This window comes from Thalassophryne amazonica, chromosome 3 (assembly GCF_902500255.1).
Source record: "Thalassophryne amazonica chromosome 3, fThaAma1.1, whole genome shotgun sequence".
Lineage (NCBI taxonomy): Eukaryota > Metazoa > Chordata > Actinopteri > Batrachoidiformes > Batrachoididae > Thalassophryne > Thalassophryne amazonica.
The window spans coordinates 132,317,325-132,449,128 of NC_047105.1; the positions used below are offsets into that span (position 1 = coordinate 132,317,325).

Here is a 131,804-nt window from a genome sequence, read left to right on the forward strand (position 1 = left end):
CAACACAGCGTCAGTGTTTCTGTGTAGGCTCTCAGTTGTCCAGGTGGTTTCCATAGTAGAGAAGCTTGAATCTTCGACTGGACTGGGTTGCTTGACGCGAGGATTATAACTGGGATTTTGTGCTGTCTGAGATCCTCTGTAGTAGCGCAGGAGTAGGGAAAAACTACAGAGGATCTTCAGACAGCACAAAATCCCAGTTTACTTTAAACCGGTTAACACCTTGAGACAGAAATAGTCACCTAAGGACAGGATCCCTAGTTACAAACAGAGCAATGTAGTGTATTCTATCAGATGTCAGGAAAACTGTAACGAACACTACATAGGTGAGACTAAGCAACCTTTACCACAAAAGGCTATACCAGCACCGCAGAGAGGGCACCAGTGGACCTCAGTCTGCAGTTCATCTCCACCTTAAAGACACTAACCACACGTTTAAGGACAAGGAAGTTAAAATATTAGCCAGAGAGAAGAAATGGTTTGAGAGAGGAGTCAAGGAGGCATTCTTGTGAAACGTTTGAAACCCGCCTTAACCGGGGAGGTGGGCTGAGACACGCTTTATCCCCTGTTTACAATGGGGTACTCAGGTCAAAGCAGTTTCAGTCTTTTGTTCATGGTAATGAGTCATTCACGTCATCAGCAGAGTCATCAAGGGAGCCACAGCTGCCCTGTCATTATGAGGGTGCTAACTAGAGCACAATAGGTGCTAATTAGAGCTATTGTTTAGTCACTAGCCTATAGCAGTCTGCCTCTCGGTAGGAGGGGTCTGGTTAGGTTTAAAACTCCAGCTTTTGTGACTTCTTGATTATTCTTCTCTACAAGAGTCAAGACAGAAGTCAGACCACAGAGCAGAATTTTAGCTGAGGAAGCTTCTGCGATTTGAAGCGAAACGTCCTCGCATCAAGCAACCCAGTCCAGTTGAAGATTCAAGCTTCTCTACTACAGCGTTCAGTTTAGAAATGATCTGGTCGATCCAGCCTGTCGAATGGCTGCTTGGCACGCCGCGCGCCCTCCGCCGCTGTTGGCCGTCTTTAAAAAGGTTTTAACAGTTCATAATCCGCGTGATGCCAACAGAATCTTCACTGATATCCAACTGAATCTATAGAATGGTTTCCAACTGCCTGTCTCTAACAGTTTCAGAAAAAAATTTCATGGAGCAAAGCGGCAGTCTCTCAGCAAGTTCTCAGACAAAAGAAATCCGACGGGAGAGGTGGACCAGTGCTCACTCAAAGCCTGCCTACAGGCGAATGACACAACCGACAGGCGTGGAAAAACTCACGCATGCACACGAAGGTTCAAGCTTGGCTGATGTAATCACATGTGATTCAAATCCATATAGTTTTTGAAAAAAATAAAAAGGTACAATACTTTTTGGACAGACCTGGTACAGTGAGGAAAATAAGCATTTGAACACCCTGCGATTTTGCAAATTCTCCCACTTCGAAATCATGGAGGGGTCTGAAATTTTTATCTTAGGTGCATGTCCACTGTGAGAGACATAATCTAAACCAAAATCTGGGAATCACAATGTATGAATGTTTTAATAATTTATTTGTATGTTACTGCTGCAAATAAGTATTTGAACACCTGTGACAATCAATATTAATATTTGGTACAGTAGCCGTTGTTTGCAATTACAGAGGTTAAACGTTTCCTGTATTTTTTCACCAGGTTTGCACACACTGCAGCAGGGATTTTGGTCCACTCCATACAGATCTTCTCCAGATCTTTCAGGTTTGGAGAATCAGCTCCCTCCAAAGATTTTCTATTGAGTTCAAGTCTGGAGACTGGCCAGGCCACTCCAGGACCTTGAAATGCTTCTTACGGAGCCCCTCCTTAGTTGCCCTGGCTATGTGTTTGGGGTCATTGTCATGCTGGAAGACCCAGCCATGACCCATCTTCAGTGCTCTTACTGAGGGAAGGAGGTTGTTTGCCAAAATCTCACAATACATGACCCCATCCATCCTCCCTTCAATACGGTGCAGTCGTCCTGTCCCCTTTGCAGAAGAGCACCCCCAGAGTATGATGTTTCCACCCCCATGCTTCACAGTTGGGATGCTTTTCTTGGGGTTGTTCTCATCCTCTAAACATGATAAGTGGAGTTGATTCCAAAAAGCTTTATTCTGGTCTCATCTGACCACATGACCTTCTCTCCCATGTCTCCTCTGGATCATCCAGATGGTCACTGATGAACTTCAAACGGGCCTGGACATGTGCTGGCTTGAACAGGGGGACCTTGCTGCCCTGCAGGATTTTAAACCATGACAGCATCATGTGTTACTAATGTAATGTTTGTGACTGTGGTCCCAGCTCTCTTCAGCTCATTGACCAGGTCCTCCTGTGTAGTTCTGAGCTTTCTCAGAATCATCCTTACCCACAAAGTGAGATCTTGCATAGAATCCCAGACCAAGGGAGACTGACAGTCATCTTGTGTTTCTTCCACATTCTAATAAATAATCATAACAGTTGTTGTCTTCTACAAGCTGCTTGCCTATTGTCCTGTTAGTCATCCCAGCCTTGTGCAGGTCTACAGTTTTGTCCTTGTGTCCTTAGACAGGTCTTTGGTCTTGGCTATGGTGGACAGGTGGAGTGTGATTGATTGAGTGTGTGAACAGGTGTCTTTTATACAGGTAACAAGTTCAAACAGGTGCAATTAATACAGGTAAAGAGTGCAGAATAAGAGGACTTCTTAAAGAAAAATTTACAGGTCTGTGTGAGCCAAAATTCTTGCTGGTTGGTAGGGGATCAAATACTTATTTGCAGCAGTAACATACAAATAAATTATTAAAAAAAAAAACATCATACATTGTGATTTCCGGATTTTTTTTTTTTGTTTTAGATTATGTCTCTCACAGTGGACATGCACCTAAGAAGAAAATTTCAGAGCCCTCCATGATTTCTAAGTGGGAGAACTTGCAAAATTGCAGCGTGTTCAAATACTTATTTTCCTCACTGTAAGTGAACATCATGCGTGGACACCGCTATACATTTACCCAGGTTCAAATGGGGGGTGGACTTCCTCCTTACATATGACCCTAACCACGGATTTGCAAAAGCACACTTTCAGTGAAAAAAATAACAATTTACAACTCATCCAATGCATTCATAGAACACACATTACACAAATAAGATGTATAAAATGGCTTCTCAGACTCTGATGTTTGTTCACAACATAAGCTAAACACAGTGGTGGGCACAGCCAACTGAAAGGTTAACTTCAATAACCATTATTCTGCTAACTGAAAAGTTAACTTTTATAACACTAAACTGATAAACTGCTAAAAAAAATTTTAGCAGAAGTTACTGCTAAATTTTAGTACTGACTCCATCACTGCCACATCAGATTACAATGTCTGCTACTGAGAAGCAAGCAGGGGCCTTCTGGATAAATTCCCAAGATCACAAACAAATGCATGAAAAATGAATAATAAAAAATAAAACCCTAAAACACTGTCATCTTCTTAAAAGCAGTAAATTGCAATATTAATAGTCACAGTTCATATTATATATTTATAAACATGACAGAGCTGCGTTCACAAACACAAAACACATGCACGAAAATAAAAAATAAAATCCAAAAGACAGTCATCATCTTTATAAAAAGCAATAAATCACAATATTAATAGTCACAGTTTATCTCTGTAAATGATCACTTGTGGATAATTTTACCTTGAAAAATGGGGGCAACACCTATGACTGAATGATATAACAAGGTTATAATATCAATGATTTTAGGGTCACTCAATAGGAAATATTCAATCAGTCAGTTCTACAGGTCGAGTCTGACTGTAAACCATACAATCACAGACAACTTCATATGTTAAAACATTATTTAACTCAGTCAGGAGTTGAATAACAGGAATATCACAGTAAGGCAATTTTATGATGACAAAGTTCAATGAACAATTATTATGACATTTATGTAATATGGGTTAGTTGCGGGAATTTAAGAATGAACTATGTCCTAGTCAGCAGGGGATTTACTTTGGCATTTATTAACATGAGATATTGTTAATGACAGGGAATAGAATTAAATAAAGCCACTCAGCTCAAATTCTGACACAAAACCCAGGTCTTACTTTGATGCGCAGTGCAGATAGGATCTCTGTGAGGTCAAATGCTGGGAGCCATCTCGTTTCCAGCCGATGTATCATCCGTCTGCAGCAGCCGCGTCAGGGACCTTGGCAAACGGACTTTGCCGGTCACCGCGCCTGGTTTTGTTGGTTACTGGGCAATTTAAGTTGTTACGTTGTGACTTTTGATGGCGTTTCGAATCGCTTCACGGCTCGGGATGACCTGGATGTATATATTTCTACAGCGCTTGCCGTCTGGGATAATGAGAATAAAGGTTTGAGTGTCTTTATTCTCTATTCGCCAAAAACCAAAAATTTTTCTTTTGTCGTTGTCTTTGGAAGCCAGGTCAAATCAAAAACTCAATACAAAAATAGCTCATTTTTTAAGAAAAATGTTCAAGAGATGAATTTGTAGTTTAAGAAGAAAAAGGTTTTAACTTGAAAAATCGTCAAAGGAACTTAACTTGCGCCCGCACGTTTAACATCACAAAAACTGAGTTAGAAAGTTAAGGAAATTAAAAGTAATTTCTTATTGCTTGCACTGACAAGAAATCAATTCAACAACACATGGTTGCAAGAATAAAGGGTTGTAAAAATTGGATGGCAGAGGCAAGCGTCCCAAGAAAAGAGAAAAAACAAGATGCAGAAGTGCAAGAGCGAAGAGCAAGAGAGTAAGTTCCCAGGGGGGCATGCTTTTAAAGGGTTAAAGCTCCACCCCAAGAATTCTGGGCACTGCAGTTTCTCTCTGCGTTTCTTTGTCTAGTTCTATAATAAATCAGTGTCCACTTCTTAAATTCCCGCTTAAACTAAGCAAGTCCTGAATTACAAAATACTTGTAAACAGTTTCCTTAGAAATACCATACAACACAATCATATATGGAAAAAGTGCACATTTGGGGAACTTTCTACAATCTATGATCACAACAAAAAGTACAGGATATATAAATTCCATGTGTGAGGTTAAATGATCACGTTTGTTTCTTTTTCTTTTCTTGTTACAACAACACTAGTACAACTTTTAAAATGTAATCTTCAACTTCATAACATTCATGAATTGGGCAGATGTCCTTCCCCAATTGGCCAAAAGGGGTCACTCTTGTTCCATGTACTGGAAGAGGGTGGTTTTTGGATTTCATCATAAAACATGAAATCCGTCAATCTGAGCGTGATTTTGACCAGAAAAACTGTATTGTGATCTCCAAGTTGATGGCAATTCTCCTGTGATATGAACTTATTGGAACTTTGCTGTGAAATCACAGTTCTTGGACTTTGGGGAAAAGTATGTCTTTCTGGGGTCTGTGTTTTAGCTGAAAAAGGAGTGCTGACCATATGGCTTTTGAAACCCTCAGTAAGGAATGCACTTTGTAGCACTATCGCCAAAAAAGCTATAATGCTGAATTGGAAAGATAAACAATCAATATAACCACTGGTCAAACCTCCTTTTTGAATATATATCAGTATAAAAAATATCCGCTTCATTAAGAAACCAATTACCACAATTTAATGAAATATGGTAATTATTTATTAACTCATTAAATGTGAATTAGAATTTGGAGGTCTGATAGTTGCCTGTTTGGGAATGCCACTCCTGCACCTGTTAAAGTACTGTGTTAATATTAGATTCTGACTTGTTTCTTTTGTTTTTGATACACTAAATTTTCTTTCTTTCGCTGCAGATCCAGGTTGTAGCTCACTGTTTTACTCCTGTTATCAGAGAATGATGTCATGTGTTTTTCTTCAATATGTTAGCATTAGTGGCGGTGATAGCTTGCATCTTTTAAAGTGGGTGGCCCCTTGGGTATGATGGTGCTGTGCAGTCCAAAATACGCTGGGATGGTTTGGTTTTTCTGGGTTTGCTTGGGGTTCCAGGAGTGTTGCTTTCCAGTGCTGTCTGGGCATTCTGTGGACATCTGGTGGTTTGACTGGGTGCTGGCCTGGGTTCCCTTCCAGTCTCCCCCCTTGCGGTGTTTCGGGGGCACCTGTGTGCCTGAATGGGGGAGGGGAGGGGGTGTTGGGCGGCAGGTTTGGCCAGCACCACGCTGTGGGGCTGCTGGTCCTTTTAAAGGGTAGGGGCAGTGGTGGGGGGGAGGGGGCAGGTGACATCCTTTTCTGGTTGTAGGTCTGGCCTAGCCTACTCTGCCATGGGTGGGCTGTGGTCCGGTGCCTCTTTCTGAAGTGCGTGCGTGGCCTTCCATGCCTTGTGCTCTGTGGATCCCTCTGGCTTCTTGGTTGCCCCTGCCGCATTTATAGGCCTCATTTCATGCCTTCCCTGTGTCGGGGAACTGCCCTATGGGGTGGCTCATCCTTCTCTGGCTGCCTGGCTCCCTGGCCCCCCATTGGTTTGTGTGCACACAGTCTTTTAGGACCCTGACAGGCTACCAGGGAGGGTCCTAAAAGACTGTGCACACCAGCTGTCTGAGGTTCTGGTGGATATTCAACACCTCTCTGTCCAAAGCCAGAGTTCTGCCGTGCCTCAAGACATCAAGGATAATCCCTGTGCCAAAGACCTCTGCACCATCCTGCCTCAATGACTACAGGCCAGTTGTACTCACCCCCATCGCCACAAAGTGCTTTGAGAGGCTGGTGATGAGGCGCCTGAAGCAGACCATCGATGTGACTGTAGATGAGCACCAGTACACATACAGGCAAAACCGGTCCACAGCTGATGCCATCTCCACCGTGGTGCATCAGGCCCTCTCCCATGCAGAGAACAAGGACTCCTATGCAAGGCTGTTGTTCCTGGATTTCACTTCTGCATTTAACACCATCATCCCGCAGAAACTGGTTTCCAAGCTGGCTGAACTAGGAGCCCCGTCAGCACTGTGCAACTGGATCCTGGACTTCCTGACTGGGAGGCCACAGTGTGTCAGGATCAACACCACCTCATTTCATAATACAAATTTATTTGTATGTTACTGCTGCAAATAAGTATTTGAACACCTGTGACAATCAATATTAATATTTGGTACAGTAGCCGTTGTTTGCAATTACAGAGGTTAAACGTTTCCTGTATTTTTTCACCAGGTTTGCACACACTGCAGCAGGGATTTTGGTCCACTCCATACAGATCTTCTCCAGATCTTTCAGGTTTGGAGAATCAGCTCCCTCCAAAGATTTTCTATTGAGTTCAAGTCTGGAGACTGGCCAGGCCACTCCAGGACCTTGAAATGCTTCTTACGGAGCCCCTCCTTAGTTGCCCTGGCTATGTGTTTGGGGTCATTGTCATGCTGGAAGACCCAGCCATGACCCATCTTCAGTGCTCTTACTGAGGGAAGGAGGTTGTTTGCCAAAATCTCGCAATACATGACCCCATCCATCCTCCCTTCAATACGGTGCAGTCGTCCTGTCCCCTTTGCAGAAGAGCACCCCCAGAGTATGATGTTTCCACCCCCATGCTTCACAGTTGGGATGCTTTTCTTGGGGTTGTTCTCATCCTCTAAACATGATAAGTGGAGTTGATTCCAAAAGCTTTATTCTGGTCTGGTGGGGGGGGAGGGGGCAGGTGACATCCTTTTCTGGTTGTAGGTCTGGCCTAGCCTACTCTGCCATGGGTGGGCTGTGGTCCGGTGCCTCTTTCTGAAGTGCGTGCGTGGCCTTCCATGCCTTGTGCTCTGTGGATCCCTCTGGCTTCTTGGTTGCCCCTGCCGCATTTATAGGCCTCATTTCATGCCTTCCCTGTGTCGGGGAACTGCCCTATGGGGTGGCTCATCCTTCTCTGGCTGCCTGGCTCCCTGGCCCCCCGTTGGTTTGTGTGCACACAGTCTTTTAGGACCCTGACAGGCTACCAGGGAGGGTCCTAAAAGACTGTGCACACCAGCTGTCTGAGGTTCTGGTGGATATATTCAACACCTCTCTGTCCAAAGCCAGAGTTCTGCCGTGCCTCAAGACATCAAGGATAATCCCTGTGCCAAAGACCTCTGCACCATCCTGCCTCAATGACTACAGGCCAGTTGTACTCACCCCCATCGCCACAAAGTGCTTTGAGAGGCTGGTGATGAGGCGCCTGAAGCAGACCATCAATGTGACTGTAGATGAGCACCAGTACACATACAGGCAAAACCGGTCCACAGCTGATGCCATCTACACCGTGGTGCATCAGGCCCTCTCCCATGCAGAGAACAAGGACTCCTATGCAAGACTGTTGTTCCTGGATTTCACTTCTGCATTTAACACCATCATCCCGCAGAAACTGGTTTCCAAGCTGGCTGAACTAGGAGCCCCGTCAGCACTGTGCAACTGGATCCTGGACTTCCTGACTGGGAGGCCACAGTGTGTCAGGATCAACACCACCTCATCCTCCATCACATCATCCTGAACACTGGCTCACCCCAGGGTTGTGTGCTCAGTCCACTGCTGTACACACTGATGACCTTCGACTGCAAAGCTCAGCACAAGAATAATCTTGTTAAGTTTGCAGACGATACAGCAGTGATCGGGCTCATTAGCCAAGGGGATGAGACAGCGTACAGGTGAGAAGTGGAGAACCTGACATGGTGGTGCGGAGACAACAACCTCATCCTCAACACCCAGAAGACCAAGGAGATAGTTGTTGACTTCCGCAGGTCAGCCCCCATCACCCCCCACATCAACGGAGCAGTGGTGGAGATCGTCTCCTCCATCAGGTATCTTGGAGTCCACCTCTCCAACACTCTCACCTGGCACACCAACACCACGGTTGTCATCAAGAAGCCCACCGTCTCTATTTTTTGAGGAAATTGGGAAGGGCAAGACTGAACACAAAGGTCATCAGGGCCTTCTACAGCTGTGCAATTGAGAGTGTCCTGTCCTGCTGCCTCCCTGTTTGGTTATGGTAGCTGCACGGTGGCGGACCAAGAAAGCGCTGCAGCAGGTGGTGAAGTCTGCACAGAGGACCTCGGATGCAGCTTACCACCCATTGGGGACATCTACATCTCCAGATGTAGAGACAAAGCCATTTGCATCCTCCGAGACTCCACCCACCCTGCGCAGTCTGTTCACACCCCTTCCCTCTGGAAGGAGACTGGGCAGCACCCGGGCAAAAACATCCAGACTGAAAAACAGCTTCTACCCGAATGCTGTCAGACTGTTGAACAGTTCAACATCCACCATGAAACTGTGAACATTGCACCACACGCACATTGTCACTTTCTTAATACTCTAACGCTGCTGCTGCTGCCGACCCTGTGCCTTGTATATGTATTCTAAGGCCACAGGGGTGCGCATATTGTACATTGCAAAGTTTATATTGCAAAAGTCTATACAATAGGTTAGTGTGATGTGGTGCTGGGGTGCTCCCCCTGTGGGCCTATGCTTGTGCCTCTGTTGGTGGTGCATCGGGGTTCCACCTGGGCTGTTCTCCTGGCACGTCATCTGGCTGCTCCAGTGGTCCTGGTGGGTGCCCTTCCTGGCCCCTTCTACTGTCCTGGTTCTCCTTGTTTCTTGTGGGGCTCTGCATCCTGGACCCCTTTACATCGAGGTGCATGCAATCACTCATGTGGCTCCTGGCTTGCTGGAGTGGTCCATGTCATATGGTGAGGTTCTGTACTTTCGTATTGGCCCAACACACCAGCCACAGTAGCGACTGGATATTTAGCTGTAATCTGAGTACGTGTGTGTGGATGGTCAGATGTGGCTGTCACCACAAATCAATTCTGGTGTCCTAGAATATGGTATTCAGTATTTTAACATTTCACATAATCCCCCTGGCGGCCCCCTGCACTTCCCAGAATGCACCGTGCCGCCAGCACAGTTCCAGTGTCATGTAAACACATGTAAACAATGGCTAGCAAGGATGTGGATGGCGTTGATCCAGCACGTTCCACATGCGATTATTGACGACAAGTTGAGAGGAGGTCTAGTCCGATTATCACCTCGTTTCTGCTTAAAACTGCACTCCAGTCATCAGCTATCTCAGTGGCAGATATCTGAAGCTTTTGTACAACAATCGTTTCCACATAATTCATAATAAAGATGGAGGAAGCGATCAGAGCGCCACAGCCAGGACGAGCTGCGAGCTGTTGCGTTCAGAGTGCCTCCGTCATTTCAAAGTGTCAGTAGCGACTCACCAATTATCGCTTTGTTACTGCTTAAACGGCCTCATTTCTGCTTAAAACTGACAGACGAGCTGCTGTAGTCCCAAATGACGCATGCGCAGTGAAGGCAGACCAATTTTTAAGGGGGGACCGTACGATCTGCAACACCAGAACTCTGCTGAAACTGACCTCTCGCTTGAGTCACGGACCACGAGATGGCATGAGATTCACAAATGCGAAACAGCGAATGGATTATCACTAAATAGACAAAAGACCATTTCTGTCACTGCTTGTTTATGTGTGGTTGTTTGTCCTGGCATGTTGTATCGTTGGAGTTCCGCCTCATTGGTGTCTCACATATTTCATCACCTCACAGTTATTCCTGTCACCACTTCTCTTTTGATCTAGTTTGTCTCTATTAGTGCAGCAGATATATATATACCTTTATTTAACCAGGTAAAAACTCATTGAGATTAAAACCTCTTTTTCAAGAGTGACCTGGCCAAGACAAAAGCAAAGTAGTTACATCAAACACAAAACACACATTTGAAAAACAGAATTGCAATACATGGTTACAAAATGCAATTACACAGTCCAATTGTCCTTAACTCTGTCCTTACGATTGTTTAATTCTCCCAAAGTTACAAGATGTGTCAATTTGAGGTCCTTCTGCAAAATGTTCCATGTGGACAGGGCAGCAACTTTAAAAGCCTTTTTGCCCAATTCAGTTCTGACTCTTGGGGCCTGCATCAGTATAACGTCTTGAGAGCACAGGCCATAAGTGCTGAGGTTTCTACACATATATGAACACAAATATGAAGGCAGAAGTCCAAGAATACATCTATAGATAAAAATCAGCCAATGAGAGTGTCTACGAACAGACAAGGATGAACAATGTGCAGCCGCATATGAGCAGCGATGTACACGATAACTGCAACCAGTAATAAAACGTAAAGCACAATGGTATACAGCGTCCAGTTTCAATAAAAACAAGCAAGTCTCCATAGTCCAACAAGGGCAGAAAGACTGTGGTGATCAGTTTTTTTTCTAGCTTGCAAAGAAAAAATCTAAAAAGATAATCCGATAATGAAAACATTATCTTCGATAATTATCTGTTATCGGATTATCGGAAGTGTGCCCACCACTGGTACTAGACTGGCCTGTGTGAAGTCCAGACCTGTCACCTATTGAAAATGTGTGGCGCATAATGAAGCACAAAATGACAAAAGGAGACCCGGCCTGTTGAAGAACTGAAGTCATACATCAGTAAGAATGGGAAGAATTCCACCTACAAAGCTTCAACAATTTGTGTCCTCAGTTCCCAAGCACTTAAGAGTGTTAGAAAGAAAGGTGATGTAACACAGTGTCCCAGCTTTTTTGAAACATGTTGCAGGCATCCATTTCAAATTGAGTAAATATTGGCACAATAAAGTTTATCAGTTGGAACATTGAATATCTTGTCTTTGTGGTATATTCAATTGAATATAGGTTGACAAGGATTTGCAAGTCGTATTCTGTTTTTATTTACATTTCACAGAACGTCCCAACTTCACTGGAATTGCAGTTTTATTATAATATATATATTATATATATATATATATATATTATATATATATATATATATATATATATATATATATATATAATGGTTTTGCCAGTTTGACATATACATCATTATATATGCAGACAGGGTGGGGGAAAAAAATATCACAAAGATGTGTTAAACTGTGACACAAACCTTTTGATAATGATACTTTTGATTTTACCTTCATATGTTCCTTAAAAAAAACTGTTTACTTTGCCTTGTTTGGTGTCATTTTTTTTTTCAGCACCTCACCTGTGTAACTTTAGTTTTTTCCCTTTCATTTGGAAACACTGTATGAACACAACCTTAAATTCGCACAAAATCATAAAGCCTAAATATAAAAAAGGATTTTTTTTTTTTTTTTTAACTGAAAACCAAACATGTTAAACCACTTTTATAACTTGGAATGTAAAATATAAATTGTAAATTTCAAAAACACATGTACAAATGTAGCAAACAACAAAGGTATATACACAACTATTCACATTAAATGTAAGAAATGCTTCAGGCGTTTTTGTACAACTATTTACAAAAGAATAAGATGCCATACAAATTATTTGTGCCACTCAGAAAAACAATTTCTGACAGTCATTCCTCCTGTTGTCCACCTGAAAGCAGTGTTGGCATCTCATTTTGCCTTTGGTGGCTTTATTTATCAGCAATAATCCCACATGGAGATGTTGATCAATCCACATGGGGTCGGTGGTTTTGACTGGTTTACATCATGCATTTTCTCACCAATGATTAAGGGGAAGACAGCTCCCCGCCCCGCCACCCCAGGGAGAGAAGAGGAAAAGAGGAAGACGTTTATCCGCATGATGAATGCAGTGCCTCCACAACCAAATACGTGGGTTGATGATGATTTTTATTTGGCATTGTCATGCATTTTCCACCAAATGATAAAGGGACACTCATGTCCCCCCCCCCTTGTAATTACTCTGGTCAGAGAGGAGCAAAGAGGGAGAGATCTCCTGTTCGCACAAAGAGCTGCTCCACACATTACCGTAACATTTATTCATTCATTCAAAAAATTCCATGAACAAGGGACAATAAAAGGTAAATCTTGTAAACATTGTCCCTTATAACATAAATTCATAAAAACATCAATAAACAACAATTTCATCCAAGCACCATCTCCTGATCCCTCACCAAACATTAACAATGACATGTCTTACATTTCAGCAGCTGCATTCATTTTTCTTCTAGTTTACTGTATTCTCATCATTTTGTCCTTATAGTTTTGAACTTGTATACATTTGTACAACATTTAATTTCATCAGTCAGTGCATTCCAAATACCATATACAGAGGGACATTTCTGTTTCATAGTTGTTTGTGAGTACTTAACCTGCAAGTTATATTTTCTTCTATGGCAAGCGGCCTGTGTAACAAAACTGAACTTCATCTAGCAAAATACCACACTTAGCTAGACACTCATTTCAGACGAGCATCTGGTACGGATAAAGCATTTTTGATCAGTACGAGCATGATATGAGTAAAACTCATCAATATCTGTGCTCGTTCTGAAAGACAATCCTCATTGACCAAGTGACTGTCTGTGATTGGCCAATCATACACAGCGCCCAGCCCTCCCCACACAAATATGTCTCTCTGCAGCCTCACGCACACACAGTCAAATCAAATCAATTTTATTTATATATTGCCAAATCACAACAAACAGTTGCCCCAAGGCGCTTTATATTGTAAAATGAGCCCCTATGAGCAAGCACTTGGCGACAGTGGGAAGAAAAAACTCCCTTTTAACAAGAAGAAACCTCCAGCAGAACCAGGCTCAGGGAGGGGCAGTCTTCTGCTGGGACTGGTCGGGGCTGAGGGAGCGAATCAGGAAAAGACATGCTGTGGAAGAGAGCAGCGATCCATCACTAATGATTAAATGCAGAGTGGTGCATACAGAGCAAAAAGAGGTGAATAAAAAGAAACACTGGGTGCATCATGGGAAACCCCCCAGCAGTCTAAGTCTACAGCAGCATAACTAAGGGATGGTTCAGGGTCACTGATCCAGCCCTAACTATAAGCTTTTTCAAAAAGGAAAGTTTAAGCTTAATCTTAAAAGTAGAGAGGGTGTCTGTCTCCCTAATCTGAATTGGGAGCTGGTTCCACAGGAGAGGAGCCTGAAAGCTGAAGGCTCTGCCTCCCATTCTACTCTTACAAACCCTAGGAAACTACAAGTAAGCCTGCAGTCTGAGAGCGAAGCGCTCTATTGGGTGATATGGTACTAAGAGGTCCCTAAGATAAGATGGGACCTGATTATTCAAACCTTATAAGTAAGAAGAAGAATTTTAATTCTATTCTGGAATTAACAGGAAGCCAATGAAGAGAGGCCAATATGGGTGAAATATGCTCTCTCCTTCTAGTCCCTGTCAGTACTCTAGCTGCAGCATTTTGAATTAACTGAAGGCTTTTCAGGGAACTTTTAGGACAACCTGATAATAATGAATTATAGTAGTCCAGCCTAGAAGAAATAAATGCATGAATTAGCTTTTCAGCATCACTCTGAGACAAGACCTTTCTAATTTTAGAGATATTGCGCAAATGCAAAAAAGCAGTCCTACATATTTGCTTAATATGCGCATTGAAGGACATATCCTGATCAAAAATGACTCCAAGATTTCTCACAGTATTACTGAAGGTCAGGGTAATGCCATCCAGAGTAAAGATCTGGTTAGACACCATTTTTCTAAGATTTGTGGGGCGAAGTACAATAACTTCAGTTTTATCTGAATTTAAAAGCAGGAAATTAGAGGTCATCTATGTCTTTATGTCTGAAAGACATTCTTGCAGTTTAACTAATTGGTGTGTCCTCTGGCTTCATGAATAGATAAAGCTGGGTATCATCTGCGTAACAATGAAAATTTAAGCAATGCTTTCTAATAACACTGCCTAAGGGAAGCATGTATAAAGTGAATAAAATTGGTCCTAGCACAGAACCTTGTGGAACTGCATAGTTACCCTTAATCTGTGAAGAAGACTCCCCATTTACATGAACAAATTGTAATCTATTAGATAAATATGATTCAAACCACTGCAGCACAGTGCCTTTAATACCTATGGCATGCTCTAATCTCTGTAATAAAATTTTAATGGTCAACAGTATCAAAAGCTGCACTGAGGTCTAACAGAACAAGCACAGAGATGAGTCCACTGTCTGAGGCCATAAGAAGATCATTTGTAACCTTCACTAATGCTGTTTCTGTACTAGGATGAATTCTGAAATCTGACAAACTCTTCAAATAGACCATTCCTCTGCAGATGATCAGTTAGCTGTTTTACAACTACCCTTTCAAGAATTTTTGAGAGAAAAGGTTGGAGATTGGTCTATAATTAGCTAAGATAACTGGATCAAGTGATGGCTTTTTAAGTAATGATTTAATTACTGCCACCTTAAAAGCCTGTGGTACATAGCCAACTAATAAAGATAGAATGACCATATTTAAGATTGAAGCATTAACTAATGGTAGGGCTTCCCTGAGCAGCCTGGTAGGAATGGGGTCTAATAGACATGTTGATGGTTTGGAGGAAGTAACTAATGAAAATAACTCAGACAGAACAATCGGAGAGAAACAGTCTAGCCAAATACCAGCATTACTGAAGGCAGCCGTTTTACGGTCATGGATTGATCTATCTCTCTGTGCTTGGCTTAACTCTACCTCATGTTGCGCTCTCAGTACTGAAGTTTTCTTCAGCTCGCCTCTGTTTTGGTTTGTATGATATTTAAAGTTACTTGGTGAACTTGTTTCATATCATACGTGGTGCATTTGACAAGACAGAGCTGAAAACGGCTCATACAGTACTATTCAGAATAATAGTGCTATGCGACTAAAAAGATTCAACCCAGGTTTTGAGTATATTTCTTATGTTACATGGGAAACAAGGTACCAGTAGATTCAGTAGATTCTCACAAATCCAACAAGACCAAGCATTCATGATATGCACACTCTTAAGGCTATGAAATTGGGCTATTAGTAAAAAAAAAAAGTAGAAAAGGGGGTGTTCACAATAATAGTAGTGTGGCATTCAGTCAGTGTGTTTGTCAATTTTGTGGAACAAACAGGTGTGAATCAAGTGTCCCCTATGTAAGGATGAAGCCAGCACCTGTTGAACATGCTTTTCTCTTTGAAAGCCTGAGGAAAATGGGACGTTCTTGACATTGTTCAGAAGAACAGCGTAGTTTGATTTAAAAGTTGATTGGAGAGGGGAAAACTTATACGCAGGTGAAAAAAAAATTACAGGTTGTTCATCTACAATGATCTCCAATGCTTTAAAATGGACAAAAAAAAAAAAAAAGAGACACGTGGAAGAAAACAGAAAACAACCATCAAAATGGATAAAGAATAACAAGAATGGCAAAGGCTCACCCATTGATCAGCTCCAGGATGATCAAAGACAGTCTGGAGTTACCTGTAAGTGCTGTACTGTTAGAAGAGGTCTGTGTGAAGCTAATTTATTTGCAAGAATCCCCCGCAAAGTCCCTCGGTTAAATAAAAGACGTGCAGAAGAGGTTAGAATTTGCCAAAGAACACATCAACTGGCCTAAAGAGAAATGGAGGAATAGTTTGTGGACTGATGAGAGTAAAATTGTTCTTTTTGGGTCCAAGGATCTCAGACAGTGTGTGAGACGACCCCCAAACTCTGAATTCAAGCCACAGTTCACAGTGAAGACAGTGAAGCATGGTGGTGCAAGCGTCATGATATGGGCATGTTTCTCCTATTATGGTGTTGGGCCCCTATTGATTGCATACCAGGTATCATGGATCAGTTTGGATATGTCGAAATAGTTGAAGAGGTCATGGTACCTTATGCTGAAGAGGACATGCCCTTGAAATGGGTGTTTCAAGAAGACAATGACCGCAAGCACACTAGTAAACGAGCAAAATCTTGGTTCCAAATCAACAAAATTAATGCCTTACAGATGTGAAGAAATCATGAAAAGCTGTGGTTATACAACTAAATACTAGTTTAGTGATTCACAGGATTGCAAAAAAAAAAAAAAAAGCAGTTTGAACATAATAGTTTTGAGTTTGTAGCGTCAACAGCAGATGCTACTATTATTGTGAACACCCCCTTTTTAACTTTTTTTTTTTTTAGTAATAGCCCAATTTCATAGCCTTAAGAGTGTGCATATCATGAATGCTTGGTCTTGTTGGATTTGTGATTCTACTGAATCTACTGGTACCTTGTTTCCCATGTAACAAGAAATATACTCAAAACCTGGATTAATCTTTTAGTCACATAGGCACTATTACTACTACTATTACTACACTATTATTACTGCCTCCACTCTGGTCGTAGGATTTTTTTTAACCCTTCACTTGCTTAGTTTGGCTGGTGATATAAAGTCAGTTGGAAAACTTACATACTCATACTGAACGCAGTGCTTGCAGTGAACAAGAACCAGGTCCCAAACCAAACAAGGGTAAACGAGTTCGTCATTCCAGGAAAAATCCAAAAACTTTATACCAGCTTAGTAGAAGCAAAGGTCTCAAAATGTGTCATCTAAATATACGCAGCCTTGCACCAAAAATAGATGAACTGAAAACTATACTAGCACAAACTAAAGCCCATGTAATGGCAATCAGTGAATCCTGGCTAACACCAGAAATTCCTGATTCTTTTTCTCTCCATTGAAAACTATAGTTTATATCTTTTTCCTGTGTTCTCTCCCTCAGCCCCAACCAGTCCCAGCAGAAGACTGCCCCTCCCTGAGCCTGGTTCTGCTGGAGGTTTCTTCCTGTTAAAAGGGAGTTTTTCCTTCCCACTGTAGCCAAGTGCTTGCTCACAGGGGGTCGTTTTGACCGTTGGGGTTTTACATAATTATTGTATGGCCTTGCCTTACAATATAACGCGCCTTGGGGCAACTGTTTGTTGTGATTTGGCGCTATATAAAAAAAACTGATTGACTGATATCGGAAAGGCCGTATTGGTAAACGTGGAGGTGGAGTGGCGCTCTATGTAAGCCAAAATTATGCGCACTCCATATCAAAAATTGAACTGCTTCGGAGTCACTGCAGCTAGTTATAAATTTACAAATCAACACGCAATTACTTGGTAGTCCTAAATCTGGACTGGAATGACAGCTCATCTAAACCATTAAAAGCTCTTGCAACCAAACTTGGACTTACTCAGTTAATCAAAAACCCAACTAGAATTGGAAAAACATGCAGCTCTGTGCTTGATCTCATCTTTACTTCTCAAACCTCCAAATTTGCTCTCTCTGGTATAGTAGAAACTGCTATTTCTGATCATTTCCTTACATATGGGAGTTCTTATATGCAATTATTCTAACGTTTTATTGTATGCAGATGACACTGTACTATTTTACTCCAACTCAAACCCCAATTTTGTAAATGCTAAATTGTCATCTGATCTCAAAACACTCCAAAATTGGCAAACGGATCACCACCTTAGTATTAACATGAAAAAGACAATGTATGTATTTTCATTCCCCCAGGAAGCAACTCCAAATGTGCAACACAATCATGTTCTCCGATTACAAACTGCACATAACAACAACCTATAACAACCTATAAATATCACAGAGAGCATAAAAAAAAAAAGTTAGACACACACACACACACCTGAACACAGAAAGTAGCCTATAGAATTATTTTATTGGATATGGCTGCATTCAGTATCTGACACTTTCTCACTGCAGTTCATAAAAATAAATTGGTCAGTCGACCAACCTCTCTCTCTCTCTCTTCTTCTCACAGTTACTCAGTCACACACACACACCTTGATCATTATTTTTTAACTTTGTGTGGGGAAAAAAATGCCAAGAAAATTAGGTAGTAAAAAATAAATTGAAAAAAAAAATCAGTTTAATTATGAAATAAAAAAAAGAAAGTTGTGTTGAGTATGACAGCTCTTGTTCATGCATATTTTGTAGTTCATAATTTCCTACAACACTGAATATCAATTCTGAGGCTGTTCTGTTATTCATTCATACACTTAAGAATATTCATGTTGAGCTCATAAAAAACATGTTCTGTAAATAGTTCTTTCTTTTGTGATCAAAAACACTGATTTGAATCTCAATTTCGAGGCTGTTCTGTAAGTACTCTTTCATACAGTTAAGAATATTAATGTTCTGAAATCAATAAAAAAATAGTTCTATAAATATTTCTCTTTTGTGATCAAAAACACTGATTTGAATCTCAATTTTGAGGCTGTTCTGTAAATAGTTTTCAAATAAACAATAAATATAGCAACTTCTGATCAATCCATATCAATTTTAGACTTGAAATAAGGTAGATTTAAGCCCCACCCATTTCAAGTTAAACAACGCCAACTTCTGGTTTAGGCCACGCCCACTAAGTAGTAGATACAATTTAGATAGTTGAACAGATACAGATAGTGGTGTACTCGCTCATCCCGACTTTCCACATAAGAGCAATTTTTGAGTCAACAAAATCTTTAAATTTAAGATTTAGGAAATAACCTAGCAAAAATGATCAATCATTCAAGTTTTACTGGGTCTATCAACAATTTAAAAACTGGTAAACTGGTGGAGCATCTGCATTTTCAAAATGCATTCATACGGAAACTCAGAGTGTGGGGGATTTGATGGTATGACCAACAACCAGTAATGAAGCCAAAAATGCACAAATTTTGATGTCAAAAATGAGGACAAAATTTTTTATTTTGTCATTCTCTACATCAAAACAAAAGCACTTTATTAATTTACAGATAGAATGTACTTTTTTCTGCTGGACTTGGTGCTCTTAAATGAAACTAAAAGGAGAACCCCGCCTCCACTAATACATGCATCAACACCAGTATCGTCCAAAATGCATTTTAAAATATCAGCATATGACATATCAGCAAAATTCCAATTAAGCATCTCTATTGTTTGGGGTGGAATGTAGAATGTAGGCCGAAGAGCCAAATGGTTTCTCTCTATTCCCACCCCCATCATTTTTCTTGGATTTTGAATGCAATAGGCCCCACAGACGGGGCTGATAGTTGCACCCTAAGCATTGCTGGCATTGTGTCAGAGGGCTGTCTTCAGGATGGTGATCCATCCCTGAATTGCTAATAACTGCACCTCACGGGCACCTGGGTGACCAGGGATTGTCTCGAGGTGTTTATTCAGGTTTTTCTTCATTAAGTCCTGTTGCCTACACAATTGGTATCGTATCTAATTCTTTCAATGACCAAGTTGTTCAGAGGTCATATTTTAAAGCCTTGATATTTCATGATTTTCTCCCTTTCAGACCTATTGAGGCCATCGTCATTGGGGAATGTTACATCAATAATCCTGGCTGTTTCCTCTTGCTTGATCCAAATAACATCAGGTTTTAGTGCACCTCCTTCAATATGTCCCCCTGCTAGGATCTCTTTGTCTGAGCAGACACTGCACCGGAGTGAATTCTCATGTGTTTAATCAGATTGCCCTTCTGTCCAAAACGTTTTCCACACTCAGAACAGTGAAATGGTTTTGCCCCTGTATGAACTATCATGTGCACAATAAGATTGCTTTTTTCACGAAATTTTGCACCACATTCAGGACAGTCAAATGGTTTCTCTCCCGTATGAATTCTCATGTGTTTCTTCAAATAACCCTTCTGTCCAAACCTTTTTCCACACTCAGAACAGTCAAATGGTTTCTCCCCTGTATGAACTATCATGTGCGCAATAAGATTGCCCTTATCACGAAACTTTGCACCGCACTCAGTACAGTCAAATGGTTTCTCCCCCGTATGAATTCTCATGTGTCTCATCAGATGGCCCTTCTGTACAAATCTTTTACCACAGCTAAAGCAGCCAAATGGTTTCTCCCCTAAATGAATTAGCAAATGTTTCTTCAGATCACCCTTCTGTCCAAATCTTTTTCCACAATCAGAACAGTCAAATGGTTTCACCCCAGTATGAACTATCATGTGTGCAATAAGATTGCCCTTTTGACGAAATTTTGCACCACACTCAGAACAGTCAAATGGTTTCTCTCCTGTATGAATTTTCATGTGTGGAATCAGACTACCCTTCTGTCCAAACAGTTTACCGCACACCGAACAGCTAAATGGTTTCGTCCCTGTATGAACTACCATGTGTGCAGTAAGACTGCCCTTTAGTCTAAATTTTGCAGCACACTCAGAACAATCAAATGGTTTTTCTCCCGTATGAATTCTCATGTGTTTGATTAAATTCCTTTTAATGCAAATCTTACACCACACACAAAACAGTCAAATGGTTTCTCTCCTGTATGAGTTCTTATGTGTGAGATCAAATGGGCTTTCCGTCCAAATCTTTTACCACAGTCAGAACAGCCAAATGGTTTCTGACAAAATTTAAAAACTGGTTTCTGACGTGAATGAATTCTCATATGTTTGATCAGGTTGCCCTTCTGTACAAATCTTTTACCACAGTTAGAACAACCAAATGGCTTTTGCCCTGAATGAATTAGCAAGTGCTTCTTCAGATCACCCTTATGTCCAAATCTTTTTCCACACTCAGAACAGCGAAATGGTTTCTCCCCTGTATGAATTCTCATGTGTTTGATCAGATTGCCCTTTTCCCGAAATTTTGCACCACAATGAGAACAGGGAAATGGTTTCTCTCCTGTATGAATTCTCATGTGTTTCTTCAGATTGCCTTTAAGTCCAAATCTTTTACCACATTTACCACAGCCAAATGGTCGATGCCCTGCATGAATTTTCAAGTGTCTTTTCAGGTCTCCTTTCTGTCCAAATGTTTTACCACACTCAGAACACTCAAATGGCTTCTCTCCTGAATGAATTCTTACATGTTTGATCAGATTGCCCTTCTCTGCAAATCGTTTACCACACTGAGAACAACCAAATGGTTTCTGTCCTGTATGACTTCTCATATGAGTGATTAGATTGTCCTTTCGTCTAAATTTTGCAAAGCACTTACAACAGTCAAATGGTTTCTCTCCAGTATGAATTGTCATATGTCTAATTAGGTTACCCTTTAGGCCAAATGTTTTATGACACTCAGGACAGCCAAATGGTTTTTCACTTGCTTGCTGTCTTGTGTATATTTTTGAATAGTTCACATGACAAGCCTTATCACACTGAGAGAAATTAAAGTCTTGCTTAGTCATGTTGGTAGCAGAGAATTTGCCGTTTTCCTGACTCTTAAAACCTGAAGTGGGGACTCTGGTATCCTTCCAATCATGACTGTTGTCAGTCTCATTTTTATAACTGTCTAATCTCCTACCATTTTTATCTGGTTGTAAATGACTATTTTGACCTGCATTACTGGCTATTTGAGGTTTTCCATAGCCCTCTCCATCATCTTGTGCTGTCAGTGTTCTGTGTACTGTTGAGCTGCTGGCTACAGGCCCAGCCTCTGTGCACTTATCACTTTGGGTTTGATGACCCTGTGATGACTGTGTTTTTTCTTCAATATTTTCACACTTTACAGGGAAAACAGTGAAAGGGAACACAGTAATATCAGCCTTATCCAGCAGATGAAACTGCTGTCCCTGCTGACTTATCCAGAGTTTCTCTCGTTCCTCTTTAATGTCCTCTTGGTCAATGCTTAGATTCCACTCCTGCTGTTCAGGGAAGATTTCCTCCTTATACAGCAACAACTTCTGTCTGTCTGCAAAGATTCAAAGAAATGGGTACCATTTAAAATAACATTCATTAACAAAAGATAAAGTTGCAGAGTTATGAGTGTAACCAGACTACAGCACTGTAAAAAGATTAGTTGAGAATACTTCAAATTTTGCCATTAAATTTTTAGAGCTTTGGTGATCAGCCCAACTAAATGAATCTCAGGCACAATTCTTGCCTTGACAGGATGTGACTGGACAATCACAGCTGAATGCAGTACAAGTTCATGTTCACTCTTGTACAGTTGTATGAAAAAGTTTGGGCACCCCTGATAATTCTCAAGATTTTCCTTTATAAATCATTGGTTGTCTGGATCAGAAATTTCAGTGAAACATATTATATAGCAGACGAACACACTGATATTTGAGAAGTGAAATGAAGTTTCTAGTATTTACAGAAAGTGTACAATAATTATTTGAACAAAATTAGGCAGGTGCATAAATTTGGGCACCCTTGTCATTTTATTGATTTGAATAAATTTAGCACTAATTATTGGAACATCATGACAAAATGAGGCAGGGGAAATGTGACCCCGCCCGGATGAAGCCCGGGGCCCCCATCTGGAGCCAAGCCTGGATGTAGGGCCCATCAGCAAACACCTGGTGGCTGGACTTACCACAGTGCCCAGTCAGGCACAGCTCAAAAAAGCAACATCCCTGGAGTCCCTGAATGGAGTCCTGTATGGGGCTTCAGTGGGTGACTCCATTGTTCTGCTGGGGGACTTCAACACACACGTGGGCAATGACAGAGACCTCTGGAGAGGCGTGAGTGGGAAAAATGGCCTCCCCAGTCTAAACCCGAATGGTGGGAGCAGAGCTGTCAACTGATCACCATCTGGTGTTGGATCAGAGGATGGATCAGAGGATGTGGGAGGACTTTGGACAGACCTAGTAAGTCCAAACGGGTAGTGTGAGTGAGCTGGGAACATCTGGAGGAGCCCACTGTCCAACATATCTTCAACTCACACCTCCGTCGGAGCTTTTCTAGCATCCCTGTGGAGGTTGGGGGCAAAGAACCAGAATGGGCAATGTTCAAAGCTTCCATTACTGAAGCTGCAGCGGGGAGCTGTGGCCTGAAGGTCGTAGGTGCCTCAAGGGGTGGCAACCCTCGAACACCGTGGTGGACACCGGTGGTCAGGGAAGCCATCCAACTGAAGAAGGAGTTCATCCAGGATATGTTATCTTGGAGTACTCCGGAGGCAGTTGCAAGGTACTGCCCCAAGGGCAGCGGGTGTGGGAGGAGTGTGGAGCAACCATGGAGATGGACTTTCGGTCGGCACCAAGGTGCTTATGGTGGACCATGAGGCTCCTCAGGAGGGGAAAATGGGGAACCACCCAAGCTATCTACAGTAAGGACGGGATTCGGTTGACCTCAACTGAGGATACAATCTGGCGCTGGAAGGAACACTTTGAGGAACTCCTGCATTTGACCAGAGCACCCTCTATAGTAGGGGCAGAGCTGGAAGCTGATGGAGGATTTTCATCAATTTCCCTGGTGGAAGTCACTGAGGTAGTCAAACAACTCCACAGCAGCAAGACACGGGAGTTGATGAGATTCGTAGAGAAATGCTAAAGACTCTGGGTGTGGAGGGATCGTCTTGGATGAGGCGTCTTTTCAACATTGTGTTGAGGTCTGGAACAGTGCCTAAGGAGTGGCAAACTGGGGTGGTGGTCCCCATATTGAAAAAGGGAGACCAGCGAATGTGTGCCAACTACAGAGGCATCACACGACTCAGCCTCCCTGGGAAAGTCTACTCCAGGGTGCTGGAAAGGAGGGTTCGGGCAATAGTCAAACCTCTGATTGAAGAGGAACAATGTGGATTCCGCCCTGGTCGTGGAACAACCGACCAGCTCTTCACTTTCACAAGGAACCCGGAGGGTGCCTGGGAGTATGCCAATCCAGTCTACATGTGTTTTGTGTACTTGGAGAAGGCGTATGATCGGGTACCCTGGGAGATATTGTGGGAGGTGCTGCGAGAGTATGGAGTGAGGGGGGTCCTTTCTCTGGGCCATACAATCGCTGTACTCACAAAGCAAGAGCTGTGTTCGGGTGCTCAGCAGTAAGTCGGACTTGTTTCCGGTGGGGATTGGCCTCTGACAGGGCTGCGCCTCGTCACCAATCCTGTTTGTGATATTCATGGACAGGATATCAAGGCGTAGTCAGGGGGAGGAGGGTTTCCAGCTTGGTGGGCTCAGGGTCTCCTCACTGCTTTTTAGAGATGATGTGGTCGTGTTGGCTTCATCGACCGGTGACCTCCAACACTCACTGGATCTGTTCGCAGGCGAGTATGAAGCAGTTGGGATGAGGATCAGCACCTCTAAATCTGAGGCAATGGTTCTCAGCAGGAAACCGACAGATTGCCTACTCCGGGTAGGGAATATGGTATTGCCCAAAGTGAAGGAGTTCAAGTGGTCGGGGTCTTGTTCATGAGTGAGAAGATAATGTAGCGTGAGATTGGCCAGAGAATTGGCGCAGCAGGGGCGGTATTGCAATCGCTCTACTGTACTGTTTTGACAAAAAGGGAGCTGAGCCAAAAAGCAAACCTCTCAATCTTCGTTCCCACTCTCACCTATGGTCATGAGGGTCATGACCAAAAGCACTAGATCACGGGTACAGGCGGCCAAAACTGGCTTCCTTAGGAGAGTGGCTTGTGTCTCCCTTAGAGATAGGGTGAAGTTCGATCAGCCGTTTTGAGCTCGGAGTAGAGCCACTGCTCCTTTGTGCTGAAACGAGCCAGCTGAAGTGGTTCGGGCATTTGGTAAGGATGCCTCCTGGGTGCCTTCCCAGAGAGGTGTTCCAGGCACATCCACCTGGGAGGAGACCCAGGACTAGGTGGAGAGATTATATTTCCACACTAGTCTGGAAAAGCCTCGGGATCCCCCAGTCAGAGGTGATCAATGTGGCATGTGAGAAGGAAGTCTGGGGTCTCCTGCTAGAGCTGTTGCCCCCATGACCCAATCTCAGATAAGAGATTGAGATAAGTGTATGAATATTGGAACCTAAAATTGGTTTGGTAAGCTCACTGACCCTTGACCTCCTTACAGAGGTGAATCCAATCATATGAAAGGGTATTTAAGGTGGCCATTTGCAAATGTTTCCGCCTTTGCATCTCTTCTTATGAGTGGCAACATGGGAGCCTCTAAACACCTCTCAAATGACCTGAAAACAAAGGTTGTTCACAACATCATGGTTTAGGGGAAGGATACAAAAAGCTATCTCAGAGATTTCAGCTGTCAGTTTCCACTGTGAAGAACATAGTGAGGAAATGGAAGACCGCAAGCACAGTACTAGTTAAGGCCCGAAGTGGCAGGCTAAGAAAAATCACAGATAAGCTGAAGCAAAGGATGGTGAGAACAGTCATAGTCAACCCACAGACCTGCTCCAAAGACCCTACAACATGATCTTGCAGCAGATAGTGTCTCTGTGCATTGTTCAACTATACAGCAAACTTTGCACAAAGAGATGCTGTATGACGCTGTAATGCAGAGGAAGACTTTTCTGCATACATGCCACAAACAGAGTTGCTTGAGGTATGTTAAAGCACATTTGGACAAACCAGCTTCATTTTGGAATAAGGTGCTGTGGACTGATGAAACTAAAATTGAGTTATTTGGACATAAAGGGCGGTATGCATGGCTGAAGAAGAACACAGCATTCTAAGAAAAAAATGCTTGCTACCTTCAGTAAAATATGGAGGCGTTTCCACCATGCTGTGTGGCTGTGTGGCCAGTGCAGGTACTGGGAATCAGTGACAAAGTTGAAGTTGCGCCAGGACTGGATCTTTCAACAAGACAACAACCCTAAACACTGCTCAAAATCTACTAAGGCATTCATGCAGAGGAACAAGTACGATGTTCTGGAATGGCCATCTCAGTCCCTAGACCTGAATATTATTGAAAATCTGTGGTGTGATTTTAAGCAGGCTGTCCTTTCTGGGAAACCAACAAACCTGAGATGTTTTGTAAAGAAGAACGGTCCAAAATACCTTCAACCAGAATCCAGACTCACTGGAAGCTATAGGAAGCGTTTAGAGGCTGTTATTTCTGCAAAAGGAGGATCTACTAAATATTTCTTCTACTAAAAATTTTTTCTGTTGGGGTGGCCAAATTTATGCATGTGCCTTATTTTGTTTAAAGAATTATTGCACACTTTCTGTAAATCCTATCAACTTCATTTCACTTCTCAAACATTACTATGCAATCTATATGTACATAAAGGGCTAATTCTGTCCGTCTCCCAAACTATAATATGTAGACCTAAAAACTATATATATATATTCTGAATGCTCATGACATGTGGAATGAACTGGTATCATTTTTAAAAAAAGTTATGGGCAACCAATAATCCCCCAATCCTGATGATGTCATCAAGAAAGCCTGAGTACAAAAATATACAGTGGTCAATTCTAATTCCACCCCACCCAAATGATAACATGAAGCCCTAAAAACTATATATATTCTGTATCCTAATGACATGGGGAACAAACTGGTACCATGTTTTTTAAAAGTTGAACTGAAAATTACCCCAAAATAGCCTTTTATATAAGACCAACTGAAAATTACCTCCAAAATAGCCTTTTATGTAAGACCATACAGTGTATCGCCATTCCACCCCATTATCACATTTTAGTGCTGACAATAGTCCACAGATAAAGTACTTTATCATTTTTATTACACCAATCTTATGGTTACTGGGCAGCCAATAATTTAATGCCTTTATCTATTCTCTTTATCTATTTCTTTGTTGTCACAAAGCCCATGAGAACAAAGGCTCATCTGTATACATAAAGGGCTATGTCTGTCTGTCTGTCTGGGATAAACTCCCTAATTATAATATGTAGCCCTAACAACTATAGAAATTCTGAATCCTCATGACATGGGGAACAAACTGGTACCTTTTTTTTTTTTTTTTTTTTTTTTTTTTTAAGTTGAACTGAAAATTACCCCCAAAATAGCTGGTTGTGGGTATGACCAGGCAGATTCAAATTTCCAGCCCTGTATATGTGTTGGCCATCTCTGTTTATTTAATCCCTTTCTTCAGCTACTTTATGTTCTCAACTGTAAAGCACCCAACTGTCTAAATACATTCATTTTATGTTTGTAAAAACAGTGAAATACACCACTACCTCAATTTTGATTAATTAATATTTACATTTACTGTTACCTACCTTTTGTGTGTAATTTTGTTATAAATTTGATTGCAAAACAAAGTCTGCATGAAGGACTTCAAATGTGTTCGTCTTTTAACCAAGTATTTCCATTTAGTTTTGGGAGTCCACCTCTTATAGTTCTGAGGGACAAACTTTAGCCCATTAAATATTATATTTATAAGACATCAGCATTACAAAAACAAATGTTGGGAAATTGTTGTGATTAAAATGATTGGCATTTGGCTTATGTCTAAAACAGGTTAACCCAGGCAGCGCCGGGTCCCCCAGCTAGTATGATATACACTCAACAAAAATATAAACGCAACACTTTTGGTTTTGCTCCCATTTTGTATGAGATGAACTCAAAGATCTAAAACTTTTTCCACATACACAATATCACCATTTCCCTCAAATATTGTTCACAAACCAGTCTAAATCTGTGATGGTGAGCACTTCTCCTTTGCTGAGATAATCCATCCCACCTCACAGGTGTGCCATATCAAGATGCTGATTAGACACCATGATTAGTGCACAGGTGTGCCTTAGACTGCCCACAATAAAAGGCCACTCTGAAAGGTGCAGTTTTATCACACAGCACAATGCCACAGATGTCGCAAGATTTGAGGGAGTGTGCAGTTGGCATGCTGACAGCAGGAATGTCAACCAGAGCTGTTGCTCGTGTATTGAATGTTCATTTCTCTACCATAAGCCGTCTCCAAAGGCATTTCAGAGAATTTGGCAGTACATCCAACCAGCCTCACAACCGCAGACCACGTGTAACCACACCAGCCCAGGACCTCCACATCCAGCATGTTCACCTCCAAGATCGTCTGAGACCAGCCACCGGGACAGCTGCTGAAACAATCGGTTTGCATAACCAAAGAATTTCTGCACAAACTGTCAGAAATCGTCTCAGGGAAGCTCATCTGCATGCTCGACGTCCTCATCGGGGTCTCGACCTGACTCCAGTTCGTCGTCGTAACCGACTTGAGTGGGCAAATGCTCACATTCGCTGGCGTTTGGCACGTTTGGAGAGGTGTTCTCTTCATGGATGAATCCCGGTTCACACTGTCCAGGGCAGATGGCAGACAGTGTGTGTGGCGTTGTGTGGGTGAGCGGTTTTCTGATGTCAATGTTGTGGATCGAGTGGCCCATGGTGGCGGTGGGGTTATGGTATGGGCAGGCGTCTGTTATGGACGAAGAACACAGGTGCATTTTATTGATGGCATTTTGAATGCACAGAGATACCGCGATGAGATCCTGAGGCCCATTGTTGTGCCAATCCAAGAACATCACCTCATGTTGCAGCAGGATAATGCACGGCCCCATGTTGCAAGGATCTGTACACAATTCTTGGAAGCTGAAAATGTCCCAGTTCTTGCATGGCCGGCATACTCACCGGACATGTCACCCATTGAGCATGTTTGGGATGCTCTGGACCAGCGTATACGACAGCGTGTACCAGTTCCTGCCAATATCCAGCAACTTCGCACAGCCACTGAAGAGGAGTGGACCAACATTCCACAGGCCACAATTGACAACTTGATTAACTCTATGCGAAGAAGATGTGTTGCACTGCATGAGGCAAATGGTGGTCACACCAGATACTGACTGGTATCCCCCCCCCAATAAAACAAAACTGCACCTTTCAGAGTGGCCTTTTATTGTGGGCAGTCTAAGGCACACCTGTGCACTAATCATGGTGTCTAATCAGCATCTTGATATGGCACACCTGTGAGGTGGGATGGATTATCTCAGCAAAGGAGAAGTGCTCACTATCACAGATTTAGACTGGTTTGTGAACAATATTTGAGGGAAATGGTGATATTGTGTATGTGGAAAAAGTTTTAGATCTTTGAGTTCATCTCATACAAAATGGGAGCAAAACCAAAAGTGTTGCGTTATATTTTTGTTGAGTGCATTTAACTGAAATTGCTGATCCAAACAACCAATGCTTTATAAAGGAAAATCATGGAAATCATCAGGGGTGCCCAAACCTTTACATACAACTGTAAGGTGTTCATATTTTTGCTACTAAAAATTGTGCCCAAGTTTCATTTAGTTGTGCTCATCTCCAAAGTTCTAAAAATGCCATGGGTGGCTGCAGTTCATTTCAAATGGTAGTCTTCCATTTTCTTCCATGGCTTTCTGGCTTTGGTTGCTGTTTTAAAGCATTTGAGAATACTTTAGTTGAGCAGCCTATCATTTTATGCACTTTAATATATGTTTTCCCCCCCAAATCAACCTTTTAGTCAGAGTACGGTGTTCTCCTGAACAATGTCTGCAAAGACCCATTTTACTAAGATTTTCAGAGAGAAATGTACTATAACCAGCATGTGCAACATTTGCTGTCACAAAGTGCAGACACTGCCATTTTTTTTGAACAGGGTAACATTCATTTTTCTTCATCTTCTGTGAAGGCCAAAAGGATGTTAGCCAACGAACAGAGGTACAGAAGGGCATCATGAGAGAGAGGTCCTGGATGCATAGTAAGCACAATAAGATGTCCATGGAAACTGCCAACAAAGGCTCATATCTCTGGCTACTCAGCTGAAGAGATACACCAGAGGCAAAGAAAATAAATGGCCTGTTCTCCAATGACCCATCCAGGGTGTACTCCCAGCTGAAAGCAGAAAATGGTAACAAGAACAGACCTGCCCAGAACTGAGACTGAGCAATACTGGAAGACCATCTGGGAGAAAGAAGCATCACATAACACCAATGCCATGTGGCTGGTGGACCTAAGATCACACCACAGCCACCTCCCAGAACAAGAACCAGACAACATCACAAAGGTAGACATCCAACAACAAGTCTCAGAGATGAAGTGCTGGACAGCACCAAGGCCTGACATGATCCACATCTGCTGGCTGAAGGACTGACTTTCCTTTTAATTGTAAACTAAATTATGCATTAACGTAGAACAATTAAAGTACATGAAATTCAAGTAGATTGAAAAGACTGCTAAAGCATTTCAAAAACCCCAGCTAAAGCTTGTAGAATATTTTGAAAATCATGGTACATTAACAACATACCTTACAATGAAAAAGTCACAAATTCTTGTGTGAATTACTGTAAATCTATTCAAAGCCAGAGTGTCTTTTTCCAATGGAAGAAAGTCTACATAAATAAAAATGTCACAATCTTGTGCGCAATCCTGTTTGAACAGCACAGTGTTTATTTTCCACAGAGGGAAAAATTCTTACCATGTTTCCTGATGGTACAAGATGCAGTTCGCTTTTCACATTTCTTTTATCTTCTGGATGTGCTCATGAAGACGACGTTAAATTCAATTCAGCACCAATTACATGGATTCTTGTTTTGTTATCCAACTTTTGGACACAGTCTGTCTTGCCATCTTCTCTCTGTCCGACATCTCTCTGTCACACAAATATTCTGCAAAATTCCTCTTTAAAAACGTGATACCTCTAAAAGTATGCGATATCCACATGCTACGTTTATCTTAAATATAGCATCTTGCAGCAGGAGGCACACAGTGTCGCCTAAGCAACCAACCAGTCCCGCTTTACGACAGCTGTCCTAACAGCCACGCTTTGAGTGAGCCATTTTTTCCTCTGCGGATCACTTGGCTCACTCAAAAAATGGCTCACTCAAAGCTTTGCAGTCGGCATTTTAAAAACTTGGTGACAATCACGATTACAGAGTAAAACACCAACACCCACCCCCTCCTCCCCATGACGAAATCCGCGGTATTTTCACAGCCCTGAATCTTTGTATAAGAGCACGCTGAAGTATGCCCTAAAACGGCGAGTAAGTCAAAACATTTTGGTACAATGTACCAAATGTACAATATTTTCGACATACGCCAGCATATGATGCATACATCCCACATACACGGGCCATACGTTGTAGGTAAGTCATGCGATTGTTGACACACATTTCTTGTAAGTTACTCATAAGTTGAAATACATCAATCAATGATGCCCATTGATTGGGTCAACAACTGAAGCCTGCAGTCCTCATGCAGTTCAGACTTAGAAATATTAAAACCATTCACACATAGATTAAATATAAAGTCTTAATCTTACCTGTTCATTTCAGTCAGATTCATCATCACAGCCTGATGAAAACAAAGCATTCTGATTTTGTAGAACATCTGAAAATACTTTAGTTCCTTGTCATGGCTGAAAAAAAACAAAACAAAAAAAACCTAGGTAATACCTCAATAATGGCACCCACCTCAATAGCAGGGTGTAGTGGCTGGGTTAAGGCATGCTGGGATATGTTTAACCAAATGTCATCCATTTTCTTCTTGAAGTAATCCAAGAAATCTTGCCCATGAATAAGTGTTTCCACCGTGTCGAACAAGAACTTTGAGTTATGCTTGTTTTTGTTGATCAAATCAGAGTAATGGGTCTGCTTTGTAGCCAGTAGCGCATGCTTATAGTCTAAAATAGCATCACGCCACGTGATGCGGAATACTTCTAATTTTGAACTACACTGTTTCCATTCTAGACCTCTGGCCTTATGCTTGAGGTCATGCAAGTAATCACTGAACCAAAATGACTGTTTTGGGGGAGCGTGGTTTTACTATAGCTCCCCCATATCGATTGTAGTTTTGAGCACTGAGTTTAAACTATCCACAAGACTGTCTACTGTTTGGGCATTTTCCAAACGTAAAGTTAAGATATCAGGCAGTCTAGCTTCGAGTTCAGTTGTAGTTCAGGAGTTGATGCATCGCAGCAGTGGTAAATAAGGTTGCTGTTCCACTAAACATGGTAGCAAAACTGTAAATCTAATAAGTGAGTGATCAGAGACCACCAATGCTTGTGGCAGCAATACCACGTGCAAGAATCCAGGGTATTTCCACTAATGTGCGTCAAATCCTGAATGCATTGCTGAAATCCTAATGCATCCACAATTTCCATAAATGATTTGCAGAGGGAATCAGAAGGCTTATTTATATGGATGTTGAAGTCACCAATAATCAGAATGTTATCTGCACTATTCGACAAGTTAGAGATGAACTCACCACATTCATCTAAGAATTCAGAGTATGGGCCAGGGGGCCTATATACAGTGACAAAGTAATATGGCTGATTTTTATTCTTCTGACCTTGGCAATACGTAGCATCATGGGCAGAGCGGAGAAGCAGATGATCAAAGGAGTTATATTTGTGACCCCCAACAGCTAATAAACTAAACCAAGATTTATAAATAAGAGCAAGACCCCCGCCTTGCTTCCCATCAAGAGGGGCATGACGAAATTTGCACGTCGGTGGGCAGGCCTCATTTAAGGGGAGGACAGCTGTGGGTTTCAGCCAGGTTTCACACAATCCAATCAGATCTAAGTGATGACCCATAATAAGATCATTGATCACCAATGATTTTGAGGACAGTGATCTTATGTTTATGAGACCCAGGCTAAGGACCTCAGTGGGGTTGACAGTTGGACTGCTTGGATTTTGGGGTGGTTCCAGAGTAGCATATATAAGATGCCTGGAAGCAGGTTTAGGTTTGAGACATTACACGTGGGTTGTAGGTAACAGAAACAAAATATTTGCTATTGCTGGAACAGCCAACGGGCCATCCTCAATTTCAACATCATCCAATGTAAGTAAAGGGTACTAAGTTTGCAAAGCCTATCCCTTGATTTTTATGGACATGTCTGGAGAAACAGGCCACAGTCTCAACTTGATGAATTTCCCTCCCTGCCACATTAACTGCACTATCACAACAGTGGATTTTCTGCACAAATTTCCCTGCTAAGCTAATGGATTCCACATCCACATTTGTCATAAGCCTTGCAGAGTCTCTAATCACCTGCTGCGTACCTTCTGTAGTCCAAACTATACCTTTTTGGAATCTTTGTGATTAGACAAATACTGTGGTATAGTTTCAATATGATTGGAGCATCTTTTAATTTTGACCCCGTGTAATTATTCAATTTATCCCTACCTGGCTGCCTACTGAAAATTCAAGTGGCCAATCGATTTTTTTCAAAAAAGTAATGTCTAAGGAGTATTTGTTCCGAATTTGGTGCTCCTATCACCATTTGCACAATTCCTTTGTAAATATTCTGTTATCTGCTGCACTAATAAGTCTATTTCAGATGTGAGGATGACTTAGTTGTATGCCTGGGTGGTTGCCATCCAGCATATTCACACTTATTCAGTTGCAGAGACGTGGATTGCAGTTAGACTTCTGTAGGTAAATACACCTACACTTGGTCCGGTCACTCAAACAGTTGGCATACCGAGGGAGTGGCAGTTGGTTTGCCAGTCCAGCGCCATTTGATGGTACCGTCATTGAGCACATTATGAGGGTATGACTTGGGCATGTTTTGGGTGACATGTCTGTCATCTCAGTCTGCACTCCACATGCAGTCAGTGAGGTAGTGATGAATCACTGAGCTTCACTCAGTGATTCATCACTACCTCAGAGGTTACCCTCCACTGGACATGGGTGATTTTAATGTGGCCACTGGCCCAACTGTGGTCATAATGATGACTGATTATGATTTGTTCCCCCTGGATCTGCTCGACGTGATAACAGCAGCTCAGTGCTCTTCAACTCTGCAAAATGTCAGGTACTATGACTTGCTGGACAGTTTTCAACATTCAAAGCAGCACCACTGAGCTTGGTAATCAAATACCGGGGATGCAGATCAGGATATTGATCATGTTCTTGTTTGCAGACACTTGACATTTCTGGAAAACAATAAGGTCTGTAGACATGCTAAATTGTTGAATTCTAACCACAGACTTTGTGGAGCTTCCTGAAGGAGTCAGTCAAAATCCTGTGTACTAACATCTGCTTGATGTCCACGACCATCTATGGCTAGAATTCAAGATTATATTGTGTTGCTGGAGTCTGTATACAACAGAGGTGAAGGAATTCTTGCAGTGGACAGATGTGGTGACAAAAGGAATATGAGAGTTCTTCCATGATTACATCCTGAAAGTTAGCAGGGATTATGCTGGAGTCACCAAAGTCCACAGGAGAAAGCATCCATGTTCCTGGACTCTATACCCCTACCCAATATGCAGTCCATGCAAACACTGAACACAGGAGCCAGAAGACACAATAGATGAATACAAGAATTCACTGCAAAGAAGTCAAAGTCTCTGAAGAGCAACCACACTACCTGTGGATTGTCTGGATGTGATGCCCAGCAACATATTCTCAGGACGTCCTACATAGCAGCCCGGGTAGCCAAATCAAATGTACGGCAAAAACCAGTGCTTTGGAATGGCAAGTTTTCCAAAGACGAATGACTATGAACCGTGGGCAGTTTCTGGGTGTTACATTTTTCATTATTTTGAGCTCACTCACTGCACCGTTTCATTCCCGCACCTCTTCCCAAAAATGTGGCAAGAAGTAGAGAGAACTCACAGTAATATAACCTGTTATAATACAATTGCAGGTACTGTATTTGAGTTTTCCTCTCTGAAACAAAATTCACAAGGAGAATTTCAAACTCTTCTGTTTTGGTGAAAAAATGTAGAATGCTGCAGTTGCAAAGAAGAAAACTCAAATAATGTTTGTAGAAATTTTGACTGTCAGTCTTTCAAAACATGATAAACATTAGAAAATTATTCTCCACCTTACTAAAAATGTATTTTTCAATTTTCAATGCTCCAAACAGAGTTTCCATGTTTCATCTTTAAAATTTAGGAATTATTTTAACTCCAAATATCAGTCTGTCTTACCATCAGTATGTGGTCGTAAATGACTGCATGGACCCGAGTTGCTGGCTGGTTGTGGTCCTCCATGGTCGTCTCTACGAGCTTCTATTTTCAGTGTTCTGTGTACAGTTGCGTTGCTGGAAAGAAGCTCCACGTCTGTGCTCTGATCGCTTCGTCTTTGATGAAGCTGTGAAAACTGTAGGTTTTCTTCATCTTCACTCTTCAAAGACAACAGTGAAAAGGTACTTAGTGATCATCAGTCTCCATCAGCCCATGAAGCTGCTTTACCTTCTGACTTACCCACAGTTCCTCCTGCTCCTCTTTAATGTTTGGAGCTTCCAAGTCATTTGGGTCCAGATTCAAATGTTCTTCCTGCTGCTCAAGGAGAACACGTTCTTTACTCACCAACAGTTGGTGCATGTCTGCAACGAGGAATTTACCGTAAATGCTTGAAATGAGTAAGAACATCTATTATAATAAAGATAAACCATCGTAATGTGTTTCTGGGTGTCACCTGACGACAGCATGTTAAATTTAATTCAACAACAATAACAAAGGCTGTGGACAATTTATTGACACGACTGATTGTGCTGTATTTATTTATATTTTGTTTGTTTCTTGGCTTGTGGAGTGGTGTGAGGGGGGCACACATGTTCTAATTCCAAAATATACATCCACATTCAATGTTCCCAATGGAATTTTACAATCGAGAGCAGCTTTACCTACATTTTTAAATTGTAGACTTTTATTTATTTATTTTTTTTATTTATTTATTTTTTTACACCAGCTTTAGTGTTTTAGTGGGAAAGTGCAAATTTAGATAGAGAAGATAGATTTGACAAAGATGCTTTACTGTCATTACAGGTATAGCAAACAACAAAATGAACAGCAATGCTCCGCATGTGTATCAATACAAAACACTGAAACATTCACTCAAGAATATACTTTCTCTGTAAAAAGTAGAGAATACTATAAAAAATAAAAAGTAGAAAGCACAAAGAATTCAATTTATTTTCATTTATATAGCACCAAATCACAACAGAGTTGCCTCAAAGCGCTTCACACAGCTAACCTTACCAACCCATAGAGCAACAGTGGTAAGGAAAAACTCCCTCTGAGGAAGAAACCTCGAGCAGACCAGACTCAAGGGGTGACCCTCTGCTTGGGCTATGCTACAAAACATAAATTACACAACAATTCACAGTACAATTCATGGACGAATCTACAAGAAATGCAATTGGCGCACAGGACAGGAGGATCGCCAACACGAACACAACTCCCATCTCTGGATGGAGCTGCACCAGTGCGTCTTAAGTCTGGACTTGAAAGTCTCCACAGAATCTAACTGTTTTATTGACGCAGGGAGATCATTCCACAGAACAGGGGCACGATAAGAGAAAGCTCTGTGACCCACAGACTTCTTATTCACCTTAGGGACACAAAGTAGTCCTGCACCCTGAGTACGTAAAGCCCGGGCCGGTATGTAAGGTTTAATTAGTTGCTCCAATTTTGGTAAAAAATTATGCAAATTATTCGTTGAGTTATCAGGGTTTTAAAAAGGAATAATCATGCTGTTATGTTACAGGGTAACTTATGTCACATGTCATAGAATCCAATAGACGTTGACCTTGTTTTACCTTTACTTTGGAGAACAAACATTCAGCACACATCAAAACTATTCCATTTATTAATCCTATTAGCTCAACCAATAATTTGCATCAGTTTTTTACCAAAATTGAAGGAACTTTAACTTTTGACCCCTGTACAAACTGAAACTAACCTTTGTCACCATTTTGAACTCCTGACCATTCAGGCATAGTCCAAACTATACCTTTTTGGAATCTTTACGATCAGACAAATAATGTGGTGTAGTTTTCCAAATGATTTGAGCATTTTTAATTTTGACGCCTGTGTAATTCTTCAATTGACCCCTACCTGGCCGCCTATTGAAACTCAAGTGGCCAGTTCGTTTTTTTTCAAAAGAGTAATGTTTAAGGAGTATTTGTACCAACTTTGGTGCTTGTATCACCATTTGCACGATTGTTTCAGTTATCTGCTGCACTAATAGGTTAGTAGCAGAACCTTAAAATCTGATCTCACTGGGACAGGAAGCCGGTGAAGGGATGCCAAAATGGGTGTAATGTGGTGGAACTTTCTGCTTCGTGTCAAAAGTCTGGCTGCAGTATTTTGAACCAATTGGAGACCCCTAATGCGGTAAACCAGAAAATAAAACATTGCAGTAGTTCAATCTAAAAGAGATAAATGCATGGATCAGAGTCTCAGCATCAGCCATAGACAGGATGGGACGAATCTTCGCTATATTTCGCAGGTGGAAGAAAGCAATCCTAGTAATATTCCTAATGTGGAGGTCAAAGGACAACGAAGGATCAAAAATTACCCCAAGGTTCCTCACTTTGTCAGTGTGATGTATGACACATGAGCAGAGGCTAAGCGTTAACTGGTCAAATTGATGCCGATGTTTCACTGAACCAAGAACCACCATTTCAGTCTTATCAGAGTTTAAAAGTAGAAGTTTCTAGACATCCAACTTCTCACCGCTGCAAGGCAATCGTCTAAGGATTTTATGTCAACGAGATTACCAGCAGTTATTGGCATGTTATAACTGAGTATCATCTGCATTGCAGTGAAAGGTAATCCCAAAACGCCGTAATATGTGCCCAAGGGGTGCTATATAAAGGGAGAAAAGCAGGGGGCCTAAGACAGACCCCTGTGGAACCCCAAATTTCATGTCACTAAGGTTAGAGGTAGTGTTACTGTACAAAACACACTGAGAACGACTGGTCAAGTATGATGTCAGCCATGCAAGGGCACTCCCAGTAATCCCAAAATGATTTTCCAGCCTATCATGTAGAATATGATGATCCACTGTATCAAATGCAGCATTGAGATCTAATAGCAACAGAACTGTAGTGGTGTCCGAATCCATTGTAAGCAGATCATTCACCACTTTAGTGAGAGCCGTCTCTGTGGAATGATATTTTCTAAAAGCAGACTGCAGTGGCTCAAAGAAATTATTCTCAGTAAGATAGTCTACGAGCTGCCGTGACACCACTTTTCCAGAATTTTAGAGAAAAATGATAGATTTGATATCGGCCGATAGTTTGTCAATACACTCGGGTCAAAATTAGGTTTCTTAAGTAATGGTTTAATCACTGCAGATTTGAAACATTTAGGAACAGATCCAAAAGTTAAAGAAAGATTAATCATTTCCAGCACAGTCGGCCCAAGAGTGGGCCACAGGTCCTTAAACAGTTTTGTTGGTATAGGATCAAATAAACAGGTTGTGCTTTTTGTTGACATTACGAGTTTTGTCAGCATGCCTAGTGAGATACTGTCAAATTCTGTAAATCTAGGTAATACCTCAGTAGTGGCGCCCACATCAACAGCAGGGTGTAGTGGCTGGATTAAGGCATGCCGGGATATGTTTAACCTGATGTCTTCTATTTTCTTCCGAAAGTAATCCAGGAAATCTTGTGCTGTAAAAGGAGAGCGAACTACAGGTGGTTGTCCATGCAGTGTTGCCAAGTGTTGCCACCGTGTCGAACAAGAACTGTGAGTTATGCTGGTTTTTGTTGATCAAATCAGAGTAGTAAGTCCGCTTTGTAGCCAATAATGCATGCTTACAGTCTAAGATAGCATCACGCTACGCAAGATAAGATAAGATAAATAAATGGTTAACATTTTGCTACGAAAGATCACATTGTCGTGTATACTGCACACTTAAGACTATATGACACACTTTGGATTATATTGCAGATTTGGCAATGTATTGCACATGGACTTGTACTGCACATTTGTGTACATTTTCAAAATACAACACTGAACTACTTTCACATTTCTTAAGTTTGCCCTGCAACAGATTGGCTTCCTGTCCAGGGTGGACCCTGCCGCGCATCCTATGACTGCTGGGATAGGCTCTAGCCCCCTGTGACCCTTAACTGGAGTAAACAGGTACAGAAAATGAATGAATTTCTTCATTTCTGTACATGCAGCTCAAATATACAACCCCTGGCAATAATTATGGAATCACCGGCCTCGGAGGATGTTCATTCAGTTGTTTAATTTTGTAGAAAAAAAGCAGATCACAGACATGACACAAAACTAAAGTCATTTCAAATGGCAACTTTCTGGCTTTAAGAAACACTATAAGAAATCAGGAAAAATAATTGTGGCAGTCAGTAACGGTTACTTTTTTAGACCAAGCAGAGGGAAAAAAATATGGACTCACTCAATTCTGAGGAATAAATTATGGAATCACCCTGTAAATTTTCATCCCCAAAACTAACACCTGCATCAAATCAGAACTGCTCATTAGTCTGCATCTAAAAAGGAGTGATCACACCTTGGAGAGCTGTTGCACCAAGTGGACTGACATGAATCATGGCTCCAACACGAGAGATGTCAATTGAAACAAAGGAGAGGATTATCAAACTCTTAAAAGAGGGTAAATCATCACGCAATGTTGCAAAAGATGTTGGTTGTTCACAGTCAGCTGTGTCTAAACTCTGGACCAAATACAAACAACATGGGAAGGTTGTTAAAGACAAACATACTGGTAGACCAAGGAAGACATCAAAGCGTCAAGACAGAAAACTTAAAGCAATATGTCTCAAAAATCGAAAATGCACAACAAAACAAATGAGGAACGAATGGGAGGAAACTGGAGTCAATGTCTGTGACCGAACTGTAAGAAAGTGCCTAAAGGAAATGGGATTTACATACAGAAAAGCTAAACAAAAGCCATCATTAACACCTAAACAGAAAAAAACAAGGTTACAATGGGCTAAGGAAAAGCAATCGTGGACTGTGGATGACTGGATGAAAGTCATATTCAATGATGAATCTCGAATCTGCATTGGGAAAGGTGATGATGCTGGAACTGTTGTTTGGTGCCGTTCCAATGAGATTTATAAAGATGACTGCCTGAAGAGAACATGTAAATTTCCACAGTCATTGATGATATGGGGCTGTCAGGTAAAGGCACTGGGGAGATGGCTGTCATTACATCATCAATAAATGCACAAGTTTACATTGATATTTTGGACACGTTTCTTATCCCATCAATGCCAGGGGTTGTAATATGTGCTTGCTACAACCCCTGGCAAAAACTATGGTATCACCGACCTCGGAGGATGTTCATTCAGTTGTTTAATTTTGTAGAAAAAAAAGCAGATCACAGACATGACACAAAACTACAGTAATTTCAAATGGCAACTTTCTGGCTTTAAGAAACACTACAAGAAATCAGGAAAAAAAAATTGTGGCAGTCAGTAACAGTTACTTTTTTTAGACCAAGCAGAGGGGGAAAAAAAATATGGAATCACAATTCTGAGGAAAAAATTATGGAATCATGTTTAGGTGTTAATGATGGCTTTCGTTAAGCTTTTCTGTATGTAAATCCCATTTCCTCTAGGCGGTTTCTTACAGTTCGGTCACAGACGTTGACTCCAGTTTCCTCCTATTCGTTCCTCATTTGTTTTGTTGTGCATTTTCGATTTTTGAGACATATTGCTTTAAGTTTTCTGTCTTTACGCTTTGATGTCTTCCTTGGTCTACCAGTATGTTTGCCTTTAACAACCTTCCCATGTTTGTATTTGGTCTAGAGTTTAGACACAGCTGACTGTGAACAACCAACATCTTTTGCAACATTGCGTGACGATTTACCCTCTTTTAAGAGTTTGATAATCCTCTCCTTTGTTTCAGTTGACATCTCTCGTGTTGGAGCCATGATTCATATCAGTCCACTTGGTGCAACAGCTCTCCAAGGTGTGATCACTCCTTTTTAGATGCACTCCTTTTTTAGACTAATGAGCAGATCTGATTTGATGCAGGTGTTAGTTGTGGGGATGAAAATTTACAGGGTGATTCTATAATTTATTCCTCAGAATTGAGTGAGTCCATATTTTTTTTCCCTCTGCTTGGTCTAAAAAAGTAACCGTTACTGACTGCCACAATTATTTTTCCTGATTTCTTAGTGTTTCTTAAAGCCAGGAAGTTGCCATTTGAAATGACTTTAGTTTTGTGTCATGTCTGTGATCTGCTTTTTTCTACAAAATTAAACAACTGAATAAACATCCTCCGAGGCCGGTGATTCCATAATTATTGCCAGGGGTTGTATAACAGCAAGAACTATAGTTACACAAGTGTTTGCCCTAGAATTTCTTCCAGACTCGGTACTCATTAATTACCCCTCCCTCCCCACCACCAACAAACTGCAAGGTGCATTGTACAAAAAAAACAAAGTGGTGCTCACAAACACAAAAGCTATCATTAAGTTATGGGCTCATCCTGCCACAGTCCTGCAAAACGTAATCACTGATTTGTTGATATATTTATTATTAAAATACCATTGTTCAAAACACATAAAATAACAAAAATAAAAGGATAATTTCCATTTTGGTCCTGAGATAACACACCCAACATGCGTACTATACAGACAAAAAAAGAATAAATCTATAACAAGTTACAATAATAAGTTATAAAAACAAACATTCCTGTGTGATTTTAATATATATTATACATATATGAAATACTGAGCATGATATAAGATTAATACCAAATAAAAGGAGAAGACTCGAGATGAAAATTCATTGAATAAAAATTGTTTAACCAGTGTTTTGAACTGGAGTTTGTCCCACTGAATTTGAACATGACTGTCGTCTATTCCATAATACTAAACTAGTACAACCCCTGGCAAAAATTATGGAATCACCGGCCTCAGAGGATGTTAATTCAGTTGTTTAATTTTGTAGAAAAAAAGCAGAACACAGACATGACACAAAACTAAAGTCATTTCAAATGGCAACTTTCTGGCTTTAAGAAACACTATAAGAAATCAGGAAAAAAAATTGTGGCAGACAGTAACGGTTACGTTTTTAGACCAAGCAGAGGGAAGAAAATATGGAATCACTCAATTCTGAGGAAAAAATTATGGAATCATGAAAAACAAAAGAACGCTCCAACACATCACTAGTATTTTGTTGCACCACCTCTGGCTTTTATAACAGCTTGCAATCTCTGAGGCATTGACTTAATGAGTGACAAACAATACTCTTCATCAGTCTGGCTCCAACTTTCTCTGACTGCTGTTGCCAGATCAGCTTTGCAGGTTGGAGCCTTGTCATTGACCATTTTCTTCAACTTCCACCAAAGATTTTCAATTGGATTAAGATCCGGACTATTTGCAGGCCATGACAGTGACCCTATGTGTCTTTTTGCAAGGAATGTTTTCACAGTTTTTGCTCTATGGCAAGATGCATTATCTCGAAAAATGATTTAATCATCCCCAAACATCCTTTCAATTGATGGGATAAGAAAAGTGTCCAACATAACGTAAACTTGTGCATTTATTGATGATGCAATGACAGCCATCTCCCCAGTGCCTTTACCTGACATGCAGCCCCATATCATCAATGACTGTGGAAATTTACATGTTCTCTTCAGGCAGTCATCTTTATAAATCTCATGTTTAGACAGCTGACTGAACAACCAATATCTTTTGCGACATTGCATGATGATTTACCCTCTTTTAAGAGTTTGATAATCCTCTCCTTTGTTTCAATTGACATCTCTCGTGTTGGAGCCATGATTCATGTCAGTCCACTTGGTGCAACAGCTCTCCAAGGTGTGATCACTCCTTTTTAGATGCAGACTAACGAGCAGATCTGATGTGATGCAGGTTTTAGTTTGGGGGATGGAAATTTACAGGGTGATTCCATAATTTATTCCTCAGAACTGAGTGATTCCATATTTTTTTCCTCTGCTTGGTCTAAAAAAGTAACCGTTACTGACTGCCACAATTTTTTTTCCTGATTTCTTATAGTGTTTCTTAAAGCCAGAAAGTTGCCATTTGAAATGACTTTAGTTTTGTGTCATGTCTGTGATCTGCTTTTTTTTTTCTACAAAATTAAACAACTGAATGAACATCCTCCGAGACTGGTGATTCCATAATTATTGCCAGGGGTTGTATAACATTAAAATTTACCATGGCATTTTACAGAAGGTATCTGGAGAGACTAGTGCAGTGCCCATATGACGTTTGTATTCCTCTAGAAAATTGGGAGCTTAAATAGATTTTTCACAGATGGTCGTATGAGGCTGTGTTTGAAGGTGGGATATACAAAGAGGTTTACTTTCTCTTACATAGTTTTAAGAGACAAACAGTACATGGATAACACAGATACAAAGACACACACAAATAGTTATTTTAAGAATATATACGCAAAGCTATAGGAAGAAATAAACACCGAGTGTACATTGAGTGTATCGTTTTCAAAAATCTGTTTTATTATCAATTATATGAAAATAAAAGGATTCCTATTAAGCAGGTTATTGGAAGAGAATCACATAAAATTAAACAGAACATTTAGAATATTTAAAACAGAAAATAGTACCCTCAGCCTCCGGGAACACAGTTTATTTAAACTTGAACTCACACCAAATACAAGATTTTATTCAGCTTATGTACTAGTATTAATTTTGTCACCAATTTTTCAATTTAGTCTTTGTCAGTCTTGTGTCAAAGTTCATTCTTACTCTTAGTCACATTTAGTCATTCACATATTTTTGTCGACTAAAAGTCAACATTTTAGTCTAGTTTTTGTCAAATGAGACCTCAAGGTATTTTAGTCGAGTTTTAGTCAAAACATTTTCGTCTGTTTCTATTTATTTCAGAGATAATTTTTGTTTATTCATTCCAGTTGACTTGTGTTCCATAGCTGAAATATTGATTAAATGTCTGGAATAACAAATATCTTGAATGAATGAATCTTCAATGCAACTTTGCTAAAAGTGTCTTGTTTGTTGATTCAATACACATTTACAAATGATGCACTTGTTGTGATGTTTTATATTTATTATAAAACACCAACAAAAACTTGTGTTAAATAATATGACCGTTACAGCTCGACTCATAGCCGAGCAGATTCAGAGGGATATAAATGTAAAACGCTACTTTGGCCCTGATCTTCCCTACAATACTCGAGTTTGGAGCGCTGCAGTGCGGCTGTGGTCAGCCTGGAGCGCTGAGATAAGTTCTCCGCAATGGAAAAGAGGACGTCTCATTTTGGGGAAAAACAGCTTTGGTCGGTTGTGGTATGCTGTTTTACAACGTTTGGAAAGAGGTGTCATTTGATTTATAAAGGCAATGGCGCTTTGAAGTTATTGATTGTGGAATGATCCATCTTGCCACCTTTACTCGTCAGAGAGCCGCAGCAAATCCCACAACACACAGACACGGAGCGGATGATATTATCATCATCATTATTATTTTCACGTGGGGCACTAACTTTAGCTTACAAACCAGAGAAGTGGTTAATGTTCCAATCCATGGCAGAGAACCGTGTCATTGGCTGCCCCACAAAAAGAGACTTTAATCAACAGAAAAGGTGAGTCAAGACTGACATCTTTAATTGTGGACTCGGCGCTTCTAATCAAAATCAGCAGGTCCACAATCAATGTAGAGAAATGATTTTCCCATTACACACCCTCAAAAACAATGCAATGGCCTGACTGCAGTGTCATTTTTTATTTTAACAGTGTAACAGACCATTACGCTGTGATAATGCAGGTGAGAACCCTATATCGTAGACATAATATGTTATGGCCCAGTCACACGGCACATGACAATTCCTGAACGAAAGGTAAAAGGTAAAAAAAAAGTCAATTCGTTGAGAAAAGATGGACAAAGGAGTTTTATCACCGAATAGTCTGCAAAGCAAGAGTGCAAAGGGACGAACGAGGAACTAAATGAAACCAAAGCTAACGTTGATCTCGACGTTTTAAACAAAACACTCCTGGAGCCACAGCTGGAGCATTGTGTGTCTGCATCTCTGAGTTCCAGGACTCGGCGCTGGGATGGAGCTCATAGCGCCCAAGTCCTGGAGAAACTGCAAACAGAAGCTGTGGAGATCTGTGTGCATGTCGGTGGGTCCACCTGCTCTGGTTCCTCAAGCAGAACAAGAAGGATCATCATCATCATCACAACCCTCACTGTCTGACGACATGCTGTCACTGCATTACGTTACTAAGCTATATATATTGATTTATAACAGAAAACTGTCAAAACAGGGAATAAATATAAGTGTAAAGATGATTGAATATATCAAAGCAGTAAATTGATCAGTGTGTGTGAATGCGTGCATTGACTCCCCACTGACTCCCCATGTGCAGTTATTTCCACCAGCTGCAGCTGATCCACAATGTGAATTATGCTTTCCAGAACACTTCTTTATGGGTGATTCTTAGACTACGGGCACTTATGTCCTTTGATCATATTGTATGAAAAACAGAAAAAAGGGGAAATTTCACACTTTTATAGTTATCTTTACAATGAAAGTGTTTTAAGAAATTTGTTCTAGTAGTCAATGATGACTTTTTCACATTTTTTCAGCATCATTATATGCAAATATTGCCGTTTTGTGCTTGTCCTACACCCAGACTTTTGATCTTCAATGATAAAAATGAATGGTAAAGAAACGTTTTTCTAATGTTTTAAAATATCTCTGAATAAAATATCAGTAAAATAATCAAAACATAATTGGGGTATTCAATGTCACACAACTGTTGTGATTTTTTTTTAAACAAAATGTAGTTGTCCCACACTATTGCCGTAATTTCCACCACAACACTGTCATGTCCCTTTAAACAGTTTGTATGAAAGATTGTTTGGGTAGTTTCTATGGAGATAAACAGTGACATCAGAGCACATGTATATAGTGCCAAATCACAACAAACAGCTGCCCCAAGGTGCTTTATATTGTAAGGCAATGGTGTGGTGGAAATTACATTTACAAGGCCAATAGTGCCCGTAGTTAAAGAATCACCCTTATATAATTATCTGAATCATCTACCTGTTGCCACATGTACACAAGGGCTGGACTGTCATTCCTACACTCATATTGTTATATTTAATAAAAAATAAGCGCACGCAGGAGCTGCTGCTGCTGCGCTCAAGTACCGCCAGAAATTACACAACTTTTTTGTTGTTTCAAATTCAGCAGTTGCTTGTGGCAAAATTATTAACTGTATCCACACAAAAGATTAATTCTGGCCAATATAAGGTGTTTGAGCCCAGTGAAGCTGACCCCCCCCCACCCACATAAAAAAAAAAAATTCAAACAAACAGGCCGAGTTTGCCCTATAATTTCTGACGGTACATGAACACAGCAGCAGCGCAAAGAAATAGCTTCTGTACTGTTTGAAAACATTCAGCTGGTCGAACGAAGTCAAAGTAAACCCTAACGTTCCAAAAACTAAGCAAACGATAAAAAAAAACATCAAGAACAACAGCAAAATGAAATATGGACGAATTGAGGTTTTCGTTGCCCTTCGTTCAAATTTTTTGACAGTTTAAAAATCGTGACGAAGCGCCAGCTGTAGGAATGAAGTTGAGCGAAGGTTAAATGATGCCAACAAAAGTCCAGATTTCTTGTTTCGTTAGGGCTTCGTTGCCCTTTGTTAAGTGCCGTGTGACTGGGCCATTAGACTATGAGTGGGCGTAGCAAGAGGATATGTAGCGTAGCCCACAGTACAGTAAAGAACTGCTGGAACAAACACATGACAGCTGGACTGGATGTTGCATTTCTTGTCATGTAGTAGATGAAAGTGAGGAGGGAATTTTTGTTTATTTTTTATTTCTTGCGAAACATTTAGTCTTGTTTTTATTTGTTAACAATAATGCACATTTACACAGTTTTAGTCTGTTTTTAGAACACTGGTGCCATATCTCATCATCGCCTCATATTAGTCATGGGGAAAAAGGGTTGTTGACGAACATATTTTGTCTCGTTTCGTCTATTATGTACTTGCTGAAACTTTGTAAAAATTGTGGGAAATTTGACATTTTTAGCCAAAAAACAAAACAGATTTTAGCTAAGGTCTCCTCAGTGTTGTCAAGTTAAACTCAATTGCAAGAAACACTGACAGCATGCCTTTCACAGTAAAAGTATTTGCAGAGACGCTGGCATTAAACATTTTATTGTGAAATGGTGCAAGCAACATGTACTATCTGGTGCTGTGTACTTTGTTACCTGTAACATCAGCAAGCCACAGTTAATATTTGCAAACAAACATGAAAGAACACGTTTAACTGACTTCTTTTCTCAAAAGTCATTCTCCTGCAGTCTGTTTTCTCACTTTACCCTGACATTACAGTCGCGAGATGCCACAGGGGGTGCCATCTTGGAAATGTCAAAATAAAGGTTTTGAAAATTAATCCACAAAATTTTCATAATCAAGGATGCACATCATTGTGCCATACGCAAGCCATCACCGAAAGCTGAGGTCAATCTGACAGAGAGATGTGAGCCACATACTCACACACAGACCTTTCTTGCTTTACAGATAGACGTGCAAATCGACTGAATTCTGATTTAATGTTTGAGTGTTGTTTTAAAATAAGCCGAAAAAAAAAATTCATTTGGGGCTTTATTGGTTACAATGTTATGAACAAGGTTTAAGTTAGTTAAGACAACTCAACAGGTAACACCCTGACCAGTTCAAATTTATGAGCACCAATATGAGTTCTGGGTGGTGCATTGAAAAGAAACCTAATGACCTTACTTTAAGAACACTGTAGTCTAGTCTTGTATTTCTTTGTTAGACCAGTGTACCATGAAGTGCTGCCATAGTCAAAGAAATATTGGATCAAGGCAGATACAAGCATCCTCTTAGTTCTATTATCAACATTCCATGTGTTTCTGTAGAGGAATTTTAGCTTGGCATTTGCCTTCATGATAAATTCTCTAGCCATGTCCACTCTAGATAGAGACTGATCAAGAGTGGCACCTACATGTTTAACTTTTGTCATTTCAAAGTATTACATGCACACTGCACTTGAATGGTATTTTGTTTCTGAAAATTATGTTTAGAACCAAATAGTACTGCTTCAGTTTACCCAACATAAAGGGAAAGCCTGTTGTCAATCAGCCATTCTCTGACTGACTGAGGAGAGAGCTTGCTCCATTTCCTCTGTATTAATGCCAGACACTATAAAGGCTGTGACATTCACCTCCCACTTGAGGTCCTGGGTGATGATGTTCCTGAGGTAATGGAAGGACTCCACAATGGTGACGGGGTGAGTCATAGAGGGTGATGGGGTTGGCCGACACTGGGTTCTTTCTGAAGTCAAAAACCATCTCTATTGTCTTGAGGGCATTGAGCTCCAGATTGTTCTGTTTGCACCAGGACACCAGGTGATCGATCTCCTGTCTGTAGGAAGCCTGTCCCCATCAGAGAAGAGGGTTGTATCGTCCGTAAACTTCAGGAGCTTTACAAACTGGTAACTGGAGATGCAGTTGTTTGTGTACAAGAAGAAGAGTATAGGGGAAAGAACACAACCCTGGGGGGGATCCAGTACTGATTGACCATGTGCAGGAGGTGTGCTCTTCCAGCTTTACATGCTACGTCCTGTTGGACAGGAAGTCAGCAATCCACCTGCAGGTGGAGCTGAGCACACCAAGCTGAGAGAGCTCATCTTGCAGCAGGGCCAGGATGATCATACTGAAAGTAGAGCTGAAGTCCACAAACAGAATCCTAGCGTAGGTTCCTGGAGAGTCCAGAAGCTGGAGGATGAAGTGGAGGGCCGTGCTGACAGCGCCATCTACAGACCTGTTGGCTCTGTCAGCGAACTGCAGAGGATCCAGGTGAGGGTCAAAGGTGGCCTTGATGTGTGTGAGGACAAGGCACTTGAAGGTCATCATCACAGAGGTCAGGGTGACAGGTCTGTAGTCATCAAGTCCTGAAGTTCTTTGTTTTTTGGGGATGGTGTAGGCCTTGAAGCATGCAGGCACCTGGCATGTCTTCAGTGAGGTGCTGAAGATGTCTGAACACGGGGGACAGTTGGTCTGCACAGTTCTTCAACATGGATGGGGAGGCAGAGTCAGGTCAGGCTGCTTTGTGTGAGTTTTGCCTCTGTTGGAATGTCATTGACACATAAGGAAAAGCAAAGGTCCAAATATTGACCCCTGTGGTACTCCACATTCAATATACAGTGGAGTTGAGATTGTGCCACTAATCTCAAATACCTGTTTTCGCTTTGTTAAATAGGACCAAAACCAGTTCATGGCCAGGGTTCTCCCCAGACAATGGAACAACAGTGTTGCACCATTATACTCTTATCATAGCGCCATTATAGTGTGCGCTGCTCTCAGGTAAGGATCGGGAGTTTTCCAATCCAGCGAGGCTGTGTTTCTGCTGAAGAGACTTGCTGTCTGCTCTCCCCTCCCCGCCAGCAGCGAGCTGAGCAGAGCCCACAGCGCCGCAGCATCTCTCAGTGAAAGAAAAAAACAAAAACAAAAACTCTTTCAATAAAAACAGCTCCTTCTGCCTGCATAGCTACTGATACATTCAGAAATTAACACTTTTACAGTTGAAAGTCTTCATGCTTTCAAAAAGCTCCCAAGTTTGCTCAAATAAGCCATAAAGACTGTGTGAGAGTGACGAGTCTCTTTCCCTCAGGAGGGCTGATCAGTGTTCATCCATTTTCTTCCGCTTTATCCGGAGTCGGGTCGCGGGGGCAGCAGCTCAAGCAAAGCCGCCCAGACCTCCCGATCCACACACACCTCCCCCAGCTCCTCCAGGGGAACCCCAAGGCGTTCCCAAGCAAGCCAAGAGATGTAGTCCCTCCAGCGTGTCCTGGATCTTCCCTGGGGCCTCCTCCCAATGGGACGTGCCCGGAACACCTCTCCAGCGAGGCGTCCGGGGGCATCCGGAAGAGATGCACAAGCCACCTCAACTGACTCCTTTCTATGTGGAGGAGCAGCAGCTCGACTACGAGCTCCTCCCGAGTGACCGAGCTCCTCACCCTATCTCTAAGGGAGCGCCCAGCCACCCTGCGGCTGGGGCTGATCAGTGTGAACATCGGATTTATAAACCACACCCTGTTAAAAAGCAATGAAGCAATTTTAATAAATGATAATCTTCACTGGAGGGACTACGTCTCTTGGCTGGCTTGGGAATGCCTTGGGGTTCCCCCGGAGGAGCTGGGGGAGGTATGTGGATCAGGAGGTCTGGGCGACTTTGCTTGAGCTGCTACCCCCACGACCCGACTCCGGATAAAGCGGAAGAAAATGGATGGATGGATGGATGGATGATCTTCGCCACACAGCCTCAGTGAAACAGCAAAGTGTGAAAAACAGATTCTGAAAGTTTTTCATCCAGAGTTTCATCTTCCAATTACTTCTTGCAGAAGTATTTATTTTCATTTTCTTTTTATTATTGTTTTTTTATGCATTAATGACACTTAGCAATAAATTTGACTCTGATTTGACAATCACATTAGTCCAGGTTCAGCTCTTGTTCAAACAAGACAATTAGGGGTTACATTGTTAAAAAAAGTAATGCAATCTCACTCAAAAATGTTGATAAAAACTAAACTGTCAGCATTACAGAAAAACTCCGCCTGTCTCATTGGATTAGAGGTAGGGTGTGTCATTTTTTGAAGAGAGCAAATACTATGTCCATCAAATATTAATGTGTTTTTAACCTTTTCAGCATTATTTATCAACTTAATCTTTGACAGAAACACACAAAAGAACTTTGATATTACAAATATTGCAACAGAGGTGTCATTTTTTTTGTCTATTACTGTTGCTTTCAATGCCTTTAAAACCACTCAAAATCATGTTGGTGAATTATTCAAAGCACTATGGTTATATTGGCTCAGAAATAAGAAAAATGACGGCGCTGCTGCTGCTGCTTCTGCTGCTGATGGCAGTGACACAACAGGGCGCGTATTGGACACCCTGAACCCTCGCACTGTGCCAATTTCGGATGAAATATTCACCATACATGACTGTCGGGTGGTGATGTGACCCCCAAAGTGAGACTTAAGGACATTTAAACAGGTGCTTTTTGCTTTGAAGTTCAACTAAACGTGCATGATAATATATTGTGTATGTGCAGATGAGGATGATTCATGCTGCTGCCAGCGGAACAATCACACGGGGATTTACGTTGCACTGGTCCACAAATTTAAGTGCAAATCCAACCAGCTTTTACGCACGAGGTGCGTGGATCTACTTTGAGCAAGTCTCTCTTGCGCTTTCTCTCTGATTGATTTGGCAAAATACATGATATGAAATAATATACATATATATACTTGCCAAAGATGGCACGAAAAAGCAGACTTATTTCCATCATGGCCCCATGACAACAGAAAAAACAACAAAGATAAAAAAAAGAAAAAACAGAAATACTTAACTACAAAGCCATCTATATGCACAAGTTAAAATACAAAATTATTATGACTTCTGTCGCACACACAACAGTTGGGGCATATCATGACAATATGTAACAATGTTTACAGCAGACATTGTCGCTGGTGCAGTGGATTGTATGTAGTAACACCTGGCACACATATAGTCATTGCTGCTGCAATTTGTTTTGTGCAAACACTGCTTAAAGCGTTGTTTATCAACTGGTGCCACTAATACTGACTAACCTGCTAGATGTTGCAAACAACTGTCTACACCATGCTACAACCCGAGCAGTAAATTAAAACAATGTAAGCTCTGTAACATCTGCTATCGTCAATATGGACTCTTTGGTGGGCCGAAAATTAGCATCCATCTTATTTTCCGACTTGTGTGCGGAAAATGGAACGACTTCAAATATGATGCCATTCCAGTTATGAATTATGACGTAAATGGGAAGCACTATTTCAGGTTTTCAGTAAGTTATTGATGTTACCCTTTTTGTTCCAAGTGTTGGATCAAAATAAACCAAACCATGTGCAATAATACAAACTGTTGCCACCATAATCCTCGCCTTTGTTAATTTCTGAATTCAAAAATCGCTGAGGATAAAAGGAAGTGGAAACATCCAGAATGGGGACTAATAATTGATCCAGAGGTTTTACATATGCCAAAATTTAACATTTTTCATCAAATCATTTGCAGTCTGTTGCATAAGTGTTCACAAAATTATTGGTAGAATACCTGATTAGGAAAATATTTTGACAGCTATAATATGTTGTAGGACATAAACAGTAGAAACATAAGGTTTAGTGAACAAACCTGCTCTGTATAAGCAAACATGAGGATTAAAGACAGCATCCAGCACTTTCCCCCCTTTGTTCTCTTCTTGTAAACGACAGATTTCTTCTTTACAACCTGCAATTATTCCTTCATAGTCGGTGATCATTCCTTCATAGTCTGCAATCATTTCTTCATAGTCGGTAATCATTTCTTCAAACAACTCAAATATCTCTTTGTCAGTTGCCGTTAGCCGTAGTTTCAGCATGTCTCTCAGCTGCTGGGCTTTAGACATGTTTGTAGAATCCCTAAGAAAATCACAGAAGAAAGAAAGAGTCATTGAACAACTGAATCACAAAACCAGTGAACCATCAAGTACAGACTTAATGTAGAGTTCAAGTGAGTCCAGTTATGATTTGTGAAGTAACATAGGTATCAACCTGACTCCAGAAAGAGAAAAGAGGGTGCAGGTTTCTTTATAACCACCAACTCCACCAGGTGAATTCATTGTAGAACTCATCATGTTTGCTGTTAATCAGACAGGATGAGTTTGCTCTTTGCCCTTTCTGGAGTCAAGTTGACACCAACAATAGTGTTCAGCATAACAGTAGTGCTATGTGACTAAAAAGATTAATCCAGGTTTTGAGTATGTACATGCCCAGCTCGTCCACCATTTGGAAGATTCAGACGGCTTTCGGTGGCTTTGCAGTCGTGTGACTATCCAAAAAATTGTGGACGAGCTGGGCATGTCCCAGCATGTCCTGTTAGGCTTCAACACGGAGGCCCTTTTGCTGTCGCCATCAGCTTCATGCTGATGAATTTCGCTGCAACTCTTTTCATGGCAAAATCTTCTGTCACAGTGGAATGTACCGAAAAAGTGCTGATGTCCACCTCTTCCACAATTTCTCAGATAGTCACACGACGGTCCCACATCATCACAGCGTTCACTTTGGAATGATCCGGTCATTTCAGCATGTTGATGGCTGCCCGAAGCGCGGCGCGCTCTCCACCGTTGTGTGGCCGTCTTTAAACCGGTTGTACCGCTCCTTAATCTGTGTGACGCCCATAGCATCATCACCGAAAGCCGTCTGAATAATCCGAATGGTTCCCACCTGGCTGTCGCCCAGTTTGTGGCAAAATTTGATGCAGTCATGCTGCTCCAGTCGTTCGCCATTTCCTTGCAAAGAAAAAACGAGAGACTCCACCCATCCTCACACAATGGCTGCTTACAAGCAAATGACGCAACCGACAGGCGTGAAAAAAAAAAATCACGCATGCACACGAAGGTTCAAGGTTGGCTCATGCAAGCACACGTGATTCAAATCCATTAGGTTTTTGAAAAAAATAAAAAGGTCGGATACTTTTCTAATAGACCTCGTATTCATGTCTTTCACGATACTAATGAAGTATTCGGTTTCCTCCTCGCTCCAAAAGTGTGGTGCTGTGCTGCCGTGTCTGGATTTCTCCATACTTGTTTACCTCTGCTTCTGTGTTGTCCGGTGGGTTGCGCACGCCGTACTCACAAGTAGTTGCCGTACTCAAAAGACAAAGATTCCTTGCGGATAGGACATGCGCAGAACACAAAATAATGTTTTCTATGGGGATATCTCGATGCGTGTATATGACCTGATATTCGGGTTAGAAAAGGAGTAACCCAGCAGTCATATTCGGGTTTTTGCAGGTGTTTACATGGCCATGCGCAACCGGGTTATTGCTAATATTCTGGTTATGAAAAGGTTATTGGCTGCATGTAAACATAGTCACAGCACTGCAGCTCAGAGAGTGAAAGAACAAAAACTCCAAAGTCTTCCAATAAAAAGAGCTCCTTCTGCCTGCATAGTTAGTGACACATTAAGGCTTTATTTTACAGATGAAAGCCTTCATGTTTCCAAAGATTGCTCAAATAAGCCGCAAAGACGGCGTGAGAGTGATGAGTCTCTCGTTCCCTCAGAGAGAGAAGAGGAGCCAGAGAGAGAGACAGAGGGAAGAGGAAAAAGTGGCAGTGGCACTGGATATGGGACTAACATTGGACTCAGTCAGCTTGGCTTTTAAGGTAGACTTACAAATGAAAGTGCATGATTGTGCAATTGCTTGTATCGTTTAACAGTTAGAATGGCCCTAAGCAGTGGGTCAACCCTCTGAGTCTGGTCTGCTTGAGGTTTCTTCATCAAGAATGCCAGAGGGAGATTGTCTGTACCACTATTGCCTGTGTGATTTCTCAGGGGGGCTGAAAAGGTTAGACCATATCTGTGTGAAGCACCTTGGGGCAGCTCTGTTGTGATTTGGCACTATATAAATAAAATGAACTGAATATTATTAGGACCAGAGTAAACCATGGGAAATCCAATTTCTGTCTCCTGCAGGGTTAGTCTTGATTAAATTTGCTCCATGTGTCATCTCCTTCAAATTAACTTTGCTCACAACCTTCATTTGATCACCAGATATACCTGCCACATTATCACTCTGTGTTTGAAGTGTCTGTTTCATACAAGCTTTCAGACACTGACAAAATAATGTTTTTTCTCTGACCTGCTTGTGAAGATTGACGTTGCTCCAGTGCAGTCAACCTGCTGATCAGAACTGGAGGTCTCGAAGTTGGCCTCTGCCTCAAGGCTGATTTTTTTTTTTTTAAATGCCTTGCTGTGCAATGGGCTCTCCATCTCTGCTATTGTTCTTCGACCTCTCAGCCGCCTTCGACACTGGACCATTCCATTCTCCTCCACTGTTTGCAATATTTCCTTGGGATCTCCCACACAGCACTCAAGTGGTTTCAGTCCTATCTGACTGATAGAGCTGAGTATGTGGCTCTGGGGGGGAGCCAGGTCGAGGGCCCACATGTCACCTGTGGGTACCTCAAGGGTCAGTCCTCGGTCCCATCATCAGCAGGCATGGAGTTACTTTCCATTGCTATGCTGATGATACCTCGATGTCAGGTTGGACCCTACATTGCCCTTACTTTCAATAACTGCTCTCACGCCTTGCTTGGAGGAGACCGGAGCATGGATAAATGACAATTTTCTTCAGCTTAACAGTAACAAAACCGAAGGTCTGCTCATTGGGACCCTTCATCAACTTCAGTCCTTTCCTCTGACTGCTTTTTCATTCACCGGCCACAACATTCCCCTCAATTCCTCCATCACTAACCTTGGGGTACGGTTTGATCCCCACCTGTCATTCGTTACCCACATCCAGCAACTCTGCAAAAGTGCATTTTTTTTAATCTCTGGAATGTCTCCAAACTCTGTCCCTCCCTTTCCCTACCCGATGCTGAGAAATTGGTCCATGCTTTTGTCTCCTCCAGGCTGGACTACTGCAATGCACTCACCATCGGGATACCTGGCAGGAGCCTGCAGAGAATGCAGTATATTCAGAACTGTGCTGCCAGGATCCTGATGGGGGTGTGGAAGTCCATGCACATCACACCCATCCTCAAAAACCTTCACTGGCTCCCTGTTAGGTTCAGAGATGAATATGAGATCTGTCTCCAGTGTGTCCATGGCAGTGCACCAGTGTATCCCAAGATCTGATCAGTCCCTACGAGGGATGGTATCGATAAAGTTTTATCGATATCGATACCATTATCATTTCCGCTTATCAATCCGATTCCTTATCGATACCCTTGTGAATTTTTTGTGTACTAAAAGTAGGCTTTATAGGTTTTCTATGTCAGCGGGTAAATAACTTTTTCTTATGGTGCATTCGCTCTGTGGAACGGTCTTCCTGCGACTGTGAGGCAGTCGGAGTCCGTGGACATTTTTAAGTCAAGACTTAAAGCCTATTTTTATTCTCTTTCTTAAGAATAGTTTTTATTTTTTATGTTTTATTCTTTTACTTCTGTTTTTAATTATGTATTTGAATTTTTAAATTTTTCTTTATCTATTTAATTTTTTATGTTGAACTGTTTTATGTGAGGCACCTTGAGATGGCTTTTGTTGCGATTTGGCGCTTTATAAGCCGATTAATTGAATTTAAATTTAAGAACATTTTATTGAGTCTTAAAGTAGATCTGCTTTGAAATAAATGCAGGTCAGATCTTTGAACCAAAAAATGACATATTTACACATAAGATCCTTCTGAATGTAATAAAGTAAATATCTGCAAGCCCAGATCTGTCATTCAACGGAGAAATCCTCGTTTAAAAATGACAAATTTACAGCTAAAATTTGGCCCTCCGCAAAACTGTCATCACATCCAGGACATTGCCGTGACATAAGAGAGAAGACACTATCACAGCATGCATTGCATGCGCCGGGACGGATATAGCAGTGTAAACTAATTTGTGGACTTACGTTAGTTTGCATCTCTTACAAAAGCACCTTTTTATTGTCTTATACGGAAGTATCGACTTTTTTAAAACTTCATATTGTCTTGCGGTACGTTTGGTGAGTATACATGTCTTATTTTTGCCTGAAAATTATTTCTGGGGACTTTGGGGATTTTCTCACGGGGCAGGGCTGGGGTCGGGGTTACCGCGACGACCTGCTCACTAGCGCAGCATGTGAGCGAGCTGGCACAGTAAGAAGAACGTCGCCCGCTGTTGATGTCGCCGCTGATCTGAGCATGCAGAGCTGTATCTCACATTCATTGCGGCTTATTTTTGGATGTTGAAACCAGGATCTGCTGGTTCACCCCGCACTTCGGCACCTGGATCAGCGGCTTCCCCCCCCCTCACGGCTCGGGTTTGTGCTGGTAGGGTCTTAGCTGTGTGTCCGCCAGCCTCGCTGCTTCTCCACCTTCATCTCCGCCGTCATTTTCCTCATCAAATTCTCCGATATCACCATCATCTTGGTCACTATTTGAGCTATCTAAAGTTTCTACTAAGATCATCAGGATCCTCTACGTTGACTTCCATGTCGAGATTCGATTTCACTGTCCGACCAATTCGGCGGTCATTTTCAAGCGTTCGAATTGAGAAATAGCTAGTATTGCATTCACTCAACGCGCAGGATCGGACTGAAGGTGCTAGCGCTCTGTCTTCTCTCTTACGTCACGGCAATGTCCCGGATATACAAACAGTTTTCGCGAAGGGCCAAATTTAGCTGCAAATTTGTCATTTTTAAACTAAGATTTCTCTGCTGAATTACAAATTTGGGCTTGCAGATTTACTTAACTGCATTCATAAGGGTCTTATAAATACATAGCTATTTCTTTCTGAGATCTGACCACATTTATTTCAAAGCAGGTCTACTTTAAAGTAAATAAATATGAAATTGGTCACTGGATCCATAAACTTTGGACATAATAAGCTCTACATGGTGGATCCTTGATCTCTGGACATAAATAGAAATACACAAAATCTGTAGTTATTGTCAAAAGCATTTCCTTTCAGACATTATTGGCATGAATGCCTTTCCATACATCTGAGCTGAGCTCTTGCAACTGGGTGCACTGCACATCAGGATGAAATTCATAAAGAATGCAGGATGTCTCATTTTGGGAGGAAAAAAAAAAAAAAACACTGACCGGACTCTGTCTCGGCAGAAAGCCACACAGCGTTTGGAGCTGTGCCAATGGAACGGAGGAGGATTCTCTTTCTTGACTGCAACAAGAGTCCCAGTTAGTGATTTTAATCTGCACAAAAGTGACTCACGATATTTTAATGGCTTTGAGAGGGTTTAAGAAGCGGACTTGCCGTTTCTGAAGAGCAGCGAATCAAAGAACCAACGAGCTAGTGGATCAAAGCATTGCTTCACGCTTCAAAGTGGAGTCGCAAGGTAGAAACGGTTTATTACAGAGCTGCTGCAGGGTCTGTAATCCCGACAAACACCCTCAAAAACAACTGCTGCTCTGAAGGACTAATAAGGGAATTGTTAAGCAAAAAGGCTATTGATATCGGTGGATCGAATCATTTCTTAATGATACTCAAAGAACCGGTTCTCGATACCCAACCCTAGTCCCTACAACCCATCACGCCATCTTCGCTCTGCTGACAGTCACCAACTCCAGCTTTCGAAGGCTAAACTCCATACTATGGGAGATAGGGCCTTTCAGATGGCTGCATCCCGACTGTGGAATGCTCTTCCCAACCACCTAAGAATGCCACAGTCAGCTGAAATTTAAAAAAACACTTAAGGGTGATTCTTAGACTACTGGCACTTATGTCCTTTGATCATATTGTATGAAAAACAGAAAAAAGGGGAAATTTCACACTTTTATAGTTATCTTTACAATGAAAGTGTGTTAAGAACTTTGTTCTAGTAGTCTATGATGACTTTTTCACCTTTTTTCAGCATCATTATATGCAAATATTGCCATTTTGTGCTTGTCCCACACCCAGACTTTTGATCTTCAATGATAAAAATGAATGGTAAAGAAACGTTTTTTCTAATGTTTTAAAATATCTCTGAATAAAATATCAGTAAAATAATCAAAACATAATTGGGGTATTCAATGTCATACAACTGTTGTGATTTTTTTTTAAACAAAATGTAGTTGTCCCACATATTGCCGTAATTTCCACCACAACACTGTAATGTCCCTTTAAACAGTTTGTATGAAAGATTGTTTGGGTAGTTTCTATGGAGATAAACAGTGACATCAGAGCACATGTATATAGCGCCAAATCACAACAAACAGTTGCCCCAAGGAGCTTTATATTGTAAGGCAATGGTGTGGTGGAAATTACATTTACAAGGCCAATAGTGCCCGTAGTTAAAGAATCACCCTTAAAGACTTGTCTGTTTTTAAAAGCTTTTTCTTAACAGTGTTTGTTTCCTTGTACTGTGTTTTATTCTTTGTACTTTTATGGTAGCGCCTCAAGATTTGCTTGTCAAATGTAAGGCACCTTATAAATAAAATTTATTATTAATGACTCAATCTTGTCCTTTGTCTTGTTATCGTGCAAGTTACATTTCACCCACATTTAGAATGAAATCTGTTATTTAAAAAAATTTAATAATAATATTTCAGTGATATTCCTGTGACAGCAGAAGTGTTTCTCTGATTCAGGGATTATGTTCAAGCTGTCTTGGTGTAGCAGCAGTACTCTTTAATTTGTTTCTGTTGTGACTCCTCTCCTTTGCTCCCCTCGGGACGTAAACTCGTAATCTCTGGCATAAGGAGGTGGTTGCTCTGACCAGCTGGCTAAAAAGCCGGGCTCTAGCTTGAGTGGCCAGAGTACCCTTTAGCTCAGCAGGTGATTTCACTGATTAACATCACTTGGAGCAGGTGGGATGAGTTCATCAGTGAAATCACCTGCTGGAGTCAGTGGCTGCAAAGAAAACCTGCACCCTCTCGGCCCTTTCTGGAATAGTTTGGAGACTGCTGCCTTTAGCTGTTGGGGGACTGAGGCCTATTGATCCTTGTGAATCAATAGGCTGAGTGGATCCTTGTCATTTACTTGGTGCTTTGTATGTCAAGTAACATGGATTCGTCCCATTTGTGCTGCGTTGCATTTGGAGTGCAATTTGGTTCCATTTAGAGTGCAAATTGGTTGCATAGGTTTTATACCACTGCACACTGTGAACCCCACCCACTAGTGGGAGCGGCACTTAGCTAAACAAGCCGAGTTTGTTTTGCTGACAGATGACGATGTGAAGGAGCTAATTCTTCAAACACACACACACAAATCCACTGTGCTGTTTAAGCCATCTGGAAGCATGAAGAGCTGTTAGAAAGTTCAAATGAAAAGCTGGTCTAATTTCTGACATGATTTTTTTTGGCGGCACTGAGGAAGTACAGTCTTTTTCCTTCTTTATTGGAAGTACATGAAGTCGGTGCATGGCATTGCAGACTACATCGTCAGAATTATTTTTGGACTCCTATTTAAAGTTAGTGCTGGATTGTTGTCAGATCAGCAGTGATGCACCAAAGCTGGACAAATTTCTGACAATTTTTTCGCTGGAGTGAGGAAGTACAAAGTGTTTTTGTTTGGAAGTACACAAAGTCAACACAGTGACGCACAACAATGTAAGTCCCTTTTCAGTGGTTTATAAATTAATATATCAAATGACAAGGATGTATTTTAGCCATTATATAAAACAAATAATGAATGTTTTTACATTCTTTCAATGGAACAAATATTTAATTCGTCATTGAACTCAACCATTCATTGTTTGTATACTATTGCATGGCGACTCCTGCTGGCCTTGAACCTCACTTCCATCAGAGTCATGACACCCGTAAACATTGAACAATATTGCTGGAAGCTTATAACATTTCAACGAGTTTTATAGTTACACATGAAACAAATTTACAAATAGTGACAAATGTTCCCTTGGTTGGTGTAAAAATCACAGGCCTGTCAGAGAATTTATGCTAAAATAATGAACTTCACTATTTGAGCACCCCTTCCAATTCATGTGTGGAACGTTCCATAAGGAGATTGTCATAACTTACAAGAAGAGCATAATGTTGTAATATAAAGAAGTAGAAATACTTTGTTATTGTACGCAAGTACAATTTTGACATATCTCTACTTTATTATTTACCAGCAAGCACTTAAAGAAAAAAAAAAAAAAAAAACATTCTGCAACGTAAAGCGGTTATATCACTGTATGAGGAATTGGCAAATTGTTGCCCTGCAGCTGCAAGCAGGCGCCCCTGCATGCTGTCGTGCACAGAACATAAGCAGAAATTCAGCAGTTGTCTCCTGCGTAACTAGGGCAGATGCGCTCCTCCCCAGGCTGTGTGCTCTGCGGGTCCAAATGGAGCATCCTGCTCCCTGCTGCTCTGCCTCCACAGCGTCTCCTCTCAGGCAGAGCAAAATCCACTTAGGATGCAGGAGAACCAAAACACTCACATTTTTCTGTGGCTCATCCAGCGAACAAGGCAGGCAGCTAGTTTATGAAGTAAAAGGTGTTTGATAGCGGACAGACAGGGTGGAACGAGTTTGAATCTCATCGGACAGGACAGGAGCTCCATTCACATTTCTAGCTGGAGTGACTTGAATCTGACCCTTTTTTGTGTGCCTGCAAGAGTGTGTGTTATCCTACTTTTACATTAATTTTACAGCAGCTGGAAACTCTTTTCATTGTCATATACACTGACAAAATAATGATGATGATAATAATAATGAAATTTAAAATGAGGTTTATCTTCATAATTAGTTTGATGGAGCAAAAGAATCATATTTCATTGGCAGATTTTGTTTTGATCCACAGATTAAGACCAACAAATAGGTAGAAAAAAAGGCAAACACTACATTATCAAATTTCTGTCATATCTAAAACTTTTGCAGACGAGTTAATGCTAGGTATTTACAAATTTAGCCTAATATTTACAAACATCAAGCTAAATATTGAGACAAATGAGCACCTTAATAAAAGAGCAAAATGTTCCTCCCTGAAACACAGATTGACATAGCGTCAAATGACAGACATTTAGCATGTGAGGGCAAGTTTATTCAAATTTGCAATTCATGGATACTTTAAATAAGAGTTACATTCGCTGTTTCACAGTTGTAAATCTTGCACAGTCTCACAGTCCGTGACTCACGCGACAGGTCAGTTTCAGTAGAGTTCCAGTGTCGCCGACCAGCCCCCTCTAAAAATCGGTCCGTCCTGCTTTCACTGCGCATGTGTCTGAGACCAAGTCAGAGTCTGACACTACACCCAACTTGATCAAAGGGAATAATGAGATTATTAACCATCAGATGTAGGGATGGGTATCAAGAGCCGGTTCTTTTTGAGAACTGTTAAATCATTCGATCCACCAACATCAATAGCCTTTTTGCTTAAAGATTCCCTTATCAGTCCTTCAGAGTGGCCAGTTTTTAGGGGTGTTAAGGCCACTTGCTGTTATCAAGTGGACATAAATAAAAACACATATCACTGTAGCGATGTGCCGCGCACGTACATGGACAGGCTGCTCCTAGGTTGAAACGGACCATCAGATGGCAATCTCACTGTCACATCCCCCACATCAGCTCTGTTCCACTTGACATGGTGTCCTGTGGCGCATCATCCACAAGACACGCGCACACACGCGGCTGGTTGGAGACGCACCAGTAGATATGAACACGAATGAGACGAGCGAACTGCTTCTCATTCATGTCATTTCATGACTGTATGTCTGTGACCATGGGTCATTTACAGAGAAACAGATGAATCATAATTGTATTGTTTGCTTGATAAATGCTGTGTTTTTACATGGTGTGTAATTGTAATTTTTTTTGCAGTACTTCCACATCCTTCATGTTATGAGGCTGATTCCTGTAGCTTTCAAAGAACAGCTCCATAGCTAGTGGTAAAGTCTCTGACTGGCAACCAGAGCTTTTGGAAGGCGCGGGTTCGCATCCAGTCCGTCCTATAATCCCCCCCCCCCACCTAAGCGGCACGATTTGGTCCCACAGGTACTGGCTGTTTTTTTTATATTTCCTCTACATAAGCAGCATGATGTGCCACAGCTGGCACTGTGTGTGTTCTGCCCGAAAGACACCGGCACATGCACAAACTCTCGCACCGGGTTCGTGCACGCCTGCTCATCGGCGCGATTTCTCGTGGTGCACTACTTTCGAACTGTTTCGCCGTTTTCATCTAAACGCTATCCAGACTTTGCACCATGTGTGAAGGGGCTATTGGCAGCAGATCCAGAGGTTAATAATTTCCAGCACAGTCAGCCCAAGAGTGGGCCACAGGTCCTTAAAAAGTTTTGTTGTATAGGATCAAATAAGCAGGTTGTGCCTTTAGTAGACATCACACGTTTTGTCAGCACATCAAGTGAGATATTATCACATTCTGTAAATCTAGGTAATGGTTCAGTGACAGCACCCACCTCGATAGCAGGGTGTAGTGGCTGGATTAAGGCACACTGGGATGTATTTTCTTATCAAAGTAACCTGCGCTGTAAAAGGAGAGCGACTTACAGGTGGTTGTCCATGAATCAGTGTTGCCACCGTGTCAAATAAGAACTTAGCTTATGAGTTATACTTGTTTTTGTTGATCAAATCAGAGTAATAGGCCCGCTTTGTAGCCAGTAGTGCACGCTTATAGTCTGAAATAAGATCATGCCACGCGAAGTGGAATCCTTCTAATTTTAAATTACGGCATTTATGTTCTACACCTCTAGCATTATGCTTGAAGTCATGCAAGTAATCACTGAACCAAGGCGACTGTGTTGGGGGGGGCATGGCTTTAATATAGGTAGAACAATCATGTCGAGTGTAGTTTTGAACGCTGAGTTTAAACTGTCCACAAGACTGTCTACTGATTGGGCATTTTCCAAACGTGATGCTAAGATATCAGGCAGTCTAGCTTCGAGTTCAGGAACTGATGTGTTGCTGCAATCATAAATAAGGTTCTTGGCAGCGAAACTGTAAATTTAATAAGTGAGTGATCAGAGACCACTGACGCAAGAAGCATGATGTCAATATTTGTGACAGCAATGTCACGTGCGAGAACCAAATGCAGTGTATTTCCACTATTGTATGTTGAATCCTGAATTGCTAGAATCCTAATACTACATCCATCATTTCCATAAATGATTTGCAGAGGGGATAAGGCGGCTTATTTGTATGAATGCTGAAGTCAACAACAATCAGAATGTTATCTGCACTAGTTGACAAGTTAGTTGATAAACTCACCAAATTCATCTAATGCCTAGTCTACACTGGCAAACTTGACCAAACTTTTGTTTGCAAACATTACCAAACACCACGTTTGCTTATGTTTGGCTTGGGTGTCCATACTATGAAACAGTACAAAACAAATGTTTGGTAATGTTTTCCAATGTTTTGTACTTTCCCTCTAAAAATTATCAGAAACAATGGCAAAATTCAAGAGAGAAGTCATCAGGGCATCTGCAGCAGTAATGTGTAATTGCTGTGGAACGTCGCCGCCGCCGCCAAAAACAACAAGCCTCGCTTGTGGTGCAGATCCTGGATTAAGAAAAGACAAGTATGGGGCCTACAATTGCCTTCTTAAAAAAATACAGTCCTCTGACAAACCAAGTTATAAGAACTTTCTGAGGATGGATGAGGCAGTTTTCGAGGAACTCCTTCAGAAGGTGGAGCCACTGATACAAAAGCAAGACACACACTTGATTATGGTGTTGTATAGGCATGGATGTTTCTCATAATCCTCAATTAAATTTTGTATCTCTTCAAATCCCCACACTCTTTCCTTCTTGGAGGCTGCCATTTTGTCCAACTAGCAATTCACATGATCACCAGCTCTTCTTTGACTGCCTGTTTGTTGGCAAACTTCACCAAACATGTTTTCAAGAATGAACATGTCCAAACTTTTGCAAACTAGTTTGGTGGTGTTTGGCAATACGTCCACACTACCAAACTCGGGCAAACAAATGTTTGCTAGTGTAGACTAGGCTTAAGAATGCAGAGTATGAGCCAGTGACAAAGTCATACGACTGATTTTTATTCTTGTGGGCAGAGCAGAGAATCAGATGTTCAAGTGAACTATACTTATGGCCCCCAACAGCTAATAATAAACTAAACCAAGACTTATAAGTGCAACACCCCCGCCTTGCTTTGCGTCATGAGGAATGTGACTAAATGTGCACACCGGTGGGCAGCAGGCTACATTAAAGGGGAGGACAGCAGTAGATTTAAGCTAGGTTTCACATAACCCAACCATATCTAAGTGGTGATCCATAATTAGATCATTAATCAACCATGATTTTGAGCACAGTGACCTTAGGTTATTGACACCCAGACTAAGAACCTCAGTGGGATTGACAATTTGACTGTTTGGAGATGCCGAGAAGTAGGTTTAGGTTTGAGACATTCCATGCGGGTTCATATGTACATGTCAACCTATACGGCTTGCCTGTAAATTATACAGATTTTTCCGAGTTTCGGAGTCATACGGATATTCAGGGTTTTCTGTTGTAAATTAATTTTACCGTTTTCCTTAAACATCATCAAATGATCGTCACAAATAAGACACAAATGCATTGTCCTAAACAAAGGATTGTGAAACCGGATGCTTGTTTTCTGAGTCTCGCGCATTAGCGCAACTTCTAGACTGGTCTGCCGGTGTCCCCCGTCAGAATCGGTTGCTTCATTCGCCTGTGAGCAGGCTTTGACTGAGGTGTGGTCTACCCCTCTCGTCTATTTTTTATTGCGAATAAATGTCTGAACAATTTGGATCTTTGCTGCATCAATTTTTTTCCAGAAACTGAGACCTCCAGGTGGACACCATTCGAAAAATTAATATGGCTTTCAGGGACGATTTTATGGGGATTAAACAGATTAAGGAGTGTTACTGCCCCTTTAAGGATGGCCCACAACTGCTGAGAGCGCAGCGCGCTCCCAGCGCTGATGGACAGGCTGACACCCCGCACAAACAACCAGATCATTTCCAACATGAAAGCTTTGTTGATCCGGGACCTCGTCTGACTCACAAAAAGGCAGAAGATGTGGACATCAGCACTTTTTCCAGCACATTCCATCGTTATAGGAGTTTTTTTTTTTTCATGGAAAAAGAAGCCGAGGGACACGCCACGGAGCCGTTCATTACGCGAGACAAAACCACCTCAGTGGTTTTGTCCACGTCAGTCCACGTCTTTTCACAATTCCTGTGCTAGTCAGAGGACATACTGGATCAAGACAGCGTCCAGTTTAGAAATGAACGGCACATTTCACTGTTACAGGAGTTTCTGTCATGGAAAGAGGAACAAAGGCAGAGGAATTCCGCGCGTCGCGGCAGAGCTGCATGGCGAAAAGAAACGCCGTGATGAAGCCTCACAGGACATGTTCTGGCATGTTCAGCTCATGCACAATCACAATTGGATAGTCACATGACTGGAAAGCAACCGGAATCCGTCGGAAATCCACCTTTAAGCCGTCCTGTGAGACCAACACCGAGGTGGTTTTGTCCCGCGTAATGAACGGCTCTGTGGCGCGTCCCTCGGCTTCTTTTTCCATGAAAAAAAAAAAACTCCTATAAAGGTGGAATGTGCCAGAAAAAGTGCTGATATCCACATCTTCTGCCTTTTTGTGAAAGTCAGACGAGGTCCCGGATCAACAAAGCTTTCACGTTGGAAATGATTTGGTTGTTTGTGCGGGGTGTCAGCCTGTCGATGGGGGCTGGGAGCGCGCTGCGCTCTCAGCAGTTGTGGGCCGTCCTTAAAGGGGCAGTAACACTCCTTAATCTGTTTAATCCCCATAAAATCGTCCCTGAAAGCCATATTAATTTTTCGAATGGTGTCCACCTGGAGGTCTCTTACAGTTTCTGGAAAAAAATTGATGCAGCAAAGATCCAAATCGTTCAGACATTTATTCGCAATAAAAAAATAGATGAGAGGGGTAGACCACACCTCACTCAAAGCCTGCTCACAGGCGAATGAAGCAACCAACAGGCACGAAAAAACTCACGCATGCGCACGAGGGTTCAAGCTTGGCTGACGCAATCACACGTGATTCACATCCATATGGTTTTTGAAAAAAAATAATAAGGTCGGATACTTTTCTAACAGACCTCGTATATATCCCTCTATGCTTTTTATGGACACGTCTGTGGGAACAAATTAATTCCACAGGATATAGTACAGTGTAATTCCCCTTTTTTGCCCTCTCCTCTTTTCCTCATTAGTAAAGTAGTAAGTCAAAAACGTACTCCACTGATGCTCTGCACCCAAACAGTTGGTAGTAATAATGCACCAGATTGGTTTGAGCCATCTATCCCAGGGGTGGCCAAGTTCGGTCCTCGAGAGCCACATTCCTGACAGGCTTAGTCGTCTCCCTGCTCCAACACACCTGAATCCAATGAAAGGCTCATTAAAAGTCTGCTAACGAGTCTTTCATTGGATTCAGGTGTGTTGGAGCAGGGAGACGACTAAGCCTGTCAGGAATGTGGCTCTCGAGGACCGAACTTGGCCACCCCTGATCTATCCAATTAAATAAATTTTCTTTGACAACTGTCTGTGAATCCTTTGAGTTACCCTACTTGTTTTTTAGTTGTTTGGTATTGGTTTTTTGCTTTGACAGGAATACTAATCACTGAACCTACCATAAGGGCCCCTTCACACAACACATCAGACAGAATGGAGCACAAAGGAAGTTTCGAATGGCACTCACGGGAAATCAGAGACACACTCACGCCTCGTACAGCACTCGCCACATCCCTTAGGACATGGCACATGCACTCTACATTTGCGTGCCACTCGCACCTGAAACCCATTCGAACGGCAGGCAATGCCATCTGATCATGTTCACAGCATTTGCATGGCATGTTGTACGCAGGTCGAACATATCGTGCTGCAGCCAAGGAGCTGCACTTAAATCATCGGCCATGTCAAACTGTGGCCAAATGGAGCAATCAAATGTCATCGAATGCCGGACGAATGGCCATTCGCCCCACTCTCGACCAGTGTCAGTTGGAGTCCAGGTGCCAGTCACGAACATCCTGCACCACTCGCGGGACACTCAGAAAAGGTGGGGCAACAACTTTCGAGCTGGCTGTGTAAATGGCCCCACATTTTTAAGTGCCCTACGAGTGTGTTACCATGCAACACAAATGGCATCAGATGTGCCCCCCTTCCCCTGCACCATGATAAAACATTGTCAGGTGCGGCTAAGGTGGCCGGAGTGCAATCGCTGTCCAACGCAGTGTTCATCTGGACGGCTCTAATGTACAGCTGGAAAAGCTGACTGCTGTGTACTCGCAGCTCAGCTAGAGAACACACATTGTGTCATGAACAACACTCCACGCATTGTGGGTGGGCTCTCATGACATGCTGATAATTATGTACAGACAAGATCACAAGGGCGGGCCAGCAACATCTGAGCGCCTATGGCACGGTGTGAACTTAGTTATCAGACGGCTGGCCAGGCTAATGTCACTTCCACCATGTAAATTTTAATCCACAACAGACAGAAAGAGGAGAAAATAAATACAACTCATATGTATGATAAGGGGAAAGGCATGAACTCATTCATGTGTAACTGCTTTGCTCATAGTGCTGTGGACACACAGGGCGTTTCAGATGATCACCAGCCAACAACTCACCGTCGACTGGAACTGAGTCAATGTACACAACATGTTAAATTAGAAACACAGACAACAGGGAGAAGCAGGACATATAAATACAACAATAACTACATACATATTTACAGAACAAATACATAAAATATATAATCACTGAAAAAAAGAACAGAGAGTGAGACTTTCAGCTGAGTTGGTCCGCAAAGTTAGGTGTGTCCACGCTTGCAGCAGCTGTTGAGAAATGTGGACTTGCAAGTCACAGGTGGAGAACACATATCGTGTCATGCAGGATATGATCTAACGAGACGCCACCGCAAGGCACATGCATCAGCAGGCTCTCCTCGCATGGTAATAATTAAAAAACACATATCACGTTTGCAACATGGTCAGCAGCGTTTCATTGTATGCTGGAAACTCCACTACAACACTGCTACTGATGTACAAGGTCTGTTAGAAAACTATCCGGCCTTTATTTTTTTCAAAAACCATATGGATTTGAATCACGTGTGATTGCATCAGCCAAGCTTGAACCTTGGTGCGCATGCATGAGTTTTTTCACGCCTGTCGGTTGCGTCATTCGCCTGTGAGCAGGCTTTGTGTGAGCAGTGGTCCACCCTCTCGTCTTTTTTATTGCGAATAAATGTCTGAACGATTTGGAGCTTTGCTGCATCAATTTTTTTCCAGAAACTGAGAGACCTCCAGGTGGACACCATTCTGAAAATTAATATGGCTTTCAGGGACGATTTTGTGGGGATTACACAGATTAAGGAGTGATCCAGACGGTTTAAAGACCGCCCACAACTGCTGAGAGCGCGCTGCGCTCCGAGCGCCGATCGACAGGCTCAAACCCCGCTGAAACAACCAGATCATTTCGAATGTGAAGGCTTTGTTGATCCGGGACGTCGTCTGACTTTCACAAAAAGGCAGAAGGTGTGGATATCAGGACTTTTTCGGCAGATTCCACTGTTACAGGAGTTTTTTTTCCATGGAAAGAAAAGCGGAGGGATGCGCCACAAAACCACCTCCGTGTTGGTCTCACAGGACGGCTTTCAGGTGGATTTCAGATGGCTGTCGGTTGCTTTTCAGTCGTGTGATTATCCGAGAAATTGAGCATGAGCTGGACATGCCCCAACATGCCCTGTGAGACTTCATCACGGCGTTGCTTTGTGCCATGCGGCTCCACCGCAACGCGCAGAATTCCGCTCCTCTTTCCATGACAAAAACTCCTGTAACAGTGGAATGTGCTGTTCATTTCTAAACTGGACGCTGTCTTGATCCGGTATGTCGTCTGACTAGCACAGGAATTGTGAAAAGACGTGGACATCAGCACTTTTTCGGCACATTGAGACAGACGTGCGGAGGAGTTCCACGCATCGCAGTGGAGCCGCATGGCGCAAAGCAATGCGGTGATGAATCCTCACAGGACATGTAGGGGCATGTCCAGCTCATGCTCAATTTCTCGGATAATCACACGACTGAAAAGCAACCGACAGACGTCTGAAATCTACCTGAAAGCCGTCCTGTGAGACCAACACGGAGGTGGTTTTGTGCCGCGTAATGAACAGCTCCGTGGCGCATCCCTCCGCTTTTCTTTCCATGAAAAAAACTCCTGTAACAGTGGAATGTGAAGAAAAAGTGCTGATATCCACGCCTTCTGCCTTTTGTGAAAGTCAGACCATGTCCCGGATCAACAAAGCCTTCACGTTGGAAATGATCTGGTTGTCTCAGCGGGGTTTGAGCCTGTCGATCGGCGCTCGGAGCAAGGCGCGCTCTCAGCAGTTGTGGGCGGTCTTTAAACCATCTGGATCACTCCTTAATCTGTGTAATCCCCATAAAATTGTCCCTGAAAGCCATATTAATTTTCCAAATGGTGTCCACCTGGAGGTCTCTCACAGTTTCTGGAAAAAAACTGATGCAGCAAAGCTCCAAATCATTCAGACATTGATTCGCAATTAAAAAAACAATGAGAGGGGTGGACCAGTGCTCACACAAAGCCTGCTCACAGGCGAATGACACAACCGACAGGCGTGAAGAAACTCAAGCATGCGCACGAAGGTTCAAGCTTGGCTGATGCAATCACACGTGATTCAAATCCATATGGTTTTTGAAAAAAAATAAAAAGGTCGGATACTTTTCTAACAGACCTCGTATGTCTTTGACATGATATCACACAGATTGCTGCCAAAATAATGTGTTGGGATCAATGTTGAACAATTCAGTATTTTTCTCAACAGAACAAAACACTATCACAAAATGTGAAACAGACTGAACAAATAGCCATGTCAGTTACACTTTAAACCAATAACCACGGGTGCAAATAACTGGTACTCATCGTGCTTGTATGTGCAAAGAAATCATTGATGAACAGCAGAGAGAAACACTTGTCCTAGCAGGGCTCGAATCAGTACATGCATGTGCTAGTTTGTGCACGTACTATTCGAGCGGTGCACGTAATTTTATACTGCACTAGCACTGGTATGGTCAAATTTGAATAAGGAAAGTTGGGTTTTTCTCACCAAAATGGATGCTGCACTTACTGCAGTTTATTGTCTGGAATAGCCCCATATTGCATTTCAGAGCTTCTAGAATTCAAACATTTTCATGCGGGTGATGTTGGGGGGTAATTTTGGGTTTCAGCTTTTTTGTTTTTCACCACTTTCATTCCTGAATATGTCAATCACGAGTCACTTTTGTGAGGATTAAAGTCACTAACTGGGACTTCTGTCTTGTTGTGAGAGAGAAATGACAATCATCCTCCGTTCTGTTCACACAGCTCCAAACGCTGTGCGGCTCTCTGCCAAGTCAAATTAGAATGATAGAGTCCAGTCGGAATTAATAACTTCAAAGTGAAACGCCGTTTAAATCAAATGCCACCTCTTTCCAAATGTTGTAATACAAACAAACTGCAAGCGATCATAGGTACGGAGAGACATTCATGCCAAAATGTCTGAAAGTAAATGCTTTTGACAAAAACTACAGATTATTTATTTTTATTTATGTCCAGAGATCAAGGACTGAGTGACCAATTTAAAATGTTGCTGACATAGAAAACCTGTAAAGCCTACTTTTAGTACACAGAAAAATTCACAAACGGTATCGATAAGGGAATCAATAAAGAATCGGATCAATAAGTGGAATCGATAGATAAAATGTTATCAATACCCATCCCTAGTCGCCAGCGGCGCCGTCCCTGGGTTTACAACATCCTCATGAGACGTTCCCAATTTGGGGAGTTTCATTATTTGCTGCAGGAGCTGCACCAAAAAACTGGAGCTGCAGGAGCTCGTTTGAGGACCTCCTGTCCCATTTGCACGCGCACATGTAAACAAAGAAAAGAAAAAAAAAAAAAAAAAACTGGCTGCCGCTGCGGTTCCTCGCTCTCTCTCCCCTCAAACTCTGTCATCATTGTATTATAAACCAGTAACCATTTGTTTTATTATACATCTGTGTAGTTAATGAAAAAAATAATCTTCACGGACGATTCGTTCATGCGCACGTGAAAAAAAAAAAACTGTCTGCTGCTGCTGCTCTCCCCTCAAACTCTACCCAGAGAGAGAGTCTGACACATCAGACGAGGAGTTTTAAGGTTGATCTAAGACTGACTTCTGGTTGTGCAAGTAATTTTTTTTTTTACTAGCACCAGTGCAAGTAGGTTAAAAAAAATATATTTCAACCCCTGCCTACAATCTGTCATTGCTTTCCTCTTATGAAGTACTTCCCTTGTGTTTTCTGCTGTGCATAATTTAGTATTAGCATGCACAAGCACCATAAGTACCAGTTATGTGCATGCCTGCCAATAACTTATGGGTGAATACGCCGGCATACACGCTAATGTTAGCATACACGCTAACACAAACTATGTGTTGATGCTAATTATATATTCTAACTGTAGCCACTTTCATTTGCATCCTTAATACAGGTTAGCTTCTGTGCCGTTTACCCAGTAAGTTCTGAATAGAACTTTGTGTAATTGATGCTTACTTATATAACACAGTTTGTATCGTCACACTCACTCATCTTCAACCGCTTTTCGGGTCGCGGGGGCAACAGCTCCAGCAGTGGTTCCCAGACTTCCCTTTCCCATGCCACATTGACCACCTCTGACTGGGGGATCTCGAGGCGTTCCCAGGCCAGTGTGGAGATATCATCTCTCCACCTAGTCCTGGGTCTTCCCCGGGGTCGCCTCCCAGATGGACATGCCTGGAACACCTCCCTTGGGAGGAGCCCAGGAGGCATCCTTACCAGATGCCCGAACCACCTCAGCAGGCTCCTTTCAACATGAAGGAGCAACGACTCTACTCAGAGCCTCCCACGGATGACAGAACTTCTCACCCTATCTCTAAGGGAGACACCAACCACCCTCCTGAGGAAGGCCATTTCGGCCACTTGTACCCGCGATCTGGTTCTTTCGGTCATGACCTAACACTCATGACCATAGGCGAGACTAGGAATGAAGATTGACCAGTAGATCGAGAGCTTCGCCTTTTGGCTCAGCTCCCTTTTTGTCACAACAGTACAGTAGAGCGAATGCAATGCCACTGCGCTGATTCTCCGGCAAATCTCACGCTCCATCGTCCCCTCAGTCGTGAACAAGACCCCAAGGTACTTGAATGCTTTCACTTGGGGCAAGGCCGTATTCCCTACCCAGAGTAGGCAATCCATCGGTTTCCTGCTGAGAGCCATGGCCTCAGATTTAGAGGTACCGATCCTCATCCCAGCTGCTTCACACTCAGCTGCGAACCGCTCCAGTGAGTGTTGGAGGTCACCGGCCAATGAAGCCAACAGGACCACATCATCTGCAAAAAGCAGTGATGAGACACTGAGCCCACCAAACCGGAAACCCTCCTCTCCCCGACTACGCCTTGGTATCCTGTCCATGAATATCACAAACAGGATTGGTGACAAGGCGCAGCCCTGGCGGAGGCCAACCTCCACTGGAAACAAGTCAGACTTAATGCCGAGCACCAGAACACAGCTCTCACTTTGCGAGTACAAAGATTGGGTGGCCCTGAGAAGGGACCCCCTCACTCCATACTCATGCAGCACCTCCCAGAGTATCTCCCAGGGTACCCAATCATACGCCTTCTCCAAGTCTCTCTTCTTTTTTAGTTTCACTCTGTTTGACTAAAGGGACATTAAAGTAGCAAGGCTGCTCGTTTTCCTGGCTCTCAAAAGAGTTTGACTGATGGTAACACTGCAGCAGTACAACACATGGAGAGAGCAGTACAATGAAAAGTTATATTGTAAGATAGATTCATCCACTGCAAAGGCAAAAGAAGAAAACACAACCTTCTCCAAGTGTTCAACGGTCAGTGCTGCTGTAACAGCCAGAGCTTCAGCTGAACATGCATGTGCGAGGGTCACATTTGCACAAAAGGAGCTTTGTCTTTTGATGACAAGACTTTCTTGAATATCATGCCTGAAAAGTTCCACAGAGATGAGAATAACAGCTTGAACTGCACCTCTTCCATTCAGGTCACCGAGGCCACGTCTCCCTGCACAGAGCCTTTCTCTGCTATACTCCCTGCAATGCACATTGAAGAAAAACCCTGAAATGCAGGAGCAGTTTGTTGTGTTTATGAACAAAAGTCTTTGAAAACAGACATGCAGAGGAAGCAGCACCTCTCCACAAAAAATGCAGAGTGCTGGTACTTGCCAATTTTCGGGGTGTACCACCCACAGAAGCCTGGCCAAATTAGAATAGCAATTGACTCGAGTGCACAGAATGTGGTGTCTCCCTGAACAGCATGCTGCTCTCAGGCGCTGATTTAAACAACTCTCTCTTTGGAGGACTGCTTAAGTTAAAAAAGAAACCACTGTACTGATGGCGGACATCCAACAAATGGTCTATGGCTTTTTGGTGAGAGCAGACCCCAGAGACTATCGATGTTTCCTGTAGCACAAGGACAACAACTTGACAAAGGAGGTAACTGAATTCTGAATGAGAGTGCATGTTTACAGAAATAGCCCCTCACCCGCAGTGGCTATATGTGGTCTCCGAAAAGCAGCACAAGAAGGTGAACATAAATACTTTGTTGAAAGACACTTATGTGGACGACGGGCTTGTCACTCTCCCAAACAAAGCTGAAGCCATAGATCTGCTCAAGCGCACTCAAGCATCCCTTGCAGAATCAAATCTTAAGCTGCATAAAATCGCATCAAACAGTGAATTTGTCATTAACGCTTTCACACCTGAAGACCGGGCTGGTGGTCTGAAAGATGTAGGCCTTGATGAAGCTCTGCCTGTTCAACCACTGTGGAGTGCTATCCACGGTCAACAGCCTATTTGACCCACTAGGTTTAGTGGCACCAGTGACCATTCAGGGATGAGCACTACTCAGAACTTTCTGCTGATGTGAGTGACTGGGACACAGAGCTTTCTACAGACCAACTACACAGGTTAGAAACATGGGAGAGAGGAAGAAAAAAAAAAAAAGTTACTTCAGGACTTCAGTAACCTCCATCGTCCCCATTCATACAACAGTCTCTCTCCAGTGGTGCATACACTGAACTGTGTCTCTTCTCAGATGCTTCCAGATGGGCTATAGGTGCAGTGGCTTACAGGTGAGCCATCATGACAAATGGACAGTGCAGAATTGGATTTGTGCTCGGGAAAGCAAAGTTAGTGCCTCAAGTAGAGCCCACCATCCCTCAACTCAAACTGTGTGGAGCTGTAGTAGCTGTTGAAATGGTTGAACTGATTCTTAGCTAGCTTGACCACAAGCTGGATGCCGTGAAGTTTTACTGTGACAGTAAAGTCGTCCTACGATACATACAATGACTTCAAGTGGTTCTTTATACATGTGCATAATCACACGTCGCATACGCCGGACAACTTCTCCCCAACATGTGCGTACAGATCAAATCCCAGCTGATCTGGCCAACCAGGTCTGTGCCTGCGTCATGGCTCACCAACACAGCGTGGTTCACAAACCGCTTCAGTCTGAAACACAGGAGTCTTTTATTCTGGTGGATCCAGAAAAGGATGTGGATGTGAAACCCCAGGTGACCACCCTGGCTATGGATACATTTGAAGGCAATCTCACCCCAGAGCAGTTTCAGGACATCTCCACATGACAGTCTTTGCTGAGAGCTGTGTCTTTAGTGGTTTATCAAGCCCATTCTTTCTGGTCATACATCTTAAAGTGCAACAAACCTTGCACTTCAGAAGTGCTGGCAGCAGCAAAGTCAGCCGGACTTCAATCTGTGCAAAAGGAGGCATACCCAGAAGAGTATTCTGCACTACAAAAGAACAGAGCCCTCTCAAATTCAAGTGCAATCTGGAACCTTGACCCTTTCATGTTCAATGGTCTCATGCAGACTGGTGGATGACTGAAATATGCACCCATTGCTGAGGTGAGAAATCCAGTCATTCTTCCAAAACAGTCACGTAAAGGTAGAACACCAGGGGCGACAGTTAACAGAGGGAGCAGTCAGGGCTGCTGGCCTATGGATTGTTGCTGGGAAAAGACTGACAGGCTCAGTACGCCATCATTGAGTCACCTGTTGCAAGCTCAGAGGAAAGTTTGACATCCCAAAAAAATGGTCGACGTACCTCCAGAACACCTCAGCTTGGCCCCACCATTCGCATATTTGGGTCTAGATGTTTCTGGCCCATGGAATGTGGTCACCAAATGCACCAGAGGTGGCACAGCACAAAATAATTGGTGGGCTTTACATGCATGAGTACCAGAGCGGTCCATGCGGAAGTTATTGAATCTATGGACACAGCTACTTGATCAATACCCTCAGAAGGTTTTTTGCTGAGAAGGCCACCAAAACAGCTGAGATCTGATCGAGATACACACTTTGCCTGAGCAGGCATTGACATTAAGCTTTTTATGGTACTTGTCCTATAGGAAAAGCTGGTTGTCCGGACAAGCGAGAGCCACAGGCGCGAGCCTCGTGAAGCGTGCCAAAGGTGCCAATAGCGCGTATCACCTAGAGGTGTCCGGGGGCATGCTACTGTGGAAGTACTGAAATTACACATTTTCATGAACTGCGTCTCTCCTGTGTGGGTGGTTAAAAAAAAAAAAAATTACATATTGCATGCATAGCCTCTAGCCTTTTAGTGTGTTAGCCAAGACATAGGTCATAATGTTTCTCTCCAACGATTCTTCATAATTGGGGGAAACATTTAAATAGTTGATAAATGCCAATATGCATCTGCTTCTCTCCTGTGTGTTTTCTGAATTCATCAAAGCATGATCATTTGCCAGTATGTATTTTATAAAGCAAATCAAATTCTTTTATTTCAACATTTATAAATGACTTACTGGTCCGCAATTGAAGGAAAATCCTGACAGACATGGCAGCATATTGTGTTGTCCTCTTCCTTATGCCCCAGCCATGGATAATCCTGTGTCCAGCTACTCACAAACTTCCTCTCTCTTCCTTTCTCTTCATACCTCTTCTTTGAAGCTTCTACACTCGCAGGGGTTGATGCTTTGCATTTGAATGGTGTTTTCCCTGGTATCTGGCCCGGTTTCGGAGGTTTTAGAAAAGACATTCTGTTCAATAAATTCTTCACAAGGCATGTTAATTGATGAGATGTTTGTTATCTAATGTTTCCCGCCACAGCATCTTGCAAGAAGATGCTACGAACGCACACTCCATACAGTGGTCTCGTGCACACAGGATACAGGGTTCTTCCAAGACATTTTTAGTATAGCGGTGCTGTTGGCAATTATCGCCAGAGGCAGTGCGGGTTGCGAGTCATTTTGACTGGTTTTAGATGCATTGAAAGCAAGAATAACAGACAAAAAAAATTTACACTTATGTTGTAATATCAAAGTTCTTTTTTTGTACTTTTCTGTCTATGTTAAGACAATTAAAATATAAAAACAGTATTTGATGGACATAGCATTTGCTCTTTTCTTTAAAAATGACACACTGTACCTTTAATCCAGTAAGAGTCCAGGCAGTTTTTTTCTGTCATGTTGACAGTTTAGCTTTTCCCCCCCCAACATTTGAGTAGAATTGCATACTTATATATATATATATATACACACATACATACACACACACATATATATACACACATACGAGGTCTGTTAGAAAACTATCCGACCTTTTTATTTTTTGAAAAAACTATATGGATTTGAATCATGTGCGCTTGCATCAGCCAAGCTTGATCCTTCGTGCACATGCGAGAGTTTTTTCATGCCTGTCGGTTGCGTCATTCGCCTGTGAGCACGCTTTGAGTGAGCAGTGGTCCACCCCCCTCGTCAGATTTTTATTGTGAGGAAAATGTCTGAACGTTTTGGAGCTTTGCTGCATCAAATTTTTCCAGAAACTGTGAAAGACAGCCAGGTGGAAACCATTCAGAAGATTCAGACGGCTTTCAGGGACGATTCTATGGGGATCACACAGATTAAGGAGTGTTACAACCGGTTTAAAGACGGCGCACAATGGCGGAGGGAGCGCCGCGCTCCGAGCGGTGATCGACAGGCTGAAACGACCAGATCATTTCCAAACTGAACACTGTGTTGATCCGAGACATCGTCTGACTACTACAGAAACGGCGGAAGAGGTGGGCATACCACTTTTTCGCCACATTTCACTGTTAGAGGAGTTTTGTCATGAAGAGACGTGCGGAGGAATTCGCGCATCGGGATGGAGCCGCTAATGGCGCGGGACAAAAGCAACGCCGTGATGAAGCCTCACAGGACATGTGGCATGCCCAGCTCGTCCACAATTTCTCGGATAGTCACACGACTGAAAAGCCACCGAAAGCCGTCTGAATCTTCCGAATGGTGCAAGAGCTGGGCATGTTACAACATGTCCTGTGAGACCAACACAGAGGTGCTTTTGTCCCGCGCCATTAGCGGCTCCGTGGCGAATTCCTCCGCTCCTCTTCAGTTCAGGACAAACAGCCTTGTTGGATTTTAGAAAACTACCTGAGAGCAGGGCAGAGTGTGACGGCGCTGTCATAACACTGATGGCGCGGCGCCATTGTTCCATTGTCTGGGGAGAACTCCGTGATATCATGTTTTCTGATTGTCCACTGCGTGGAGAGGGCGGGAAAAACCGAAGATGCTTTCTCGCGAGGTGCGAGACAAGACATGATGTAAATAAGAAAACAAAAAGGCGGTGGTCAGGTATTTTAGCTCCGAGCGATGAAAATTAAGAATTTGAACGTTTTCAACCAAAAAAATGCCACTTGTCCGGTCGGACAACAATTTATTTATACAACTATTGTTTGTCCGATCACATTTTACACTTGTCCCAGACAATGAAACAAGCGTTAATGTCGATGGTAGCTGAGCCAGTTTAGAACTGGGCATGAGGAAGGATGACTCAAAGCAGCAAAACACCCAAAGGTACCGACATGCAAATAGCTGAACATGGGAGTTCAACCCTCCACATGCATCCCACATGGGAGGGGCTTGAGAATGCATGATTGGTGTAACCCCAGGATACTTGACAACATCTTGCTGCAAAAACAAACACACTCGAATGACACACTACATTCTTTGTACTCTGCTGACAGACGTGTCTCCCATTGTCAATGCGAGACCATTAGTTGCTGTTTCATCTGATCCCGTGTCTATGCTATGGTCCTCACACAAAAACCAGGCGTGCCTGCTCCAGCTGAGGGTTTCACTGAAAGGGATCTGTTCAAGTGTCAGTGGAGACAAGTGCAGGCACTGGCAAATGAGTTTTGCAAACAGAGAAATTAATACCTCCACACTCTTCACACTCTGTGCTTCACTCCTTTTCAGAAGCAACAACTCTGCTTCTTATCTTATCCCCTCTCAAAGCCATTAAAATATGCCAATCGTGAGTCACTTTTGCAGATTAAAGTGACTAACTGGGACTCCTGTCTTGTGAGAAAGAAACGAGAATCACCCTCCATTCTGTTGCTCCAAACACTGCACCGCCGAGTCAAGTTAGAAAGATAGAGTCCACTCGGAATTAATAAACTTCAAAGCGAATTGCCGTTTAAATCAAATGACACCTCTTTCCAAATGTAATACAAACAATAAACTGCAATCAAAATGTTTTTTTTCCCCTCCCAAAATGAGACATCCTAGCTGGCAGCAGCAGCCCAAGACTGTATGGCTACAGACTCCAGCAGGCAGCTGAGATGTATGGGGTGACATCCAAGCCATTAATGTCTAAAAGGAAATGCTTTTGACAAAAACTACAGATTTTTTTCTATATCCACAGATCAAAGATCCACCATGTAGAGTTTATTTATGTCCAGATCAAGGATCCAGTGACCAATTTCATATTTACTTACACTCAACAAAAATATAAACGCAACACTTTTGGTTTTGCTCCCATTTTGTATGAGATGAACTCAAAGATCTAAAACTTTTTCCACATACACAATATCACCATTTCCCTCAAATATTGTTCACAAACCAATTTAAATCTGTGATAGTGAGCACTTCTCCTTTGCTGAGATAATCCATGCCATATGCCATGTGCCATATCAAGATACTGATTAGACACCATGATTAGTGCACAGGTGTGCCTTAGACTGCCCACAATAAAAGGCCACTCTGAAAGGTGCAGTTTTGTTTTATTGGGGGGGTACCAGTCAGTATCTGGTGTGACCACCATTTGCCTCATGCAGTGCAACACATGTCCTTCGCATAGAGTTGATCAGGTTGTCAATTGTGGCCTGTGGAATGTGGAATGTCCACTCCTCTTCAATGGCTGTGCGAAGTTGCTGGATATTGGCAGGAACTGGTACACGCTGTTGTATACACCGGTCCAGAGCATCCCAAACATGCTCAATGGGTGACATGTCCGGTGAGCATGCCGGCCATGCAAGAACTGGGACATTTTCAGCTTCCAAGAATTGTGTACAGATCTTGCAACATGGGGCTGTGCATTATCCTGCTGCAACATGAGGTGATGTTCTTGGATGTATGGCACAACAATGGGCCTCAGGATCTCGTCACGGTATCTCTGTGCATTCAAAATGCCATCAATAAAATTCATCTGTGTTCTTCATCCATAACAGACGCCTGCCCATACCATAACCCCACCGCCACCATGGGCCACTCGATCCACAACATTGACATCAGAAAACCGCTCATCCACACGATGCCACACACGCTGTCTGCCATCTGCCCTGAACAGTGTGAACCGGGATTCATCCATGAAGAGAACACCTCTCCAATGTGCCAAATGCCAGTGAATGTGATCATTTGCCCACTCAAGTTGGTTACGACGACGAACTGGAGTCAGGTCGAGACCCCGATGAGGACGACGAGCATGCAGATGAGCTTCCCTGAGACGGTTTCTGACAGTTTGTGCAGAAATTCTTTGGTTATGCAAACCGATTGTTTCAGCAGCTGTCCGAGTGGCTGGTCTCAGACGATCTTGGAGGTGAACATACTGGATGTGGAGGTCCTGGGCTGATGTGGTTACACGTGGTCTGTAGTTGTGAGGCTGGTTGGATGTACTGCCAAATTCTCTGAAACGCCTTTGGAGACGGCTTATGGTAGAGAAATGAACATTCGATACACGAGCAACAGCTCTGGTTGACATTCCTGCTGTCAGCATGCCAATTGCACGCTCCCTCAAATCTTGCGACATCTGTGGCATTGTGCTGTGTGATAAAACTGCACCTTTCAGAGTGGCCTTTTATTGTGGGCAGGCTAAGGCACACCTGTGCACTAATCATGGTGTCTAATCAGCATCTTGATATGGCACACCTGTGAGGTGGGATGGATTATCTCAGCAAAGGAGAAGTGCTCACTATCACAGATTTAGACTGGTTTGTGAACAATATTTGAGGGAAATGGTGATATTGTGTATGTGGAAAAAGTTTTAGATCTTTGAGTTCATCTCATACAAAATGGGAGCAAAACCAAAAGTGTTGCGTTTATATTTTTGTTGAGTGTACTTTAAGACTCAAGAAAATGTCACTGACATAGAAAACCTGTAAAGTCTACTTGTATCACAGAAAATTCACAGAAGGTATCAATAAGGGAATCGGATATGGTATCAATAGATAAAATGCGATAAGCTGCAATTTACGTATGATTCGATGAATCGCAAAAACAGTCGCTGACTGGTCGAAGTAGTCGTATGGGGCAGCTCTAGTCAGGACAACATCACAGGACAAAGCTAAGACCTTCTTAGGGCCTGTTTCTGATGTTGCTTTGTTTGTGCCAAAGGAAGGTTAAAGGACAGTATAGACAGACTAAGTGGCATCAGTTAATGCTAGATGGAGAGTGCTCTGCCCTCAATATTAAGGTGGCTCATTGATTAGATTTGTTATTTTGGTAGGTTGTTTGAAATGTATTTTACATCATTTATTGTTCATCTTCATCATAGCACCTTTATTTTGGCACAGGAAGTGGCACTGCAGAAGTAAGAATAAATGTGTGATAGTAGAAAACAGAATAGAGGTATGATTTCCTCCTGCATCCTGTTCATTCAGGTTTTCATATGTTCAGCCCATCAGAAGGCAATAACTGTAAGTTGTGTGTTGGCCATGTATGGCAATACATTATGGGTGAGAGTTGTAGAGATTTGCTTTCAGTTTGAGTTAAGGAAGATAACTTTAGAAACAAAATGTATTTGAAATGGCAAACAAATTGAAATGTGTGAAACAGGTAGCAAGTGTTGCAATACTTTTGAGGGCAACTGAGAAACACTGAGGAGCAGCATCTTACATCTCATATACAGTGAGGAAAATAAGTATTTGAACACCCTGCGATTTTGCAAGTTCTCCCACTTTGAAATCATGGAGGGGTCTGAAATTTTCATCTTAGGTGCATGTCCACTGTGAGAGACATAAACCCCCGCCCAAAAAAAACAAACAAACAAACAAAACAATCCGGAAATCACAATGTTTGATTTTTTTAATAATTTATTTGCAAGTTACTTCTGCAAACAAGTATTTCAACACCTGTCAATCAGCAGAAATTCTGGCCCTCAAAGATCTGTTAGTCCGCCTCTAAAAAGTCCACCTCCACTCCACTTATGATTCCAAATTAGAAGCACCTATTTGAGGTCGTCAGCTGCATAAAGACACCTGTCCACCCCACACAATCAGTAAGACTCCAACTACTAACATGGTTAAGACCAAAGAGCTGTCCAAAGACACCAGAGACAAAATTGTAGACCTCCACAAGGCTGGAAAGGGTTATGAGGCAATTGCCAAGCAGCTTTGTGAAAAAAGATCAACTGTTGGAGCAATTATTAGAAAATGGAAGAAGCTAAACATGACTGTCAATCTCCCTCGGACTGGGGCTCCATGCAAGATCCCACCTCATGCGTATCAATGAGCCTAAGAAAGGTGAGGAATCAGCCCAGAACTGCACGGGAGGAGCTGGTCAATGACCTGAAGAGAGCTGGCACCACTGTTTCCAAGGTCACTGTTGGTAATACACTAAGACGTCATGGGTTAAAATCATGCATGGCACGGAAGGTTCCCCTGGTTAAATCAGCACACGTCCAGGCCCATCTTAAGTTTGCCCATGACCATTTGACTGATCCAGAGAAGTCGTGGCAGAAAGTTATGTGGTCAGATGAGACCAAAATAGAACTTTTTGGTCTTAATTCCACTCGCTGTGTTTGGAGGAAGAAGAATGCTGAGTACCATACCAAAAGCACTAACCCTACTGTGAAGCATGGTGGTGGAAGCATCATGCTTTGGGGGTGTTTTTCTGCATATGGGACAAGACGACTGCACTGTATTAAGGAGAGGATGACCGGGGCCATGTATTGCGAGGTTTTGGGGAACAACCTCCTTCCCTCAGTTAGAGCATTGAAGATGGGTCATGGATGGGTCTTCCAACATGACAATGACCCAAAGCACACAGCTAGGATAACCAAGGAGTGGCTCCATAAGAAGCATATCAAGGTTCTGGAGTGGCCAAGCCAGTCTCCAGACCTAAACCCAATAGAAAATGTTTGGACGGAGTGCAAACTCCGTGTTTCTCAGCAACAGCCCAGTAACCTGGCTGATCTAGACAAGATCTGTGTGGAGGAATGGGCCAAAATCCCTGCTGCAGTGTGTGCAAACCTGGTGAAAAACTACAGGACACGTTTGACCTCTGTAATTGCAAACAAAGGCTACTGTACGAAATATTAACAGATTTTCACAGGTGTTGAAATGAAAGGCTGTAATGGGGGGGGGGGGGGGGGGTGACCTGAAAAGCAAAAAAAGAAAAAGCTGAAAGGTAAAATAAAGCCTCGGTCCCACCAAGTGAAGGAGGAGTGAAAAAGGAGCCATGCACCCTGTTTTTTTTTGTTTTGTGAGCTATCGTCGCATTATAGTGGCTCAGAGTGGCTCTTAGAGGCATTATCTTCTGTTGAGCTCACTGCGGTATTGTATCACTTCCTGTTCCGGAGCACAGCGGTGTTTTGCTGTATCTGTTAATTTTGGCTCTCTGTTGGGACTGTTTACACAGAGACTGCTACCTGCTGCTTTGGACTTTGAACTAATAGTCTTTTTCAAGACTTTTTTACTTTTTTACCTTTTTATTTTTTATTTTTTTTTTTTTTTACTTTTTTACTTGACTCTACTGGTGGTCGGCTCTCACTGCGGTATTGTATCACTTCTTGTTCCGGAGCACAGCGGTGTTTTTCTGTATCTGTTAGCTGTTTGATCTGCGCAGTTAGATTGATCTAGTTATCTAGATTACGATTTGTTTCCCAGTGTAATCTTTACGTGCCTTAACTAAAGCACTCCTTCTGCTGAATCACCTCTAAATTATTTACACATTATTCGCTTTGCGTGTTTTTAGGAATCCGCTAGCTTAGCGTAGCTACTAGCTCTTAGCCGATTTAGCATGGCGGCTTCTCCTGTCTCTCCCGCACTTTTCTGCTCTGGGTGTGAAATGTTTAGTTATTCCTCGGCCTCCTTTAGCAGTAATGGTACTTGTAATAAGTGTAGCTTATTCGTAGCTTTGGAGGCCAGGCTGGGCGAATTGGAGACTCGGCTCCGCACCGTGGAAAATTCTACAGCTAGCAAGGCCCCTGTAGTCAGTGCGGACCAAGGTAGCTTAGCCGCCGTTAGTTCCCCCCTGGCAGATCCCGAGCAGCCGGGAAAGCAGGCTGACTGGGTGACTGTGAGGAGGAAGCGTAGCCCTAAACAGAAGCCCCGTGTACACCGCCAACCCGTTCACATCTCTAACCGTTTTTCCCCACTCGACGATACACCCGCCGAGGATCAAACTCTGGTTATTGGCGACTCTGTTTTGAGAAATGTGAAGTTAGCGACACCAGCAACCATAGTCAATTGTCTTCCGGGGGCCAGAGCAGGCGACATTGAAGGAAATTTGAAACTGCTGGCTAAGGCTAAGCGTAAATTTGGTAAGATTGTAATTCACGTCGGCAGTAATGACACCCGGTTACGCCAATCGGAGGTCACTAAAATTAACATTGAATCGGTGTGTAACTTTGCAAAAACAATGTCGGACTCTGTAGTTTTCTCTGGGCCCCTCCCCAATCAGACCGGGAGTGACATGTTTAGCCGCATGTTCTCCTTGAATTGCTGGCTGTCTGAGTGGTGTCCAAAAAATGAGGTGGGCTTCATAGATAATTGGCAAAGCTTCTGGGGAAAACCTGGTCTTGTTAGGAGAGACGGCAGCCATCCCACTTTGGATGGAGCAGCTCTCATTTCTAGAAATCTGGCCAATTTTCTTAAATCCTCCAAACCGTGACTATCCAGGGTTGGGACCAGGAAGCAGAGTTGTAGTCTTACACACCTCTCTGCAGCTTCTCTCCCCCTGCCATCCCCTCATTACCCCATCCCCGTAGAGACGGTGCCTGCTCCCAGACTACCAATAACCAGCAAAAATCTATTTAAGCATAAAAATTCAAAAAGAAAAAATAATATAGCACCTTCAACTGCACCACAGACTAAAACAGTTAAATGTGGTCTATTAAACATTAGGTCTCTCTCTTCTAAGTCCCTGTTGGTAAATGATATAATAATTGATCAACATATTGATTTATTCTGCCTAACAGAAACCTGGTTACAGCAGGATGAATATGTTAGTTTAAATGAGTCAACACCCCCGAGTCACACTAACTGTCAGAATGCTCGTAGCACGGGCCGGGGTGGAGGATTAGCAGCAATCTTCCATTCCAGCTTATTAATGAATCCAAAACCCAGACAGAGCTTTAATTCATTTGAAAGCTTGTCTCTTAGTCTTGTCCATCCAAATTGGAAGTCCCAAAAACCAGTTTTATTTGTTATTATCTATCGTCCACCTGGTCGTTACTGTGAGTTTCTCTGTGAATTTTCAGACCTTTTGTCTGACTTAGTGCTTAGCTCAGATAAGATAATTATAGTGGGCGATTTTAACATCCACACAGATGCTGAGAATGACAGCCTCAACACTGCATTTAATCTATTATTAGACTCTATTGGCTTTGCTCAAAAAGTAAATGAGTCCACCCACCACTTTAATCATATCTTAGATCTTGTTCTGACTTATGGTATGGAAATAGAAGACTTAACAGTATTCCCTGATAACTCCCTTCTGTCTGATCATTTCTTAATAACATTTACATTTACTCTGATGGACTACCCAGCAGTGGGGAATAAGTTTCATTACACTAGAAGTCTTTCAGAAAGCGCTGTAACTAGGTTTAAGGATATGATTCCTTCTTTATGTTCTCTAATGCCATATACCAACACAGTGCAGAGTAGCTACCTAAACTCTGTAAGGGAGATAGAGTATCTCGTCAATAGTTTTACATCCTCATTGAAGACAACTTTGGATGCTGTAGCTCCTCTGAAAAAGAGAGCTTTAAATCAGAAGTGTCTGACTCCGTGGTATAACTCACAAACTCGTAGCTTAAAGCAGATAACCCGTAAGTTGGAGAGGAAATGGCGTCTCACTAATTTAGAAGATCTTCACTTAGCCTGGAAAAAGAGTCTGTTGCTCTATAAAAAAGCCCTTCGTAAAGCTAGGACATCTTTCTACTCATCACTAATTGAAGAAAATAAGAACAACCCCAGGTTTCTTTTCAGCACTGTAGCCAGGCTGACAAAGAGTCAGAGCTCTATTGAGCTGAGTATTCCATTAACTTTAACTAGTAATGACTTCATGACTTTCTTTGCTAACAAAATTTTAACTATTAGAGAAAAAATTACTCATAACCATCCCAAAGACGTATCGTTATCTTTGGCTGCTTTCAGTGATGCCGGTATTTGGTTAGACTCTTTCTCTCCGATTGTTCTGTCTGAGTTATTCTCATTAGTTACTTCATCCAAACCATCAACATGTTTATTAGACCCCATTCCTACCAGGCTGCTCAAGGAAGCCCTACCATTATTTAATGCTTCGATCTTAAATATGATCAATCTATCTTTGTTAGTTGGCTATGTACCACAGGCTTTTAAGGTGGCAGTAATTAAACCATTACTTAAAAAGCCATCACTTGACCCAGCTATCTTAGCTAATTATAGGCCAATCTCCAACCTTCCTTTTCTCTCAAAAATTCTTGAAAGGGTAGTTGTAAAACAGCTAACTGATCATCTGCAGAGGAATGGTCTATTTGAAGAGTTTCAGTCAGGTTTTAGAATTCATCATAGTACAGAAACAGCATTAGTGAAGGTTACAAATGATCTTCTTATGGCCTCGGACAGTGGACTCATCTCTGTGCTTGTTCTGTTAGATCTCAGTGCTGCTTTTGATACTGTTGACCATAAAATTTTATTACAGAGATTAGAGCATGCCATAGGTATTAAAGGCACTGCGCTGCGGTGGTTTGAATCATATTTGTCTAATAGATTACAATTTGTTCATGTAAATGGGGAATCTTCTTCACAGACTAAAGTTAATTATGGAGTTCCACAAGGTTCTGTGCTAGGACCAATTTTATTCACTTTATACATGCTTCCCTTAGGCAGTATTATTAGACGGTATTGCTTAAATTTTCATTGTTACGCAGATGATACCCAGCTTTATCTATCCATGAAGCCAGAGGACACACACCAATTAGCTAAACTGCAGGATTGTCTTACAGACATAAAGACATGGATGACCTCTAATTTCCTGCTTTTAAACTCAGATAAAACTGAAGTTATTGTACTTGGCCCCACAAATCTTAGAAACATGGTGTCTAACCAGATCCTTACTCTGGATGGCATTACCCTGACCTCTAGTAATACTGTGAGAAATCTTGGAGTCATTTTTGATCAGGATATGTCATTCAAAGTGCATATTAAACAAATATGTAGGACTGCTTTTTTGCATTTACGCAATATCTCTAAAATCAGAAAGGTCTTGTCTCAGAGTGATGCTGAAAAACTAATTCATGCATTTATTTCCTCTAGGCTGGACTATTGTAATTCATTATTATCAGGTTGTCCTAAAAGTTCCCTAAAAAGCCTTCAGTTAATTCAAAATGCTGCAGCTAGAGTACTGACGGGGACTAGAAGGAGAGAGCATATCTCACCCATATTGGCCTCTCTTCATTGGCTTCCTGTTAATTCTAGAATAGAATTTAAAATTCTTCTTCTTACTTATAAGGTTTTGAATAATCAGGTCCCATCTTATCTTAGGGACCTCGTAGTACCATATTACCCCAATAGAGCGCTTCGCTCTCAGACTGCAGGCTTACTTGTAGTTCCTAGGGTTTGTAAGAGTAGAATGGGAGGCAGAGCCTTCAGCTTTCAGGCTCCTCTCCTGTGGAACCAGCTCCCAATTCAGATCAGGGAGACAGACACCCTCTCTACTTTTAAGATTAGGCTTAAAACTTTCCTTTTTGCTAAAGCTTATAGTTAGGGCTGGATCAGGTGACCCTGAACCATCCCTTAGTTATGCTGCTATAGACGTAGACTGCTGGGGGGTTCCCATGATGCACTGTTTCTTTTTCTTTTTCTTTTTCTTTTTGCTCTGTATGCACCACTCTGCATTTAATCATTAGTGATCGATCTCTGCTCCCCTCCACAGCATGTCTTTTTCCTGGTTCTCTCCCTCAGCCCCAACCAGTCCCAGCAGAAGACTGCCCCTCCCTGAGCCTGGTTCTGCTGGAGGTTTCTTCCTGTTAAAAGGGAGTTTTTCCTTCCCACTGTAGCCAAGTGCTTGCTCACAGGGGGTCGTTTTGACCGTTGGGGTTTTACATAATTATTGTATGGCCTTGCCTTACAATATAAAGCGCCTTGGGGCAACTGTTTGTTGTGATTTGGCGCTATATAAAAAAAAATTGATTGATTGATTGAAATTGATTGATTGATCTTCAGTTAACGAGGCTCCTCTCTGAACGTGGCGCTAATTTCAAGATGTTCAAAATTTAGCAACAGCAGCGTGGCGCAGTTTGTGTTCGAGTTACTGCGACGGCTTAGAGGCATTTGCGTGGTGCTTACGAGTCTGCTAAAAGTCCATTATCCATGCGCCTGGCACCTTCGCAGGACCTGAGAGGCTATTTTTGGAGCGGCTCCTCCTCTTGCGCACACAATTGCACCTGCTCTGTGCGCTGGACTCTATATATTTTGTAGTGGATTAATCATTTTCTGCCAAACCTTGGATGTTGAAAACACTTCTAATCACTTCTGGCATCACAGAGTACTGTTTCATCTGGACACTTTTTTCCCCTCTCTTTCCTGCTCCATGTGGGATGTATTTTGAGCAGCTTAAGGTAATTATTTTAATGTTTTTTTATAGCTTGATAAAACAGTTCCTTGCTATAAAAGTATGTCTTTATGTTGATGTCTGTTGTATGTAAAAGTATGTTGATTTAATATCTTGTTAACGGATCACTGTGTGTGCGCACTGAGGCAGCTGAGAGGCTATTTTTGGAGCGTCTCCTCTTTGCGCACCAAATTCCAACTGCTCTGTGCGCTGGACTCTATATAAAATAATTATTTTGTAGCGGATTAAACATTTTCTGTCAAACCTTGGATGCCGAAAATACCTGTAATCACTTCTGGAATTAATGTATCACATGAGCTCCGCTGTGTGTGCGCACTGACGCACTGAGGCAGTGCGTCAGTTAGACACTGTTAGACCTCAGTGCTGCTTTTGATACTGTTGACCATAAAATTTTATTACAGAGATTAGAGCATGCCATAGGTATTAAAGGCACTGCGCTGCGGTGGTTTGAATCATATTTGTCTAATAGATTACAATTTGTTCATGTAAATGGGGAATCTTCTTCACAGACTAAAGTTAATTATGGAGTTCCACAAGGTTCTGTGCTAGGACCAATTTTATTCACTTTATACATGCTTCCCTTAGGCAGCATTATTAGACGGTATTGCTTAAATTTTCATTGTTACGCAGATGATACCCAGCTTTATCTATCCATGAAGCCAGAGGACACACACCAATTAGCTAAACTGCAGGATTGTCTTACAGACATAAAGACATGGATGACCTCTAATTTCCTGCTTTTAAACTCAGATAAAACTGAAGTTGTTGTACTTGGCCCCACAAATCTTAGAAACATGGTGTCTAACCAGATCCTTACTCTGGATGGCATTACCCTGACCTCTAGTAATACTGTGAGAAATCTTGGAGTCATTTTTGATCAGGATATGTCATTCAAAGCGCATATTAAACAAATATGTAGGACTGCTTTTTTGCATTTACGCAATATCTCTAAAATCAGAAAGGTCTTGTCTCAGAGTGATGCTGAAAAACTAATTCATGCATTTATTTCCTCTAGGCTGGACTATTGTAATTCATTATTATCAGGTTGTCCTAAAAGTTCCCTAAAAAGCCTTCAGTTAATTCAAAATGCTGCAGCTAGAGTACTGACGGGGACTAGAAGGAGAGAGCATATCTCACCCATATTGGCCTCTCTTCATTGGCTTCCTGTTAATTCTAGAATAGAATTTAAAATTCTTCTTCTTACTTATAAGGTTTTGAATAATCAGGTCCCATCTTATCTTAGGGACCTCGTAGTACCATATCACCCCAATAGAGCGCTTCGCTCTCAGACTGCAGGCTTACTTGTAGTTCCTAGGGTTTGTAAGAGTAGAATGGGAGGCAGAGCCTTCAGCTTTCAGGCTCCTCTCCTGTGGAACCAGCTCCCAATTCAGATCAGGGAGACAGACACCCTCTGTACTTTTAAGATTAGGCTTAAAACTTTCCTTTTTGCTAAAGCTTATAGTTAGGGCTGGATCAGGTGACCCTGAACCATCCCTTAGTTATGCTGCTATAGACGTAGACTGCTGGGGGGTTCCCATGATGCACTGTTTCTTTCTCTTTTTGCTCTGTATGCACCACTCTGCATTTAATCATTAGTGATCGATCTCTGCTCCCCTCCACAGCATGTCTTTTTCCTGGTTCTCTCCCTCAGCCCCAACCAGTCCCAGCAGAAGACTGCCCCTCCCTGAGCCTGGTTCTGCTGGAGGTTTCTTCCTGTTAAAAGGGAGTTTTTCCTTCCCACTGTAGCCAAGTGCTTGCTCACAGGGGGTCGTTTTGACCGTTGGGGTTTTACATAATTATTGTATGGCCTTGCCTTACAATATAAAGCGCCTTGGGGCAACTGTTTGTTGTGATTTGGCGCTATATAAAAAAATTGATTGATTGATTGACTGATTGATAGTGACTCCTCATCATTCGAGGCTATAATGACAGGTCGGACGTGGCTCACTAGAGGCTGCTATGCGGCACATGCGGGGTACAGAGAGGCACATAGTGGCACCTTCATAGTGGATACGTGTTAAGATGAAAACGTGGGTCATTCTTCAAATAATCACCCCACACCCATGCGTGGCTCCTTCAGCCTTCATTATTCGGTAGGACTGAGGCTTTAAGGAAAATGCTTAAAAAGGCAGGGGGTCTGAAGCGAAAAGGTTTTAGTCATGCTCATGCTCCCAAGAACCTTTTTACTGAAAAAAGTCTGAAGGACCTAAATGACATGGTTAGATGGCAAGGAGGTTTTCCAGGCATGTGAGAGGCAAATAAAGAAAAAATGGTTAAAAAGGCAGGTGGTCTGGAGGGGCAAGCTCCCCCAGAACGTGAAAGATTTTTTTCCATGCTAATGTTCCCTTGAAGCATTTACTCAAAATAAAGTCTGAAGAACCTAAATGACATGGTGAGATGCTGACAAGCTTCGCTCGTTCATGTATGCGACATGCATATTATTTTAATGGTATAAAATCCTATAGCTTCAGGGGGGCTCACTGGTTACCCGTGATCACATAAATTATCTCACATTAAAATGGTCCCAGCTAGAACCCTGTGCATTGCCTAAGTATCTAGTTTCATTTAATTGAAATGTTTTATGATAGTCATTAAATATCTCATTATTTATAATTGCAATTTCATAAGTTATACATGTTGTCAGTGCCACATAAGTCAAGAGAATAAATATCTTTTGTTGTGTATACAGCACTTTTTTTAATGAAATCATCAACCATAGAAGAAATTAAAATAATAAAATAATATTGCCCACTTGAATCTTAAATTGTTAGTGTTTCAATCAAACAACTTCAGTATTTTTCGACAGAGAAAAACGCTGCTCGGTCAAAGGTTTTGCCTTCATTATATTGAATAGAAACAGACTAATGTCTCAGACTAAACAACATCCACAACTTTGACTCTATTTATCTCATTAGCAGCAATTAGCTGCTATTTAAACGACCGTGTCAGCTTTTGTACTTTAAAGCGCCAGCTTGGTCTCTTTTCTTCTTCCGGTTTACTGTCAGTTTTTGTGGTTCTCGAGCTCTTTAACTAACATATTAAATACTCACAGGGTAAAGTTTATTCCACTCCAAGAAGATTTTTCAGGGTGTTCCGCTAGCTAGCTGTCGCTTCGAAAGCTAACAGGATGACTTCTTCCTCCTCCATTTATTGGCAGTATTGGCGCATTACCGCCACCACCTGGCACGGAGTGCAAGACATCAAAACTGGCAAAAGTCAAAATCAAGTCAAGTCTGGGAACAGTTGCTGCGCTTGTCACGTACTGAGATGACCCCTTAGAATTATAGAAAGGAAAGAACTGCCGCCTATAAACCCGTTTTTTATGTCCCCGTTTTCGTGGACATAAGATCAGAATTTATTCACATTAAACGTGATTGTGGTCCGCACACAGAAAGGGTAAACTCAGTATGGGAAAGACTAATCCACGGGCAGAGTGTGGGCTTGTCAGCACAAACCATTCTGAGGATGGGGGTATTCGCGTTTGGTGGCGAGTGTCATAGTCATTGCGAGTATGCTGTGGCCGAAGACGGCCGAAGTTTACCGAGCCAGGCCTGGAACTTTGGAAATTGTCACTATTTTTTAAATAGAATTTATTAACAAAAGAATACAATGACAGATCTCAGTATAACAGTAAAACACGTGATAAACACCCTCCAAAAAAAAAAAAACAAGAATCTGCATTACATCATTTTCTCATTGAGTTATATGGACTGGATCCATTAATGCAGTTGCAAACTATAATCTAAAGCATCAAAATAATAATGGTGATAAATAAAAAAGAAAACTAAGCAAATGAATAATTCCTGAATGAATAAAATTAAACAAATATAGGAATAAGACAAAGATTAAAAAAAAAGAGTAAATAATAACACAGAAAAGACAAACAGATACAAGGGGTTATAGTAAGTGGTATTTAGATACAAGCATACAGAATTTATCAGCTTGGGCAGTTTCAACATTCTTCATACATTTCAATAACAGAAAAAGTTTGTTGTTTTTAGTGCGGGCCAAGATGGGAGGGATTTTGACATACAAGATTTATGTATATAAACTTTGGTTATTACAAGAATATTATTCACTAGAAACTCAAGATGTTTATTTTCCAGGAAAATACCCATTAGTATGGTTTTCTAAGAGAAGGAGTCTATATTCACAGAACTGGAGCTCTGCCATTGGGGTACCGATTACCACAAGTTTTGTACTGTGCTACGTTCAAAGAAGGCATGCTCTGTTGTCTCCCTGTTGTCGTTGCATGCGTAACAACTTTGTACCTCAAATCTTTTTAGTATGAGCTCATTAGAAGGATAAATTTCATTTGGAAGTTTGAAATGTATTTCTTTATACTTTGGAGGGATTGGAAATGAGTTCAAATAGTCCTAGAATTTAGTTCTAATAGATGTAATTGTGTTTTTCTTACAGCCATTGAGATTTGGTATCTTCCTTATTGAGCCAGAATATATTGAATAGATAAAGCAATATCTTAAGAATTAATTATTACATTTTTATATATAAAAAAAAACTATATTGATAATTAAATTTGATAACGTTGCTGCTAATCTTTTGTCAAAATTGTTTCTAATTAAATTAATGAATTCTACTGAGATATTTCCTGTCACCTTTCTGTATTCTCTAATATGGCAATTTAGGTTATATTTATCATTAAATTTGTCCATTTGGCGCAAGTCCCAATTTTGATCCAACAGATGCACAATTGACCAAATTTGTTTTGAATTCCAGTCCTCCATGAACAGACTTCCCTCAAAATACAATGACTCTGTTGTTCCAAATAGGTACATTGTGAGGGCTATGGCAAGGTTTATAAATCATTTTCCAATATGATAAAACCTGCTGGTGGAAAAACAGATCATTTGACAGGTAATTTACATTGTGTAAAGTCACATCTTAATAACAGATCAAAATGCTGCCAAAATTTTGAAGACAAGTGAAGATAACGAGAACCATATCTGTTCACGTCTAATTAGAACAGACTGAAGCTATTTCATTTTTAAGACACCATTCATAATTTCAAAGTTCATTGCTTTTATTCTACCTTCTTCGTATCTTCTGATCAAATCACTTTTCTTAATACGTATGGAGGTGCTTATTTTTCCAAATAAAGTTGAAGTTGGTTTTGTTCATGTCCATGATAATCTTAGAGGGAATTGTTAAGCAGCATGCGGGATAGAAAAGCTGGGATATGACTTCCATTTTGGTTAGCAGTGTCCTTCCAAACAGTGTCATGTCTCGTTGCAACCAGTTATCTCAGATATTTTTGCAATTTTCGACAGTTTTTTGAACATTATTCGTTTTACTTGTGTTTGAACATTTAGATATCCAGATTCTGAGGTATTTTGTTTCCTTCTTGACCAGAATATTATACAATGAAGAGTAAGAGCTGACATGAATGTTCATAAACTCACATTTGTCCAGATTCAATAGTAAGCCAGATACCTTGGAGAACAAATCGATGGTTTGTAAGACCAGGGCAATTTGCTCTTTGTTTATTAGAAAGAGTGTTGTATTGTCAGTGAGCTGACTTATGATCAAGTGTTCATTTATAGTGCTGCTATCAGGTTTGGTGGACAGAGATGTCTGGACACAAATGCTGGACTCAACAACACAGCTCTGGTTTTAACATCATTTACTGAATGAATCAGCAGGATCTGTTACACAAAAAGGCAGTCCAAAAATCAGCAAACAAATCAGACTAATCAGGCAAAAGGTGTGGTCGGAAAAACAGGCAGGTGGTCAAAAACACAATGTGGAGGCAGGACTAGAAAACACAGGCACAGAGCTGGAAAAGAAGGTACAAGGTGCAACAATCTGTCAGAGAACTAATGCAACCAGTGAAGCTTATATACACCCTGGTGATGAGCTACAGATTAGAAACAGGTGTGTGAAAAGTTAGAGAACAGGGTGTGGCCCAGACAGTGTGCATCGCCCACCACCAAGCACCAAGAGAGACAGACAAGAGAGATAGGGATGGTCACCAGGGCTATGAGTAGAGGGGACTGTGAAGTGTCTGTGCGAAAAACAGCTTTTGCACAAAATGTTCTGTCCTATAAAGGCAGCCTCCAATGGAACGCTTTGCCAACTACAGTGAGAGAGGCTCCAAGCTGTAAAGCCTTCAAAAGTTACCTAAAGGAGTGGCTCAGATCACATCAAAAATGTAAGCATTATGAACTCAATTGTAGACACTAAGAAGAACTGTAGGGAATGTGCAATGCACTACAGCACTTTATAAGTTATTGTTCTTAAAGTTATGGTTTTTAAAATATATAAATGTATGAAATTAGACTTGCAATTTTAATTAATTTATTCCAATTGAATTGTACATGTAGCTTTTTTGTTTTTGTTTTTTTAACTGTGTGTCCTCCTTTGACTGAGTTTGTGTAAACCAGGGGTGCTCAAGTTCGGTCCTCGAGAGCTACCTTCCTGATACTCAGTTGTCTCCCTGCTCCAACACACCTGAATCCAATGAAAGACTCATTAAAAGCCTGCTAACGAGTCTTTCATTGGATTCAGGTGTGTTGGAGCAGGGAGACAACTAAGAGTATCAGGAAGGTAGCTCTCGAAGACCGAACTTGAGCACCCCTGGGTAAACTAACCTTCATGCTCAGATCATGTCAGTGCCCTTTTGTTTCCTGTCTTTTGTCTAGTCTGTGTCTTGTTGTAGTAGTTGGTGACCCCTATGTAATGTAGTCTGTTGTATTGTAAGCTCCTGTGATGTTTGTGTGTTTTTACTGTAAATTGTTTAATTCTTATAGTCTGTCAGGGACTACAGAAGGAAATTAGCCCATGGCTATAATCTGACATATTACACTTTATGTGTTCATTAATATGTGTTGTCCCTTTTAAATAAATGAAATGAAAGCCCAAGTAGGAAAAGCCCAACACGAGACATAGCACACAGACAAAACCAATACAATCTAAACAGAATAGAATCAAACAGAAAACATGACACAACATGACAGATACCTTGAATCTTGGAATTTTTAAACAAAATTGGTAACAATTCAGTTGCCACAATAAATAATAAGCTACATCCTACAACCAATGTTACATCCTTGTCTCATGCCTCTTGCTACCTTAAATTCTCAGAGAGGGAAACACAACTATAATATCTTTATACAACATCCTAATTATGTCTAAAATTTATCACCAAATCCAAAATGTCTAAGTGCGCCAAAAATAAACTCTTGTTTGAGTGAGTCAAATGCCTTGTAAAAACCTAAGAAAAGTATGAAACTATACAGTAAATTTTGCAGAGTAAAATATAGGTGGTCAAAAACACAATGTGGAGGCAGGACTAGAAAACACAGGCACAGAGCTGGAAAAGAAGGTACAAGGTGCAACAATCTGTCAGAGAACTAATGCAACCAGTGAAGCTTATATACACCCTGGTGATGAGCTACAGATTAGAAACAGGTGTGTGAAAAGTTAGAGAACAGGGTGTGGCCCAGACAGTGTGCATCGCCCACCACCAAGCACCAAGAGAGACAGACAAGAGAGATAGGGATGGTCACCAGGGCTATGAGTAGAGGGGACTGTGAAGTGTCTGTGCGAAAAACAGCTTTTGCACAAAATGTTCTGTCCTATAAAGGCAGCCTCCAATGGAACGCTTTGCCAACTACAGTGAGAGAGGCTCCAAGCTGTAAAGCCTTCAAAAGTTACCTAAAGGAGTGGCTCAGATCACATCAAAAATGTAAGCATTATGAACTCAATTGTAGACACTAAGAAGAACTGTAGGGAATGTGCAATGCACTACAGCACTTTATAAGTTATTGTTCTTAAAGTTATGGTTTTTAAAATATATAAATGTATGAAATTAGACTTGCAATTTTAATTAATTTATTCCAATTGAATTGTACATGTAGCTTTTTTGTTTTTGTTTTTTTAACTGTGTGTCCTCCTTTGACTGAGTTTGTGTAAACCAGGGGTGCTCAAGTTCGGTCCTCGAGAGCTACCTTCCTGATACTCTTAGTTGTCTCCCTGCTCCAACACACCTGAATCCAATGAAAGACTCATTAAAAGCCTGCTAACGAGTCTTTCATTGGATTCAGGTGTGTTGGAGCAGGGAGACAACTAAGAGTATCAGGAAGGTAGCTCTCGAAGACCGAACTTGAGCACCCCTGGGTAAACTAACCTTCATGCTCAGATCATGTCAGTGCCCTTTTGTTTCCTGTCTTTTGTCTAGTCTGTGTCTTGTTGTAGTAGTTGGTGACCCCTATGTAATGTAGTCTGTTGTATTGTAAGCTCCTGTGATGTTTGTGTGTTTTTACTGTAAATTGTTTAATTCTTATAGTCTGTCAGGGACTACAGAAGGAAATTAGCCCATGGCTATAATCTGACATATTACACTTTATGTGTTCATTAATATGTGTTGTCCCTTTTAAATAAATGAAATGAAAGCCCAAGTAGGAAAAGCCCAACACGAGACATAGCACACAGACAAAACCAATACAATCTAAACAGAATAGAATCAAACAGAAAACATGACACAACATGACAGATACCTTGAATCTTGGAATTTTTAAACAAAATTGGTAACAATTCAGTTGCCACAATAAATAATAAGCTACATCCTACAACCAATGTTACATCCTTGTCTCATGCCTCTTGCTACCTTAAATTCTCAGAGAGGGAAACACAACTATAATATCTTTATACAACATCCTAATTATGTCTAAAATTTATCACCAAATCCAAAATGTCTAAGTGCGCCAAAAATAAACTCTTGTTTGAGTGAGTCAAATGCCTTGTAAAAACCTAAGAAAAGTATGAAACTATACAGTAAATTTTGCAGAGTAAAATATACTCTGCCAGGATAATATTTGGTCCCAGTCTAAATAGAGTAAAATACACTGTAGAGTGAAATCAGCTCTATACCGTCTTGTCAAATCAAGTGTTTCTACTCCAATAAGAGTTAATTTTACACTGTGATAGAGTTGATTTAGCACTGTGATAGAGTATATTTAACGATTTTTGGAATGGGACCAAATGTTATCCCAGCATAGTAAATTTTACTCTGCAACATTTACTGTGTATTATCGTTAATTAAATAATTGTGCAGCCAGCCTGCTCTGTATCAGCCTGATCCCATCAGATCTCAGAAGCTAAGCAGCGCAGGATCTGGTTAGTACTTGGATGGGAGACCTCTTTGGAATACCAGCTGCTGTGTGTGTTTCTCCAGGTAGAACTGGAGTTGCATCACGAAGGGCATCTGATATAAAACCTGTGCCAAATACCAATGTGGATCTGGCTGTATCTGTTTTGGTGACCCCGAACAAAATGGGAACACCCGAATGGACAATAACAACATCATTAATTAAATAATTGTAATTGATAACATTGAGTAATGAATATTACTGTGAATAGATCTTCCTTTGCGAAATCCTGATTGAGTTGGACTTGTAATGTTGGATATATCTACTTTTAATCTTGCTGCCAGTACAGCCGTAACAATTTTATAATCAGTATTCAGGAGTATAATAGGTCTCAAGTTGCTTAATAGACATTTGTCTTTATCTTGTTTGGGGATTAATTTAATTATGCCTTGTTTCATTGTTGTCATTAATTATTTTCCAGTAATACATTCATTTATTCCTTCAAATAACAGGATGTTAATTTCTTCCCAGAAATGTTTGTAGAAATTTGCAGTTATTCCATCTCAGCCTGGGGATCCGATGGGCCCGATGCTATTTTTGTAATGATACTGTTGTGAAAGTGTAGGTACACGGACCCACAACAGGGGGCGCAATGAACGGACAATAGAGAAAGGTGAATAACAAGTTTTACTGTTGTGAACAGGGCACAACCAATACAACAATTAATACTTTGTAAGTCGAAATCTGCTGGTGTTGTGTGGGCAGGCTCGAAGGTAGGAGACGTCCGTCCCCGTCGAACCGGAACCACCCAGATTTCCTCTGCCACCGAAAACCAGGAGTACTGGAACCGCCAAGTCCCGAATTCCCAGGTGGCCACTGCCTTCGCTCGTCGGATCCGGTACTGCTGGCGGGAAAGAGCACAAACACACAGGTATGGGTGCGACAGCACCCAGTAGACGGAGAGGGGAGAAGCCGCCTCCACCTCTTGAAATAATGAAGCAGGAAGGTGAGTACTTATCCAAGCAAGGTGCTTTCTGTAATCAGCTGTCCTGAAATAGTTTAGCAAGGTTTATCAGAGTCCTCAAAATATATACTAGCAGAGTAGGTTACCTTAATCTCAAGGCGATATCTCGGCACTGAGGTGGAGACGCTGTCCTGCTGATATACTCCGTCCTGAGTGCAGTCAGCTGTGTCTAGTAATGGGTGACAGCTGTCAGCCTGACAGCCTTCGTCGGCGGCAGCGCCCTCTGGTGCCTGGAGCCCGCACTCCAGGCAGGGCGCCCTCTGGTGGTGGTGGGCCAGCAGTACCTCCTCTTCAGCGGCCCACACAACAGATACAATTGAATTCTTCGATTTTCAAATCCTCCTCACAAACATTCCTGTAGCCCTCATCAATTATAGTAATCAGACCATTTATTTAATGAAAGAATAGATCAGGTTTTTGTTTAGAATAAGAGAATGTATATAAGCAACCTGGTCTCACGGCAAGTTGTGATTCAGCCGCACGAAATATACAGAGGTGTCAAGTAACGAAGTACAAATACTTCGTTACTGTACTTAAGTACACTTTTTAGGTATCTATACTTTACTCCATTACTTATTTTTCTGCCTACTTCTGACTTCTACTCATTACATTTTCACACAAGTATCTGTACTTTCTATTCCTTACATTTTTAAAACAAACAGCCTCGTTACTCTTGGCTTCAGTGCCGGTGGATGTGCGCTGCTGAGGTGTCAGCGCACATCCACCGGCGCGGCTCCACCTGAAGCCCGAGGCGCCAGCGCAGTTCCACTGGCACGGCTTTACCGAGGTGCCAGCGCAGATTTATCTGACCATGGGTCCGAAGAAGGCACTGACGGCGGAGGAGGGAGATGATATCAAAAAGTCCCTGGACTTTTTGTCTGAGGAAATCTCTGTTGTTAAAATGCAGCAGAAATCCATTATGGAGCTGGTGGAAGAAGTGAAGGCTCTCCGGATCCAGAATGGTGAGAAAGACCGGCGTCTGGTGTACCTGGAGAACCGTGTTGCGGAGTTGGAACAGTACACAAGGATGAACGACGTTATTATTACAGGAATTCATATTAAACCTCGATCCTACGCACGGGCGGTGTCAGAAGACAGCGAGCAGGAGGCCAGCTCAGTGGAACAACAGGTGGCTGACTTCCTGCAATCTAAAGGTATTCAAATGGACTGTAAGAACACTGAAGCGTGCCACCCCCTGCCCAGGAGAGAGGATGGAGACAAGCGAGCAGTTATAATGAGGTTTGTCAACAGAAAACATAAAATGGCATTGTTAAAACAGGGACGGAAACTCAAAGGAACAAACATTCATCAATGAACATCTGACCAAAAGAAACGCAGACATCGCCAGGAAAGCTCGTTTCTTAAAAAAGCAGGGAAAAATTCAACAGACATGGACATCCAACTGCAAAACATTTATCAAATTGAATGGAACACCAGAACAAGCAAAGGTTATGGTAATCAGGAACATCGAGGATCTGGACAAATACGACCAATAAGGTATGAGGACACAAACACATCACAACACCATGACACAGACCAGAGGAACCTATTCATCTACTACATCATCTACATCTGGAGACAAGAAGGATATAACTCAAAGGATTGCTGATCATGGAAAAGTAGAACTGAGAACATTTAAATACACAGACCACAATATACTGGACTTGGAGCACGATATAGACCCGGACAATAATTTCTTCTCAAATATTAATGACAGTTGTTGCTATTATACAGATGAACAGTTTAATCGGATCATTAAAACGGATAACAAATTATTGGATTGGATTTGATGACCGAGCAGAACGTCCTCCTGAACCGCAGGGTGGAGGCTCTCGCCGCGCAGGTGGAAGCGCGCCCTCAGGGCGCCGCTGCGGCTCTCCCTCCCGACGACCCTGTGCGTAACAGCGACGTTCCACTGGTCGTTCAACGACCCCTCCCACCTTCCCCTGAAGCATACATAAGCCCCCCAGAGCCGTACGGAGGCTGTGTGGAGACGTGCGCGGATTTTCTTATGCAGTGTTCGCTCGTCTTCGCACAGCGTCCCGTCATGTACGCGACCGACGCTAGCAAAGTAGCTTATGTGATCAATCTGCTTCGTGGTGAGGCACGCGCTTGGGCTACAGCGCTCTGGGAGCAAAGTTCACGGCTCCTTCTGACATATGATGGGTTTGTGAGGGAGCTCAGAACAGTGTTCGATCACCCTAATAGAGGAGAGACCGCTTCAACCGTGCTGCTGTCAATGAGACAGGGGCGCCGGAGCGCAGCTGCCTATGCAGTCGACTTCCGCATCGCGGCTGCGAGGTCCGGCTGGAATAGCGCTGCCCTCCGCGCCGCCTTCGTAAACGGACTGTCGTTGGTCCTCAAGGAGCACCTGGTGGCTAAGGACAAACCGCGGGATTTAGATGGGCTCATCGATCTTGTCATACGATTAGACAATCGGTTAGAAGAGCGCCGTCGGGAACGAGACGAAGGGCGTGGCCAGGCACGCGTCGTCCCTCTCCCTTCCGGTTCCGACCGCGTTCCGCCCTCCCCACGCTCCACAGCCCCTGCGCTCCGTGCGGTTACAGCCCCCCCTGCTGACGAAGCTATGGACACGAGTAGGGCAACATTTAGGGCACCGGTTACACAAAGGAGGCTGGCCCGCGGGGCGTGTTTTGTTTGTGGCTCGATTGAGCATCATTTAAGAGACTGCCCCGAGCGGTTAAACACCAACGCCCGCCCCTAAGAACTGGGCTAGGGGTGGGCCGAGACATTCACGTGGGACACACCCACATCGCCACACGACTCCGTTACAATCCTTTATGAGGATTTAACCCTGACGGCCCCAGCACTGGTGGACACGGGCTCAGAAGGGAATTTGCTAGACAGCAAATGGGCCAGGGAGATAGGGTTCCCTCTGGTGGCCCTTACCTCGCCTGTACAGGTTCGGGCACTAGATGGCTCCCTACTCCCTCCAACCACTCACAAGACACCACCAGTGTTACTGGTGGTGTCAGGGAATCACCGGGAGGAGATTGAGTTTTTCGTAACTCCGGCCACCTCCCGTGTGATTTTAGGTTTCCCTGGATGTTGAAACACAATCCCCGGATCGATTGGCCGTCCGGGGTAGTGGTTCAGTGGAGCGAAACCTGCCATCGGGTATGTTTAGGTTCCTCGGTTCCTCCCGGTTCCCAGGCCAGGGAGGAGGTCAGAGCCCCGCCCAATCTAGGGACGGTGCCAGTGGAGTACCATGACCTTGCGGAGGTGTTTAGCAAGGATCTGGCGCTCATCCTTCCCCCGCACCGCCCGTATGATTGTGCCATTGATTTGGTTCCAGGCGTTGAGTTCCCGTCCAGTAGGCTGTACAACCTCTCACGACCTGAACGCGAATCAATGGAGACCTACATCCGGGACTCTTTGGCTGCCGGGTTGATCCGGAATTCCACCTCCCCGATGGGTGCGGGTTTCTTTTTTGTGGGGAAAAAGGATGGCGGCTTACGTCCATGCATTGATTACAGGGGGCTGAACGAAATCACGGTTCGTAACCGATACCCCTTACCCTTGTTGGATTCGATGTTCACGCCCCTGCATGGAGCCAAGATATTCACCAAGCTTGATCTTAGGAAAGCGTATCACCTGGTTCGGATCCGGAAGGGAGACGAGTGGAAGACGGCATTTAACACCCCGTTAGGACATTTTGAGTACCTGGTCATGCCGTTCGGTCTTACAAACGCTCCCGCGACGTTCCAAGCATTAGTTAATGATGTCTTGCGGGACTTCCTGCACCGATTCGTCTTCGTATATCTAGACGACATACTCATCTTTTCTCCGGATCCTGAGACCCATGTCCGACATGTACGTCAGGTCCTGCAGCGGTTGTTGGAGAACCGGCTGTTTGTTAAGGGCGAGAAGTGTGAGTTTCACCGCACCTCTTTGTCCTTCCTGGGGTTCATCATCTCCCCCAACTCCGTCGCTCCTGATCCGGCCAAGGTTGCGGCGGTGAGAGACTGGCCCCAACCCACAAGCCGTAGGAAGCTGCAACAGTTCCTCGGCTTTGCGAATTTCTACAGGAGGTTCATTAAGGGCTACAGTCAGGTTGTTAGCCCCCTGACAGCCCTGACCTCACCAAAAGTCCCCTTCACCTGGTCGGATCGTTGCGAAGCCGCGTTCAAGGAGTTGAAACGGCGCTTCTCGTCTGCACCCGTTCTGGTGCAGCCCGATCCTAGTCGCCAGTTAGTGGTTGAAGTGGACGCCTCGGACTCAGGGATAGGAGCTGTGCTTTCCCAGAGCGGGAAGACCGATAAGGTCCTTCATCCGTGTGCCTATTTTTCCCGCAGGTTGACCCCGGCTGAACGGAACTATGATGTCGGCAACCGAGAGCTCCTTGCGGTGAAAGAGGCTCTTGAAGAGTGGAGACACCTGTTGGAGGGAACGTCCGTGCCATTCACGGTTTTCACTGACCACCGGAACCTGGAATATATCAGGACCGCCAAGCGGCTGAATCCCAGGCAAGCCCGCTGGTCACTGTTCTTCGGCCGTTTTGACTTCCGCATCACCTACCGGCCCGGGACCAAGAACCAGAAATCGGATGCCTTGTCCCGGGTACACGAAGACGAGGTCAAAACGGAGTTGTCGGATCCACCGGAACCCATCATCCCGGAGTCCACTATCGTGGCCACCCTCACCTGGGACGTAGAGAGAACCGTCCGGGAGGCCCTGGCACGAAGCCCGGACCCTGGTACTGGACCGAAGAACAGACTTTACGTCCCACCAGAGGCACGGGCTGCAGTCCTGGACTTCTGTCACGGCTCTAAGCTCTCCTGTCATCCAGGGGTGCGAAGAACCGTGGCAGTTGTCCGGCAGCGCTTCTGGTGGGCGTCTATGGAGGCCGACGTCCGGGACTATATCCAGGCCTGTACCACCTGCGCCAGGGGCAAGGCCGACCATCGCAAGGCTCCGGGACTGCTACAGCCGCTGCCCGTGCCTCATCGCCCCTGGTCCCACATCGGCCTGGATTTTGTCACGGGCCTCCCGCCGTCCCAGGGAAACACCGTCATCCTCACGATAGTGGACCGATTCTCCAAGGCGGCCCACTTCGTGGCCCTCCCTAAGCTCCCAACGGCCCAGGAGACAGCGGACCTCCTGGTCCACCACGTCGTCCGCCTGCATGGGATACCATCAGACATCGTCTCCGATCGCGGTCCCCAGTTCTCCTCGCACGTCTGGAGGAGCTTCTGCCGGGAACTGGGGGCCACGGTCAGTCTCTCATCCGGGTATCACCCCCAGACCAACGGGCAAGCAGAGCGGGCTAATCAAGAAATGGAGCAAACACTACGTTGTGTGACAGCCGGGCACCCGGCGGCCTGGAGTACTCATCTGGCCTGGATCGAGTACGCCCACAACAGTCAAGTGTCATCAGCCACCGGCCTCTCCCCCTTTGAGGTGTGTTTGGGGTATCAGCCCCCATTATTCCGGTGGTTGAGGGAGAGGTCGGTGTGCCCTCGGTCCAGGCCCACCTGCGGAAGTGCCGTCGGGTGTGGCGTGCCGCCCGTTCTGCTTTGTTGAAGGCCCGGATGAGGGCGAAGACCCATGCAGACCGGCGGCGGACCCCGGCCCCTACGTATCGCCCCGGGCAGGAAGTGTGGTTTTCCACCAAGGACATTCCACTGCAAGTGGCCTCCCCAAAACTGCAAGACAGATACATAGGTCCGTTTAAGATTCTCAAGGTCATCAATCCCGCCGCAGTGAGGCTTCGGCTTCCAGCCTCACTGCGGATCCATCCAGTATTTTATGTGTCAAAGATCAAGCCCCATCACTCCTCGCCCCTCTGTGCACCCGGTCCGGCACCACCTCCTGCCCGGATCATCGATGGCGAGCCGGCTTGGACAGTGCGCCGGCTGTTGGACGTCCGACGGATGGGCCGGGGTTTTCAATATCTGGTGGATTGGGAGGGGTACGGTCCCGAAGAACGCTCCTGGGTGAAGAGGAGCTTCATCCTGGACCCGGCCCTCCTGGCCGACTTCTACCGTCGCCACCCGGACAAACCCGGTCGGGCGCCAGGAGGCGCCCGTTGAGGGGGGGGTCCTGTTGTGTGGGTCGCTGAAGAGGAGGTACTGCTGGCCCACCACCACCAGTGGGCGTCCTGCCTGGAGTGCGGGCTCCAGGCACCAGAGGGCGCCGCCGCCTCACAGGAGCAGCCCAGGTGACAGCTGTCACCCATCATCTGAGACAGCTGACAGCAATCATCCGTGGGGTATATCAGCAGGACGGCATCTCCACCTCATTGCCGAGATATCGTTTCTACCTGAGAGGTAACGTATCAAAGCTGACGGAGTGTATCCTTTTGGATTTGTGCTTAGTTTGTGGATTACTGTTCCAACGAGAGGTGGAGGTAACTTCCCTGCTGTTCGGAGTCTTGGGTGCATACGCGCCCCCATCTAACTGTTCTGTGTTCCTCGCCAGCAGTACCAGGTCCGACACGCGGAGGCAGTGGCCACCTGGGAGTTCGGGACTTGGCGGCTCCAGTATTCCCGGGGTCCTGTGGCGGAGGAAGCCGTGTGGTTCCGGTCCTACCTTGGAGAGGCGTCTCCTATCTTCGAGCCTGCCCACACGACACTTTTGTGAATTGACTGTTGTCCAATTCCGTGATTGGTTGTATTCGTTGTGCACATTCACAACAGTAAAGCGTTGTTATTTGACTTACTCCATTGTCCGTTCATTTGCGCCCCCTGTTGTGGGTCCGTGTTCCTACACTTTCACAACAGGATATCTCGGCCAGCGTCATGGATCCCGAGGGGCGTCAACCTTCTGTTGAACGGCCAATGGAAGAACAGGGTGCACAGGCGTCTGCAGGAGGCGTGCTCGGTGAGTTGCAGCAAATCCTCACCGCCTTTACCGCTCGGCTGGATTTGATGTCCGAGCAAAAGGTCATCCTTAATCGCAGGATGGAGGCTCTCACCACACAGGTGGAAGCGCGTGATCAGAGCGCTGCTGCGGCTCCTCCTCCTGCCGACCCGGTGCCGGATATTAACATTCCACTGGTCGTTCAACGAACCCCCCCACCATCCCCTGAAGCATACATAAGTCCCCCAGAGCCGTACGGGGGTTGTGTGGAGACGTGCGCGAACTTTCTGATGCAGTGTTCGCTCGTCTTTGCACAACGACCCGTGATGTACGCGTCTGACGCCAGCAAGGTGGCTTATGTTATTAAGTTGCTTCGGGGTAAGGCACGTGCCTGGGCTACGGCGCTCTGGGAACAGAACTCACGGTTGTTATCAGCATACACTGGGTTTGTGGGGGAGTTCAGAACAGTGTTTGATCACCCTAACAGAGGAGAGACCGCTTCAACAATGCTGCTGTCAATGCGACAGGGGCGCCGGTGCGCAGCCGAATATGCAGTCGACTTCCGCATCGCGGCTGCGAGGTCCGGCTGGAATGACGTTGCGCTCCGCGCCGCCTTCATAAATGGACTGTCATCGGTCCTGAAGGAGCATCTGGTAGCTAAGGAAGAACCGCGGGATTTAGATGGGCTTATCGATCTCGTTATACGGTTAGACAATCGGTTGGAGGAACGCCGTCGGGAGCGAGGCGAAGGACGTGGCTGAGTACGCGCCGTCCCTCTCCCTTCCGGGTTCGAAAAGGGGCAGCCCTCCCCACGCTCCACAGCCGCAGCGCTCCGTGGGGCAACAGCTCCCCCTGCTGACGTTGCTAGGGAAACGCACAGGGCCAAACTGAGAACAGATGACAGAATGAGGAGGCTGGTCCTCGGGGAGTGTTTTCTCTGCAGCTCAAAGGCGCACATACAGAAAAACTGCCCCAAACGGCCACAACGACAACAACCGCCCTTAGAGACTGGGCTAAGGGGGAGTCATAACATTCACGTGGGACACACACAGATTGCCACACGACTCCCAGTTACAATCCTGAGCGGGGATTTAACCCTTCAAGCCCCAGCACTGGTGGACACGGGGTCAGAAGGGAATCTGCTAGACAGCAGATGGGCAAGGGAGGTAGGGCTCCCTCTGGTGGTGCTTCCTTCGCCATTGCAGGTGCGGGCACTAGATGGCACCCTCCTCCCTTTAAGCACACACAAGACACAACCAGTAACTCTGGTGGTGTCTGGAAACCATCGGGAGGAGATTTAGTTTTTTGTAACTCCTTCTACCTCCTGCGTGATTTTGGGCTTCCCATGGATGTTGAAACACAATCCCCGGATTGATTGGCCGTCTGGGGTAGTGGTTCAGTGGAGCGAAACCTGCCATCGGGTGTGTTTAGGATCCTCGGTTCCTCCCGGTTTGCATGCTAAGGAGGAGGTCAAAGTCCCTCCCAATCTGACGGCAGTGCCGGTTGAGTACCACGATCTTGCTGACGTCTTCAGCAAGGATCTGGCACTCACCCTTCCCCCGCACCGTCCGTACGATTGTGCCATTGATTTGGTTCCAGGCGTTGAGTTCCCGTCCAGCAGGCTGTACAACCTCTCACGACCTGAGCGCGAATCAATGGAGACCTACATCCGGGACTCATTAGCTGCCGGGCTGATCCGGAACTCCACCTCCCCGATGGGGGCAGGTTTCTTTTTTGTGGGCAAGAAAGATGGCGGACTCCGTCCATGCATTGATTACAGGGGGCTGAATGAGATTACGGTTCGCAATCGATACCCGTTGCCATTGTTGGATTCCGTGTTCACCCCCCTGCATGGAGCCAAAATCTTTACTAAGCTGGATCTTAGAAATGCGTATCACCTGGTTCGGATCCGGAAGGGAGACGAATGGAAGACGGCATTTAACACCCCATTAGGTCACTTTGAGTACCTGGTCATGCCGTTCGGCCTCACCAACGCCCCCGCGACGTTCCAAGCCTTGGTTAACGACGTCTTGTGGGACTTCCTGCACCAATTCGTCTTCATATATCTGGACGATATTCTCATCTTTTCTCCGGATCCTGAGACCCATGTCCAGCATGTACGTCAGGTCCTGCAGCGGTTGTTAGAGAACCGACTGTTTGTGAAGGGCGAGAAGTGCGAGTTTCACTGCACGTCTTTGTCCTTCCTGGGGTTTATCATCTCCTCTAACTCCGTCGCTCCTGATCTGGCCAAGGTTGCGGCAGTGAGAGATTGGCCCCAACCAACAAGCCGTAGGAAGCTGCAACAGTTCCTCGGCTTCGCTAATTTCTATAGGAGGTTCATTAAGGGCTACAGTCAGGTAGTTAGCCCCCTGACAGCCCTGACCTCTCCAAAAGTCCCCTTCACCTGGTCGGATCGGTGCGAAGCCGCGGTCAAGGAGTTGAAACGACGGTTCTCTACTGTGCCAGTTTTGGTGCAGCCCGACCCTAGCCGCCAGTTTGTGGTTGAAGTGGACGCCTCTGACTCAGGGATAGGAGCCGTGCTATCCCAGAGCGGAGAGACCGATAAGGTTCTTCACCCGTGTGCCTACTTTTCTCGCAGGATGACCCCGGCTGAACGGAGCTATGACGTCGGCAATCGAGAACTCCTTGCGGTGAAAGAGGCTCTTGAGGAGTGGAGACACCTGTTGGAGGGAGCGTCTGTGCCATTCACGGTTTTCACTGACCATCGGAACCTGGAGTATATCAGGACCGCCAAGCGGCTGAACCCCAGACAAGCCCGCTGGTCACTGTTCTTCGGACGTTTTGACTTCCGGATCACCTATCGCCCCGGGACCAAGAACCAGAGATCGGATGCCTTGTCCCGGGTACACGAAGACGAAGTCAAAACTGTGCTGTCGGATCCACCGGAGCCCATCATTCCGGAGTCCACTATCGTGGCCACCCTCACCTGGGACATGGAGAAGACCGTCCGGGAGGCCCTGGCACGGAGCCCGGACCCCGGAACCGGTCCGAAGAATCGTCTGTACATCCCACCAGAGGCCAGAGCTGCAGTCTTGGACTTCTGTCATGGTTCCAAGCTCTCCTGTCATCCAGGGGTGCGAAGGATCGTGGCAGTTGTCCGGCAGCGCTTCTGGTGGGCGTCTATGGAGGCCGACGTCTGGGAGTACATCCAGGCCTGCACCACCTGTGCCAGGGGCAAGGCAGACCACAAGAGGTCCCAAGGGCTTCTCCAGCCGCTTCCTGTGCCTCATCGCCCCTGGTCCCATATCAGCCTGGATTTCGTCACGGGCCTCCCACCGTCCCAGGGCAACACCACCATCTTCACGATAGTGGACCGATTCTCCAAGGCGGCCCACTTCGTGGCCCTCCCGAAGCTCCCAACAGCCCAGGAGACAGCAGACCTCCTGGTCCACCACGTCGTCCGTCTGCATGGGATACCTACCGATATCGTCTCTGATCGTGGTCCCCAGTTCTCCTCACATGTCTGGAGGACCTTCTGCCGGGAACTGGGGGCCACTGTGAGCCTCACGTCCGGGTATCACCCGCAGACCAATGGACAGGCAGAACGGGCCAATCAGGAATTGGAGCAAGCCCTGCGCTGTGTGACGTCCGCACACCCGACGGCCTGGAGTGAACATCTGGCCTGGATCGAGTATGCGCATAACAGCCAGGTGTCCTCTGCCACCGGCCTCTCCCCGTTTGAGGTGTGTTTGGGGTATCAGCCCCCATTGTTTCCCGTGGTGGAGGGAGAGGTCGGTGTGCCCTCGGTCCAGGCCCACCTGCGGAAGTGCCGTCGGGTGTGGCGCTCCGCCCGTTCTGCCTTGTTGAAGGCCCGGACAAGGGCGAAGACTCATGCGGACCGCCGGCGATCCCCGGCCCCTGCTTACCAGCCCGGGCAGGAGGTGTGGCTATCCACGAAGGACATCCCCCTCCAGGTGGACTCCCCGAAACTCATGGACAGGTATATTGGACCATACAGAATCCTCAAAATCCTCAGTCCTGCTGCAGTGAAGCTCCAACTCCCGGCTTCACTGCGGATCCACCCAGTCTTTCATGTGTCCAGGATCAAGCCTCACCACACCTCACCCCTCTGTGCTTCCGGTCCGGCGCTGCCTCCTGCCCAGATCATTGACGGGGAGCCGGCTTGGACAGTGCGCTGGCTCCTGGACGTCCGTCGAATGGGCCGGGGGTTCCAATATCTGGTGGACTGGGAGGGGTATGGACCCGAAGAACGCTCCTGGGTGAAGAGGAGCTTCATCCTGGATCCGGCCCTCCTGGCCGATTTCTACTGTCGACACCCCGATAAGCCTGGTCGGGTGCCAGGAGGCGCCCGTTGAGGGGGGGGTCCTGTTGTGTGGGCCGCCAGAAGAGGAGGTACTGCTGGCCCACCACCAGAGGGCGCCCTGCCTGAAGTGCGGGCTTCAGGCACGAGAGTGCGCTGCCGGCACGGACACAGCCGGGAGTGACAGCTGTCACTCATTATTTCCTGACAGCTGTCACTCATTCTTCATCATCTCACTCCATAAAACCCAGACGTCATCTCCACCTCATCGCCGAGATATCGTACTTCTTTGGAGGTAACTTTCTCTGCCTGTATTGATTGATTGTGTTGCAGCTGTCTTACCAGAGGACCGGCGTGGGTCGCGACTGTTTCGTCCTACGTTCCGTCAGATAAGTGGTTACACAGACGCTGCACAAGTGTGTATTAGAGGTGGAGGTGGCATTCCCACCGTTGTTGTTACGGGGTGTACACACACCCACACTTGACTGTTTTTGCTCTTCGCCAGCAGTAGCAGATCCGACAGTCGGGGACGGTGATCACCTGGGAATTCGGGACTTGGCGGCTCCAGTATTCACCAGGTTCGGTGGCGGCGGAAATCGTGTGGTTCCGGCTCTTCTCAGGACAGACGTCTTCTATCCTCGAGCCTGCCCACACGTCACCTTTGTGGATTGACTGTTATCAAATTCTGAGATTGTCTGTATATTCGTTGTGCACCTTCACAACATTAAATTGTTACTTTTTGGCTCATCTATTGACCGTTCATTTGCGCCCCCTGTTGTGGGTCCGTGTCACTACACTTTCACAACATTGAGTAAGTCAATGTCTACCTTTAGAAAGTCCATGTCTATTTTCAGTAAGTCCATGTCTATCTTTAGCAAGTCCATGTCTATTTTTAGCAAGTCCATGTCTATTTTCAGTAGGTCCATGTCTATTTTCAGTAGGTCCATGTCTACCTTTAGTAAGTCCATGTCTATTTTCAGTAGGTCCATGTCTACCTTTAGTAGGTCCATGTCTATTTTCAGTAAGTCCATGTCTAACTTTAGTAAGTCCATGTCTACCTTTAGTAAGTCCATGTCTACCTTTAGTAAGTCCATGTCTATTTTCAGTAAGTCCATGTCTATCTTTAGCAAGTCCATGTCTATTTTTAGCAAGTCCATGTCTATTTTCAGTAGGTCCATGTCTATTTTCAGTAGGTCCATGTCTACCTTTAGTAAGTCCATGTCTATTTTCAGTAGGTCCATGTCTACCTTTAGTAGGTCCATGTCTATTTTCAGTAAGTCCATGTCTAACTTTAGTAAGTCCATGTCTAACTTTAGTAAGTCCATGTCTACCTTTAGTAAGTCCATGTCTACCTTTTGTAGGTCCATGTCTATTTTCAGTAAGTCCATGTCTACCTTTAGTAAGTCCATGTCTACCTTTAGTAAGTCCATGTCTACCTTTAGTAAGTCCATGTCTATTTTCAGTAAGTCTATGTCTGTCATTAGCAAGTCCATGTGTTGTGGTTTGCCCCTGGTCTGCTGGCCTCTGTCTTTTTATGTTTTCAGGTGAAGCTAAGGTGGAGCTGCTGGTGATTTGGATGGGTGCTTTTTGCTGCGTACGTCAGGGCTCTGCTCCCCACTGCCAGAGGGCACCTGTCATGGGTTCGGGGCCAGAATCTTCCCTGAGACCACCTGAAGAACCTCCGAGTTTCTTCTGGTCAGAACCGGGTTCCCAGCTGTGCCAAGCCATTGCACCCAGCAGGTAGTGATGGCAATCTCAAGGCCTCATGAACCAATGAGCCACTTCAACACAACTGGCTGAAAATCGACACACTGCTTCGAGGCGTTTGATACAGTTTGAAGGGTGACATCTGCTGGATTGCTTTGAGAATTACCCTGAGCGAGTGCTGTGACAAATGTTTGCAGTAATTCATGACTGATGTGGTTTGTCCGTGAAAAATACTAATAAAAAATGTCATCTTCGTTATTGTGTCTTTCTTAATGTAATAAATAGTCCCTACAGATGCACACATACTGGTTATGAAAGCCTTTATTGTAGACTATATGTAGATTCATCAGTCCTCAAATAATATTTGGATGGAATGTGACGGGAAAAGTGAGAAAGGCATGTGCTTCTGCAACTTGTGCTTATGATACTGTAATTTGTAAATTAGAATAGAGGGGATAGGATTGTGCAACTATCAACAATTTTTATTCAAAAAAAGAATCATTTCAACAGTGCTGGGCTTTAATCGGCTCCTCTTCTGCCTCACCACCTCTCCAGCTTTGGAGAAGACCCGCTCGCTAAAATCACAGCTCTTCAGTCACTCAGCTCAGTCTCTGATCTACTATGAATATATAGTCTAACCTATAACCTGTGTTGATGTGCTGTGTGGATAAATGTATATGAATGGATGCCTGTTGTGTGTGGTTAGGTCCTATGTGTATGTAGCTAACTATACTAAATGAACTCTAAACTAGACCTAAATATAAACTAATGCTGTCCCTGTCACGTAGTAATTGGCAATAACACTGTCGCTAGCAGTCTCCTCCTCTCACAAACCCACAGTTTGTGCCGCGATTCAGATCTCATTTAAATACTTGGCGGGTCGTATTGACACGCCCAGATTATTCGACTTTCCCGCGAAGCTCGACAAGTGGTGTGACGTAACGAGGCCCCGCTCGCAGTGGTCACGTGATGGAGGCGTGCTCGAAACGCTGCTCACCGACACTTCTGGCTCACAAAGCTCGATGTTGTGTCGAGCAGCCTGACTCGAGCTTAACATCACTACCAGCAGGTAACTCCAGCTTCTGTTTTTCTCGTAGTGTATTTAGTTTGGCGTTCTGCCACCATGTTGGAGCTAATGTCACTTTTCTGTTTTCCTGATGCGAGCCTCTGAGCTCCTTGACTTTTTTTCCCGGCTGAGTTTTTTGGACTGAAGTCTCCGCTCTTGTTGCAACTCCACCTCTGTGGGCACCCATGTCCACAACAGTAACTGTTTGTTTGTTTGTTTTTTATCTGGCGCTTTCAGACTCTGTTACATGTCGTGTTTTTCCTGCTGTGTCATTCCAAGTTTCTAATTATGCCGTTATCAATCGTTTCTTTTTCTGCAGTGTGAGCTTCGGCTCTTAATTCATACTTAAGTAATGTAAAACGGTTCATATGTTTTTGTTTTTTTGTTTTTTTTCCACGTCACACTTTTGTTTCTGGCTTTAACATGGACATTCTGTCGCGTGTGTAATCACACGCAGCTGTTGTCAGTCCGTTCATCTCCGCGCTGCGTAGTGTTCAGCAGATATGCTGCTCAGAGTTCGTTCCTTTGTGGAGTTCAGTGAACATCAATGTGTAATCTGTAATTCGGGTTGGTGCCGTTTTAGTACAATGTGCAGTCATGTTGTTATTCCACGGGTTGAACCGTTCAGTTACAGTATGATCGAATCTGCTGATAGACAGATCAACACGCAGCCACTAAGCGCTGAGTTACTGCGGTTCTCTGAGTGCAGTTTCCCAGAGAATGTGAGCTGCCAAATTCCTGCATACATTTAAAGTAGACCTGCATTGAAATAAATGCAGTCAGATCTTTTATACATAAGATCCTTCTGAATGTAGTTAAGTAAATCTGCAAGTCCAGATCTGTCATTCAACTGAGAAATCTTAGTTTAAAAATGACATTTACAGCTAAAATTTAGCCTTCTGCAAAACTGTCATCACATCCGGGACACTGCTGAGACGTCAGAGAGAAGACCCTATCCCAGCATGCATTGCGCGCGCCAACGGTAATTTGTGGGTTTACACCAGTTTGCATCTCTTACAAAAGCACCTTTTTATTGTCTTATACAGAAGGATAGACTTTTTTAAAAACTTCATATTGTCTTGCGGCACGTTTGATGGATATACATTTCTTTTATTGTTGCTTGAAAATGATTTTTGGGGACTTTTTCATACGCCCATTTGAAAATCTACTGTCTTTAGCCTCCAGTGTTACCGCCGCCGGGTACGGATGCAGGACCCGCAAAGAATTCAAGTCATTAAAAAGATATAAACCTCTCTCAGTGGCCACGGAGCTCTGCGGCTTCAATTACCGAGACCGTGCGGCGCTGCAGATTTTGCCGCAAGAAGTTTGTCCTTGCGGGCAACAGGTGTCACCGGTCCGCATCAAAACAGTGAGCTTAGTCTCTGGACTTGTTGCCAAGTTGTCCTTGCGGGCAACAGGTGTCACCGGTCCGCATCAAAACAGTGAGCTTAGTCTCTGGACTTTTTGCCAAGTTGGCAGCACCTCCATTCAGTAGACAGGGAGGTGGTGCCGGCTGCACAGCAGACACGAGGGCGGTGTGAGTGGCCCGCTGCGGCGTTTACCGAGCCCGCAGACTCAGTAAGCGCATCGGAGGCAGTGAGAGCAAGGCGTCGGAGAAGAACGTCGCCCGCTGTCGATGTCGCCGCTGATCTGAGCATGCAGAGCTGTATCTCTCATTCGTTGCAGCTTACTTTTGGATGTTGAAACCAGGATGTGTATAACAGTAACATTACTAACAGATAAAATCAATTTCAGTGCGGGATCGGAGTGAAGGCGCGAGTGCTCCGTCTTCTGCCTCACGTCACTGCAATGTCCTGAATTTACAATTTTTGCGGAGGGTCAAATTTTAGCTGCAAATTTGTCATTTTTAAATGAAGATTTCTCCACTGAATTACAAATTTGGGCTTGCAGATTTACTTTACTGCATTCATAAGGGTCTTATAAATACATATCAGCTATTTCTTTCTGAGATCTGACCACATTTATTTCAGTGCAGGTCTACTTTAAGCCTGGAACTTGGAGCTGTCATCTGACTGTCAGTCTGCCACATATGCCCACCTTTAGGGTGTGTCATGTCAAACTAAGATCCTGAACTAACCACATGAATGAATTGAACCTCTGAACTGCTTCGTTTGGATTTATTTTCATTTCCAGATGGGTGCCCATATGCACTCCATAATCTCACCTGCCCCCCCCCCTCCCGCAGCGTCACAGGCTCACTTCCCTGGTTCCTGTCCCGGTCCTGTCTGTGTCGTCCATCCTCCTTTGTTCTTCCACTGTGCAGTCCCTTGTTTGGTTCAATAAACTTTTGGTTAACTCCTCCTGTCTGCCTTACTGCTCCTACTCTTGGGTCTAACACGCAAGCCGGTCCCAGACCATAACAGAAGATTCTGGCCAAAACAATGACCCAGCAGGAGCAGTTTTAGTTCCTAGTCTAGTTTGTTCCTGGTCTTCTAGTTGGTTCCTCCTCGTCCTTAGTTCGTAGTCTGATCTGTTTTTTTGGTCTTATGAGTTTAGTTTCCTATTATTTCCCCCCCCTGTCTGTCCTTGTTCCTTTGTTTTCTGGTCCATAGATCCTTGGTTTGTCCCATAGTCTGGTCTGTCCTGGGTCTTGGTCTGTTCCTTGTCCAGCTCATCTTTAGTTTTTGTCTATTCCTACTCCAGTCTAGTTATTTATGAATCCCTAGTTTTCTGTTCCTCATTTTCTGGGAAAATGCCCCTTACCACAGGTGACCGTGGGACCCATTGGCCTGGGTTGTGGGGGTACTTCCTGGGGTTTGATTGTGAATGTCCCCTGGGAAGCATCGCCCCCACTGGTGACCTTGGCCTCATTTTCCACAGTCGTGGGAGTGCACCCCAGAGTTGGATTGTGAAAGTCCTGAGGCAGCGGGGGTAGCTGCTCTAGGGTTTGTGAATGTCCTTTGGGGTGGCAGGGGGGCTTTCCTAATTACTGTTTGTTTATTTTCCACCCTCTGCTGCCCCAGAGTTTGATTGGGAATGTCCTCTGGGGTAGTGGAAGGGGGTTGTTGTCCTGGCCCTAGTCAATTTTGTTTTTTTTTGTTTTTTTTTCCTGGTCCATGGACCAGTTCTTGTTTCATGTCCTGGTTCCCAAACCAGCTCTGTTTTATGTTCTCCTGGTTTCCAGACCAGTCCCTGGTTTTGTTTTCCTGATTCTCAGACCAGCACTGTTCTCCTGGTTTCCAGACCAGCCCCTGGTTTTGTTCTCCTGGTTCCCAGACCAGTATTGGCCGTGTGTCTCCTGGGTCTCGCACCAGTCCTAGTCTAGTTTCCAGACCAGCCTTTAGTTTTATCATTCCCAGACCAGTCCTGGTTCCCTAACCAGGCCTGTTTTGTTGTCTCCTGGTTCTCAGACCAGCTCTGTTTATATTTCCTGGTTCCCAATTCTGCCCTGTGTTTATTTCTTGGTTCCCAGACCAGTCTGAGAGTGTTCCTGTTCCCCTGCCAATCCTGTCTTTTTTTTTTTTTTTTGGTTCCCAGACCAGCACTCTGTTTATTTCCTGGTTATTCCGTGTCTGTATTTCCCTGTGTTCTAGTTGAACCCCAGTTTGTTCCTTATGAGTCCCCTCCTGTGGCATTAGCTCCTGTCCCTATTGATTCTGAGTTTTCTGTCAGTGTGTGTGGTCCTTTTTCTGTCAGTCTGATTCCCATGTGTTCAAGTCTATAGCCATGTTTCTTGTTTGGTCACCTGTTCTGGTCCTCCACCCTGGTCTGCCTTCTGTCCTATGTCAGTTCTCAGTCCATTCCAAGTTCTCCATCTTTTGTTCCAAGTTGGGCTCCACTCCTCCTCCCCCAAGTGGGGTTAGTCCTATCCCTGGTTTTCCACTCATCTTCTTCGTCGGCCCTGGAGGGTTCGTGTGGTTCCAGTCCTGTTCTCCCGTTGACCCTGGAGGGTTGCACGGCACTTCTCCGTCGTGGGCCCTGGATGGTCATTCCAGGCCTCCTGCTCCATGGACCCTGGTGGGTCGCACAGCAACTACTCCGTTGTGGGCCCTGGAGGGTCGTTGCAGTTATGCTCCTCCATGGACCCTGGTGGGTCGCACTGCAACTACTCCGTCGTGGGCCCTGGAGGGTCGTTCCAGTCCTGCTCCTCCGTGGACCCTGGTGGGTCGCATGGGAACTACTCCGCCATGGGCTCTGAAAGGGGTCGCATTGTTCCCTCCCCGTCTTCGTCTCCCACCCTGTGTCCGTCGTGCCTTCCTCCTCTGGGGTTTCTGTCTCCGGCTTGGCCTGGTGAGTCAGCCAGGGGTTGCCCTTGGGGGGGTGCTGTTGTGGTTTACCCCCGGTCTGCTGGCCTCTGTCTTTATGTTTACATGTGGAGCTACTGGTGATTTGGCTGGGTGCTTTTTGCTGTGTGTACGTCAGGGCTCTGCTCGCCACTGCCAGAGGGCACGTGGGCCCTGCCCCATCTGTCAAAACGGCACATGGAATTGACAGCGTGGCGTCTCACAGCTGAGCTGGAGCTACACTGAGTGGGTGTTCACAGCTGACACTCATCAGCACTCCTGATTTAACCCTGAACCTGTCATGGGTTTTGTGCCAGAATCTTTCCTGAGACCACCTGAAGAACTTCTGCATTTCTCCTGATCGGACCTGGGTTGCCATGGGTTCCCAGCTGTGCCAAGCCATCGCACCCAGCCGGTAACTCAAGTTTCTGTTTGTCTCATGGTGTATTTAGTTTGGCGTTCTGCCACCATGTTGGAGCTAATGTCACTTTTCTGTTTTCCTGATGCGAGCCTCTGAGCTCCTTGACTTTTTTTCCCGGCTGAGTTTTTTGGACTGAAGTCTCCGCTCTTGTTGCAACCCCACCTCTGTGGGCTCCCATGTCCACAACAGTAACTATCTGTGTTTTTTCACTGGTGCTTTCAGGGGCAGTCTGTAACCCGCCGTGTTTTTTTCCCTCTAGAGTTTCCAGACTCTGTGTACTTTTCCAGAACTATGTTAGATGTTGTTTTTCCTGCCATGTCATTCCAAGTTTCTAATTATGCTGTTGTTTCTTTTCCTGCAGTGTGAGCTTCAGCTATTAATTCATACTTAAGTAATGTAAAACGGTTCTTTTTTTTTTTCCTCACATCACACTTTTGTTTCTGGCTTTAACATGGACATATTCTGTGGTGTGTGTAATCACATGCAGCTGTTAATTATCTGAGTCCGTTCATCTCCACGCTGCATAGTGTTCAGCAGGTACACTGCTCAGAATTCGTTCCTCTTTGTGGAGTTCAGTGAACATCAATGTGTCATCTATAATTCGGGTTGGTGCTGTTTTAGTACAATGTGCAGTCATTTTGTTATTCCACGGGTTGAACCGTTCAGTTACAGTATGATTTAATCTGCTGATAGGCGGGAGTGATCAACACGCAGCCACTAAGCGCTGAGTTAATGTAACTGTGGTTCTGAGTGCAATTTCCCAGAGAATGTGAGATGCCAAATTGCTGCATACATTTAAGCCTGGAACTTGGAGCTGTCATCTGACTGTCAGTCTGCCACATATGCCCACCTTTAGGGTGTGTCATGTCAAACTAAGATCCTGAATGAAATGAGACTGTGATAAGAACTGGACTACTGTATGAACTGCACTTTTGGTCTAACTCCCACCTGGAATGAACTGAGACTTGCTTCTGAACTAACCACATGAATGAACTGAACCCCTGAACTACTTAGTTTGGATTTATTTTCATTTCCAGATGTGTGCCCATATGCACTCCATAATCTCACTTCCCTGGTTGCTGTCCCGGTCCTGTCTATCTCGTCCATCCAGTCCTCGTGGTCCATCCTCCTTTGTTCTTCCACTGCGCAGTCCCTTGTTTGGTTCAATAAACTTTTGGTTAACTCCTCCTTTGTCTGCCTTACTGCTCCTGCTCTTGGGTCTAACACGCAACCCGGTCCCAGACATAGCACTTCAGACTTTTTTTTTTTCAGTAAAATGGTTCTTGGGAGTATGACTAAAACCTTTCAGCTTCTGGGGGGGGCTCCGCCCCCTTAGATCCCCCATCTTTTTAAGCATTTTTCTTTGATTTTCAGCTGACCCCCCCAATTGCAGCCCTCTTAGCCCCCTGCCACTTTAAACATTTTTAAAATGTAGATGCCCTACTGTCAACTAGCTGAAAACTTTGAATATTATTTTACATCTACATTTTAAAAAATGTAGATGTAAAATAATAGGTGTACCTGGAGAACCGTGTTGCGGAGTTGGAACAGTACACAAGGATGAACGACGTTATTATTACAGGAATTCATATTAAACCTCGATCCTACGCACGGGCGGTGTCAGAAGACAGCGGAGGGGAGGCCAGTGAACAGGAGGCCAGCTCAGTGGAACAACAGGTGGCTGACTTCCTGCAATCTAAAGGTATTCAAATGGACTGTAATAACATTGAAGCGTGCCACCCCCTGCCCAGGAGAGAGGATGGAGACAAGCGAGCAGTTATAATGAGGTTTGTCAACAGAAAACATAAAATGGCATTGTTAAAACAGGGACGGAAACTTAAAGGAACAAACGTATTCATCAATGAACATCTGACCAAAAGAAACGCAGACATCGCCAGGAAAGCTCGTTTCTTAAAAAAGCAGGGAAAAATTCAACAGACATGGACATCCAACTGCAAAACATTTATCAAATTGAATGGAACACCAGAACAAGCAAAGGTTATGGTAATCAGGAACATCGAGGAACTGGACAAATACGACCAATAAGGTATGAGGACACAAACACATCACAACACCATGACACAGACCAGAGGAACTGTCTGTAAAAAACTGAAACTAAAAAAACTGTGTTCATTTGTGGTGACTTAAATATTGATCTGCTCAATCCAAATAAGTATAAAATAACAGATGAATTTATCAGTATAATGTACAGTATGAGTTTATATCCAAAAATCACCAGGCCAAGCAGAATTACATCCCATAGTGCTACCTTAATTGATAATATATTCAGCAATGATATTGAGAATAACACTGTGAGTGGATTATTAATCAATGACATTAGTGATCATCTACCAGTTTTCATCGTTTATAATAGAAACCATCTGCAGAATCAGCCAGAGGAGAAAATAAAATACAGGCGAGTGCGGACAGAGGAAAACATGAACACACTAAAGAAGGATTTACAGGAGCAAAACTGGGAAAAGGTATACAGTGAAAATGATGTTGATAGTGCATATGAAACTTTTTACAAATATTTACATCATTATATGATAAAAATTGTCCAATTAAACAAGACTACAGAAAACAAAAAATCCAAGATCGACCATGGATGACGAAAGGGTTACGAAATGCATGTAATAAGAAAAATACACTGTATAGAGAATTCATAAAACTAAAGACTGTATTTCATTGATAATAATGTCAAGAAGGAAAATAAGGATGAGGTAGTCAATGGTTTTAATATTTTTTTTGTAAATATTGGACCAAGCTTGGCAGAAAAAAATCCCAATTCCCAACCTGAGGATTGGGATAATAATCTCATAGAAAGAAATCCCTGTTCAATGTTCCTCACAGCAGTGGATGGAAAAGAAATTATAGACATTGTGAATAATTGTAAATATAAAACATCTACCGATTTAAATGAAATTGATATGGTGGTGGTAAAACAGGTCATTGAATGGATTGTAGAACCATTAACATACATCTGTAACTTATCATTTCAAACCGGTAAATTTCCCAATCAAATGAAAATAGCTAAGGTTGTGCCGCTGTATAAGACTGGGGATAGACACCACTTCAGAAATTATAGACCTGTTTCTTTGCTTCCACAATTCTCCAAATTATTAGAAAAGTTATTCAATAATAGATTAGACAAATTCATAAATAAACATAAATTACTTACTGATAGTCAATATGGATTCAGAGCACATAGTTCAACATCACTTGCATTAATAGAATCGGTTGAGGAGATTACAAACGCCATAGACCACAAATTACATTCAGTTGGAATATTTATAGACCTTAAAAAGGCTTTTGATACAATCAATCATGACATATTAATCAGTAAACTTGAACAGTATGGGATTAGGGGGTTGGTGTTGCACTGGGTGAGAAGCTACTTAAGTAACAGAAAACAGTTTGTGAAGTTGGGGGGATATACATCATGATGCTTGGACAATGCTTGTGGCGTCCCACAGGGGTCAGTATTGGGTCCAAAACAGTTTCTAATTTATATAAATGATATTGTCAATGTTTCCAAAATATTAAAATTAGTATTATTTGCAGATGACACAAGCATTTTTTGTTCAGGAGGGGATTTGCAGGAGTTACTGAGGAGGATCAGTATAGAAATGGGAAAATTGAAAATATGGTTTGACAGAAACAAATTATCATTAAACTTAAGTAAAACAAATACATGTTATTTGGCTATTGTAATACAGACATACAGGTTCAGTTACAAGTTGAGGGGGTAGATATTGAAAGGGTACATGAAAATAAGTTTCTGGGGGTGATAATAGATGATAAGATAAACTGGAAGACTCATATAAAACATACAAAGTAAACTGTCAAGAAGCATTTCAGTTCTAAACAAAGCGAAACATATTCTGGACCACAACTCACTCCGCATTCTTTACTGCTCACTGGTTTTACCATATTTACAGTACTGTGCAGAGGTATGGGGTAACACTTATAAAGGTACAACACAATCACTATCAGTAATGCAGAAAAGAGCTATAAGAATTATTCATAATACTGGCTATAGAGATCATACAAATCCACTATTTTTACAATCCAAATTCTTAAAATTCACAGACTTGGTTCATTTTCAAACAGTACAAATCGTGTATAAAGCAATAAACAATTTACTTCCAGCAAATATTAAAAATATGTTTTTTTAACAGATCAGGGGATTGCAGTCTGAGGGGGAAATTTAATTTAAAGCATCAGTGGGCACGAACAACATTAAAATGTTTCTGTGTTTCTGTCTGTGGGGTGAGGATGTGGAACAGATTGGGAGTGGGGCTCAAGCAATGTCCAAGCATGAACCAGTTCAAACAGCGGTACAAAAATATGTTTTTTCTAGGTATAGGGAGGAGGAAGGGTAATGAGGGTTAGGGTGTTTTTGTTTTTTGCTTCGGCTTGTAAATATATAGTATTTTGTATGTAAGTAGGTATGTGTAGGTGTATATTTATGTTTGTGTATATATGTATGTTGATGTGTGTGTGTGTGTTTATATATGTATGTTGATGTGTGTGTGTGTATATATATATATATATATATATATATATATATATATATATATATATATATATATATGATATCAGTTTAGGTGTGTAGGAATCTGTGTATATGTGGCAAAGGGTATTACTGGTTGTGGGGAAGAAGGGGTAGGGATAAATAAGCTGATGCTTCACCCTACCCCTTTTCGGACATGTTGGGTACACAGTAGGAACTTTTTTGTTGTTGTCTTTACTGATCTATCTTGTAATTGTTGTTGTATCAAATGTTTGAAATAAACAGTTTTCATTCATTCATTCAATGTTTAAAGTGGCAGGGGGCTAAGAGGGCTGTAATTGGGGTGTATATATAAAGTTGTAGATATTTAGGTCAGGCGAGTTTGCTGGCCAGTTAAGAACAGGGACACCATGGTCCTTAAACCAGGTACTGGTAACTTTGACACTGTGTGCAGGTGCCAAATCCTGTTGGAAAATGAAATCTGCATCTCCATAAAGTTGGTCAGCAGCAGGAAGCATGAAGTGCTCTACAACGTCCTGGTAGACGGCTGCGTTGACCTTGGACCTCAGAAAACACAGTGGCCCAACACCAGCAGATGACATGGCACCCCAAACCATCAGTGACTGTGGAAACTTCACACTGGACCTCAAGCAACGTGGATTCTGTGCCTCTGCTCTCTTCCTCCAGACTCTGGGACCTTGATTTCCAAAGGAAATGCAAATTTTACTTTCATCAAAACATAACTTTGGACCACTCAGCAGCAGTCCAGTCCTCTTTGTCTTTAGCAGTCTTCCCCATGATTGTGTAGTCTACAGAACTAGACTGAGAGACCAGTTAAAGGCCTTTGCAGGTGTTTTGAGTTAATTAGCTGATTAGAGTGTGACACCAGGTGTCTTCAATATTCAACCTTTTCACAATAAAAGAAATAAACACTTGGAATGAATGTACACATTTTACAAGTTTCACTTATTGAATGGAATTACTGAAATTAACTTTTTCATGATATTCTAATTACATGACCAGGACCTGTGTGTGTGTATATATATTATTATTATTTTTTTTTCTTCCCATGCCAGGTTTCACAATGTTGTGATGAGCTTTATCTCAGGTGTTATGTTACTACGCTGGGTGGGAAAAGTAAGCTGATTCATGAGGTCAAGCCCAAACATTATCTCTGCACCATTAAGCCGGGGGGATGTTACTGAATCACTGGCTACATATGAAGAATGTCTCTCCTTCCTCTCTTTCTGACATCTTCTCTGTTTAAGACACTTTGGCTTCTTGAAAGTCCTCCTCCCCCCTCTTAACAGTTTGGCACCTTAGGAGCTCTCAGGTGCTTTGCGGACAACTTTCATCTTACCAAGGGAAAATTCTAGGAAATGTCAGTGAATTCTAATATTTTACTTTGAATAGCATCACTAGGAGCTACTTTTAGCCTTAGACTGCTTCTTGGATACGGGCCCAGGTCATTATCATCTCCATAGGCAGGGAGATTGCTGACGAGCATCGTGTAACCTGGCTCGTCCCCACCCTCTGAGGTCCAAGATGATGGTGTCTTCTGCACATTTGGTAACGGGTGGAGACAAAGTCATGGATGAACAAGGTGTTAAGACTGTGGTGTTCCTGTGCTGGTCATTTTTCTTCCATTTTTGTTTTTTGTTCAATGTTTAATAAGCCATAAGCTCATGCATTGTTATTAAAATGCACAAACATACATTATTACAATGAAAATAGTTGGTTGTAGTAATGCATTACGCCCACTTGACGGAGGTGAATACTTATTTATACTTATTATCGCGTCAGTCACAGTCAGAGCTGCGTGTCGTCAGAGCGAGCTGCAAAAAGTTTGTACCTGAGTTTTCAGAGGTGGTGTTTGTAGTTGCCATCTGCCACGCCGGTGTTTGCCAACCCGGACAGTGGGAATACCACCTCAACCGGCAACTTAGCCCCGCGACTGGACAGCAACAACGTCCGAGGCCCAACGTGGTGAATTCACTGAGGCCGCGCGCTGCGTCATTAGAGCCGCGCGTCACGAGTGCCGCTTCCCCGAGGCCTCGTGCGGCCACCGCGGATCCATCAGCGCGGAAACACCGAGGCCGCGCGGCACCAGCGCAGTGCAGATCCATCCCGGTGACAAACAACGCAGGCTGTTAACATCGGCGATCGACAAGCTGCTCATAAGCCGACCATGGGGCCTAAGAAGGTTCTGACAGCGGAGGAAGGTGACGATATTAAAAAATCTGGACTTTCTATCAGAGGAGATTTCTGTTGTGAAGCAGCAACAGAAATCAATCATGGATCTGGTGGAGGAGGTGAAGGCATTACGGCTCCAGAACGCCGAGAAAGACCGGCATCTGGTGCAGCTGGAAAATAGAGTGGCTGAATTGGAGCAGTACACCAGAATTAACGACGTCATCATCACAGGTCTTCACATCAAACCACGGTCCTACGCACGGGCGGTAACAGATGAGAGCGGAGGGGAGCCCAGTGAACAGGAGGTCAGCTCTGTGGAAAAACAGGTTGCTGATTTCCTCCTATCTAAAGGTATAGAAATGGATTTAAATAACATTGAAGCGTGCCACCCTCTGCCCCGGAGAAATGACGGTGATAAACGAACCGTCATCATGAGATTCATCAACAGAAAACACAAAACAGCACTGTTAAAACAAGGAAGAAAACTGAAAGGGACAAACGTATTCATCAATGAACATCTCACCAAACGGAATGCCGACATCGCCAGGAAAGCACGCTTCTTAAAGAAACGGAAAAATCCAGCACACATGGACTTCATACTGTAAAATATTCATCAAACTGAACGGATCACCAGAACAAGCAAAAGTCATGGCAATAAGGAACATCGAGGAGCTGGACAATACAATAGGTATGAGGACTCAAACACATCACAGCACCATGATGCAGACTGGAGCAACCTGCTCATCCACATCATCTACACCCGGAGACAAGAGAGACATAATGACTAAGGATAATGATCCGTTTATTTCTGCCCAGGAGCTCTGTCTAGATACATTTAATTATAATAACTCTGCTAACCACCCCTTCGAATCTGAAAATGATCCTGATACCTTTTTCAGTGAGAATATTGTGAGACAGTGCAAATATTTTACAGAAGAACAATTCAAAAATTATAAAATCAATGATGAAAATTTTTCAATTATACATTTCAACAGCAGAAGTCTTTCTCGTAATCTGTCCACTATTAATGATTGTTTGAAAACATCCAAAAAACGTTTTTCAGTTATTGCAATTTCAGAAACATGGTTAAATGAGGATAATAAAGATCTGGTATATCTTGATGGTTATGAATTGTTCCTGGTTAATAGGCAGACGAGAAGGGGCGGAGGTGTTGCATTGTTTGTAAGGTCAGATTATAACTGTAAACTCATTAACAACATGTCATTTTCAGTGGACAACATCATGGAATGTGTTACCATAGAAATGACATCTATAAACTCCAAAAACATAGTTGTTAGTTGCATTTACAGAGCTCCTGGGACAAATATTGACACCTTTGAAGACATTATCTTAGGAATGTACAACAAAATCAACAGAAATAAGCATTTGTTTGTCTGTGGAGATTTCAATATAGATTTTTTAAACCTTCACAATCATCCACAAATTACCTCATTTATAAACACCTTGTACTGTTTAGGACTGTTTCCAACCATCATTCATCCTAGCAGAATAACTATGGACTCAACAACTCTCATTGACAATATTTTAACTAACGTTATATCCGGTAATCTTAGTGGGGGACTACTGGTCAGTGATATCAGTGATCACTTGCCAGTTTTCTCAGTCTTTGCATTGGAGGGTTGTTGTATGTATCAAAGCAATATCAAATTCATGAGTAGAAAAGTAACACCTGAAACAATTGATAATTTAAGGGAGGATTTATCAAGTCAGAATTGGTCAGATGTTTTTGTTGATGATGTTGACAGGTCATATGATGCTTTCATTTCCATTTTTTCCAGTTTGTATAATAAACACTGTCCATTTGTTGACAAAATATATAGAAATCAATATAGCAACAAACCATGGATAACTAAGGGGCTTCAGAGGGTATGTAAAAAGAAAAACGTACTATATAAACAATTCATAAAACTATGAACTAAGGAAGCTGAAAGTAAGTATAAAACATAGAAGAATAAGTTAATCAATATCATGAGACTCAGTAAAAAAACATAATGAGTTACTTGTCAAAAATATACTCAACAAAAATATAAACGCAACACTTTTGGTTTTGCTCCCATTTTGTATGAGATGAACTCAAAGAACTAAAACTTTTTCCACATACACAATATCACCATTTCCCTCAAATATTGTTCACAAACCAGTCTAAATCTGTGATAGTGAGCACTTCTCCTTTGCTGAGATAATCCATCCCACTTCACAGGTGTGCCATATCAAGATGCTGATAAGACACCATGATTAGTGCACAGGTGTGCCTTAGACTGCCCACAATAAAAAGCCACTCTGAAAGGTGCAGTTTTGTTTTATTGGGGGGGGATACCAGTCAGTATCTGGTGTGACCACCATTTGCCTCATGCAGTGCAACACATCTCCTTCGCATAGAGTTGATCAGGTTGTCAATTGTGGCCTGTGGAATGTTGGTCCACTCTTTTTCAATGGCTGTGCGAAGTTGCTGGATATTGGCAGGAACTGGTACATGCCGGTCCAGAGCATCCCAAACATGCTCAATAGGTGACATGTCCGGTGAGTATGCCGGCCATGCAAGAACTGGGACATTTTCAACTTCCAAGAATTGTGTACAGATCCTTGCAACATGGGGCCGTGCATTATCCTGCTGCAACATGAGGTGATGTTCTTGGATGTATGGCACAACAATGGGCCTCAGGATCTCGTCATTCAAAATGCCATCAATAAAATGCACCTGTGTTCTTCGTCCATAACAGACGCCTGCCCATACCATAACCCCACCGCCACCATGGGCCACTTGATCCACAACATTGACATCAGAAAACCGGTCACCCACACAACGCCTCACACGCTGTCTGCCATCTGCCCTGAACAGTGTGAACCGGGATTCATCCGTGAAGAGAACACCTCTCCAACGTGCCAAACGCCAGCGAATGTGAGAATTTGCCCACTCAAGTCGGTTACGACGACGAACTGGAGTCAGGTCGAGACCCCAATGAGGACGACGAGCATGCAGATGAGCTTCCCTGAGACGGTTTCTGACAGTTTGTGCAGAAATTCTTTGGTTATGCAAACCGACTGTTTCAGCAGCTGTCCGAGTGGCTGGTCTCAGACGATCTTGGAGGTGAACATGCTGGATGTGGAGGTCCTGGGCTGGTGTGGTTACACGTCTGCGGTTGTGAGGCTGGTTGGATGTACTGCCAAATTCTCTGAAACGCCTTTGGAGACAGCTTTTATGGTAGAGAAATGAACATTCAATACACGAGCAACAGCTCTGGTTGACATTCCTGCTGTCAGCATGGCAAATGCACGCTCGCTCAAATCTTGCAACATCTGTGGCATTGTGCTGTGTGATAAAACTGCACCTTTCAGAGTGGCCTTTTATTTTGGGCAGTCTAAGGCACACCTGTGCACTAATCATGGTGTCTAATCAGCATCTTGATATGGCACACCTGTGAGGTGGGATGGATTATCTCAGCAAAGGAGAAGTGCTCATTATCACAGATTTAGACTGGTTTGTGAACAATATTTGAGGGAAATGGTGATATTGTGTATGTGGAAAAAGTTTTAGATCTTTGAGTTCATCTCGTACAAAATGGGGGCAAAACCAAAAGTGTTGTGTTTATATTTTTGTTGAGTGTAGAAATAACATCAAAAACACATGGAACATATTAAATGAAATAGTAAAAAAGAATAGAGTAACTAGAGATTATCCTTCATTTTTTCAGAGTAACAACTACGTCACGATTGATAACGACGAGTCTATTGCTGAACACTTTAATGAATACTTTGTTAATGTGGGTAAAAATCTTGCCAGTAAGATTGACTCATCAACTAATAACTTCTGGGTAAATAATTCAACGTTTAACAAATCTGTTTCAATGTTCATTGGTGGTACTCATGAAAGGGAAATACTTGATCTGGTTCATGGTTCAAAAAGTAAGAAATCGACTGATTTTAATAATTTGGATATGGCTTTATTAAAAAAAAGTTATTGATTGTATAGTAAAACCGTTCAATTATATTTGCAATATGTCACTAAGTACTGGTAAATTTCCTTCTCAAATGAAAATAGCCAAAGTAATTCCTCTGTTTAAAACTGGTGACAAACACACATTTTCTAATTATAGACCTATATCACTCCTGCCACAATTTTCCAAAATTTTGGAAAAAATTTTGCTAAAAGATTAAATGATTATTTACTGAAGCATAACATCATTTGTGAAGAACAATATGGATTCAGAAGGTCTCGAACTACATCACATGCTTTGATGGACTTTGTGGAAAGTATAGCAACTGCAATTGATAATAAACAATACACAATAGGTGTTTTTTTTGATTTACAGAAAGCGTTTGACACAATTAACCATGGAATACTATTAAGTAAACTGCAGAAATATGGAATCAGAGGTCTGGCATATGAATGGATAGGTAGTTATTTACAAGGCAGATTTCAGTATGTTCAATTCAATAATACAAATTCTGAACTCAGGGATGTCACATGTGGGGTGCCGCAGGGCTCAGTGCTGGGTCCTTTGTTGTTTATAATCTATATAAATGATATAAGTTGGGTGTCGAGTTCACTGAGATGTGTCCTTTTTGCGGATGATACAACTGTGTTCTGTAGCGGTGAAAATCTTGAACAGCTTCTGGACACAGTGGAGAAAGAACTGGAAAAATTTAAGGTTTGGTTTGACGCTAATAAGTTGTCACTCAACCTTGGGAAAACTAAATGTATTATATTTGGAAATAAACAGGCACCCAAATGTAAAAATTTAACTATAAACAATAAGGAAATTGAGTTAGTAACAGAGAATACATTTTTAGGTGTTATAATTGATAATAAACTTAGCTGGAAACCACATATAAATTATGTGAAATCAAAATTGTCAAAAACTATAGCCATTTTGTATAAAGCCAAAGACCTACTGCCGCAAGAAGGGTTACTTACTTTATATCATTCTCTGATGGTACCATATATGACATATTGTGTTGAGTCATGGGGAAACACTTACAAATCAAATACCAATCCAATATTCCTTTTGCAAAAATGAGCCATACGAATCATCTGCAATAAACAATATCGTGAACCAACTCATTCTCTATTTGTGTCTTTAAATTTATTAAAATTCATTGATTTGGTCGATTACATTACAATTCCAACTTTATTTCGAGCGAAAAACCAAGCCTTACCGAGACATGTCCAGAGTCTGTTCCGATTGAGGGAATCCAGATATAGTTTAAGAGGTTGTGCAATTTTTATGAAACCACCAGTAAGAACAAATGTAAAGGGTTTTTGTGTGTCTGTGGTTGGGGTGAGGAAATGGAACAAATGTTCAACAGAGGTTAGAATGAGTAGTACCTTAGTGAGATTTAAGAAACTACTCAAAAAGAACATTATGTCTAAGTATCAAAAAGAAGCAAATATAATTTGATTTATATGGAATGTTCAATTTATAAGTGGGACTTATTGTATATTTGAATGTGTGGGTATGTATATGCGTATGTAGATATATAGATATGGGTAGGTGTATATGTATATAAGTGACTGTGTATATGTATGTATATATTTATGTTTGTAAAGTATATACGTATGTATATAGGTATATATGGCACAGCCCAAGCAGAGGGTCACCCCCAAGAGCCTGGTCTGCTTGAGGTTTCTTCCTTATAGAGAGTTTTTCCTCACCACAGTTGCCTAGTGCTTACTCTGGGGGTTGGTAAGGTTAGTCCTTACTGGCGTAAAGTGCCTTGATTCAACTTTCTTATGATCTGGTACTATATAAATATAATTATAAGTGAATAGTATATTGATGTGTATGTCTGTGTGTCGACATGTAGTAGTGAATTTATATTTATGTAAATATGACTGATTAGAATTGTTGGACTTGTACTAGCAGGGGTGGGCGCTAATAAGCTTTGCTTCAGCCCACACCCTTTCGGACTCACTAGTTTTGTCTGTGTTTGTGGAATTGTTCTTTTTTTTTTTTCTATTTGAATATTTTGTGTGCCGAATTAAAAAACTTTGTCACTTTGTCACTATTTAATATTCACAGCAAGAAGGTTGTGGGATCGCTTCCCACTCTCTCTGTGTGGAGTTTGCATGGTCTCCCTGTGTTTACATGGGTTCCAGAATCGAACCCATGACCTTCTCACTGTGAGGCAACAGTGCTAACCTCTAAGCCACTGAATATTCATACCTTAAGTGTTTCATTCCATTCTCTTCCTTACTTTTGGTCTTCTTTAAACTTTCACTTTTTTTAATATTGTTTATTTCAGAATGTGTTAAACTGTGCTGCAGTCGCACATTGTGTTTGCATAAAAAAATGTAAATATTAAATCAGGCGTGTGTGACCGATGTGTCGCTTTCTAAATTTGCCATCGTCCCTTCTCATCCCGCCATCCTCCTCTTTGTTTACACTGCTTTCTGTTTTCGGTTTAAAAAAAATACATCCATCATGTTTCAGGTCAAACTGATCCACACATTAAAATAAGATGAAAAACATATCAAGAATCCGTTTAACAGTATTTATAAAGTGACAAATGTTTCAGAAGCATTTATAATTTTTATCAGTTGTAAAATACATTTTGTACATTAAGAATTTAATAAAAATCACATCACTTTTTAATTTCTCTACATGAGCACAATGTCTGTGTTTTCTGACGATAGATTTCCTGCAGTTTGCACATGTGGGGTCAGTTTGACTCAAAAACAATAATCATAAAATTAAAAAAAAAAAAAAAAAATCACACAGCAGGTCTGGATAAACCAGCTTTTTTCTTTTCTGTGCTCAGTGGATCAGGTGACTTTGACACAGGAGTTGTACGACCAACCTTTTGAGCCAGAGTTCTACTCCAAGTGTGACCACTTCAGGCCTCTCTGTGTCCTTGGAGAAGACATTTAATCTATTTCATCCCAGTCCATCCAGCTGTGAATGGCTACAAGCTTGAGAGAAACTGGTGTCCCACCCAGGGTGGTGATGGAATCTCCTCCACACTCAGGTCTCCAGGATCAACACCGATCTGATGGGCCTCTGGGTCTGTAGGACATGTCTTGCCCTGGATGTGGACACGTGTATTTTTTACTTCAACCACCCAAGAGCTTATTGTGCATGAGGGTGAGTGTGTCTGACACCTGTGTGATATGTTGGAGGTTCCCTCATGTTTCCTTTCTGTTTTCTGGTTGTATTTTGGTCACAGGTAATAAATTCATGATTCACTTTATTCATTCTTCCAAATCCATCAACATCATCACGAGAACATGAAACGTTCAGAATCAGATGATTTGTTCAGGATCTATAAGCAGTAACTGAAGCAATCGATGTTCGATCACCAGTTTCATCATTCTTCAGGATTCTGGCGCACAAAGAAGCAAAAAAGGAAAGGTTCTCCGCACTTCTGCTAAGCACAATAATCCGGTGCCACCCGGTCAGGACCAACTTGAAGAGAAGAAACACCGGTGCAACACAGACATCTGTGCAAAAAATGTATTGAAGGTGAAAAACACTGATTCAAGCTCTGTGTTACCGTAACTGGAGTCGCTCACTTCCAGCTGCAGGCAGGACATTAGAAATGAGATGAGAAACTTTGTACAGGTGTTACCAGATGAACAGTCTGATCACTTATGTGGGTTCTGGCTCATCGGGGGATAAGGGACAATGACGTTTTGGACAGGTTGGCACAGCAGGTTCTTCATCAAGCAAAGATCATGAATGTTTCCTTGAGTAATTTGAAGGCTAAAGGAATAATCGATAACATTCCCAGAGAGCAGCAGCGTGGATGGAACATGCAGATCGGCAACTCTGTAATTCAACAGAAAGTGAGGACAGTTTGAAGGCGCATGAGGGAAGACAACATTTTAACATGGCTGACGGTAGGACACACTGGACTGAACCAGACATTACATTTAATAATCA

At 43.0% G+C, this 131,804-nt stretch overlaps 1 protein-coding gene and 1 pseudogene across 1 annotated transcript; one reads left to right on the forward strand and one right to left on the reverse strand.

Annotated features, from left to right (window-relative positions):
- Positions 1-19,831: 19,831 nt before the first annotated feature.
- Positions 19,832-91,659, reverse strand: LOC117507619 (zinc finger protein 271-like). Its single transcript, XM_034167443.1, is given in 6 exon segments — positions 19,832-20,840; positions 20,843-22,252; positions 35,089-35,284; positions 35,365-35,486; positions 52,101-52,366; positions 91,572-91,659. Coding segments are annotated over 5 exon segments (2,808 nt in total). The 5' UTR covers positions 52,354-52,366; positions 91,572-91,659; the 3' UTR covers positions 19,832-20,013.
- Positions 91,660-97,586: 5,927 nt separating this feature from the next.
- LOC117508050 lies at positions 97,587-97,705 on the forward strand (annotated as a pseudogene).
- The last annotated feature ends 34,099 nt before the right edge of the window (positions 97,706-131,804 follow it).